At 38.6% G+C, this 144,179-nt stretch overlaps 1 protein-coding gene across 2 annotated transcripts; it reads right to left on the bottom strand.

Annotated features, from left to right (window-relative positions):
• Positions 1-13,034: 13,034 nt before the first annotated feature.
• Positions 13,035-101,136, bottom strand: ajap1 (adherens junctions associated protein 1). 2 transcript variants are annotated; one of them, XM_079826907.1, is made up of 6 exons: positions 100,270-101,136; positions 56,923-57,653; positions 23,045-23,132; positions 19,699-19,941; positions 18,574-18,696; positions 13,035-15,480 (listed from the first exon to the last, which is right to left on the bottom strand). In XM_079826907.1, exons 1-5 carry the CDS (start codon positions 100,296-100,298, stop codon positions 18,624-18,626), a joined length of 1,164 nt encoding a protein of 387 aa, XP_079683033.1. In that variant the 5' UTR covers positions 100,299-101,136; the 3' UTR covers positions 13,035-15,480; positions 18,574-18,623. The 2 variants fall into 2 exon arrangements, with proteins under 2 accessions (XP_079683033.1, XP_079683034.1); XM_079826908.1 differs by lacking the exon at positions 100,270-101,136 and adding an exon at positions 72,345-72,445.
• Positions 101,137-144,179: the final 43,043 nt, after the last annotated feature.

Here is a 144,179-nt window from a genome sequence, read left to right on the forward strand (position 1 = left end):
TGATTACTGATATCTTGAACAAGCCTTGCGAAAGAAATGGCATAAAAACTATTTTTGACAGACAGTATAATAGCAAGCAGTCAACGCAAACATTTCTGTTACATGAGAGGGTCTTGCTTCCCCAAAGTGCTTGAATTAGTTGTGGAGGAGCCTTGTATTACATTTATTAGTCTAATACATGCACGGAAGACGCCGTGTCCCCACACGTCCATCCGGGTGCTGCTCACAGGTCCATCCAGTCCTAGGAAAACCGGCGAAAGGTCACGCTGGCGGAGTCATGTCTGGGAAATATGAAAATCTCTCATTCGGAATTGCAATCACACAACATTCCTCCTTTTCCTCTAAGGAGAGGTGTCACGACAGGAGGAGGCAATCACAACATGCCTGATTACAAATCCAGACCTAATGAAGAAATGAGAGCCCCCCATCAGGCTTCATTGTGTTCTGTATGAATGCGAGATGCCGATTGGTGGGATATGCGTGAATATTTATTGTCTTGGAGAGTCCTTTCCAGGCAGTGGGTGTAAACCAGCAACTCTAACCAAACAACTGTTGGTGGAAACAGGATCTCAGCCGCTTTACTGTCATGCAGAGCTGCAGATCAGCGCTTGTTTACCAAGCATGCACAAAGCCTGCCGCAGAGAAAGCGGATCTTTTGTTTAGCAATTTGATGAAGTTTGCCACAGGCTGATGTATTTAGGTCAGACCATGTAGCCAGAATCATTTGCTCTGTAGGGAAAAGATGAATATCAGAGTTAACGTGCCAATTGTGGACAAATATTTTGTTAGTGGTGTGACCTCTGTCCTGTCAGATTGTGTCAGCACAATGTTTGTAAGTCCAACCTCTAATTCACAGTTGTTTGTTTTGATTTACAAAATGCTTTTTTCAATGGATATGTACATGGAACAAACTTTAAAATAAATAATGGACACAACCCTGAGTTTTATATTTTCAAGGTGGTACAGATCCAACAAGGAATCTGCAATATGATAAAATTATAATAAAATGATTGTAGTGTAATGAAATGGGTTCTAAAGTAACGATCCTTTAAAACAGTAGTGCAGAACATTCTAGATAGTAAAGAGGATGGATGGGCTGGCAAAAGTTCATTTAAAATATTATCTGTTAATTTTATTTATCATTCTGCTTTCTAAAGACTGCTCAGAAATCATTTGATGAATCCCAACTGTTATTGACAGTAGTTCAATTACCAGAAATGAAAAGCAAATCTTTGTTTTGTCTCAATCCTTGCAACATAGGTGCATTCATCACGGCATGTAATTACCACAATTACGGGATTTCAACTTTTAAAAATCATTGTCCTTGTAGAGCTCGAAATTACAGCTTGTGAGATAAAAGTTTTCTGAGAGCTCCTACTTGTACCATGTGACCGCTGCAGATTAATTTATGTGTTGATTAATTTAGATGGCCTGGTCCAGCGACGTCGGTCCCATTCTTTCACAAATGTTTGTCTGCATGCCTAGGTGCTTGATTTTATACACCTTTGGCCAAGGAAGTGATTGGAACACCTGAATTCAAATTAAAATATTAAAATCCCTTAATATTACACAAAAATGTAATGACATGATTTTTCTGCCTGTCTTATACATGAAAATATAGGGTGTCAAATTTCAATATTATCCAAATAATACAGTTTATAGTAGATTTTATATCAGTAAACCCTAATGCTCAAAATAATTAATTGGTTTGAGTAGAGCCAACTCAAATGAAAAAAATTAGCTTTTATGAGTATTTAGTATAGGGCTGGGTATTGGCACAAATTTCACAATTCGATTCGATTTCGATTCACAAGCTTGCGTTTCGATTCGATTCAATATCGATTATTTTGGATATATATATCAGGTACAATACATGGCAAATTTTCTCAAGGAAAACAAATCTCTGAACTCATGTTGTAAACTATGAGAGTCAGTTGGTACTGCATTAGCCTACTAATATTGAAGGCAAAAAATGTACTGATCTGTACACAAACACTTAAATTTTTTAATAATAATAATAATGTTATTATAGTAATTTTACAATTACATAATCCTATTTCTACTCCAATTAGTTTTTTTTAAATATAAACATTTAAATGGTGGCTGTCATAAAAACTTGCCAGATTTATTCATACATACATGCATTAAATATTGAAGAACATTAAAAATGATAATGAATAGCCTATGTAATATGGTGCATATAATTAGCAAAATGCTCCTCTCTAAAGTTAATTTTTCTAGCTGACTGGCGAGTTTATAGACACTGGATATGGTTTTTCTGAGATAAATATGACATTTTTTACAAGCCGTTTTACTTACGTCTTTCTGTGGCTGAAACACTGACTGAGCTATTCTATGTGACATGGTATGGATTTAAAGGGATAGTTCACCCAAAAATGAAAATTAGCCCATAATTTACTCACCCTCAAGTCATCCTAGGTGTATATGACATTCTTCTTTCAGACGAATAAAATCTGAGTTATATTACAAAAGTCCAGGCTAATCCAAGCATTAGAATTTGATTCATAGTTGCTCTGTTTTTGAAGTCCATAAAAAGTGCATCTGTCCGTCAAATAATGTGCTCCACGCGGCTCTGGGGTGTTAATAAAGGTCTTCTGAAGCGAATCGACACGTTTGTGTAAGAAAAATATTCATATTTAAAACTTTATCAAGTAAACTTTTGGCCCACCGGACTTTTTGTAATATACCTCAGATTTTATTTGTCTGAAAGAAGAATGTCATATACACCTAGGATGACTTGAGGGTGAGTAAATTATGGGCTAATTTTCATTTTTGGGTGAACTATCCCTTTAAGTTGTCCTGTATCTTTTAACACACTTTCAGATGCTTAATCATGTTTATTTCGCGCTGTAACTGGTATTAAGGCGGAAGAGAAGATCAGTTCATGTGCCGCTTCTCTTGAGCTGAGATGCGCCAGAGCGATCTCCCGGCAAAAAAATTATTTATGTTTTTCAATTTCGTAATAAAATTGACGTAATTTGAAATCTGAGACTTTGTTTCATATTAATAGTAATAAAGCACAAAGATTATTGTGATTTATTGGAGGTGCGCTACAATGTTTATTTCATTCATCAACTGAGGCTGACTAATCGATTCTTGGGATTTAAGAATCGATATTGTTTCGTAAAAATGAGAATCAATTCAAATCAAGAAATATATTTTTTTTTTACCCAGCCCTAGTATTTAGAACTTTCTTTTTCTTTTGAGTTCACAAAACTGACGCATTTTAAGTAATCTGAATTATTTTTATAACTTTATGAAGTTTTATGAACTTGTTTCTTTTAATTTAGACAAACTCAAATTTAGCTGAAACTGGGCTGAGGTTTAAATTTCCCAACATGCTGTGCCAAGACACACAAAAGGGTGAGTAAATGCCAAAATTGTGTTTTCTGTAATATTTTCTGTATATGCGAGTGGAGAATTAGCTTAGTTTGAGAACAGATATGTTAAATGTTTTATATTGCTGTACTCATTCAGCAAGTGCTATGCTAATGCTATCAAAGCATCGTGTAACCAATCAGCAAGGTACATTTATTGAATTAGCTATAATTCAAATATTGAAATATTTAAGTTGAGATAACAATTTTAAGTTAAATGTATGAATTAGCTTACTCAAATATTTTAAGCAATTAAAAGGGCAATTCAAAAAAAATTTTTTTTTTAAATTAAAAAAATAAGAGTACAACATTTAAAACTGCCAGTCCAATTCCTTAACTTAAAAAATATATATAACTGATTACCTAAATTTTTTCGAGTTTTGCCAACATATTTGGGTTTACACTGATATTGTAGATATTGTAGTAGATTTTATATCAGAACTATAAATTCAAAAACAGTGTATGGGGATGGAGGGATATTCGATATCAGTAAAATGGAGATTCACACTTTCAAATATGTCTGATAGAATACTGGTATGCGTATTTAGAGTGCTGTCCGAGGAGAGGGCTCGGAGCTCGGTATATGGCCCGTACCCTGAGTATTCCTCCTGTATTCTGGCTGTGGTAAGAACAAGCCAAGAGTGAGGAGTCGGGTGGTGGAGGGATGCTGAAAACTGTCAAGGAATGTCGGTGAGTCGACTGTGCATTTCCTCTCATGCTGATAGGATAGATGTGGTAATTGCTGATGACGAGTTGTTTGGATAGATCATTTGAACGTGCTCCTCCCGAGCTTCGTTAATAAAACACAATTTCTAGAACACAGCAACAATACATTTTAAAACTTGGAGAATGATGGAGATAAATATGGAAGAGTTGATGCTAGAGGATGTGCGTGTGAAGGACGGTCTCTGAAGCGGCAGGGCGTGACTGTCAGGAAGACAGCGAGAGTGACAGCAGCTCCAGTGGGCTGAAGGTATTTCAGCTCCATCTTACAGCTGCTGTCCTCCACTGTGATGAGGACGTGGGCACTGCCTGCATAATCACAATTAATAGACTAACAGCTGGAACAGAGTGTGTGCGATGAAGTCACTGAGCACAGAAGTGTGTGAAGTGCACATTTCTACGGATGTCTGTCATATCTTCTGTGAGTGTGTGTGTGTGAGATGATGGCCTTTTGTCAGCTAGTCTGGAGTGTGTATGCAGCTGTCAAGGGGTGGAAAAGATGCAAGTGTGGCTGTCAGTCGGAATCCATGTATTTTTGTGTGTTAGTGTGTGTGAGTGTGAATAGAGAATCCGGAATGTGCATGTGTGTGTGTGTGTGTGTGTGTGTGTGTCAGGCAGCCTAGGCATCAGAACAGCCTCATATGAATGCAGTGAGGCTTCCATGGGAGCAACAGGAGGCAGTGTGAGAGAGAAATGCAATTTGCTTTTATGTTTTGTAATATTTACCTTGATTTTATCGCACGTAATTGCTTTAGCAACACAAATACACTTGTCATGATTACAAAGCCTTTCGATATTTTTTTGGGCGAGTATGACGGAGAGAAACGGCGTGCTGAAGCTAATGCAAATGTAGGCGTGTGAGTACCCTGGTCACAGGAGCGGCTGGGGTCCCACTAGAGAGACCGCCGAAACACCGCTGCAGCGCTAATAAAGATCTGAGCAGCCGACTGATGGGAATGTTGGCAATAAAGGGGCAATTTATGCAATTTGGATCCTATCATCAGTTGCCTTGTGTGGCGTTCACCTGCACGTACACCCCATTAGTTGTTTGCAGCAAAAACTGATCAATAAATAAGCGAGGATTGTAGAGGGGCTGTGGAACCGTCTGCTGTCTGAAGCTCCAAGCGGAAATGTAAGCGGGTCTGACAACAGGTGTTCCTCTCCTGTTCTCGCTCTCAACACCCCAGTGAGGAAGCGCCCCGTCAAGAGAACCAATCAGATTAAAGCGTCCGATTCGATGGGGGCACCGGATAAGAGAGGCAACGAAAGCATTCTGCCTGACAAACATTTATCAAATGGTTGGAACTAAATGAACTAAAAATGATGGGAGATAAATGGAATGTCACATGAAATATTTTTGCTTGTCAAATGTACTTAATTAAAGTGAGTCAAAGCAACACAATTGCTGAATATTTTGTTTCTACTTAAACATCTAGTGGTGAGGTTGTGAATTGCAATCACCCACTGCTCACCCCTCCCTTTCGAAGTTACGTTGGCCGACACAGGACAAATATGTCGTCGTCGGAGAGAGCAGAGCGCTCTGTAGAGAAGTTTGTCCGTTTAGGGCTACTGTAGAAACATGACAGCGCAAAATGGAGATTTCACTGTAAGGGGACCCGTGGTGTTTGATAGAAATGGCTCATTCTAAGGTAATAAAAACATAATGGTCGATAATGTAAGGTCTTTATACTCCACTGAAAACATAGTTATGTATATTATATTGCATTTCTGTCAATAGAGAATGGGAACGTGACGTCAGCAACGCAATGCATTCGTGGACTTTAGGACACAGACACTACATTAGAGAATGAGAAGTAGTGGAGGTAGACTTTAAAACTTGTATTATACAGTTAAAAACACATTAGAATGGTGAACGCTTGCTGTGTTATGAACTGCCATAGCCGCTCTTACGACCTGCGTGGAAAACATATCTCAAATCACGCGCAATTTTTCAGTTCACCAGCTTGGAAATAACAAGACCAAGTGAAAGTAACACTCAGAAATAAACAACTTAGCCAAAATGTGTCTTTATAATTTGTATTTATATATTTATTATTTATAACAGATATATTACAGATTAATATTTTCTGAACCACTTGTATGTGCTCACACCATAAATAATGCATGAAACGCGTCTTGAAATGCTTCATTGTTCAGATTCTCTCAGTAGAAGGAATATTGTACTTGTTCCATTTAAGTCCAGTAAAACTTTTTAGTACTGTTGGCTAAAGCGCTTTCAAATACAAATCATTTCAAAGCTGCATTACGAGCCATAATCTGTTATCCTTTAATGGTTTAACGGTAAGGAATAAGGGCGATATGATATAGGCTATGTTGATTGAATAACTGATCCACTGGCTGAGATCAAGCTATAAGTATATTTATTATTTTATATATCAGATACAGACTTTTTAGTTAGGCTATTAAAAAATAAACTGCAAAAGACAAACCAATGTATGGTGCGATAGAAGGCGGCCGTCTGATTTCTGATTGTATGGAAAGTGATGAATATGTGCAGTGTCCTGGCCGCACGACTGAGCGCTCATGTACGTAAGAGATTCAAATATTAGTCCATTTATTATACAGGGAGTGCAGAATTATTAGGCACGTTGATTTTCTGATCATATTTTTTTTCCAGGCACATTTGACCAATTCCAAACCACAGTAATCCTAATAACTACTATTGATTTAGTATTTAATAATGTATAAGTGATATATAATTGTTCATGAAGGCTGGAAATGAAAATCACCTTATATTCAGGTGTGCAGAATTATTAGGCATGTTTTCTTTTACAGATAAATTGAGCCAAAAAAGAGATTTAACTCAGACTGAAAAGTCAAAAAGTATTAAATGCCCATGAGAAGGATGCAATACTAATGCAATAGACATTGCAGTTAAGGCGTGACCATTGGACAGTGAAATGCTCGTTGGGTCAGCAGGATCTGACAAAAACATGTGGTGAAGTAAAGACACCTGTTAACTGCAAAAGAATTAAGAATTAAGGTGAAGAATTAAGGGTGAAACCATCAGGAACCCTTTAGTCTCCAGCGCCACCATTTTCCAAAGCTGCAACCTACCTGGAGTCTCCAGAAGTGCAAGGTGTCAGGATCTCAGACACTTCAGTTAGGTAAATAATCCTAAAAAATGACCCCCACTAGATAAGAATCACAAGCTGAAGTGTTGTAAAATACATGAAGAAGGTTTTTTTATAGGCTTTATGGACAGATTGAGAGTGACTCTTGAAGGACCAGCACCACATCCTCTAGTACCACTGTTTGAAGAATTCATCTTCCAGAATCTGGCAGTATGTTTTGGGAGTTCATTTTAGTCCATCCTGAAGTCCGTTTTGCAGAGATTGACTAAAAATGAACTCCCAAAACGGTGCATGAACAGTGTTGATCCTGGATGTTATCATCTGCGATCGTAACAAGAGGCTTCTCCCGTTTGAATTGAGATCTGTAAACCATCGCTTCCAAATTAATCTCTCACCATATTTATTTTATTTCTGTGAGTTTAGATATGTTTAAAGGTCTGCATTATCTGTCTTATAAGGAGGACTCCTATTTTGATGGGTGTTATAGTCTACGGGTAGTGAAAGGGAGAGATTGCACGCAGTTTATCGGAGTTGTTTTGCAGATACAAAGTTCACCAGTTATTAACTGCACCCCTGAAAAGCATAAGGTCAGTGTATTTGTTTGTTTACTGTGAGTGTTTTTGTGTAATTTGCTGTGTATGTTAATGGTAATGCCACGGAGGGCTAGAGAGAGAGAGAGTTTGTGAATGAGACGTTAATGCGCACTTATGCCTTGTTTGTTTGTTCAGCTCTTACGATGTTTTTTTTTTGAGTGAAAAACAATGTAATAAAGTTCATAAACCATCAGTAAAGTTTGGCCATCATTCGGATGGGGTATACGTTACATTCTGTGTCCAAAAACATCTTGGGATAAGGTTTTCACACTTTTGAATATCTGACCCTCTGCTTAAAAAAAAAAAGTTTATTCTAGCTTCATGCATTTTTTTATATCAACACTATGGGTAAGTTTCATAAAAGAGCAGCATTTTGAGCAAAAAGCTCAGAAAATCACGTTTTCGTCAAAGACTACATCCAGATCAGAGTCCATCAACACTCCTAATGCTTGCACAGTCCTGTAGCTCATCCTGGGTTGGCATTTCATTTAGTAACATTGGGCAGTCTTGATTTATATGCTGTTTAATGTTGATGATCCTGTTATTTTGCATATGATTGCATATGAGATTGTTTGTTTCTTCACATGTGTTTTGATCAGGAGATTCAGTACTCTTTCAGAAGATGTGTAATAGCGCCCCCTAGCATAAGGTGAAAACATGGAAATACGCAAAATTCTGTGTTTGGCGGGGAAAGAGTGAAATATGTTAAACGGAAGTTGTTGTTTTTTTAGTTGGGTGTACCTGAATCATTTTTGTAGCATTACCAACACGATCTCATGACAATGCGTATCAATAGTACGAGTGTGCAATGTCGTGGAACGTATACGCCAAAAGGAGTTTTGGCATGCATATGCTACGCAGTTTTTCACGTGCATATGATAGGCACTTTATGGCGTGTATATGACACGCTCTTGGGTAGGATGGGGGTGGGGGGTTCGTACGTATAATACGTGCGTATCACTCATTTTGGCGTATACATTCCACAACATTGCACACACGTATTATTTATACGCATTTTCGTGAGATCGGGCTCCATTAACTGTAACTGGTCCATGAATCACTTCACTCCCATTACTAATCTTCTCCTGCTGTGGCTTCATGGGATAGTAAAGTGTCCATTGGATGCACACTTCAGAATCTCGCCTGATACTTTTCCCCCACTGTTTTATGAATACTATAAATTCAGACATACTACTTGGCTATGTAGTATGGAATTAGGCATATTCGGACACAGTAAGTCTTATTTTATGTTTTCAATTAAAGGGAAGACCTTTTAATGTTTAATGTTCAGTTATTTTTGATATTTAAACGATTATCTGGTTACCATGTTAGTTTTTGTGGTTACCATTTGTGGGTGGTTTCAGAAAGTTTGAGTATGTTGTTCCGCTCAATGAGTAATAGCTGTACTAATGTTAGTTCAGTACCAAGTAACTATTTATTAATGGAAAACGAATTAATGGCGAGCTACAGATGCTGTTTTAAACATACTTTTTTTAAACAAGATTTCATGTTACTCACTTTAAGTAATTAATGGTGTAAGCTAGACATGTGCCGGTATACGGTAATACGATATATCACAATAATGAACATGCACAATACTGTTATCGTGGGCACTTCAAAATACAGTGAATAATTATTTATTACGAATTATTCCGATTTTTAGAATGCATTTTAAGAATGCTTTACCCATCAACCGTTTAAAATGAACAACACGTCAAAGAGGAACGCACACTGATGTAAACAGACCGAACATTCATGAGCAGCACAATGAGGGAAGGAGACACGCTGAATGAAAATGCACATTCACTCTCTAACAGCAGAGGCCGCTGATGGAACAGCAGAAATGCAGCCGTTTCCCCGGTAATCCTTGTAAACAAAACACTCGAGCTACTAAACACACAGCCATTCAGATTTCAGTATTCGCTACCGTGCTCATCACATAATACTTCATACTTAAAGACTTAAGGCTAGATATTGTTTGAATATGTTCTCATTCTTTTTTGTTCAGTCACACACTTTAGAATAAGGCTCCATTATTTAACATTAGTTTATTCATTAACCATTAACAAACTGACAATGAAAAATACTTCTAAAGCATGTATTAATCTTAGTTAAATGTAAATTTCAGCATTTAATAACACATTATTAAAATCAAAAGTTGTAACTATATTATTTAATGGACCTGAGCTAACACTAATTAACAGTTGCTTTTTAGAAGAAGAATAACTTCTGTAAATATGTAGCTATTTGTTAATGTTAAAGGGATAGTTCCCCAAAAAATGAAAATTCTGAAAATGAAAAAGCAGATAGAGCAACCATTGACTGCCATAGTATTTTTTTCCCTACTATGGTAGTCAATGGTTGCTCTATTTGCTTGGTCACAAACATTCTTCTAAATATCTTCTTTTGTGTTCAGCAGAACAAAGAAACTCATACAGGTTTGGAACAACTTGAGGGTGAATAAATGATGACAGAATTTTCATTTTTGGTCGAACTATCCCTTTAATGTATTAACTTGTTGTAAAGTGTTACCTATTGTACTTTATCATTCTTTTGCACTTTAATCTGTTTTAATATTTAATTGTGTATTGCTCTATTGTATTTAAATGTTTGGTTCTTTTTGTTATTAGAAAGTTATTAAACCTGTTATAATATGACAACACTTTTTTTTTGCAACTTATTTCAATATCGTGATAAAAGCTTCAGCAATAATCGCAACATGAAAATGTGATACCGGCACATGCCTAGTGTAAGCCTTCACCTCATTTCTTTTAGTGTGTCTTAGCCATTTAATTTAGTCTTTACTCAACACATGGAATGAAACCCAAACAAGTTGAGTACAAATGACCTAAACTTTGAGTAGATTAGGTTTGTTTTTACAGTATGGAATAATGGAACAAATTAAATTATTTTGATTCAGATGAGTCAAATTGAATCATAAAATCTGGGCTGCCTTGAACTTATCATCTGGCACGTTCATTGAATCGAAGGACTTTAATGAGCTACTTTTCATATAACACTAGCTTATTGGGGTATCCATCAATATGGACAATATTTTGGCTTTTTTCCTTCTTCCTCCGTGTTGATTTCATGGCACAATCCTTTTCACAATCTCTCTCTGTCTCTCAGCCTCCTGTTGTTCCTTGGAGCATGATGGAGTGTTTTCATTTCCATCATGATCATCATCAGAGAAATGCTGCTCATTAGGCCTAGTCTTTTGATAAATGGCAAGACAATATCATATTTTGTGGGAAATCATACAGCGGTCCATCTGGTTAAAACCTGGTTAGACTTTTGATGTCTTGTGCTGCTGTAGGACTAGTCCTGATGGTTTAGCAAAAAAACACAAAGACGTCTGGAAAACAATCTCATCTGGCTCAGTCAAAAAAGATTAAATGTTCGAAGCTTCCAACAATCTTGCTCACGCAATGCAATTTTCGCAAATAGCGCTGGATGTGTGGAACGTGAAATAAACATTTTCACTAAACAATCAGCAGTAATGTGCCAGCATACGTCGATTCTTTTTTGAATGACTTTTATTTTCAATATCATTTTCCCAGTCCAAATAACACCCCATAATCATTTTACAAACATTTGATGGTGTTTATAGAAAGACAGCCCATTTCATTTTAACATCTTATTAATAGCAACTTGAGAGAGTACTAAATGTACAGATTCATTCTGATGACAGCTGCATTTACAGTGGCCAAAACACAGAGAGCTTTAGAACAAGAATCAAAATCAATGTCACCTGGAAATGTAACTTTACCAATACCTACAAAAAGAGAAAGAGAGAGAGACTCAAAGACACAAAATAAAAGTACACAGCACTATTTAGACACAGAGACTGTTAGTCCATACAGCATCCGTGTATGTGTTTTCATGTGTGTTTTCTCGTACATTGTGTTGTGTACTATATTCATAGATCTTATATAAAAGAAAAAAAGAGGTACTCATCGATATATTAGACACAAATATAAAAAGTTAAGGTACACAAAGTACAAAGTTTTTTGTTTCTATGGCAACAACGGGACATGTGTCAGGTTGTTTTTCGAATGGAATATGGAGCAGTGTAATAAATTGTACCTGCAGCAAATCAAAAGCCAAAGACCATCTCAGATACTCCCTGACTAAGCCTCAGCAAAGAGTTTCCGGTTTCTATAAGTTTAACCGCTTTTTTTACGGATCTCTGTCACACAAGGAGGAATTTGGCATAATCTCTCTTGACAGCCCTGGGGGTTTTTTGGGGCGAGGGTGACATTTCGGAGTACGTTCTGCACCATATGAAACCTGTCATTGTGAAACGTGACTCTGCAAATGTATGTTTCTAAAAATAAAATAATAATAATAATCCGAAGCCAGATTTCTGTCCGTAAACATTAGATACTTTTCTTTTATAAAATAACATGTTCATAGATAGATGATGCCTGAGTATAGTACCACATGAAAACAAAAAAATAATTACAACACATGACAAAATAAGCCTTTACAATAAGTAGTGTGTGATTCAACAATGAGGAGGGCTCTTATTTAGAAGCATATATATATATATATATTTAAAAAAAAACATTATATTGCACTGGATTCAGCAAGTTTCATTCAGAGAACGTTCCGGTAGACTCTAAATGAATGAGAAAGCACATTCAGGTGTAACGCACAGATCAATTGACGATTTCGATAAGCTCCACCCCCTTTGTTACTGTTGCTTACTCAGACAAGCCTTGTAATCTACCATAGGAAGTGATTGGAGATTTACATTTAAAGCAATTTACATGGGATGGAATGAAAATTGCAAATTATAGTTATCCTTCATTTTTTGTCTTTAAGGATATATTTAATTATGTAATAACGTTATGAAATCTAGGCAAGGTCGAGGCTTCTCTTTTAAACATAATATAACGTATAGACATTGTTATATTATTATAATTAAAAATTGCATTTAAAACCATCCAAACACACTTCCTTAAACTTACAATATAGCAAAAGTTTCTCTTATTATATGGCAAATGGCAACAGTTGCTAAGGTAGGATAGGTCAGTAGTGTTTTAAGGCGGGGCTTAGCACAAAGTCAATTAACCTTTTGAATTCAACCGATTCTGAGCTCTGTGTCAAGACTGAAGAGCCACTCAGTCAAACTCCAGACATGTTTATCAGACTCACAGCACAAATCTTCTCCTCCTGTGCCGACTAGTCGTCTGTTCAGTTTTATTGTTTTTCTTTTTTTTAATTGACGTTCAGTTTAGTTGAGCTGTCGACTGAGATGGTTTGGAGCCATTTTGCTTCTCTGGGAGAAAGAGGATGACAAACACCCTAAGTGTTTTTAATTGAACCGAAATAAATGTTGTTTTCTCAAAGTGTACCATTTAGCACATACTTGGACTCTTCTCCTGATGGATTTCGAGCTGCCTATCAGCCAGAAAATAACGTAAAAAATAATCTTACTACAGAAACCTGCAAAACGCATCTTTCCTAGTATTAAAATGTGATGCAAATGATCTGGAATTTCCTAATTATTAGGAGAACTACAGCTACAGCAGAAACGACAGTGTTTTTGAGGCTTGGCACGACGTCCGTAACGTCTGCAGCGACGTATGCAATGTAAACAAAAACCTTTTTCCACTGATCCTGTGAAAAAAGAAAGCTTAAAAAACCCACACAAGATAGAATAGAGGTAAATATATAGAAAACACATTTACACATGTACATAATACAGAGCTTTAGTGTTCCATTTGATATATGATTAGTAGATCTTTCTAAATATCTAACCTGACTGGCCAGTGTGGTTCACATGAACTGGCCAATTCTTTAGACAATTAGGGTGGGGGTGGGGGAGTTGACATAACTTTATATGTATTGCTGTCTTCTGAATATGAAAACAGGAATCACAACTCTCTACTGGTTATAAACATTTCGAGTAACATCTGAAAACCTATGATTCAATTTACTCCAAGACATTTCACTTTCAGTGACAGACTATTGCAAACGACTATTTTCCTCTTTCACAGTGTTTGCCTTTGTACAATATGTAATTGTAACCATTAAACATCTGTTTTTGGGATAAAATCATATTATTTTCTATACTTATCATGTACAGAATAACTGTCCTGGTCTGTTCACATACTGCTACCCACAACGGAGCTCTTTGGTCTAGTGATGCTCGAGTAGAGTGTTGTGATCTCAGACACACACACACACACACACACACACAAACACACACACGCTAATCCAAAGTGTCATTTATGCCCACTGGCTTTATCAATAATTGAAATTGATTGGCAAGTTTCGAGCTGTTTGTACTGCATTTCTGATTGCTATTAAAATGATTGGCATTAGACGTTACCGTTTCTGCTGATGGAAAATTTGCCTTTCAGTCAGTTCTGCTGAAGTATATCAAACTGTGAAAAACAATAAATAATAAACTATTAGCTTAAATTAAAAAGTAGAATGTAGCACACAAAGAAAATGACATTCGTGGTTTTGTTTCAGCTTCAAATACAGAAGTAAGCAAATTAAATCAAGTTACTAGGCACAAAAAAACAAGTCAACATACAATACTGTGTTCGTTTTGAGTCTATGCACGTGGCTGATAACAGTTATCGTAAGGTTTATTAGCAATTTTGTCATGTTTTATTAGATAACTGATTGTGTTATTTAGGATCGACCCTCAAACTAACGGCTCTCTGAGGGTCTGTGAGTCCGTAAACATGATTAACCCGTACATGAAATTCCTCATCAGTGATAAGAAACGGAAACTCAATAAGCGTCTGAAGCATGGCTTTGGCAAATCAAAAAAGCTTTGAACGAATACTGAATCTGGCATCCACATTGTTTGGTAGCTTTAAAAAAAAACAAAAAACCCACTTCAAAACATTTCAATGAACCTCCACTCGCAGATAAACAGTCCCAACAGTCCAGTTAAATTAGGTCTGTCTGACTCATTAATAACCTCGTTTGTATAAAAATAGAGACTATTCCTTTAAAACGGGGTCTAGTAACAATGTAGTTAAATTAAAACCTGGGTATTGTACTATTCCTCAATGGGTTCATCTTTTTTTCTTCATCTAAATGAATAGTGCTCCATATAAATATTTTTTGGACATTTGTAACACGTTTCCTCAGCTATTTCAAAACATATTTCAAATACATATTCATACTTTTTATACAAAAACGGATGACAGATTGATATTGGGAGACAGTCACTGAAATTACTTGATGTTGTGTCAGTAATTTTCCACGAAACTGAACGCGTCCCATCTATATATGTAGTGGCACATAATGGCATTATTGGCACAAAGTTCAGGAGAGTCGTTTCTCCACACAAGCAGACGTGTCGTGTCAGAGAGCGTCCCCGCGGCCTCTCCGCAGCCGAACTCCGCTCCAGCACACCCACATGTGCAGTAATACACGTATATAATATATCAGCTCTATATCATCTCTAAAATGATCACATGTCTATGGAAAATAATTTGGGAGTGGTTCCATAGCACTGCATCAGTCTAGAAAAATAAACATCTTCAGTCCATTTCTAGAGAGATCCAACATTTGTACAAAACTGCCTGTTCGCCTCGGTTCCCATCTCTGTGATTGCTTGTCGTTGTTGTTCTTGTTTTGTTTTGCTCTTATTGTGTTTTAGTCTTTTTGTGTTTGATTCACAGGTTTTCCAATGAGATCCTGAAAGCACAGAAGATTACATTTTAGTTGAGTTTGAATATTAAACTGATAACACTTTTTAAATAGAACAAGAATTGATGTTTTAACTTTGTAAATAAACTACTCCAAAAATATAATGCGTTTAAGGGATAGTTCACCAAAAATTTTAATTAGCCCATGATTTACTCACTCTCAAGCCATCCTAGATGTATATGACTTTCTTCTTTCAGACAAATACAATCGGAGTTATATTAAAAACAATGTCCTGGCTCTTCCAAGCTTTATAATGGCAATGAATGGCGGTTTTTGTTTTGAAGTCCATAAAAGTGCATCTATCCATCATAAAACTGCTCCACACGGCTCTGGGGGGTTAATAAAGACCATCTGAAGAGAAGTAATGCGTTTGTGTAAGAAAAATATCCATATTTAAAACTTTACAAACTTTGTAATCTCTAACTATGGCTAACTGTCGTCCTGGCGTTCCAGCGTAGGACGCAGGTGTAGCGTAAGTTCTGGTGATGAACATGGAAGCGCAGAGGATAGAGCAAAACAAAACTTGGTTCTCGCGAGAACTAGTATATTCTCACCGGAGCGTCCTACGTCAGACGCTGGAATGCTAGTCTCTCGTGAACGTGCACTTTTTTTTTTTTTTCACAAACCTTTATTAACCCCCCGGATCCATGTGGAGCAGTTTTATGATGGATAGATGCACTTTTATGGACTTATAAACAGAAACAGCCATTCACTGCCATTATAAAGTTTGGAAGAGCCAGGACATTTTTTATTATAACTCCGATTGTATTCGTCTGAAAGAGGAATGTCATATACACCTAGGATGACTTGAGGGTGAGTAAATCATGGGCTGATTTTCATTTTTGGGTGAACTATCTCTTTAACCTTCATGTTACAGCTTGAACTGTTAAAAATATATATGTACATGTAGAAATTAACATTAACCTAGATTCATTAATTGGTAACATGTTGCAATAAGGTTTTATTTGTTATTATTAGTCAACTACTAGTTAATATTATTATTGAACCTGATGTAACTAACAGTCAACAGTTGTATTTGTATAACTAATGTTAAAGGGATAGTTCACCCAAAAATGTTTAACCTGTATACATTTCTTTGCACAAAGGAAGATATTTGGAAGAATGTTTGTAACCAAGCAGATCTCTGCCCCATTGCCTACCATAGTATTTTCTTTTCCTACTACGGTAGTCAATTGGGGGGCGAGATCTGCTTGGTTACAAACATTCTCCCAAATATCTTCCTTTGTGTAAAGCAGAACACAGAAATGTATACAGGTTTGGAACAACTTGAGGGTAAATAAAGACAGAATTTTCATTTTTGGATGAACTATCTCTTTAACAAAGATTGATAAATACAGTAATGTATGTATTGTTCACTGTTGATGTTTGTTAACACATTAAATGGGATATTGTTATTGTTACCAATGAATTATGTAAAAAATATATATATTGAGCTTCATTGTTCATGTTACCTAATGTAATAAAAGTGTTACCATTGTATTAGTAGTGTCACATCACAATATTTCTGCTGTTGGTTTAAGTCCTGTTTCAACACAATTTTTGAAAGTATATGAGCTACAAGTGTGCAACTCAATTCAATTCGATGACTAGTAAACTATTCCTTTTGAACCCTGAGGAACTGTGATTTTCTAGAAAGTACACAAGTAGGGCTGAACGATTAATTGCATTTGCGATAATATCGCGATATGATAAAACGCGATTTCCTAACCGCAAAGGCTGCGATTACAGTCTCGTCACGTGACACGCGAGAGTAAAGTCTGCAGAAGAAGCAACTTGGCACGTTACACATATATGCCTGGCCTAAAAGGGGAAAAAAACTGTTTGTGTTTGATCTATCTAATATTGTGTTGTTCATACTAGGCTACAATAGAGGTGGGAGAAAATATTCTATCTCCAATGATTCTGGATCGATTCTAAGCTTAGATTTTAACAGCAGGTGCGCGGTCGCGCTGCGTGTTTTAGAAACACCCGTATTCTGATTGCTTCCATTACACACACACACACAATCACACACGAACCATAAAATAATATTTCATAACGGCCGGAAAGGTTGACGGCGCGAATCGCAAAGACATTCGCGGGCTTCTTTGCACAGGATAAGCGCTGTGAGAAACTTTGCTTGATGTCACGCTTACAGAGTGTGTTCTCGCCCGCCGGTATTTTCCTTACAAACGCTCAACGAAGGCTTCATTCATGTCGTTAGGAATGCAGTGTGCTTGTATATTAAAAAATAAGTAACTCACTGACAGAAGGCTTTCCATTTCAAATGCTCACGCAGCGCTTTGTGAAGAGTGCTCGCGAGCACGCGTCTGTGTGAGTCTCAAAATGCTTTTATGACGCAAAATTAATGTAAACACCGTCAGTAATGTCTTAATGAATTAAACAGACAGGGCAAAAACATTTTATATTTCAAAAGAGATCTGTGCATTAGTGTGAATGCAGTTCTCCCGCTGTCTATAATGATGTCATGATTAATAATCAAACAACAGTAAAGCTGAGAAAGAGAAAAATCACTCACAGTTCAGACACTCTTAAATACTGAAAGCACTCTTTGTTCATTGCTTGTAATATGTTTTCTTGTTCCTCTTTATGATTTACTAGCTTATGTTTTGCAGCTATATTAGTTTATATATTTAAAATTATTAACATGCAATTGTTTTAATTAAAATGTTATAATGCCCTAGTTATTTTAAAAAGCTTATAATTACATATATCATAATAAAAAACATTTTAAGTTTTTAATAAATTAATAAGATTAATTAATAAGGAAAAAGTTCAAGAATTGTTTTGGAATCGGATCGTGACTCCCAGAATCGGAATCGGATCGTGAGGTACCAATTAAAGATTTCCACCATTACTATACAATGATGTATTGTTGAATAATACAGAAGATAAAGAGTTTAAAAAATAATCGCATATTAAATCGCAATCGCAATATTGGTTAAAAAAATCGCAATTCGATTTTTTCCCAAAATCGTTCAGCCCTATACACAAGCACGGGAAAACCAAGCCAGAATTTAACCATGTGAACTTCAAAGCCATGCGAAATATAGTACGTACCAGGGCACAAACTGAAGACGTGGGCTCAACCCAAAGGTAGTAAAAGGGCCTCAACAGGAGATCTCGAACCATTTCTCAGACACAAAGGCCACAGGGATTAGCTGCCTTTCAGTGGGCGACGGTCTGAAATAAACAGACAGATCAGCTCTTCAATCCTGCAGATATAAGCACTTCTGTCCCACTCCCCGATTCAAGACTCTTTTTAAAAAAAATGGCATTACCACAAACAAAAGCGCCCACAGTTACATTTCCTCTAAACCCTCTCATCTAGGTTTTGTATTCCGAAGCATACAGTATTAAATGAAGCAGCACTGAAATTATTCATACAATTTAAGCTCATACTCAGTCTTCTTTAAAGACGAGGGCAATGGAAGGACAAAAAACACACAGTTGCAATATGCTTATCAGAAAAATAATGTCTCCCTGGCAGATTAAACTGGTTATTTCCAAAATGCACATTAAAGGCTAAATTGTTCTATTATTTAAGATTGTAGCAGAGAAAAATATGAAACTATGTATTTTCAAACAAAGACACATTCAAAAACATTTTGAATGGTACAGAATGCAAAGCTTTTGAGACCACTGCATTTTAAAGTTGGACTATTATTGAACTTGACAAGCTGTCATAAATAGCTCAAAAATAGCTCATGAATACTTAAAAAAAAACAACATGAGACAAGATGCAATGCCAAAGAGTCTGTCTGTGTGTGAATGACTGCAGTGCTGGTACATTAAAGAGGATGATTTTAACTTTTCTGAGAAGGTTTTAACATGCAAACTGTCTATCAGCTAAAGCACAGCTTGACAATTAAAGCCCCGCTGTTAAAAAAATATATTGAAAAGAAAATAAATAAATTAGGTGAGCAACTAGTTGAACATTGTGAAATGTAGTTTAAAAATGGCAAACTAACAAATGTGATGTGCACTTTAAACAGCAATGTATACATTTGAGCATAATATGGTCCAGTGTTCAAACTTTCTGGAATGAACATTTATTCTGACAGCACTAAACCTACTCTAAGTTATGAGGAAGCCAGAAAGTACGGACAGGGCTGTCGACTCGCTGTCCAAACTACTTGGTCAGCAGCACCAACTACTGAATATGTATTAATCATGGCCTCTTGCCTGTTTCCATTGTAGGAGGTCTTGTAAATGGGCGTGTGCTGGATCATCTCGTCCGTGTACACCGGTATGCCGGACCGCACACACTCGTGTGAGCACTGTAAACTGTCGTTGTAGGCGGTGAAGATGTCCACCTTACTGGGCACGCGGGCAGGCGTGAAGTCGGTTAGATTCTGACAGCTCTCCTCTTGCTGATTGATCTTTCTCTGATGGCTGCTGTGTCGGCCATTCCCGGACTGCGCACAACTACAAAAACACGCACCAAAATCACAAAGCCAACATAAAATCATACCTTGAACCGCTGTGTCTGTCCTACATTTAACATGAACTGGGGAGACAGACACAGACATATTAACTCTGTTCCAAAAACCTAGTGAGCTGCCTCGCTGTGAATTTCATAAATAGGCATCCTAATTGAAATGCAACCTCATAAGCTACTTTCACACAGCAATCCCGCTAAAGTACTGTAAAATTACCAGAATTACGTTTCTGGTAAAAACACAAATGCGTTTCACACAAGCGACGGCGTTTCGTCTTTTTACTGGTAAGATGCCATTCACACGTCAGGACCAAAATGCTGGTAAACTCTGATTTCAGTCATTGGAAATGACCTTTAAACGCTGAGCTGTTTTCTTCATCAAACTGGAAGAGGAGAAGCACTTCAGTTTCATTTTAGTTACTTTTTTTTTTTTTTTACTTCTGGGTGTGAGTCATATCGCTGATGAATGGAAAAGAAGGCAGGGTCTTTTGGGTTGCGTGACGCGGCACAGCGGTCAGATGTTCGTCTAGCGCATGTTTACATAGAAACACAATTAAAAGCATAGGAACTTACCGCAAACAGCTCCGACAGAGCTTTATGATTGGCCCAAAGCAAACTTATGTTAGCGTGAACTGATTAAACTGTACTTTTGAAAAGGTCCTGTTCACACATGATCTCTTAAAAGGATAGTCACGCTCAAGTTGTTCCAAACCTGTACACATTTCTTTGTTCTGCTGAACACAAAGGAAGATATTTGGAAGATCTCGACAGCCATTGACTACCATGGTGGGGGAAAAAAACCTATGGTAGTCAATAGCTTCCGAGATCTGCTTGGTTACAAACCTTCTTCCAAATATCTTTATTTGTGTTCAGCAGAAGAAAGAAATTCATACAGGTTCGGAAGAACTTGAGGGTGAGTAAATGATGACAGAATTTTCATTTTTGGGTGAACTATCCCTTTAACGGTAGGCCCAGCTCCAGCTTTGAGATGTAAGGTGGGCCAATGACATTCCTGGTGTGCAGGAGTTTTAACATTATTTAATTTTTTTCCCTGTAACAGATTTTGTAACTTTATATTATAAAAAAAGGCGCAGGTCTTAAAAGGGATATAAACACACAGGGCTCAGCGCTAAGGAGTTTACTGGTTACTGGTTTACGCCCAAAATTTAGATAGATATATTTATGAAGATCACGGTCACTTTCTAACACTGCTTTCTAGTTTCTAAATAACAAGCAATTTTTTTTAAATACCAAGTGTCCCAAAAAGCATGATCTCACCATAGACTATAAAAAAAATGGAATTAGTGTCCGCGACGTCACCCATAGGATTCTGAAGAGCAGTTTTGTAGCGTAAAGTAGGGACGAGCTGGCCGGTGCCACTCCCGGATAATAGAAAATGAGCAAAGAGGCGGGATGTAGGCGGAGCTGTGGTGACGCGATTAGACAGCAGATAAATGGCTATCCACCTGTCACTCAAAGTGCCCACACCCTTAATTATGCAGAACTTTAAGGCTTTATATAATGTAAACTATTGAGTTATAAAAAAATGTACCCCCCTCACAGTTGTCATGAAGGGCAAAATTAGCCGGATAGACCAAAACCACAATTTGTATCAGGCTGTAAACATGTTTTTTTTCTGCTGTAAAGTTAAAGGGTTAGTTCACCCAAAAATGAAAATTACGTCATTAATTACTCACCCTCATGTCGTTCGACACCCGTAAGACCTCCGTTCATCTTCGGAACACAAATGAAGATATTTTTGTTGAAAGCTGATGGCTGAGAAAGGCTTCAGATAGGCCTCCATTGGCATTCAGTACATTTACACTCACAAGACCCATAAAAGGCACTTAAAACGTCGTTACAAAGTCCATCTCACCACAGTGACTCTACAATAATTTTACGATGCGACGAAAATAGTTTTTGTGCAAAAAAAAAATCTAAATAACACCTTTATCCAACTTGTTCTTGTCTTCCGTGTGTGCCTCCACGACGCATGCGCGAGAATATGACGTAGCGCCGGGGTTCGGGAATCCATGAAATGCACACTTTAGCCCGATTTTGAGAACTACGCCGAGACCTAAAGCACGATCAATGTAGAATCCAACAGCTTAGACACGTGCGTCTTCCTCTGCTTGTAAACAAATCGCTTCTGGGTCATGTGTCCGAACGCCGGATCTGCGTCATATTCTCGTGCAATGGTTGTGGAGGCACACACGGAAGACAAGAACAAGTTGGATAAAGGTGTTATTTTGATTTTGTTTTGCGCACAAAAACTATTGTCGTCGCATCGTAAAATGATTGTAGAGTCACTATGGTGAGATGGACTTTGTAACGACGTTTTAAGTGCCTTTTATGGGTCTTGGAAGTGTGAATGTACTGAATGCCAATGGAGGCCTATCTGAAGCCTTTCTCAGCCATCAGCTTTCAACAAAAATATCTTCATTTGTGTTCCGAATATGAACGGAGGTCTTACGGGTGTCGAACGACATGAGGGTGAGTAATTAATGAGAGAATTTTCATTTTTGGGTGAACTAACCCTTTAACATTAAGGTTGAACCACTGTAGTCACAAGGACCCTTCTGGGCCTTGAGAGTTGCAATGACGTTGCTGCCAATGAGTGGTTCAGAAACCTCTCTGATTTCATCAAAAATATCTAGTTTGTGTTCCGAAGATGAACGGAAAGGTCTTATGGGTTTGGAACGACATGAGGGTGAGTAATTAACGACATTTTGGGGTGAAATAACCCTTTAATTAATTTAATCTTGGTAATGACATTACAGTTTCAAGAGATTTTTTTTTCACTAAACATTGCAATGCACTCTGGGATTGACCTCTCTGCAGAAGATACATAAAATCTTAGGTGTCTCAAAATGCTGCCTACGGAGGAAGCTCACTGGGTTTGGGAAAAAGCAATTGTGTCCGGATAGCTCACTGCAATAAGGGGTCACAGTCCCCATTGACAGACAAGAGGGATAGAGAAGGACAGATTGAAAATTATGATAGACAGACAGAGGGACAGGAATAGAGAGAGACAGACAGACAGACAGAAAAGTCATCGGCACACAGCTGAAAGAAAAGAATGTTTCCTACCAGTTTTTAAGGACTAGAGTAGTGATCAAGGCTGCGACGATCATGATGAGGGACACAGTGATGGTGATGATCTGGTGAACAGCCAGACCTAAGAAGAGAAAAACAAAGAGAGCATAGTTATCAAAGTCTCCATAGCAACTAACATGAGCGCGCGCCAGTGCCTTTTGTAAGGTATTTGATTGTAATAACACTGATACTGCATCTTAACATCTGTAAGCCCTGCTCTCTCTGTAAGCCCTGTCTGCCACTATGACAGTAATTCAGTTGTTCCATTTATTTGACCATTTCACAAAGCCTGGACCATGAAACAGCTTGACTGAAAGCAACAGGGAGAAGATGGCAATCACACCAGCTGGCTAAAGGTCAGCAAACAACAATTAATGCAGAACAAGAACTCTCTGTTCCAGAATAAATAGTGTCACAAGAACTATGAGCTACACTGTCTTTCTCACTCCGTCACTCCTGAATGGATAGAAATGAGACCCCGCGGGGAGCCGCAGTTACAGACTTTTAGATATAAAGAGTGCCACGACTTCCATTTCTTGCTGGAGCTGATAAGAGTGAAGGAAGCAATTTTATGGCTCTCCCCATCAATATTAAAGTGTTTGTGTGTGGGTCTGCGAGGAACAGCAGCATCCATATTAAAGTATCTGGGATATGAGAATGCATTACAGCTTGGTGCATTTATTTAAGTGGTTAGTTTGCAGAACCTAAAGGAGTTTCACAGCTCCAACATTCATTTATTCACAGTTATAACACTAGTTAACCTTACCTCACCTGGCACGGAAGCTTCACATGGGACTATGCGTCAACCTGAATATAGGATGGTGCATATGAGTGTGCACTAATTTGCTATGTAAATTATTTCATAATGTTATCCTGGTTACATTTGTCTACTATATTTCACGTTTTTGATACTGCAAATACATTTATGCCACCTCTGTAGTCTATGAAAATACTGCTTAGTGTGATATTTGGGTAGTTGACATGAAATACTTTCGGGACATTGATAATTAAAATTATTTTATGCATGCCATTTTTATGATCTCATATTAGTTGACAGGCTAAGCGCAAAATTTATCCAATCGTATAATATATTTATCACACCACAGGACCCTCTAAATGAATTAATGAAGGTAAAAACGTGAAAAACATAACTTGCGCATCTTGATTTTAGGTTAAATTGACATTTTACGCATCAACTACCCATATACTTTGCTTCCGTTGCTTGCTGCCAAGAATATCTGAGGCTGAAACGAGATTTACAGTAGCACATGTTGACTGGATCGTGCTGTGTGGAATATTTGCTTTCATCAGGCGCATCATAACCGAGAAGGAATCTGAACAAAACGTTGTATTCCTTGATTTGATTTAGGGTATATTTGAGGTTGCCAGAAAAAAGGGAAAAAAAAGTGAAAATAGAGTTTAGCAGTAAATAAAAACATTTTTTTTTTTTTTTTTTTGAGATATACAAAATAATTTTTTTGAGATGTACAAAATAATTGTTATTTTGTTACAAAATAACAGTTCTCAGTTTGCAACGACTATGCTGTCTGACTGTTTGCATTATTCAGTATATAGTAATACAAGTGATACATCATCTCACAAATAGCGTCTTCCTAATGCATTTTTTTTTTATTTAGCTAACAGGGCAGCAAATATAAGTGTTTGTGCAATACATTGTGCGTTTGTCAGTTTACACACAATTTCCCTTTCTAGTGCCCTTGTATTAGATGTGTCTCATTTTAGAGTCAATTACAGGCATGTCTTAGTTCTGGCAGGAATGGAATGCTATACTGAATTGCTGTACAAAAAAAAAGAAAAAAGACTGGTTTACTTAACCCTACTGACCTGTGAGGTGCTGAGTCCCTCAAGTTCTGGCTGAATAATCAATACCAGAAGAGAGAGGGAGACTAAAGAAAGATAGAGGGATATAAACAGTAGAGAGAGAGAGAGAGAAAGAGAGTTAAATGCCTTTTGTGCACACGTGTGCACATTTACCAACCTGTACATGTATGTGCGAATGTGACGTTAAGCATCTGGTCCAGTTCTGACAGATTACATCAGCCCTGAAGGCCAACAAGCTCTGCTGAGCTGTGCTCTTAATGGCACATTGAGAATGTATGAGAATTCATTCCAAGCAAACTCTTCATATTAACTAGTCTTACTTCAGCAAGCATACTAAATGAGTTGAATAAATATTTATGTCTAGGAGAATAAACTGTAGTGTAACAAAACGCTTAGACTTACAATCAAGGTGCTTCGATTATGTTTCTGTAACTGAACAAGAAAAGCAAATAATATGGCTTTTAAAATCTGGGAAAGGTTTGAACAGCATATTTACAACCTAGCTTTTAGTTTTAATGGGGTCGTTTTCATGGTTTCCTTTTTCTTGTGTTATTAGCTTGTGTTCTAAAAGAGAAGGCCGATTCTCCCTCGCCGAGCTGCGTCACTAGGTGGAAATATTTGCTTAATGCCATGGCTTCAGTTATCGTAGTTGTGTTGTCACCGCCATGTTGTGGAGACACTGTGTTTCTACAACCCCAAATCAGAAAAAGTTGGGACAGTATGGAAAACGCAAAAAAAAAAAAAAGAAGTGATTTCTAAATTTACTTTGACTTGTATTTCATTGCAGACAATATGAACATAAAATATTTCCTGTTTTGTCTGGTCAACTTCATGTCATTTGTAAATATGCATCCTTTCCTGTCATTCAGACCTGCAACACATTTAAAAAAAAGTTGGGACAGGAGCAATTTATGGCTAGTAATGAGGTAAAATGGTTAAATAATGATGTGATTTGAAACAGGTGATGTCAACAGGTGATTGTAATTATGATTTGGTACAAAAGCAGCATCCAAGAAAGGTCTAATCCTTTAGGAGCAAAGATGGGCCGAGGATCGCCAGTTTGCCAACAAATACGTGAGAAAATTATTGAAATGTTTAAAAACAATGTTCCTCAAAGAAAGATAGGAAGAGATTTGGATATTTCACATTCAACAGTGCATAACATAATTAAAAGATTAAAGGAATCTGGAGGAATTTCAGTGCGTAAAGGACAAGGGAGCAAGCCTAAGCTGAACAACCGTGATCTCCGATCCCTCAGGCGGCACTGCATCAAGAATCGTCATTCATCTATAAGCGATATCACCACATGGGCTCAGGACTACTTTGGCAAACCTTTGTCAAGTACCACAATACGTAGTTACATCCACAAATGCCAGTTAAAACTGTACTGTGCCAAAAGGAAGCCCTATGTTAACAGTGTCCAGAAGCGCCGTCGACTTCTCTGGGCTCGGAGGCATCTGGGATGGACCATCACACAGTGGAAATGTGTACTGTGGTCAGATGAATCAGTATTTCAGGTATTTTTTGGGAGGAATGGACGCCGTGTGCTCCGGACCAAAGAAGAAAAGGATCATCCAGACTGTTACCAGCAACAAGTCCAAAAGCCAGGGTCTGTCATGGTATGGGGTTGTGTCAGTGCCCTTGGCAAAGGTAACTTGCACTTCTGTGAAGGCACCATTAATGCTGAAAAGTACATAGAGATTTTGGAGCATAATATGCTGCCTTCAAGAAGACATCTTTTCTAGGGACGTCCATGCATATTTCAACAAGACAATGCAAAACCACATTCTGCACAAGTTACAAAGTCCTGGCTGCGGAGGAAGAGGGTACGGGTACTTGACTGGCCTGCCTGCAGTCCCGACCTGTCTCCAATAGAGAATGTGTGGCGCATTTTGAAGTGCAAAATGCGACAACGAAGACCCCGTACTGTTGCCCACCTTAAGACTTGTTTGCAGGAAGAATGGGACAAAATTACACCTGAAACACTTCATCACTTGGTGTCTTCAGTCCCTAAACGTCTTTTAAGTGTTGTGAAAAGGAATGGCAACATTACAAAGCTTTACTGTCCCAACTTTTTTTTAAATGTGTTGCAGGTCTGAATGACAGGAAAGGATGCATATTTACAAATGACATGAAGTTGACCAGACAAAACATGAAATATTTTGTGTTCATATTGTCTGCAATGAAATACAAGTCAAAGTAAATTTAGAAATCACTTCTTTTTTTTTTTTTTTCGTTTTCCATACTGTCCCAACTTTTTCTGATTTGGGGTTGTATGTGAAAACAGCACTTTAGTTGGCCTTCCAAAAGTGGACGCAATTAGGAATCAGTGGTTAAGATTTATTTACAACACTGTTCCAGTACAACAGTACAAACCAAATGTTTGTGTGTGTTCAGCGCATTTTAAGGAGGACAGTTTCCTGAACCTGTAAGAGTACAAGGCTGGCTGTGCACAAAGGCTATTTCTAAAAAATGGGGTGCTTCTGTAAGTATGTTTTATTATTTGTTAAAGTATTTGCTATTGACTGTTCAAATGCTGAGTTTTGGGCAGTGCAGAGTAATGCATATTGTTTGTCGTTCTTACGATCAAAAATGCAGATGAAAATGTTTTGATTAGTATCTGCAGTTTTTTCCGCTTATAACTTGTGGTGAAAAGATGACAAACATAGATCACGTGTTCTGTTTCACACTGGCCGCTAAAGCAGAGCTGAAGCAGCACGCGTCCATTGGGCTTTTTACACTGTGGCGTTTATCGCGTTCAGCTGAACCGTGGCTTGTGTATTGAAAATACAGACAAGTATCAGGTTTGATCGATTGATCGATAGATCGGCTTGGCCATCTGCCTTTTCAGAATCCGGGCTTGAACTGATATGGTAAGACTGACAACATTATTAACTTTATTTAACTCTTTATAATTGCTTTGGAAGCTGAAACCTGCAATGATAGTAAGGGGCGTTACATTTCCAACACATGCTGTTCAGCCAAATCACAACACACTGGGTCAGCTGGCCAATCAGAACACACTATGCTTTTTGGAAGGAGGGGCTTTGTAGAAAGAAAGATGAAGTTCAGTGAAGTTTAATGGAAACTAGATTTCTGTCAGGCTTCATTCAAGTTTCAACTTCTGTTTCACATTGCGTATTAATAGAGTGCTGCAGGGTTGACATACTTTTGTAGACCAAAACCTGAAAACAAGTTTGCATTCCGGTTCCATCGCCCTGAAATCAATAGCATTTCTGAAGCAGTTTTTGTTTAAATGCCAAAAATAAGGTCTGTGGTTAACAGAAGCTAAACATTTTTTCATGTTTTATTCTACGTCAAAATACATCAGTAATATCCCCTTGTGATTTTAGCTTTTACTTGTCTTGAAAAAGGTGGTTGCTTACAAATGGCTAAATGGGGGTTGAATAGACGTTGTCGGGGACATTAGCTCTTGCAAATGTTTCTAACTTTTAGGCAAAATATTTTTTAAATGAAGACTGAAAGAGTTGTCGGAATATTAATGGAAGTGGCGTTGAAGTCATGCAACCATGGTGTAGTTCATTTATATCCTAAGTTTAGCTTTTTACTTCTCCTGATTGTATTTATGCTTCAAAATTCATAGATGTTGGGTTCATATGTGAAGATTATCATGATGAACAAAACATGTAAGAATCATAAACTTTAGTTTTTCACAAAGCCAATTATTTTCTGCAAGAATAATCCATAAGTCAATAGAAAAATCATATTGGGTTTTTTTTTGTCGAGGGAACCAAGGTAATGCTAAATTCTGGGCTGGCCTACAAAAATACATCAACACTATATTTCAGTCAGAAATATTGTGCTCCTTTTTGTTGCACTGCATTTGCGCTTGTTCGGTGAAGTCTGTGAAGTTTGCTGCCAGGACGAACCTTTATGAAAAATAGAAATAGAAAACATTTACGTACAATAATATAGCTGTAAGTGAACAAAGCACCTGAAATGGCAAGCCACGTTGAACTTTAAATGAAGCACTTCAAACAGACTTGCATGTGTAAAGCATTCTTTTACATCCCATGCATTTTGTCTATAGAAATGTAATTTTCACAAATGTAAAATGACGTTTCTGGCGGAGGCTTTATACAGGTTATTCTGTAAATATGTTTATTTTCGCAACCAGTTTGCAGCTTTTGATTCACTATGTAGCACCAATTGTCCATTTGGGGGGGGGTCACACTCAGTTCCAGTTAATATCATGTCAATCTTGAGTACCTATAGAGTAGTATTGTATCCTTCATATCTCAGAAAAGTCTTTAGTTTTATTATATTATAAAATAAATATATGCTGTACCGAGTCTTTCCGAATAAAACCGAGCGGCTGGAGGCGTATCGTGTAGGCGGAGCTAAAGAATCACGAGGGTGCGCAGCTATTTTGTTGAGAGCGTCTGAAAGCTGTGACATCCTTAAATGTGGAAAAAACGTTATCCTAAATAAACCATGGCTATCAGTCAGATTTGGCCAAACATATATGATCCAGAATATGATCCGGAAGCTGAAATTGAACAGGAGCAGCAGCAGCAGCAACGACTACAGCAGGACATCTCTATGTGGTATGTACTGGAACTGTATTTGCTTAGCGGCTTGTCATCGTTTATGAGGACATGGTTTGGTTTATGGACTATTGTATGCGATTTAACGTTGAGTGCGTGTTTACATAGAAAAACATTGATAAATTAACTATACGTGATCATGTTGTTTACTTGAGGTGCCCTTACTCGACGATAGCCAAGAACACAAAGACATTTGAAGCAGTTTTACTCACAGCCTGCTTCCAACGTATGACCGTGAACTTTAATCGATGGGGCCGCTCCATCTTTCAGCATTAGACGAGCTACAAATCCGGCGTCGAACTGGGCCTTGTTAATAAAAACAATTGTCGCCGAAATGCAGGGAACAAACAAAGCACTTTCACAACTCCATTGCTGCTCCGGAAAAACAAACTCCATCCACTGTCCCATTAACGCTGGGTTCTTTGGGAAGCTGTACAGGGTTGTCTTGCCAGGACAACCAAAACACACTTCTTTGGTGACGTTGTTTTGTGAAGTCCTGTGACTGCAGCGCAGCCGGCTTCCCTAAAGCCGAGCAAAGCACGTTAATGGGCGTGCATTTGCGCTCTCGATCCGGTCGTGCGCGCGCGCTCCCTTCCGGGAGAAAAGCCCGTACAAGGATATTCCCCTCTGCTTGACGTCACGCAGACCCATCCTTGAAAAAAACTTTCCAAAATTTGTGATAAACCGGAATGAGTATTTTATGCAGAGAAATACTCCATCAAACGTCCTTTTTTGAAACTTTATCCATGTTTAGCATGGGAATCCAAGTCTTTAACAGTGTAAAAAACTATGCATGAAACAGCATTTCACCCCCCCCCCCTTTAAGACAAGTCATTTAATTCAGCGGCCATCTTTGAAACGTCTCTCGGGTAGCTATTTCAGTCATGCAAGGACAGCTCCTGTCTCTTTGAATAGGGAAACATCAGATTCTCTAAAGCTGTTCACCAAGCTTATGATTAAATTTCATATTTGAAATCACCAATGAGATCTGACAACAACTCATAAATGTTGTATCTTATGCTTAAATAGAGTTAAAATAGAGTATATATATATATATATATATATATATATATATATATATATATATATATATATATATATATTTTTTTTTTTTTTAGGCTGGACCAGCCAAAGTGCATGCTGTCCTAAGCGTGCGTCTCAGAACAATGACAGTTTCTATAACAATTAAATATAGCACTAAATTTTTCACTATTCTTTTCAACTAAATATCCATATAAATCTAATTATTAAACTAAATTAACCATATAAACTAAATTACTGATCTAAAGCCCACACTGTCACTGTATGATAATTAAAATGAACTGATGACATTACCGTTTTCTCCGGAATGTACGGCTGAATAAAATTGTAGCATTATTTTCCTGTTTAACACTGTGAAGCTGCTTTGAAACAATCTGCATTGTTAAAACTAAAAGCGCTATATAAATAAAGTTGACTTGACTTGACTTGAATTGAAGCTTCTAACACCAGCTGCAGTGACACAATGACTTTATCAATCAGCGATAGGCTCTTATTCCGCCATATTACGCGTTGCACTTTCTCCCATTCTTTCAACATGAGTGCACAGTCTTCCTATATATAAAGTTTTAGGTAACACCTTACAGTTTTCTTGTTTGACCAAAAGGAGAATTTGTCACGGTTCAGAGGAGTTCAGGCACTCGTTTACTTCATATTGATGTTCTGACCCTTTCTGATTGCTTAGCTGGCACTATGACTGATGGAAGCATGCATATGCGCCTGGGAAATGCTCGGCTCACTTTCCCTCCCCGTGTCCTGTGTCCGGGTCAGAGCTGGATTAATTTTATCTCAGTCCCTAGCCTGAACACTGCTCCTTGGCATGGAGTCCCCCAGCTACACCAACACATAAACATATCGGACAGCTATTTAAATTTCTCTCTCTCTCTCTCTCTCTCTCTCTCTCTCTCTCTCTCTCTCTCTCTCTCTCTCTCTCTCTCTCTCTTCTCTCTCTCTCTCTCATCTCTCTCTCTCTCTCTCTCTCTCTCTCTCTCTCTCTCTCTCTCTCTCTCTCTCTCTCTCTCTCTCTCTCTCTCTCTCTCTCTCTCTCTCTCTCTCTCTCTCTCTCTCTCTCTCTCTCTCTCTCCCTCCCTCCCTCCCTCAGTGCCTCTTGCTCTGAAATGGAAGGCAGCAGATTGAATTGAGAGAGTGTGTCGGGTAATATATTCAGGTGTTTATGCATCTGTGAAATTTTATGAGACGAGCTCTCCGTCCTCGACCTTGCTCTGAGTCAAAACTCTCGTTGGCTTCTTGGCCTGTTGTTTTATGTATTGATTTCAGTTCGAAAGATTCATTCCCCCCCGTTCTGTCACACCGAACCCATCACATTTGTGTAATATAGAGCTTTATAATATCAGAGTAGATGAATGCAAATGTATCCCCATTATATTCTTATTACTCCGGCCCAGGCTGAGAGAACAGGACGTATATCACCTTGTCTCACCTGGCCCTGCAATGAGCGAGATAGGCACACCAATTCCAATCAGGGAAAGTGTCAAAAGAGGAACACAGGCTGGTGCTGTGGTACCAGACACCCTCCTTCCTAACTCTGCCAGTGATGGAGTCACCTTGCTTCAGGTGCTCGGGGTGAGCCTTTGTCTCCCTGGGCGCCTTGCCAATATACAGGACAAAAGAGCCAAACTCTCAGAGGCACTGTACTTCCCAAACTCCCCAACTATCACAGAGACGTGCAGCTCTTACACATAGAGCAACAAAAGCAAGCTGGACAATTAAACTTTCATGGAGTGCTGTTTGCTAGTTATATCGAAGAGTTCAAGGTTTGGCTGATTAGCATGAGCTAGTGTTTTGTGGTGGTGTCGATTTAAATGCGACATAAAATGCAAAACTGACTGTATATGCTTTCTTAATTATTGTGCATGTCCGATCAATGCAAGAATAACAATGTTATTCTAAAGGAAAATGTTTGTTTTCATAATCTTCCATCTGCTGAAAGTTCTCATAATCTTTTATGCTGAAATTTGCATGGATAGAGAAAATTTAAAAAAAAAAAAATTAACAAATCAGGGATGTTGTGTGTGTGTGAGTGTGTGTGTGTGGGGGGGGCTTTTATGGTTGAGTGTAAAAGATTTCACCCCTCGAACTGAAATGACGAGAAGCTTATTTAATCAATCATCAAGACAGTTTAGGTTTGTTACTTTTTAGTACAATTCATTAAATATGATAATACAACCTAGGGCTGTTAAACGATTAATCGTGATTAATCACATCCAAAATTTGTGTTTACATAATATATGTGTGTGTGTGCTGTGTATAATTATTATGTATATATAAATATACACACATGCATGTGTATATTTAAGAATTATTTTTATATTGATATTTACATTTACATTTATGCATTTGGCAGACGCTTTTATCCAAAGTGACTTACAGTGCCCTTATTACAGGGACAATCCCCCTGGAGCAACTGGAGTAAAGTGCCTTGCTCAAGGACACACTGGTGGTGACCGCTGGGATCGAACCAGCAACCTTCTGCGCATCAGTTCCATGGTTTAACTGGACCACCAACTCCAATATATATTATTGGACTCCAATATTATATTATATATTATATATAAATATTTAAAATATTTATATATAATATCAATTATATAAATATATATATATACAGTATATACTATTTCTTAAACATATACATGTATGCGTGTGTATTCAAATATACATAAAAATTATACACAGCACACATATATATTAGTGCTGGGCGGTATACCGGTTCATACCGAATACCGGTATTTATTTTTGTTATGATATGAATTTTGATGATACCGCAATACCGGTATATGTCGCTAAACAACGTTCGGAACGCGGCGCAGCGCGTCATTGTTTGAGAGGGGACCGATTTCACTGTTGCACTGTACTGGTGAGAGCAGTCAGAACACAGCTGAGATCGCATCTAAAGCCTATGAAACCCCTATATACCCTCGTTCACTATTCCCTACGTTATCACATTATTTGAAGGAGTGAATGAAAACGAGTGCGTGAAGTCGGACAACCGTTGTGTGTACATCGGCTGTACACTCGTTATTGCGGTGTGATGTGGGATAGACAGAGTGCACTCAATAACGTCCAATGGTTTCGGACACCACTACAAAGCGCTGTCCCCTCCAAATAATGCCCTATTTGAAGTTATAGGGGGCTATTTCTGATTCAGCCCTTGATTATAGCGGAGAAACTACACGCGGCGCGCGCGAGAGAGCAGTTTCTGCGCGGAGCGCCGTGATGAGATTAACAGCGTTCTCCTCATGGATCATATTGCACATATATAGACCGTTGCGAGCGCGTTTAAGTTTTTAATGGACATATTTCATATACTCTAGTGCTCTGAACAAGTACAAGAAGCGTGTATGCGCACATATTTCATCACATCTTCTTCAAATTAAATGTGCACTGATTTGGCTACACTGAACCATATGATCACGACCACTATGACACGATCGATTATTCTGCTATACAAAAGACAATGAATGATGCAAGTTAATAAATAAACTGACAATTCAAAGAAGAATGGGCAAAAAAGTAACTGCTTTATTCTTTCTGTTAAACTGATGTGTGTCATTTGTTCAGAGAGTGCTCTTAAATGTATTGCAAATATCCGCGTTTCTCCCTCGTTTTGTCAGTTTGTTGTTATATAGGGTTAGATTTTTAAAATGCTTAAGGTGCCCTCAACTCTGTTTTTTTTTCTATCCGTGGTCATATTTTAATATTCATGTGCCTGTAATGAGTGTGTTGTAGGTCTATGTTTTATTGTCTCTCCATAGCATAATTTTGTGGGGCTTTGCAAACCTGTATTAACTCTAGTGTGGAGTTTTTCTACAATATTCACCCGTCATGACAGTAAAATAGGGCATTCCAGTCAATCTACTGCAGTATTTACTCTCTCAATCAGTAGAAAATGTGGTTAACACCCGGTCATGCATAGGGGAAAAAAATACCGTCATATACCGTGAAACCGATATAATTTAGAAAAATACCTTGATATACATTTTCGGTCATACCGCCCAGCACTAATATATATTATGTAAACAAAAACTTTTGCTTTGGATACGATTAATCACGATTAATCGTTTAACAGCCCTAATATAACCCCCAATTTTATCATCTCTACAATGGTTACCTTCATTTCTGTATCAATTACAAAGCATTGCTACTGACCTATAGGCCTATGTATTTAACTACTATCGCCCTACAATCCACAACCCTCTTTCATGCATGGTGTCCACATTTGGGGACAGTTAATTTAACTCCATTTAGGGTTCATTTATCTTGGTAATTCTCTCCAAACCACTTAAGGGCAGTGTCAGTAGATTGACAGCAATATTTTAACAATGGCTACTGTCTTGTAACCCAAATATTCATTGCTTGATGACATCATTAATCCAAGATGGCTGACAGCGATAGCCATGTGCCAAATGCCCCAGGCATATCTGTGAAAAACTTTTACATAAGGAGGTCAATTGAGCTAAAAAAAAATATTAGTATGTAAAGTAAAGTATGATGAATATGTTAGTATTTTAAAAAACTAAAATTTAGAGTAAAATGACGTTTTTATACACCAAAAACTAACTGTCCACGTATGTGGACGTCATGCAACAGTGGAGTCAGATTGCATAAAGTCTGATTTCTGTAACCTGCTAGTATATGTGTTCTGTTTTTGCAAATATGTTTTGAATTGTCTTATATTGTAATAAAACAGACATTTAACAAATATATCAACATAAATAACCATTAAAAGTGACATATTATGGCATTAAATGGCAACTTTACACATACATACCTAGACAAATTTGCATTTTGCCTACCAAACAGGGACAGCACAGGTCAAGCACTCAGTTCAGAATAACAGAGAATATCCCAGAGGACAGTGTTTGTGACAGTGACCGCACTGATGAGGAGTGTGTGCCAGCAAAGCCCAGCCCATATTGCTATTAGGTTTCCACATATATGTAACTAGCATTATAGTTCCTACACTCTGTGTTTTATCGTTGTTATATTGTAATATTAATGTTTTAAATATCTGAGCTGTTTTGCATAGCATAAATTACATAATAAAAGCACAATATTCCATATTGTCATCTGTGGCTTTTTGTCCCATTTTACACCTTTGTTGCATGGTGTCCACGTACGTGGACAGTTAAATAATTTTTTAAAGGTCCCATGGCATGGCATTTTTCTATTATTTTATAATGTTTCCTGAGCTGTACTTATATTGTTAGTATGACTTTTACATCATAAAATGTCATAATTTAGAAATAAAAGGCATTTTTTCTCTACTGCTGTTTGCCCTGTGGCTTGAATGCCCTGCTTCAAGAGGCGTGTCTGCTGTGAGACTTCAGTAAAAACACCCACTGTTGTGATTGGCTGACATCTTTGCATTTTATATGAGTGGAGGGGGCGTGGTTTAACGAGGCACGAGCAGGCACGAGTCTGCCAGGGAGACGGATGGACCTGAGTTCACTTCACATCAGTTCTCAGCATGTCTGAACTGTTTTAGTTACAGCATATACTTTAGGTTATTAGTCTATTTCTAGTCGGAGGGACTGTCACTCATGTCAGAAAGTTAGTAACTTTAGTAAATTATGGATCAGCGCTGACTGGAGACGCGAACCGTTTAGAACGATTCAGTCCGATTTGGTGAACTGATTCGGTTCACTAAAAAGAACTGGTTCAAAAGAAAGATCGTTCGCGAACCGGACATCACTAATGTATCAGAGACTGAGCTCAGCGATTGCTAACAAAGTTATTTATAGTAACTACTGAGTTATGAGAGCGCTGTCAGTCAGCGCGAGTTTATTGTGTTTGTATCTGAGAGTTCTGAATAAACAGTCACACCGAGTCCGTCTCTTCATCATTATTCTACCAACTTTGTAACACATGCAAAGTACCATTACAGCTGTCGAGATGAACGAGTTAAAAGTAAGTGTTGATAATAGCATTATTTTTAAAATAAAATAAAAGCGTCAGTGACGCGCGTTGAGTACACAGCGCAAACAAAGACACAACAGCAGTAATCGAATGTAATCCAGTTTATTGTGGGGCTAGGCTGGCTAGCCCGGATATGCTCACCCTTACCCCCCTTCTGCTTAATCTCACGCCGCGTTTGGTGCCTCCGCTGTGGGCCAGATGCAGTACTGTGGGTCGGGGATGTTGAAGGCCGAGCTTCGGCGTGTGTGAGGTTTATCTCTGCTGATGTTGAGCAGAAACTCATGACTGTATGCACATTTTAGAACCGATAGACGCGACGAGGACGTACAAAAACACTGACTCACAAGATATAAAACACGAAAACACCGTTCTGTCGGGAGAGAGAGAAGCCGCTGAGTGTGCACGACTAATAAATAATTAGCTACACATCAGAAATCACAGATCAGAAGGAACTGAAAAAAGACTTCTGTTTTCATTTGTACATCCAAACACTGAGAAACTGCCAGCGTTCACTCGTTCACAAGCAATGATGCAATGATCTCTCGAGTGTTTGCATGGGCGTGCCAGATTCTCTGGGCGGAGGAAAGGGAGGAAACCGCTCCTGCTTGGACGTCAAACCAGGCGACTTCAGGATTGGCTGGTCTGGCCTGTCATTTTCTCAAAGGCAGAGAAAGACAGCCAGAACTCGGTTTTACACCAATCAACATTTCTATCCACTTGGGGACAATATTCAGGCTAGGGGAACTCATATTAATGTTGAAATACCTCATAAAATGAAAATTTCATGCCATGGGACCTTTAAATAAAACTGAATTTTGTAAAAATTAAAATGGATTTCAATTTTAGCATCATATTACAGTAATAAAAAGAATTAAAAAAAAATCTAGATAATGTTTTCCATAATGCATGCATGGTCACACAACTCTGGACTTTTGGTAGTGTCTAGGATATCCACTAAAGGAGGGGGAGCGTTTTCACATTTGGCTTCTAAACTCTGGAATAGCCTTCCTGATGATGTTCGGGGCTCAGAGACACTCTCCCAGTTTAAGTCTGGACTATAGACACATCTCTTTAGCCAAGCATTCACATAATACATCTCATAACCTTGCACTCCAGTTATAACAGATCAAATGTGTATGACTATCTATAGCTAAATGTTATGAGAAGCAGCTATGATAAGTATTTTCCATTTGCTCTCTGTTTCTAGAGAACTAGAGATTACGCCAGCTCCAGTCTGGATTTCGGATAACCCAACACCTGTGAAGAGATAACGCCAACCCCTGCAAGGACTTCAGATGACGCCAACTCTAAATCAACATACACAACTGCCAAATTTTCTATATAATGTAATCATTATGATCACAACTTGTAATAATTGCTTTAATGAGCTCATTGTTTCTGCCTGAATTAATACACAATGTTAGTTAACTACATGTTTTTTTATGTTTGAAAAAATACAAATTTATAAACTATGATAAAAAAGGCTAGCAAATACTATTTTGTATAACAAAAGAAATGTAAATCTGTTTAACCCCCACCACATCCCTGCAATCAATAATACCATTTTTCACAATCCAATCAAATCTTAAAAGATACTGTATCATCAAGTCTTGTTCTGCTGAATATTGTAATTAACCTAGAAATACATTGAATTGTGCCATTGCCTTGTTTATTTTAGGGTTCAATTCTCGCTATTAACTTGTTGCTTATTTTTGCATGCATATTACTAAGACATTGGCTGTTTATTAGTACTTATAAAGCACATATTAATGCCTTATTCTACACAACCTTATTCTACATCCCTTAATCCTGCTAAATACCTGATCTTAACTGCCTTACTAACTATTAATAAGCAGTAAATTAGGAGTTTATTGTTAATAGTGAATATGTGTTCCCCATACTAAAGTGTTACAGAGTAAACTGGTCCAGACCAAATTAGGCCTAACAAAGTGAAATGTCAAGAGACTGACATTAAAATGGGACAGTAGTCGCAAGAAAAGAGTTTTTAAAAATCTAGGACAAAAATAAAACCCAAATAGCACAGATTTAGCAGACAGGACCTTGAAAAATATATGCAAAGGAGACACATACACAGGGGGCAGTATTTTAACTGAAGGTTATGAGTTTGTGCTGCTGGGCCGGGGCCCCATTGAGCAGAGACCACAGAGACAGACACTCCACTATCCACCTAAAGGACATTTAGAGGTTTGGAGCGGGACATCGTGTGGATCTGTCGGCTAAATGCTCTATTAGTTCAGCCCAGGCCTGGCATCTGCAGCTACAGATGGTTGTAAAGGGCTAGTGAGATGGAGTGGAAAGGAAATGCCTTCACTGAGTGCTTTCAATCATGTTGCGGTTTGGCTGGAGGAGTGCTCATGGCAAAGCAACAGCTTTGAGTTCACATTCAAAAGGCAAGAACATGAAAACCAAAAAAGAAACTTCACAATTTGCATGCAGGAGTACCCAGATCCATCATACTTCAAATGAACTGCTGTGCAGACGCCAAGTTTAAATTGACTTCACAGGAGCACCAATCTCACCAAAATAACACCTTGGAATTTGTTCGGTGCAAATCCCAGCGCTAACGCCGGTGATTTTTCACAGTAATCTAAAAAGTGGATTTAGTTTTAATGGGAATGTTGTAATTTCATTATAAGTGAAATCTCAGAGAGAAAGAGAGACAGACAGCAAGAGCAATCATTCATCCAAGATGACTGTGCGCTATTAAAAATGTCCTTTTTCACTGCGTGTTAAAAATGATTAGTCTATGCATATATTCTCTGTGCACGCAGAATCTCTGGGGTTTAGGAATCTATTTTTAAATCATTTTCTAAAAGCAATTATGAATTTTCTGTAATATGGGGATTTGCAGTGGAAAGCCAAATTCAGAATCTAAGTCCCTCTTGCACCCCTCTTTCTAATGACAGATATAGGAATATACAGTAGTTGCCATTGAGGACCTTTAACCCACAGGCTGGGTTTTTATTTTATTTTTTTTTTAGCTTCTTTGATATTTGATATATGTGACCCGGGACCACAAAACCAGTCATAATGGTAATTTTTTGAGATTGAGATTTATACATTATCTGAAACCTGAATAACTATATGCAAATCTGGAATCTGAGAAATAGTGGAAATATTGAGAAAATCGCCTTTAAAGTTGTCTTAATGAAGTCCTTAGCAATGCATATTACTAATAATAATACATTTTTGATATATTTACGGTAGGACATTTACAAAATATCTTCATGGAACATGATCTTGACTTAATATCCTAATGATTTTTAGCATAAAAGAAAAATCGATAATTTTGACCCATACAATGTATTGTTGGCTATTGCCACAAATATACCCGTGCGACTTATGACTGGTTTTGTGGTCCAGGGTCACATATGATTTCTTTCTTTTTGACACTTTTATCTTCTATATAAGAATTTAAGTGAGTGCACACTACCATTCAAGTTGTTTAAAATAAGTATTGTTTTGGGACATAATAATACAGTATTCCAAAGTAATTTCTACAGCCATTACTCCAGTCTTCAGTGTCACATGATCCTTCAGAAATCATTCTAATATACGAGACATTTCTTACTATGATCAATGATGAAAACAATTGTGCTGTTTAATGTTTTTGTGGAAACTGTGATACATTTTTTTTAGGATTATTTGATAAGTAGACATTTTTAAAAGAACAGCATTTATTTCAAATAGAAGATTTTTGTAACAGTGTGAAATTATTTACTGACTCTTTTGATCAATAAAAAAATAAAAGTAATTTCTTTAGTTTTGGGTCCACTTCTCACTATTAACTAGTTGCTTATTAGCATGCATATTACAAGGATATTGGCTGTTTATTAGTACTTATAAAGCACATATTAATGCCTTATTCTGCATCCCTTCATCCCAAATACCTAAACATAACAACTACCTTACTAAATATTAATAAGCAGTAATTAGGAGTTTATTGAGGCTAAAGTCGTAGTTAATAGTTAGTCAATATCATATATATATCATATTATACTTTCATATATATTGTATACAGGGCCGGCCCGTGGCATAGGCGGAATAGGCAAATGCTAGGGGCGCCACTCATCCATAGGGGCGCAAAAATCTATAACTGATACTATTTTATTCATATTAATTTGAAATATTACCAAATAAAGCGCAAACAAACTTAACCAAGTCCCCCGCATCTTCCCGGTCCGCCTCATCAATCTCCCCCGCCGAGCTACTTGAAGTGCGTCAGAAATATAACGCGCGATCAGTTTATATTTCTGATCAGTTATGGAATTTGCTGTGTCGCGTCGCCTCTCGCCGCATCTAATGTAGACAGGATTGCTTTCATTTTTTAGGGTGCTTGGCTCGCTCCAGGTGTAGACACGGTGAAAGTTGCCTGATAATTTATGACGGATGGCCGAATTGTAGTGTCATAAAAAACAGAAGCCCTCTGATGCAGGCAAGATAAGGGAAACACTGCAGAAATGCTCTTCTTATTTAGTATTTTTGTCTTTCTAGTCTAAATATCTAAAAATTCTTAAAACAAGATGCATTTACTAGATAAGTAAAATTATATTTTTTCTTAAGTGAATATATGCTTAAAACAAGCTAAATTATCTGCCAATGGGGTGAGAAAAATAATCTTGTTTCTGATTGAAATCTTGTTAATTGTTTCTGTCCCAAACAGAAATAAGATCATTTTTCTCACCCCATTTGGCAGATAATTGTGCTAGTTTTAAGCTAAAACTCACTTAATTTAGATTTTTTCCCCCAGAAAACAAGAAAAAAAATTATCTAATATCATTTTACTAGTAAATACATCTTGATTTAAGAATTTTTTGATGTTTGGACTGGACACAAGAAAAAATTAGTAAATAAGAAGAGCATTTTTTGCAGTGTTAAGACAGAGGTAAAGTGATGTAATGAATGAGTTTATTTAACTGCATAGTAGTGAAATACGAATGTACGCTAATTAATTCCAGTTTTACCTTAAACTATATGCAAGCAGCTGTTCTGGGTTCTCCAGTGGCCACAGATAGTGTATTTTGTCAAAAAATCAATCATATCTGTTTTTTTTAAACGCATGTAATATCACTTTTTTAATAACATAATGTTTTTAGATTAGATTCGATTAGATTCAACTTTATTGTCCTTACACAAGTACAAGTAGAAGGCAACGAAATGCAGTTTAGGTCTAACCAGAAGTGCAATAGCAGCAAGTGCAGGATATACAACGTTTGCATAAGTGCAGGACATGGATATGTACTGAATATATATAAATATATCTATAAATAGAAAGATGGTTATTACTATAAACAGAATTTACAGGTGAATATGTACAGTGAATAATATACAGATGGTTATTACTATAAACAGAATTTACAGGTGGATATGTACTATGAATATAATATAATTTTTGTTTCTTTAATTTTTATACTCTACAGTTCTGCAGTTTTAAGGGGACATATGGACATTTTAAAATGTATTTGCCGAAATTAGTAATGATATTTATATACAGGTGTATTTAAAATAGCAACATTTTATGTAAATTTCACATTAAATATCTAAATTTCTCAGTTTAATTCATGGTGAAAACATGAATGTGCATATAAGTGGAAGTTTGCTGCCATCTACTGGAAAACAAACACTTTTGCTAGTTCTCAATAGTCTGTGCATGAATGCTAGATGCAATTACTTGTTATTTGTGTTTAGGCTGTAATGTGGCGTAGGTGCTATTTTTGTATAGTTTAACTATCATCAGCCTTTTAAAGAAATTAAATAATAATAATATCATGAACATAATGACGGGGTAGAATGGACTGGACATCATATAAAACAACAACAATAAAAATTAAAAAACATCAATGCATTAAAAAAATAAAACAGTACCAGTGTTTCCGCAACTTAAAATGAAAACATGTGGTGCTAAACCTTGATACAAGGGGCACCAAGTAAAATCTTGCCTAGGGCAGCAAATTGGTCAGGGCCGGCCCTGATTGTATATGTTATGAATTCAAACATGAGAAAATGAAACTTTCATTCATCATTTACTCACACACACACATGTTTTTCTAAACCTCTAGAAGTTTATTTCTTCTGTGGAACATAAAAGAACATATTTTGGAAAATGTCTTTTTTTGGGGGGGTCCACACAATGGAAGTCAGTATGTTGTTATGAAGCCACTGACATTTCTTCTTTTATGCAGTACCACAGGAAGTAGGGGTGGCTCCCTGGCATGGAGCCCAAGAAAAATGTAATAAAGTTGGGGTGTTAAATATAAATAAAAATGTTTTAACATAAAAAAATAAAATAATAATTGTACTAATTTGTCTATTCGTTAAAATTCATTTGAAACATTATTGACTTGACTGTAAAACGTCAGCCTGTAGCATGTCTATAGCCAACAATAACTCTTTCCCCGCGTAAAAAAAAAAAAAAAAGTTGCCAGCCACCACCAGGGTTTTTGATCATTTTCACAAAAATGTAATGGCCCATAGAATATTTATGAATATCTGAGCATGCAATATATCAAAAGAAAGAGCAGATCCTCTGCTTGAAAAAAAAAGTACTTAATGTATTCCTTTTTTATCATCACTAGGGTAAGTTTCATATAAAAAAGCAACATTTTGAACAAAAAGCTGAGAAAATCACGTTTTTGTCAAAGACTACATCCAGATCAGATTCAGAGTGATGATCAAACACAGATGGAGTAGATCGAGTCCATCAACACCCCTAATGCTTGCACAGTCCTAGAGCTCGTTCCGGGTTTTGATTTATATGATATTTAATGTTGATGATCACGTTATTTTACATATGCATCTGCTTACATTTGATCACTTGTTTTTGTGTGTCTTCTTTGTCTGTGTTTTGATCAGGAGATACTGTACTCATTCAGAAGATGCGTAATAGCGTCCCTAGCATATAACAGTGAAAACATGGAAGCCTGTGTTTGGCAGGGAAGCGTTTTCTCACAAATAACGGAAAATTCTGTGTTTGGCGGGGAATTAAAGTCTATTTGTGTAGTCAATTGCAAAGAGAAAGAGAGTAGCAACTCAGCAGCAACTAATCTCACATTCTAGTTATTTATCAACATTTTACTAAAGCGCTATAGGGATGTGCCAACTTTCCCAACATTAAATAAACACCGGTGTTAATGATTACACTGCATATTTTACAAGAAAAGATATTTGTCAATGACGCACAGGATCTGTAGCTTTGATCTTTAACATTAGATCTTTCCTTTTCTCGGAACAAAACGAATGCTTAAATGTTCAATATTTAATTTAATATGATTCAATATTAGTCTTAATAAAATCACAACAACAATAAAACAAAGACAAACTCACTTATATTAAACTTTTATTGACGAAAGTTCTCTTGCGCTATTGCCCCCGCCATCGTCATCTCACCATCCAGTCATCGCTCCTCATGCTAGTCATGTGACTTCCCCTCTTTTTTTCCCGCTCAAAGTACGTTTCCGCGACTATGCTTTTATAGTATGTTCCAAAACAGTTCTAAAATGATGCTTTATACTTCAGCAGAGGAACAGAGTGTGCTTCATGGCCACTGAATTTTACTTCTTCAAAAGTTTTAAAAGTGTGTAAATGGATGTGAATGAGAGGGCTCCACTTATGAATGGAATCGTAACTCATCCATGGGCGATAATAGGAATAGCAATACAAGTACAAGCTCGCTCATGTGTAAACCCTATTTGCACAGTACATAATTTGAAAAACTTTTATTTCTGCACCAGTTCCCCTTTCGCAGACCAGTGAGAATGACTAAATCTCCATCAGTTACATCTTTGAGCTCTTTGTAAATCTAGCTACACTTACGTTTGATTGCATCAGTTTCTTTTTGCAGAGCTGTTGACTCCTGCTGAGTGTCCTTTTCTCATTCATTTATGGAAACGGGCTGGATGAAAAACTTTGCCAACCAACCGACACCCACAAACTGCAAATATCCAGCTCTGATTTTAAATGCATTAGAGCTGTAGGGCTGGACAAAGGGTTTGAAGTCTTTCCTCCTCGGAGTGTTAACCTTCTCCCCCTGGCTCCGTTTGTTGTCCTCCCACACGCCCCACCTGATTGCGGGAAAACTCTCATCGCATCTGCTGATGGTTCACGATTGCCAATTAACGTAGATGTCAAGATGTCAATCTCACTTGACTTCCACTGAGCTACAGCGTTCCCAAACCCTTACTGCAAGGAGACTGAGAGGAAAAGAGAGGAAAAAGAAAAAGACAAAGAGGATCAAAGGCAATTATTCTAAATGCCTTTTCCCAGTGTCAAAGGCTCCCCTGCATAATTCAATCGCTCTGTACAGTGCGGGAGGAGGAGGTGGTCAAAGTAGACTCTATGATTGTATTACTTAACAGATAATGAAGTTGTCCTGGATGGAACTACTTCACGGCTGTCTGTCAGAGCAGCCCTGTGAGCTTATCACATCTTTAAAAGGTTTACCTCGGTGAAACTGAACGGTCCTATTGGATGAACTATTTTGAGGAAGACAGCACTTCTAACATAATATAGTTCATGCATTACAATGCGGGTAAGACACATCCCTAAGGGCTTGTGAGTGAATTTAGCACACCTTTGACAAGGAAAATGTTGCCTTTTAATAAAACTGGAACACATCAAACTGAAAGCAATGACTAAAGCAATTTACCTAAAGTCAGTGCGCCTTAAAAAATATCACCAACCCTGTACTGCTTCTACAATACAAGGTCATCTGGTTGGCTCAAAAATGACTTCTTTCTTTCGGTAGCCAGAAAAATTAAGTCCAGGAGTAGCACAATGAAAGATCATTATAGGCAGATTTGGAGGTTATATATTACAAGTGAATGGAAGTGCATTTAACACATTCAAATTTCGAATCGAATGTTTATTTTGTTGTCTTCTAGTCATAGTGTAGATCTTTAATTATTTAATTTTAAGTTTTGTCATTATAAAACCTAATAAGTAATGTTACTTTTGTGTTACATTTACACCGTGTCTTTTTCAATCAATTACAAACATCCGCATGCCCCATGGTGAGAGAAACTGAGGTATTAAGGATCTGAAGTATGTTTATGTGAAGTATGTGTAGTGTGTGTATGTGTTGTAGTATGTGAGCATCAGTTTTGGGAAGGTTACTTTGGAAATGCAATAGCTTAAAGATGACAAGTTACCCCATTTAAAATGTAATAAGTAGAGTAACCGTTTCAATTAATTTATTAAAGTAATGTAACAGTAACTTTTCTATATTTCTAACGTTGTAATGTTTTCAACTGTTACTCGTTTTCAAACCAAAGTTAACCTTACAGGAACCGGAGGAAGCATCTGCGGGTATCTAACTTAGCCTACAGTTAACTGTAAGCAGTCATTAAATAAAGTAGGAAAGACATTGCAAGTATATGGGTAGTCTTTGCAGTTTCTGAAATTCGGCCATATTTATTAATTTTACATGTTATTTTTTTCCCCTGATACCATGAAACTAAATGAAAACATGTCAGTGATTTGAGTGCAAACGTAGCTCAGGAAGGTAAAAAAAAAAAAAAACACCTGAGGAAAAGCGTAGGATAATACAACATCAGCAATCACATACATTTGCATTTGGGCGGGATTAGTTTTCTCAGGGGACTGTCGAGTTTGCCGAAAAACAGTAGGTCATTTGCTCTTGAATTTTTTTACAGCGGTTGTGTGAGAAAAACACAGACTTAGCAGATTTGAACAGGATTAAAATCGCAAAGTACATCTGTGAAACATGAATTTCTCTACCAGCCCCCTGGAAAACCTCGTTCTAATAATGCTTATGTCGAGGTGAAAAACACCACAAAAAAAAGATGAAACGATTACAACTAGCTGTGGTTTAGCAATAAAAGTTTCAATTCACATGTACGACCCAGGTCACATACAGTATTTTCCCTTAGTTAGTAGAATTTACTGTTTTTCTATCACAAGAAAAAAAAACTAGGTGTGAATTAGATGAGAAAATGCATTTGAGTGGAACGTGGAAATGATGCACTATATTGCCAAAAGTATTGAGACACCCCTCCATATCATGGAATTCAGGTGTTCCATTCACTTCCGTGGCCAGACGTGTATAAAATCAAGCACCTAGGCATCTGCTTCTACAAAAATTTGTGAAAAAATGGGTCGCTCTTATAGAAGCTCAGTGAATTCAAGTGTGGTACCGTGATAGGTTGCCACCTGTGCAAGTCCATTCATGAAATTTCCTCACTACTAAATATTCTACGGTCAACTGTTAGTGGTATTAAGATAAAGTGGAAGCAATTGAGAACAACAGCAACTCAGCCATGAAGTGGTAGGCCACGTAAAATCACAGAGCGGGGTCAGCGCATGCTGAGGTGCACAGTCGACAGAAGTCGCCAACTTTCTGCAGAGTCAATAGCTACAGACCTCCAAACTTCGTGTGGCCTTCAGATTAGCTCAAGAACAGTGCGTAGAGCATCATGGAATGGGTTTCCATGGCCGAGCAGCTGCATCCAAGCCTTACATCACAAAGTGCAATGCAAAGCATCGGATGCAGTGGTGTAAAGCACACTGACACTGGACTCTAGAGCAGTGAAGACATGTTCTCTGCAGTGATAAATCACACTTCTCTGTCTAGCAATACAATGGATGAGTCTGGGTTTGGCGGTTGCCAGAAGAACGGTACATGCCTGACTGCATTGTGCCAAGTGTAAGGTTTGGTGGAGGGGGGATTATGGTGTGGGGTTTCCAGGGTTTGGCCCCTTAGTTCCAGTGAAATGAACTCTTAATGCTTCAGGCAAGGTCCATAAAGACATGGAAGAGCGAGTTTGGTGTGGAGGAACTTTACTGGCCTGCACAGAGTCCTGACCTCAACCCGATAGAACACTTTTGGGATGAATTAGAGCAGAGACTGCGAGCCAGGCCTTCTCGTCCAACATCCGTGCCTGACCTCACAAATGCGCTTCGCAAAATTTCCCACACACACACACACACACTCCTAAACCTTGTGGAAAGCCTTCCCAGAAGAGTTGAAGCTGTTATAGCTGCAAAGGGTGGGCCAACTCCATATTTAACCCTACAGATTAAGAATGGGATGTCATTAAAGTTAATTTGTATGTAAAAGCAGATGTCCCAAAACGTTTGGCAATATAGTGCATTTCCAGCTCCCAGTAATTATAATTCTTAATTTAATATTGTAAACTCTTTCATTGAGCATAGTGTTATATGAGTTATTTGGATATCGCAACATAATTTCACTAAAATATCTATTTAAAAAAATCCAACCATTCAATTTTATAGTCCCCCTGTAGTCGATACTTTTATCCCTTAAAACTCATCTTTGATCAACAAAAAAGAAAAAAATGCTGGTATGACTTCTATTAAGTAAGGATGATCGGCAAAAGCCTGCCGGCACGATGACGTGATTGGATACAAGGTAGTTTGTGACGTAAGAAACAACAGCGATTTCAAACCGAGCCTTTTTTCACTCAGCAATGGTGTTGACTTTGCACACTGTTTGTCTGAAAGCAAAAAAAAAACCACATCGACATATAAACAATAGGGGTGGTTAGTCTGTCTGATTTCCCGATTCGATTCGATTACGATTATTGAAGTCCCGATTCGATTACAGTCGATTTTCGATTATTAACGATTCTCGATTAGCGATTATTGATTTTCCATTTCACAACAGTACACGAAAATACACTACAAAGTGATTGCAGTATAAAATAAAAGTCAGCTACTGAATTACTTAACTCTTTTATTGAGTAACAACAACTCAAAGCACTTGTCGTGTAGTGTCGTGTAGTTACACAGAAATGAATACATCACATTGTGTTGTGACTCATCAAGTTGAACTAAACAATAACAAATAAATGAAAGGCTTATTTCCTTTAGGAAGTAGATCAGAACCAACATACTGTAGAAATTGGACAATTTTCTACTGTAGAAATTGGACAATTTTCTTCTAGAAAGACAACATGTTCAGGTGGAGGAAGACTGCAGGTTGCAGTCGAAACATGTCAAGGTAAAGAAGAAGTTTTTTCTCCACCTAAACACCTTGTCTTTCTAGAAGAAAATTGTCCAATTTAATCATTAAGAAGACAAAATGAACATTTTTGAACAACTTACTGTAGCTTCAGCTTATATACTGTACTGTAGAACACAGTGACAAAATGTCAAGAGTGATGGATGCGGTGCGCGCGTGAGGGGGGCGGGAGCGCGTGGACCGCTCAAGCTCCTCTCGTTCGTTTCCTGACGTGAGAAAGACAAAAGGGGAAAAAACGACAGAAGAAAAACGGGTTCGTGTCGGAGGAGTGTCGAGGCCCGTTCGGTTCCGTGAGCGGGAGCCGCGGGTCGGTGCAGCGGAGCGGCGGTGTGTTTCCAGCATCAGTCCGGCTGTGTGTGTGTGTGTGATCCGCTCATCGCGTCCTCAGGATCGCCTTTATTCCCGCGAATGTGCGCGTCGATGTGTGTCGCGCTCGCTCATCTGAAGCGCTCATAAATCTGCGGATTGATGGCGTTTATTCGGTGTTTGTGCGCGAATCTGAGCCGTGCTAACGCGCTAATGCTAATGTGCCTGAGCTCCAGAGGAGGCGAGGCGGGAGGATTTCTAGAGTGTTCCCTCAGAATCATCTCAGCATTAACGACAGATTTACATACATCTAATGAACACACACACACACACACACGGTGGTAGTGTCAGGTTTAGATAAATAAAAAAATCGATTTTTGAAAATTTAATGATCGATTCATGCTCGTCCATAACATACTCGCGATTAATCGATAATCGATTTTTTTCTCCACCCCTAATAAACAACATAAAAAAACTGGACTTTCACCACAGGGGGTCTTTAAGCACAGTCCGGCTTGGATAAATGCATAATTTTGACTTTTCCTTATTAAATGTTCAGTTAACGTTTGCGCATGTGGAGGTAATAATGAGCTAACAGTGCTGAGCAGCAGGACTGTAAGGCATTTTAATCAGCTCACGCACGTCGTTAACCTGATGGCTCCATCTGCGATCTTCATGTTAATGCTGGCATCTTAGATGGAGAAAAAGGACACACACACAATCACACAGGTATGCACTGAGGACGTTTATAAAACCAGGAGAAAGCAATCCGTTAAAATTTTCATTCAGCAGGCACATGACCCCCGGAAGTATGCCATTTGAAATGACATCTATACTCATTGGTGCTGACTCCTAATTCACCTACTTTCCCATTTTCCATATAATCAGCTAAATAATTAATTGTGATGTAAATGTTGCTTGCAAAAACTACATGTCTACTTTGGGTTGGCATTCAATGGAAAAATATGCTTTTTCTAGAACCAGATGGTGTAGTTACCGTCCCTACCAGCAGGGGATAACTGAACCAAGCTAACCAGCCAAACCTGGACCCCTCTGAGTGCACATACACATGCACAAACTGATGGGTAAACATCTGAATCATGTTTGGTCTGCAGCGTTAATTCTTACTTGTGCTGTATCAACAGCCCCGCAAAGTCAAGGCTGTCACCAGCAGGAATAGTACGTGACTCTAAAATATAGTCTAGTCAGCACTGAGCTGATGGAGAGAAGCTCGTATTTGATGCATTGCACACAGTTAAGATGCAATGGTCCTTGGGGAAAAGCTTGATATAGTTCATCATTAAACTGAAAGTGAAGGGTTTCTAGTGGTCTTGGATGACCACCAATAAAGAAAAAATAAAGAGATATTTAATCCAAGAAATAATTGCTGTTATATACTTGTTACAAATACAAACAAGGTATTTTGCAGAATGTCCAAGCTGCTCTTTTTGATATAATGAAAATGGATAGAAACAGTTTTCCCTGGTTACATACAAAGTACATTCACTATATGTATAAAATATAAAATATATATAAAATATATATATATATATATATATATATATATATATATATATATATATATATATATATATATATATATATATATATATATATATATATATATATATAATATATATATAGTGAATGCTTGTCAAACTTTGGGTCATACTTTAGATTAGGGTACAACTCTCACTATTAACAATATTAACTATGACGTTTGCCTCAATAAACTCCTAATTACTGCTTATTAATAGTTAGTAAGGTAGTTGTTAAATTTAAGTATTGGTTAGGATTAAGGGATGTAGAGTCATGGGATGTAGAGATATAGTCATGAAGAATAAGTCATTAATATGTGCTTTATAAGCACTAATAAACAACCAATATCCTAGTAGTATCCATGCTAATTCACCCTTCGCCTGGAGTTTGATTGACCGGCTATCTGACCAATCATAATCCGGCATCAGCCATTTTGTCAGACAAAGCAGTCAGGAGAGTTTGTAAATGAACATCGGTAGACTTGAACTTGAAAAACGGTGTACTGACGTCTTTCCGAGTTTGAAACAACATTCTTTCTGAAGTTCATTCATGTTTATTTGATACTATAAATTAACTAGAAGGAAGAGATGATTGGTTCCCGAGCAGCTTTAAACGAGGTCTTACAGCGATCTGTCATGACACATTAAAGAGCCATAAAACCCTATGAATTGTTTTAATTTCTTTCTTTTTTTCTTTAAACAGCAAAATGTAAGAGTTCAGACTTTGTTTTATCTGCCCTGTCCTGTCTGTCCACACATTGTCAGTATCCTCTTTGCTCTGGGATGTGTTCATGATGTGTGGGGTGACAGTGCCATGGCTTGTCGGACATAGCAACAGTAACTAAAGAGGGCGGAAAAAATGTGACAAAAACGGTTAAAAACATTTTTCTGAATATTTTCTTTTGTGTTCTACAGAAAGTCAAACAGTTTTGGAACATAATGAATTACTTTGATTTTCAGCAATGGTAAAACATCTATAGTACCATACTGAAAGGAGTTAATGCTGTTGGTGTCCTGGATTTTAATCAGGCATGTGAACAGTTACACTGACCTCCATGCTCTGACATAAACTCAGCTGAACCCCCCGCTCGTATGCATGTCTAATGCTCCAGTTTTGTATTCACAGCCCATTGCTTATTTTCCCCCCATTACTCTGCATGTCAGAAGCAGTTTAGTACTGGTGCAGGTGTTTGCGAAGGGCTAAAATTACCCGGGATGCTCGCGGAATGAGGAAGCGGACGGATTTCACCTTGATAGGTATTTCGTTTCATCAGACAGTTTGACTGTAGCTGAACAGAGATGGATAATTATGGCATGCCTTAAGGGCACTACATAGAACTCACTTTCATACTATATGAAAGACATGCCAAGGCAGCAGCATACCACATAATGCATTTGACTTTTGAGACAGATACAAGACCTTCAAGAGACACCATGCAGAATTTTTTACTAGTCTTTCCATGTGGACAGTGTAGAACAAAGTGAATGATTGTGTTCAGGGATTTACTTATCAACAAGCTGCTTTTTTTCCTATCTTCAGTTCCATCAAGTTTTAATATTCTCAGGTTGCTTGTTATTTATTGGAGTCACTGACGAGTGACTTACCATATTTTTTTCCCCCTAATGGCATAACAGCACTTAAAAAAAAGAGCGATACGGACTGTGTGCAGCAAACAAATTATTCAATTTTCACGCCTCAGTTGTATTAAAACTGCAATTAACACCAGTATTCCTTCTATTCACCAGATAATTAAAATATGCAAAAACACTGCAGCATTGTCTGTAGGAACCCATTACACTTGCTTCCACACACAGGAGCAAAAAATAAATAAAAATAAAACACAAACCAGTCAACTTAATTTAGCGGCAAATATTTGATTAAACTGCTTACTGCACAAATTGTGACAGTTCCCAACGAACGTGAGCCATTATCTCTGTGTTCCCGCAAAGCACAAAATAACCAGCATATTTACATTCACTTTTTATATAAATGATTTATATCAGGCAAACTATTTATATAAGGTAACACTGGTACAACAGCTCTTTTTTCTGCTGGTCTGCCCAGAAGTTGAGATTTTAACTTGCTAATATATGTTAATATTTTCAGAATTTGTATTTTCAGCCATGTTTTTGTGTGTCAATTTTTTTACATTTAAATCTATACATATTTATGTTTTTATTTAATATTAAGTTTTACCAAAAAACAAAACAAAATGTATTATATTTATTATATATTTTTATTGATGCAAACTGAATACTATTTTAGCCATTTCAAAAACCTCAACTATGTTATCCAGCCTAATATTTAAGTCAGCAGAATTTGCAACACCAATATTTAATGTACTCCAGAAAACCAAAATGTTTTAGGTCTGCAAAACATGGTCAACAAACAAGATGATAAAGTCATACAGAACTGGCCAGATAGGGTACCAGCCATCCAAAAATAATAAATAAATAATGCAAAAATAACAAATAGTAATCACGTTTCAAATACGCTCCCTTTGGTGAAAGTTTTTATGTCCAGCCTAGGGATTGGGCGATATGACCAAAATCACAATATGAGTCATTTTATTTCACCATAACAATATATATATATCACAATATAGTTATTTTTGCTTTAAATCAGGTCTGTTGATCTATATATAAAAAAAATTGATACCTTTGAAATTTCATTATTTAATTTTCAATATCATTTAAAAATAATTCTAGCCTAAATAAAAATTTCAAACTTATTGCAGACAAGTAAACTGTGATGAAATGGCAAAGAAAACAAACTACAATTGAACAAAGACACAAATGAAATAGACCTACCTGAAAAACTTCTAGCACTCGAAATAAGAAATACTACATAAAATGTATAAAGTAAATCAAATGTTATGTAAAAACACTGCAGCATTGTCTTTACTGTGAAAATTAAATATACATTTATTCTTATTAAAGTTACAAAAGTGATTTAGTCAGAGAGATTTTCTCTCTTTTTTTTGTTGTTTGATTAGCATTAATAATGATAGCAGGTAATGACAGAATTGACTGCACGGATCCGTTATACTCGTGCGTTTTCTCTCAAGAGTTTAGCTCACTTAATAAATAATAATAATTAAAGGAAATGTATGTAAGATTGTGGCCAAAACTGGTACTGCAATCACTTTCAAATGACTGTAGAGGTGTATCCCCTCTCTCCCCTCCCCCCTGACTCGAGGTTGCCAGATAGGCTGCAGGAACGTAGGCTGCTCCAAGGAGCTTCCAATGCCAAGTGACGAGTCTCCTCAACCACCACTAATGTGCAGCATCCACCTGGATGATGCAACGGCAGCCATATTGTGCCAGAACGACCACTACACACCAGCTTATTGGTGGAGAGGAGACCAAATGATGAAGTCAATCAGTATATGGGGATTATTAGGAGGCCAATGGGCAAATTTGGCCAGGAATGCCGGGGTTACACCCCTACTCTTTTTCCGAAGGACATCCTGGGATTTTTAATGACCACAGAGAGTCAGGACCTCGGTTTAACGTCTCATCAGAGGGACAATGCTTATTGACAGTATAGTGTCCCCATCACTATACTGGGTGTTAGGACCCACACAGACCACAGGGTGAGCACCCCCTGCTGGCCTCACTAACACCTCTACCAGCCGCAACCTAGTTTTTCCAAGAGGTCTCCCATCCGGGTACTGACCAGGCTCAGCCCTGCTTAGCTTCAGTGGGAAACCAGTCTTGGACTACAAGATGATATGGCTGCTGCTTAAGACATTAATGACTGTGTTTACTTGCAAATACATGGTCACTTTTGACACATAGGTATGTATATTTAACCGTTAAAGCCCATTTAGGTGGTCCAGTTCAGTTCTAACATGTTTTATGACAGCACAGCAACGTCACGTGAGCGTAACCACGATAGAGACGATAGTCCAAAATCTCTACCGGTATATCGCCCACCCCTAGTCCAGTCCAGTCAGGCCTTTCACATAAATACATTGCAATTCCATTTTATGTCACTAATGGCACAGAAATTACACACTTTACCTTTAAGAAAAATAAAAAAAAACTTGTATCATAGTGGGATAAAAGATTGTTTTAAACTGCACATAGAGGTGTATATGAGATATATTTGAAATTATCCTATCCTACAATGTCCTCTATTACTGTTAGACTGGGGAGTTGTGAACTGTCAGGTGCGATTGATATTTTACCTAGCCTTTATAAAGATCAGACGAAATGAAGAAGAGGAGGATTATTGAAACAGCACTTTTGAGATTAAGGGAAACCTTGCGCTGGCCTTTAGATGTAATGACACTGCTGTCGTCACTCCAGATTGACTTCATTTTGCTAATCATTCCTATGGTTAATGAGGCCGTGACATTTGATTGGAGTTTGACCTTTGTGCTGAAATATAATTCGACATGCATGGATGTATGTAAGTTTCCATTCAGGGGAGTCGTAAAATTATTCTCGCTTGTATATTACCCGCTATGAATCTAATTTTACGGGAGTCTTTATTGTTAATACCCTTTGCAGCTAATATAATCTATGGCATGCTAATGTGCAAAACCTGTGAAGATTAATAACTTTGCAGTACTGCAGATCTGTAGTGTAGAATTAGTGGATTAAAACATCTTTTTCTGCAAATCATCAACGTGTCTTTTTTGGGGTCATGCTATCTGTCTTTTATTATGTCTGCCGCTGATCCACGCTCTTGTGTAAACTTAATTGTGCGTTAAACTTTTGGCCACTTCGCAGGCAATAACAGATCTCAAAACAGCATACACAGCTAGAGTCAAGCCAATTTGTAGAATGTGCCAAGACATTCCCCCCTTTTGCACAGATTTATGGAATACAATAGATGATCTACCCAGAGGACTTTGCATTGAATGGATGACTAGCCTAATACTGCGCAATACCAAACAGACAGTACAAATTACCGGCTAATGGCATACATGAGAGCTAATGCCAATCTTCATCCTTCTAGGACTGAGACTAGAATAATCTCCCCAGGATACACAAATACAGCTGACAGATACTGAGTTTGCCATATGTAGGCTACTCTGCCATGCCACGGACATGATATCTAGTCTAGATTATGCAATGGAGCCAAAGATTATAAATGTAACAGTAGACGTGCATTAAAAGCGTGCCTCTGTGCCCAGTCAATGACTAAACAGGCAACGTTTAAAAAAAAAAAAAAAATGTATATATTACTGTTCAAACGATTACTTTTATTAAGCAAGAATGCGTTAAATTGATCAAAAATGCCAGTAAAGATTAGATGAAGAATAAGATAAGGAATAAATGCTGTCTTTTTAGTATTCATCAAAGAAACCTGAAGTATAAAAAGGGACACAACTGTTTCAACATTGATCGTAATCAGAAATGTTTATTGAGCAGCAGATCAGCGTATTAGAATGATTTCTGAAGGATCATGTAACACTGAAGACTGGAGTAATGGCTGCTAAAAATCCAGCTTTCTATTATTTTAATTAAATAAATGCAGCCTAGATGAGCATAATAGACCTTAGACATAAAAAAACTTTAGTGTTTATATAAAATAGGCCTATATGGTCCAACTTTATATTATGTGGCCTTAACTACTATGTACTAACATCAAAATATAAGTACAATGTACTTATTATGTTTTCATATTGTATTGCAACTTTTGCTGATATTGCGGTGGGATACGGGTAAAGTTAGGGACAGGTGTGGTGGTGTGGGTAACTTTAAGGGTAGGGTTAGGTGTAAGGAAAGTGTCAACAGTGTAATTGTAATGAATTACAGATGAATTTTTTTAAATGTAAGTATAATGTAAAAACATGTATTTACACAATAAGTGCATTGTATCAAATTATTAATTTAAATGTAAGTACATAGTAGTTAAGGCCACCTAATATAAAGTGGGTCCAAATATATAATTTAAAAACATATTTGATTTATATAAAATGTAAAAAATAAAAACGACAGAACACAACCTTCATCTTATCGACCAACATGGAAGAACACTAGATTTCCCAGAATGTCATTACCAGTTCCTTTTCCTGTCATTCCAATTCTTGAGAGTGAGAGTGGCCATTTTACTATACATTTATGGAAAAACTGAAAAAGAGCCAACACTGGATTGCCATCTTTTCCCTATATTTGTCCGGCTTAAGAAACTTTCAGTCACAAACATGATGACGCATGTCCACTTTGACACCACATTCCCATTAGCCTAACCAAATTGACAATCTTTCAACACCGGTACCTAGTTATTTTTCCCTATTTGCTTGTTTTCCACAATTATACAGCAGCTGAGGCTCGTCGCACAAAATTTTGAGTGAGCCATTATTTTCACAAAAAAAGCTAGCAAGATGCACGCTCTTGGCCCTTTGACAATTCAACCACCTTCTTTGCTGTAAATTGCCGGGCAGTTGTGTGCCAATTACAGCTTCGTGAGTATCTTCCACCCTCCGATTTCAAAAAACCCACACAGTGTTTTTGATGCACTGCATTGTGGTCTGTGACCCAATAACCTGTGCCATGCTCATGAATAACCTTAAACTGCCTGACGGCCCTGCGTGTTTCACCGCCTCAAATACGTGATGAAACAAAAGCTGATTAAGTTTCGTACACAGATTATTTATGTCCTACCTGGTGTCTCCCCAAAAGGTTTCGGTGGTTTGGCAGTCACTCTGGAGTTGCTTGGCTGTGTGGTGCTGTGCCTCTTAGGATGCACGGTTGTAATCACCGCATACGTCCTTTGGGGGCTGCGTGTGGTAGGGATAGTTACGGTAACTGTGGGAGTGGAGGGGGCTAAAGAGGTAACGGTGGTGTTCGGGGTCACCTTCGCCTCCTCCTCAAGCCCCTCGTCGGCCCCTGTAGGGCCCCAGTCAATAAATCCTGCCACTGTGGTGGTCCTCCCCTCCAGGGAGTCATAGCCGCCCCCTTTCACCTGCCTCCGTGAGCGAGATAAATGCAGATTTAAATCAGATTTACTCCCCTCCGGTAACGCAACCAATTCCCCTTTGTCGGAGGGGGTCAATTTACACTCCACACAAAGTTGTCGTTTCTGGAGTGACTGGCGGTTTTTCCGCCCCCACAGTTTGACGCCCCAGAGCGCCCCGCGGTTACCTAGTGATGGCAAGGGAGGGGGAACACCACGATGCAAGACACCCAGAGTCCTCAAGTGTTGGCCGTTGAGCGTGTCCCGGGTGGGCAGAGGGTGCGGCTGCCGGCGGGGCACTGATCTGGGCAGTAGTTTGAGGGTGAGCCCCTGGCCTGCTGGTGCACACAGAGACAGATCCATTGTGAAATGTACAAGGATGAAGAGGATCCACATTCTACATCCCAGCATTCCTCCAGGTCTCCAAGCAACCGTGGAACTGGAGAGCAGAAAAAAGGAGACAGAAATCAGCCACATTGGAGAATCTTAATCAAAGCGCATGATTTCTACAATCACAGAAAGAGGATGCATGCGCAACATTTACACAACTTCTTTAGCATAAAGACTCTCTTATTACGTCTTTCAAGGACTCACTACAGTAGATTGGTCTTTACGGCACTCTTTGTAATGTCCTTATTTCCAACACCATTTTCCAGTCTAGCGATTTTTGCTCTAGGCTTCGTTCTGCTCTGTGACTCACTAAGTTCTCATAAATTGAACTCCAATATTAATTAGATGTGTGATTCTCCTTTAACAGCTAGATGCTAAAAGTAGACTTCAATGTTGTTTTGAAAGACATTTACTTTCAAAGACGTAGCCCTCACACTCTTCAATTACTTTGCTTCGTAAACAAATGTTCTTGCAGCTGAATTGGTCTCATGGCACTAGCAACATCAAGGTCATGGGTTTATGTATTGAAAAAATGTATTGCTTGAATGCACTGCATGTTGCTTTAGATACATGTTTGGTAATGTCTTATATGTTTTGGAATCTCCTACAATTAGTGTCTGTCAGTGATCTAAAAATGAGCCACAGATTTATTAAAAATAAACAGCTATAAAATTTATAAAAATAGAAAACGTATGTATAAAAACCATTTATATTACATTGAGAAAATGTTCCAAAATGAAGTACAAATCATACAAATTATATTATATATTTATATACATTTCCCAACAAACGATATCCAAATATTTTGTTCCTTAATGCCGTCAATAAAATAAAATAATAGCAATTCATCTCATGATTTCTAACTAGTCTTTTAAAAGCAGAATGAAATGTAATATTGTAATATAATATAATGTAATATAATCAAATGACGGTTGTAAAAAATTAAATAAAATAAAAAATCTTTTGAAAGCAGAATTAACAGTAATATAATCAAATGTGGTGGTTATATAAATTAATAAATAATATCACATTCCACTGTTATTATGACAGCCCTAAAAAAGCATTTTGTACATTTTCTCTTCACATTTTCCTGGACACACTAGCACCCCCTTGTGGTCCCCTGAGGATCCTTGAAACCAGTTTGAAAACCACTGGTAAAGTATCAAACCACAAAACGTCCCATTTCCACTGCGATTTTCACCTCTATGCTTTGCTTTAGCTGGCCTTCTACTTGATGGGTGCTGTTTGCTTGTTTTTTAATTCCAGAACATAAAACACATTGGAGTGAGCTGCCATACCCTCATATAAAAAAAACATGTCAAGAAGCCAAGAGTCTCTATTGATCCAAACAGAAAGAGACTTCATCAAGGGACATCTGTAATCTTTCCTGTCCTTCCACAATATTGGTCACGGTCAAAGGCTAATTTAGAGGGATTAAAGAGCCCACACATGAATGGCCTTTGCTGTTGCTTTGAGTTAAGAGGTGATGGATTTTTATTGAGCTATCTGACCCATTGGTGAACCAGCATGTCTGAACCAACAAGTCCAATGCATAAAGTGTAATATTTGAAAATCATATATCTGAAAAACACTAAGAGTTTATAAAACCACCATACCAAAGGGGAATCAATTCCCCTTTATCTAAAGAGCACTTTCATTTACCTGTACTTAAGAGTGTGTTTGGCTTGCTGCTTCATCTGTTCATGAATAAGATGGATTCTTCAAGCAAACTAGGAGAGGGCCCTTGCTCTCCATTTTCCCCTCTTCTAGCCTCTCTTTACATTTCTCTCATTGCTAATCGGAAAAAAAGCGCACTTGTGGTATCTGGACTGACTGAACTGGGTCAGAACCTTTGGCCACTCAACTGAGAGATCTTACCTCACTAATAAGGTCCTTCAATCCCATTGGGCTGGGCCCCGAGGGGCCTGACTCACACTCCCCGTGCTTATGTTTTCCATTAGAATGTAATTCCTGTCAGGAACATCATTGTATTTACTTAAGGAGACAAATCGGAACCGATGTTGTGCTATTAATGATCACCCGTCTGCTGGTTTTTGATGAAATTAGGTGGCTACATTGTGAATTCAAGGCTGATGTGGTATTAATGAGGGCTAAATTAAGGGTCACACAAAACAGGGTGTGAATTCGAGTGAGAAACATTGAGGACATTTTTTCATGAACAAGCCCTCCCAGCTTTTACTTATAACGCATCAGCTACGATTCGGGTCAGTTAGATTCTGCATTGTAATTCATTGTAATTTTTAGTACCCAATTTGAATTCACAGACAACAGACACATTCAGGATCCAAAAATAGCTTTTTTGCCAAACTGACCCATTAAGACGACCTCTTCCCATTACTTGCCATTCATATGAATATTAATATGAAGATCTGTGGTTGTTTTTAGCCACAAATTTTTCCCGAACAACTGATTTAATTGCATTATGCATATGTAAGCATATCCTACCTCACAATTGAACCCAAGTAATGTTCTTGATAAAATTACCAGCCAACTAGTGAATTCCAGTATTGTTTTATTTACTCACCAAACTTGCATTCTGTGCAGTTTTCCGTGACTATGTGATACATTGAACTGATAACATAAGAAAATAAATGAAATAAATAAAGCAAAGAAGGCAGTACAATAAATTAAAACTACAAGGGACAAAGATGAATAAAGTAGATGAATAAAGAAGATTTTCCCCTTTTGAATATTCATTAGGCTAATGTTCACTATGCTTGCAAGCTTGCATAAGATTTGTGCTTAGTTGCTCAGATTTAACGGCAACACAAATATAGACTCAGTGGGAATATGTAATTTCTTTTCTCATCCATATTCATGATAATGAGGGGAAATATATATTTTACTTAATAAAATGAAAGTGCTAAAGGAACACATTTCCTGACACAAGCAAGTTAAAAGAAGAGGCTTGGGAGTTCCTAAAAAGTTAAATGGAAAATATGTGATCTGAAAAAGCCTGAAAGATAACGATAAGACCATCTCCTTTTCCATCTCGCACTGTTAAAGGGAATAACATTTGAAACTGAACTGATTATGAGTTTCACCAAAGTCCTTTTAAGTCAACTTTGTACCACCCCCAGATAGCTACTTCCTGTCAAATCTCCAAAACTAATGCCAAGCTTATATTTTAATAGCATAAAACAAATCACCAATAAAACCTGCCAAAATGATATGAGAAATGTATCATTAGACTTAATCAAGCTGAAAAAAGTATTCACTGGCAAAAAAAAGTCTTCTTTTCTAGTAACATTATCTAAACATCGTAAAAACAAGACAAATTTAAGATTTGAGATATAAAGATTTTCAGAGATTTTTTATGCATAGATCAAAGGTAATTTAGTGGTTTCTAAAATAATTTGAAAAACAATGGAAGCTTGTTTCCGCAAAGGAATAACAAAATGTAAAAGATAATTCAGACTTTTTTTCCTTGCAATTGCAAGTTTACGCATGTCTCGTAATACTGACTTCTTTTCTCGGAATTGTGAGATATAAATTCCAATTCTGAGGGAAAAAAAGGCTGACTTTTCTCAGAATTGTGAGTTTATGTCATGCAATTCTGAAAAGAAATTCTGAATTGTGAGTTTATGGGCCCTATTTGAACAATCTGAGCGCACGGTGCACTTAGGGCATGTCCGAATCCACTTTTGCAAGTTTAACGACGTAAAAAACGATCGCCGCGACAGGCCCATGGTTCAAAAGGGTTGTACGTAGTCTCTTATCCCATTTGTGCCCAAATTTTTCTGAATGGTTTCATGCATATAGTCATGTTAATAGTGTCCTATGTGAACATGTTCTGCATTTATTTTGCCCAGGTTTTAGTTTTTTTTCTTAAAAATCGTATTTGAATGTGCGGCAACTATAGTTATTAATATGTTGTATGCACCCCTTCAATTTCAAATTTGACTAGGATGAGAACATTTGGCATCTAACTCAAAATAACTGCTTTCAACAGATCAATCTTTATTCACAAACAAATTTATTATGTATAAAAGTCGAAGAACATTCGATGCAAAAGCTGCATCTATCTTATAATCTGTTGAATATGAAAATACAACAAACAACAAATACATTTGTCTTAAAGTGGTGGAACATAGTGCAGAACAAAGTGCAGCCATTTAGTTGCCCTAACAGGTCATTTTGTATCAAAAAGTTAAATGAAATATTAGATGAAAAAATGACATCCATATAACAAAAATAAATAAATAGTCCCATATTCAATGGCTGACTGTAGTAGGTGATTTCATATAATAATATAAATGTAAACTCATTCTGAATGTAAACTCATTACTTGTCTGAATTTCCACATTATAATGGAATTGTAAGCTACTAGTCATAAAGAGAATTGGGGTTCTTGACCGATTAGAATGAAATGCATCCATTCCAAACTGGATGAAGGGTCCTCAATATTTGGGCCCTTACAAGACATAATATCATAAAATATTATATTTTCCCCTATCGAATTAAGGTCTACTGTACAGTAGAGATTTCAGTTAAAGGGTTAAGTTATGATTTAGGTGGGATATTATGAAAGCAAAAAGCACTAAACAAGACCAAAAATCTTGATTTATTAACCTGTTAACACAGTCTACCCCATTTCCCCATTATATGTACTTACAAGTCATTTGCCCACCGGCAACTCTAGTTGCCGCTTGGACTTTTGACTAAGTGTACAAAAAACTATAGATCCTTTGTAAGAATTGTTATATATATATATATATATATATATATATATATATATATATATATATATATATATATATATATATATATATATATATATATATATATATATATATATCCTTATGCTCATCAAGCCTGCATTTATTTAATCAAAAATACAGAAAAAACAGTAGCCTAATATTGTGAAATATTATTACATTATGTTCTTTTTAACTTTGTATTAATCCAACAATCTTGAAAAGAGTATCACAGTTTCCATCATTGACATTAAATCCTCATATTAGAATGATTTCTGAATGATCATGTGACACTATGCTGAAAATCCAGCTGTGATCACAGGAATAAATTATATTTTAAATTATTTTAAAATAGAAAACCATTATTTTAATATATTACACAATATTGCTGTTTTTTATCAAATAAATGCAGGCTTGAAGAACATAAGAGACTTCTTTCATAATGCTGTATAATATTAAAAAATGTTAACGTTAATATAATAAAGTCCTTTCACGTAACCATTTCGCCAGCCTACACTTCACATAATAGGCCTGTAACGTTAGGTGCCGGTGGCACCTGGGTTTAGTTTCATGAAATAGTAAACGGTGTATCAATATACATAAATACAAGTGAATTTAACACTACTTACCATTAATGCGACTTTTGTTGCTGCATGGTCTTGTACAGTGATTTGTTTGTTGTCAGTTAAAATCCATTTTGTCAGTGATGCATTTAATAAAATGAGACAAACAGCAGGAAATCGTTCCACGTTCCGTCTGTCCATGTCATTTTCAACCGATTTATGAATAAGAACAGAAAATTACCGCTTCACATCACATCGCCCAATGGAATTTGAACTTGCTTTGCCAGATCACGATTGGTTGGTGTATTATACACTAACAAACGGGCATTGGTGAATTGTGTAATACTTTAAAATATATAATATATAGATGTGTAATTAAATCAACACATTAGCTCTGATTATGGATGAAAAAAAAATATTGGTTTACTTTTTTCTCGTCAGGCCACTAGGGTGACCACCATCAAACAAACCAAATGTGGGACAATTACTAAGTTTGCATGGGACAATGTGGGACATGTTACCGACACTAAAACATAACCTGAAACTGTTACACAATGTCTATCTAACTTAATAAAAACATATGTATTCTGCCTTTCAGATGATAAAAATACTTTGTTCTTTAGTCCCTTCCAGAAAACACCATTACATCAATGTAACATTGTACATGTCATTTATATTCAACATCACTGAGCCCAAAGGCAGCAGGCATCAGATCTGACCAAGTCCAATAATGAACAAATAAAATATAAAGCAACATGAAACTAGTTCATTGACAGTAATATATATTATATTATATTATATTATATATTAAGAATATAACCAATTTACCGAATTATCCATTCGTTTTCTACATGGAACAAATCCGCTCCACATTTTGATTGACAGCCGTCAGAACCTACTAGTGACTGTATTTACTCCTTTCTTTTCAACCATTGGATAGGATTTTAAAAACGGCTGTTGTTGTATTTGTGAAAGGCGGGATGTACTTCTGACGAAGCGCTGTTAAATATGTCTAGGTGAAAAACGATGCCGCAAAAAGAATAAATGAAATGCTTTCTTAAAAAGGCAAAAGAACGCATGCATGTCTTCTTATGATAATTAAAAACCAACAGACTGATGAAAATGCGGGACATTTTCTCAATATGCGACGTGCGGGACAAGGGGTGAAAATGCTGTGCGGTACAATGCAAAGCGGGACGGGTGGTCACCCTACAGGCCACACACTCTCTGAAAGGACCATATTTGGCTCGAGAGCCGTTTCCGAACAGTGGAAAATCAGCAGTCAATCAAAACGCACGCGACCCATAGCAACGCGTTATGGCAACGCCTCAACAGAAATTGTCCGACTTTTGAGCCGTCCGTTACTATTGTATACATTGTCATGTTATAATAATCACATTTATTTAGTTTTATTGACCACGATATTATCATTGATATTTGTCTGAGAGGGGCACTTTTGATTCATTTTGAAAAAGGGCAGGGGCTCGAGCACCCAAAGCCCCCCCCCTCTGCACGTGCCTGCCTATCGGCAAGCCCCTCCCCTTGAACGCAGATAAGCCAATGGCAGTTGAGTATCAGTCGCACTGACTTTGATGGGTATTATAGTCTACAGAGCGATACGGGTGGTGAAAGGGAGAGCTCGCATTTTAGCAGTTTTGCATAAGGTCTCTAAATGTTTGTTTACTGCTAGTTGAATGAGTTTGTGTAATTTGCTGTGTATGTTAATAATGCAAACGGAGAGAGAGAGAGTTTGTAAATGAGACCTTAATGCGCACTTCTTATGCTTTGTTTGTTCAGCTCTTACAGTGATTTTTTTGGAGTGAAAAAGGACGCAATAAACTTCATAACCCATCAGTAAAGTTTGGCCATCAATAGGACGGAGCCTGCTACATTCAGTGTCCAAAAACAACCTGGGATAAGGTTTTCAAACTAACAGCTGTCATTGTAACACAGTTAGCCACTCGTTTGTCTGTCCGTGTTAGCAACAGTAACTAAGGGGGGCGGGGTTTACCGAAAGGTCAGTTGCGAGATAAAAGTCTGAATTGTGAGATAAAAAGTTGCAATTATCTTATTTTTTAATCAGTGGTGGAATAACCTAGAAACGTAATTCAAGATACGTTTTTAGAATGTCTAATAAAAAAATACTGATCCAAAAAAAGTTTAACCCAGTTTCAATTGATTTATTTGTTATTTCCATTTGGTCTTTCTATGTCAAATATCTGCTATTGTAGTGAATACATCTAGCATTTGTTGAATAAATGGCAGAATCAGGAACTACAGAAGCACTTGTTCCTAGAGCTTCTTACAGATACTTCTTGTTTGATGATGCAACAAATGATGGGGAATGATACAATAAAAAGGGGTTATTAACCATTACACAGAGAAGAGAGAACACTCTTTTGACCACTTGAACTTTCCCTCTCTTTTTCTGTTCCTCTCCCACGTTTCTCTGTTCTATTCTACAATAATATTTTGATTCATTGTGTTGCTCAGTCAGTTCTGATTAATGTTGCAGGGTGGAACAGGTCTTATATGATTCCCTCTTATAGACAGTCATTTACTGCCCCTCTCAGGACTAGATGTCAAAATCCAGCCATGACTAAAACATTGCACAGTACTTTTGCTGGACAACCAGCAAATAATACTGACAGCTTTTTAAGTAATAAATAATACCACAGGGTATGCCGATTCCTTCTGTAATACACACATTTTATTACGTTTGCTGTAACAACAGCAGCACTCAAGCTGCATGAAGTTTGTGTAAAATCTAATGTTCTCCAGCATGATTTGAAACGATTCAAAGAACATCTTGGTCTGTAATGGAATCAAGAACATCTGACCGTCAGTAGGTCACATGATCAATTTCGCAAATTTGACTAGTGACCAAGAAATTGTGCAGAATCTTTCAGAAATCCTCCATTCCAGTCCTTCATTCCTTCATTCCTCCATGAGGATAGTTAGTATATGTTGTTAATATACTAACTATATATTTATGGTTAGGGTTTAGTTTAGGTTTATTTGCTTGTAATCAGAGTTTACAGATTACATGTAATCTGGATTACGTGATCAGATTCCAAAAATTAAGTACTTGTTTTAAAATACTCGTATTCAGACTACAGTACATTTTTATTGATTATATGTTATTCTCACAATGGCAGTCAAATATTCATAATTCATTGATTCTCCCTACTACTACTTTTTATATTTAAAAAGTTCCTTTCTAAAAATGCCCACTGCTTGTATACATTTTGGACACACAGACCATGAGACACAGCATTTGATCACTGGATTTACATAAATCTTTGAAGGGTTTTTCAGCATTACAACATTGCATCTAATCTACTCCTGATTAACACATTAATTATTGTTTGAATTATCACTCTTTCAGTTATTAAACCACGTCTTTGGAAGGCTTTTGTCTTTCAAACACATTCAAATTCATATTTACATGCAATGTAGTTGTTATTAAAACTTTTTTGATATAATATATTTACTTGAAGCACCCCCTGTGATTTTAATTTGCAAGTTAGGTCAATAATAAAATTGTCATTAATAAAAAATAAATGGTTCTCTGATGTCGGTTAATGGTCACATGACATAAAATATAAAAAAAATATTTTTAGTAGTGTTTTATTTTGATTGTTTTTATTTTAAAATTATTTTAATTTAAATCTAAATGTTTAGAATTATTTTATTTTTTAGCTTCTTCATTAAACTCACAAACCCCTGCAGTTCCATCACGAACCCCAGTCTGGGAAACCCTGACGTAATGTAATATTTAAAGCACTTGATGTTGTTGATAAAGAATGGAATATATTTTCTTTCTCTTTTATATCAATATGATACAATATTAATCTACTCAAATCAATGTAATAAACAATTTAGGTCAAAAGCAATCTAAAAGTAATCCAAAAGTAGTCCGATTATATTACCTTAAATATGCAGTGTAATGGATTACGTTACAACTACAATTTGTGTCATGTAATTTGTAATCAGTAACCGATTACAATTTGTAAGTAATCTACCCAGCTCTGCTTGTAATTATGCATAATTTATTGTTATTACTAGAGTAAATACATGTAAGATGTGTAACAGGTATGTTACCAAAACAAATGCTAAAAAGTCCTCAAACGTACTTTTTTCTAAGGTCTTTTTCTATTTTTCAATCATTTGACTTTTTCAGTTACGCATTGTTTATTTAATAAAATTTTTTAAGGCAACAGGTTTCCTCACTTTTTTAATGTCAAGTCAACTGATCACTTTTTACACTGAAGGAATATAAAAAAATACACATGCAAGCCCTATGTGTCCAGAGGGATTATAGTAAGCACTGTCCCGGGTTACAATTAATGAGATCTGAGGTTTTGGTAGATGAGCATATGGCCGGTGGAAAATACAGGAACATCCAGTACGAGTTACTCAGCTATGTTCACATCCGATGAGTGAATGTCTTCACACAAGATAATCAAGTGCTGTGAACTCATTCGTTCCATTACAAATCATCACACATACTCTCTCCAGACACAAGATACACAACTTGAGAAACCAGACCAGAATGGTTTCTGATGGCAAGCCAAATGCTCACTGACATATGACTCATGGTCCGATTTTTCAGCTGAATTACACTTCAGAGAAGTGTTGCAAATAAATATGGATTCCATGCCTGTATTTTGGATAAGCGGGCAGCTTAAATGTGAGTCAGTCTGATCCTCATACAGCCGACTGAATCCTTGGATCAGTCAGTTGGTTTATACTAAGCAGAGTGAAAATAAAGGAAATGTAATTGAACAGGTAGAAATATCTCTATTTACAAATATTACATATGAATCTATTTTTATAAGATAACCTGTGCTACTATGAAAGCATCAAATGGGCTAATATTTACATCCAATGACACATAATAATGAAGATATCCCATCTAATTCAGTTCTTAAAGTCTGTATTCATAAAAATGTATGAAATGCACGAATATAGATCAGATTAGTATTCATTGCCATTGTAAAGTGTACACATGCATTTTTGTATGAAAGCCATATGCACCCTTTGATGGACTGATTTTATTTTTAATTCATATGCTTGTGTAATCTTTAATCAAAATAACATCTCTGATGACATGAGGGTGGGACATCCCGTCACTCACATGAGATCACAGCAATAGCACAACAACAATCCTACGATCCAATCAATTCCCGACGGATAAAATCAAGTCCTGCAATACATTTCTTTCTTGTTCGAAAAGCCTTTTAACTCAGATGTCACATTAGGGAAGAAAAGACTATCACAAGTAATTTCATGTTGACTTCAATTATAATCAAATCTCGACAAGCAGGAAACATAAGCTGGGAATGTTGCTCAATCCAAGTGTACAAAAAAAGCTCATTCGAATACTAATTAGACCTCACTGCAAAACATACCTTCATTGGACACAACTGCACTTGTCTTTCATATATGGTTCATAAATGAACTGGAAGGATTTCATGTTACATATTTAGAGACTGGCAGTAATGAACAGGCAGCTGTTGTCCGCGCACTGGCCCATTAACACATGAGCATATAAGAGCATCAGAATATGTTTCCTGCTGGATCACTGGGATGTAAATGGCTGTTTCACATGCTCTGATCTGTGTGCTAAAGAACAAGTGTGTGTGTGTGTGTGTGTGTGTACCACTGGAGAGCTCAGCTGTGTGAGTGTTTGTGTGTGTTGTGACTGTGGGGGAGATATCTCCAACAGCCTTGCACTGACATTTCATATCCCTGCCACAATGATGACAGAACATGACTCCCGCTTCGCACATACGCCCTCTCAACACACATACAGACACAGACATACACATAGACATACAGTACCTCAGAGAGAGAGAGAGAGAGAGAGAGAGAGAACTAAAAGACTTAAGGCTTGTAATGATAATAACATTTCAGTATGCCAATCGATGTAAATGAAACGTTACAGATAATCTATATCTTATTTTGATACCCCAGGAAAAACTAAATGCTACTCCAAAAGCTAAATGCTACCTTTATACAGTGGCATGAAAAAGTATGTGAACCGCTTGCAGAATCTGTGAAAATGGGAATAATTTTAACTAAATAAGAGGGATCATACAAAATGCATGTTATTTTTTTATTTAGTACTGTCCTGAATAAGATATTTTAAATGAAAAATGTTTACATATAGTCCACAAGACAAAAAAATAGCTGAATGTATTAAAATAACCCTGATAAAAAGTTTATGAACCATTGATTCTCAGTGCTGTGTGTCGTTCCCTGGATGACCCACGGCTGTTTTTTTGTTTTGTGATGGTTGTTCACGAGTCCCTTGTTTGTCCTGAGCAGTTAAACTGCCCAATGTTCTTCAGAAAAATCCTCCAGGTCCTGCACATTCTTCAGTTTTCCAGCCTTTTTTTCATATTTGAACCCTCTCCAGCAATGACTGTATGATTTTAAGATCCATCTTTTCACACATAGGACAATTGAGGGACTCAAACACAACTACTAAAAAAGGTTGAAACATTCACTGATGCTCCAGAAGGAAACACGGTGCATTAAGAGTTGGGGGGTGAAAACGTATTGAATTTGAAAATCAAGGTGAATTGTACTGAATTTGTCTTCCGGGAAACATGCAAGTATCTTCTGTTGCTTCTGAAGGGCAGTACTAAATGAACAAAAATTATATTTAAACAAAATAAGAAAAATTTGGACATCTTCATCCTGTTCAAAAGTTTTCACCCCCCGGCTCTTAATGCATCGCGTTTCCTTCTGGAGCATCAGTGAATGTTTCAACCTTTTTTAGCAGTTGTGTTTGAGTCCCTCAATTGTCCACAGTCTGAAAATATGGATCTTAAAATCATACAGTCATTGCTGGAGGGGGTTCAAATATGAAAAAGAGGCTGGAAAACTGAAGAATGTGCAGGACCTGGAGGATTTTTCTGAAGAACATTGGGCAGTTTAACTGCTCAGGACAAACAAGGGACTCGTGAACAACCATCACAAAACAAAAAAACAGCCGTGGGTCATCCAGGGAACGACACACAGCACTGAGAATCAATGGTTCATAAACTTTTTATCAGGGTTATTTTAATAAATTCAGCTATTTTTTTGTCTTGTGGACTATATGTAAAAAATTTTTATGTAAAATATCTTATTCAGGACAGTACTAAATAAACAATAACATGCATTTTGTATGATCCCTCTTATTTAGTTAAAATTATTCCCATTTTCACAGATTCTACAAGCGGTTCACATACTTTTTCCTGCCACTGTATATTAAAAGTTTATTTTAAATATGAAAAAATTTATTCTTAATAATATTAAAGCAGGTATTATTATTATTATAATATTAACAAACAATGTTTCCATGCCTCCATTATTTGATGAATTACTGTTGCCATGGTCAACAGAACATGTACACAAACTATGTTAAATATGGCAGGCAATTAATGCTAAGTTGTAAATGCATAAAAATAATAAAATAAAATAATAATAATAAAATAAAAAGGCACATTGTAGGGCTGCACGATTATGACAAAAATCATAATTGTTGATCATTCCCTTGAAATTGTAATTGCGATTATTAATTACAATTATTCTATAGCATTAAGCCTCAAAAGTCAAATATACGTTGGTTTGGTTTCTTTAAATAAAAAAGTAAAAATATGCAATGTATTATGTTATACTAAAAATAAAATCAATGGGGAAAAAACTTAAGATAACCTGTGGAAAGAAAACAAAACACATATTAAGTACACAGAATATTTTTGTAATTGCGATTACATTTTATTAAACGATTACGTAATTGTGCCGTAATTGTAATCACGATTACAAATTCGATTAATTTTGCAGCCCTACCACATTGTATGCATGTATGTACAGTGGGGCAAAAAAGTATTTAGTCAGCCACCAATTGTGCAAGTTCTCCCACTTAAAAAGATGAGAGAGGCCTGTAGTTTTCATCATAGGTACACTTCAACTATGAGAGACAGAATGAGAAAAATCCAGAAAAATCACAGTCTCTGATTTTTTTAAGAATTTATTTGCTAATTATGGTAGAAAATAAGTATTTGGTCACCTACAAAAAAGCACGATTTCTGGCTCTCACAGACCTGTAACAACTTCTTTAAGAGGCTCCTCTGTCCTCCACTCATTACCTGTATTAATGTCACCTGTTTGATCAGTATAAAAGACACCTGTCCACAACCTCAAACAGTCAGACTCCAAACTCCACTATGGCCAAGACCAAAGAGCTGTCAAAGGACACCAGAAACAAAATTGTAGACCTGCACCAGGCTGGGAAGACTGAATCTGCAATAGGTAAGCAGCTTGGTGTGAAGAAATCAACTGTGGGAGCAATTATTAGAAAATGGAAGACATACAAGACCACTGATAATCTCCCTCTATCTGGGGCTCCACACAAGATCTCACCCCGTGGGGTTAAAATGATCACAAGAACCGTGAGCAAAAATCCCAGAACCACACGGGGGGACCTAGTGAATGACCTGGAGAAAGCTGGGACCAAAGTAACAAAGGCTACCATCAGTAACACACTACGCTGCCAGGGACTTAAATCCTGCAGTGCCAGACGTGTCCCCCTGCTTAAGCCAGTACATGTCCGGGCCCGTCTGAAGAGAGAATTTGGATGATCCAGAAGAGGATTGGGAGAATGTCATATGGTCAGATGAAACCAAAATAGAACTTTTTGGTAAAAACTAAACTTGTCGTGTGTGGAGGAGAAAGAATGCTGAGTTGCATCCAAAGAACGCCATACCTACTGTGAAGCATGGGGGTGGAAACATCATGCTTTGGGGCTGTTTTTCTGCAAAGGGACCAGGGCGACTGATCCATGTAAAGGAAAGAATGAATGGGGCCATGTATCGAGAGATTTTAAGTAAAAATCTCCTTCCATTAGCAAGGGCATTGAAGATAAAACTTGGCTGGGTCTTTCAGCATGACAATGACCCAAACACACCGCCCGAGTGGATTCGTAAGAAGCATTTCAAGGGCCTGGAGTCTCCAGATCTCAACCCCATAAAACATTTTTGGAGGGAGTTGAAAATCCGTGTTGCCCAGCGACAGCCCTAAAACATCACTGTTCTAGAGGAGATCTGCATGGAGGAATGGGCCAAACTACCAGCAACAGTGTGTAAAAACCTTGTGGAGACTTACAGAAAACGTTTGACCTCTGTCATTGCCAACAAAGGGTATATAACAAAGTATTGAGATTAACTTTTGTTATTGACCAAATACTTATATTCCACCATAATTTGCAAATAAATTCTTTATAAAAAAGACAATGTGATTTTCTGGATTTTTTTTTCTCATTCTGTCTCTAATAGTTGAAGTGTACCTATGATGAAAATTACAGGCCTCTCACATCTTTTTAAGTGGGAGAACTTGCACAATTGGTGGCTGACTAAATACTTTTTTGCCCCACTGTATGTATGTATAAATAAAATAATGTATTACCTGGACTGTAGTGCTTATTTGTCTGGCGGCCAGTGAAGCTGTTCAGAAAGTATCTCTTAGTAATTATACAGCTATAGAAGCATCAGAAGCAGACTGGAAAGACATGACAGGGGTGTCTGAGTATGTAAGTGTGTGTAATGAGGCTTAGCCAAGGAAAAGGACAAATCCCAGCTCTCTCATTGGGGAGGTGTGACGTCATTGCAAAGCCCTGCCATTTACTCGCTATAGGAAAGATTTCACACATTAATCTGCTGACAGGACTTAGGTAGTACAGCAAATCAGTGAGATTATCTTCCCAGTTTTTCAAAGACACGCCTGAGCACTTCAGTGTAAAGATGTTATTTCTCCAATCACAGATTTATGAATCAGCGAAAAAAGGTGCCATAACTGCAGAAGTAAGACATAAAAGTCCCAAAAGTGCACTAGGATTACACTGAACAACATTTCCTTGAGTTGTTTCAGAGAAGCACAGCTGATGCTGTCTGGAGCTGAGACTCAAATCAAATGAGCAGCAGTTCTGTCTTCAGCACCTTGGACAGCGCCGTGGCTTCTGGCTGCCAGTCACAACAGCACGACATTGGGAAAAAATGTCAGGGCAAGGCATGGGTGGGCAAGAGTAGAGAGAAAGCTCATTTTGAGGCTCTTTTTTGTCCAGGGATTGAGTCTGAGGGACCTGTAAACCATCGAGTGTAACTTTCAAAACACCATACTCAAAGACAAGACACAAACCAGCCTCAACTTCCAATTGAATTCATTTAGATCCAGTTGTTCTCAGTCCATCCAACCTACGACATACACATTTAAAAAGACAAAGACTAAGAGCTATTTCTACCTGATCTCACCCTAGAAAGAGACTTTTGTTGTCTTTTGTTTGCTTGCTGTCAGTAAAAGAGTGGAGACTCTTTTCTAGAAGCCTCACCCTCTCTGTTCCTCTGCTGAGATAATCACAACCTATAAAAAAAAACAGCTGAAGACACTTCATATAACTTCCTATAATAACTCATACTAATAAAGAAAAAACAAGTTTCTCTTCTTTTCTGCTTTTCACTTCAGCTTGCGTAGGCTACTTATCTGACCTTACACTTCAATCTTGCCACTGTGTATTGCAAATATTGTTGGCTCATGATAACTTGCTTGCGGCAGTCCTTTATATTTAGATAAAAGCATCAGCTAAACTAATAAAGTAATGTAATATAATATAATACACTGTACCATGGTCAGTTTGTTTTGGGGGAAAAAATTGTCTCTTATGCTCACCAAGGGTGCGTTTGATCAAAAACAACTGTAATGCTGTGAAATATTATTCCAATTTAAAATAACTGTTTTCTATTTTAATATATTGTATAATCTCATGTATTCCTGTGATGGCAAAGCTTAATTTCTTCAGTGTCACATGATCATTCAGAAATCATTGTAATATGCTGATTTGCTGCTCAATAAACATTTCTTATTTAGAACTGGGGTAAAAAAAACCTAAATCCAAAGGTCTATGCTATTTTCAGTTGAGCGTTGCAAAGCAGCAGCACAGACAGCATATGAGCCGATCATTCTTGTCCTCTTTACTACTTGTTATAGCACAAAAAACACAAATTAATAGGGTTGTTCCGATTCCGATATTAGTATCGGAAACGTAACCAATACCACAACAAATTCTGGCATCGGCGAGTACTTGAACCCATGTACTGATCCGATACCATTTTCTTAAACAAGACCTAGTTATTATGACTGCTAGCTTTGCCTAACCACTGCGCGGTTCTTCTTCGCTAGAGAGGAGGATTTTGCCAAATATAGCCTATATATTATATTGCATTTTCATAATTTTTTTACTCAACCTTTACTTCAATATTTAATGTAGCCTATGTTTCAATAAATCCATCGTGTTTTTATGACAGCCCACGTTTAAATGTTTTTATATATAAAAAAGTAGAAACATAATTGTCATTAAAAATGTATTATAACGTTATTATAAAAACATACTTATTTGTAATTTAAATCTAAGTAGCCCACAAATCAGTTCATTTCAACCTTTAATATTATAGTGATGACAGGCCTATATTATATTTCCTTGAGGAAATTTCCCATGTACTGTACCTGACAGGCCCTAATTAATCAATATCGAATTGGATTTAATCAAATCGCAAGCTTGTGAATCGAATCGAATCGTGCAATTTATGTCAACACCCAGTCAAATAATTATCAATGTGAAAACAGTTGTGTAGCTTAATATTTCTTGTGGAAACCATGAAACATTTTTTTCAGGATTCTTTGATGAATAGAAAGTGCAAAAGAATAGCATTTATTTACAGACACTTTTGATCAATGTAAAGTGTCCTTGCTGAATAAAAGAAATAAATGCCTTTCAGTAGTAAAAAATACTTTTCTTCATTTTAATGATGGTAATACTATCCAGGGCGAGCAAAAGATGTTGATTTATTTGACAAAAAATAGCATTCATCTTCTCAGGGCAGTCGCTATCGAATATGCTACTATGCTGAAGATGCAGAGAAGAAAACGGAACTGAAGATGGAGGTAATTTTGAAAAACGGAGTGGCATAATCCATCATGTTGGGGGATTTCTGATAAGCATCGTGGCTTGTGGCTCAAGAGAGCATAAGTGTTAGTGAGCAGAGTGGGTCGAGCAGCCCTGAAATGATGAGATCCTCCAAACACTCAGCACATGCATACAGTAAATGTGTGCCAGAACACACACACACACACACACACACACACACACACACACACACACACTTCCTGTCCATTTAGCCTGTCTTTCCTGGGTTGTATAGCGAGTATCTCCCTGAGAAAATCTCCATGCTGCTTTTCACACACCTAAAATAGAACTCAGCAGATACAAGAAACCTTTCATTTGCATTGCGTTAGAAGAAGCTCATGAATAGCTCCGTGAGGGTCCTTTTGCTCTCTCTCCCTCTCTTTCTCTCCTTCATGCATTTCTTGCTCCAGGGGCAACTCTTGGTGATCAAACATGCCTATTCATCTGACTGGATGGAACTGCCTAAATGCAAAGCCGGAAAGATAGATAGAGAGAAAGGAAGAAACAGAGAGACAACAGCATCAACCATTCTTCTTTTTATCTGACACTGATATTTGTCTTTTCCAAAGGCAGTCTGATGGAAAACAGATAACTGATGACCTCCAATGCATTCGCTTTATCCCTCTCTTCTTTCATTATAGAAGGAGACTTTAAAGTTTGCTTTTGGCATCTCCCCTGCACTCGGACAGAGAAAAAGGACAGATTTTGTAGTGCCTGACAGGAAAAATACTGACAATCGCTTCTTCATACAAAATTGATGCGAAAAGACCTATAATAATAATGAAATAAATGTGGTGGATTCAAAAGCAAAACGGAATGGACAGCCCACACGTCATCGCTTACCCCAGATCACTGAGTACCTGTCTATAAAACTGGCCTCTTTAATGCTCAGTGGCTCAGTGTAATTCTAAATGACAAGCATCAACGTTGTTTTATTCTGGTCCTGAAACCACAGGCTATATTTGCTCTATTAATAATCTATGCTTTCAGCTCGGCTGCACCAACGGGTCGTCTTATGCACGCCGGCACGGGGCATAAGAGCAAGACAGGAAATGCGCTGTCTCACCTGCACATGGCCTCACCTGTAACCTGCCCGCAGGCTTTTCTAAGGGTGGCCAGCAGTGAGGGAGCATGAAATGCAACGGAAAGTGCGGGGAAACACCCTTGCCAGTTTAAACTACACTACTGTGCAAAAGTTTGGGGTCAGTACGATTTCCTACTGAGAAAAAAAAATATCCAGAAAGGATATTAAATTGATCAAAAGTGAAGAAATGTATATATAATAACGTTTAAGAATCCTGAACATAATGGTAATAATGAGAAACGTTTCTTGAACACTAAATCAGGATATTAGAAGGATTTATGAAAAGTCATGTGACACTAAAGACTGGAGTAATGGCTGATGAAAACCATCACATCACAGGAATACATTATATTTCAAAATATATTAAAATAGAAAAAAAGCTATTTTAAATGATAATAACATTCACAATATTGCTGTTTTTACTGTATTTTGATCAAATGCAGGGCTCCAGACAAAAAAATGTATTAGGGAGCCATTGGCTCCTATAGGGTAAAAAACCAGGCGGCAAATAATTTTTTAAAGAGCCACATTACAATGAACATAAATTTTTTAAATCACTTGCTTTTAATCATCCTGTTGTCTCCCCTCTTTTTACAGTTTCAGCATTTTCATCTTGTCAATGTTGGAACTGAAGTTCACTTGGGAACTGAATGTCTTTTCCAACTTATGAACTATATACAGTGTTTCCCACAGATTAGAAACCAATTTGTGGTGGCGGGGGCGGGCTTGGAATTTGGGGGTTGGTGATTGGCACAAATATCGATTTCGATCTTGATTCAGTATCAATTCATATAGTCTACTGTACATATAGGGAAAAATAAGTTTGCCTTTTCAGCACTATCTTAAACTTTTCTTGAGCTAAATTATATTTGCTCGCATTCATTAATATTCACTTGTGTGTGCTTATAAGTATCATTAAAAAATATTAGGATGTAAGTTATTAACGTTTTAAAATTTCACATTTAAAGAAATCTAGTGTTTGATCATGACTAAATATGTATTCAAATGCAAAACTTAAAAATAAGTAAGCAGTTATGATCTGCAATACTTTTTTGAGCCACTAGATACATGTATATTTATTAAAGAGCCATACAGGCACTTATAGTGGCTAAACCATGGCATTTCAAATGAAATGTATTATTTTTCCAGCCACAAAATGACTCTAATTTGCCTCTTTGCATTGGAATTCTCTATTTTAACCTTAATTACTACACTAATTGTAATATAAATAAGAAAAATATTAGAAGAAAAATATTTTAATTCATTAAATGGTCATTAATGGACCATAATTATTGCACAAATAATAGGCCTATTTAGTACCAAAAGATCTCCTCAAACTATTCAATAAATATTATTAAACTAAAATATAGAACATTTAGTTAATTTAAAAATAGTTAAGGTGTACGGTCACATTTGACCACCAATGAGTATTGAAAACCTGAGGGCTAAATACAAGAATAACATTAACATTAATGGGAACAATGTTGCATCTCCATCACTCTCCATAATACAATGATACTGTAAATGGTTGACGTAAGCCACTGAGTGTAGTTTGGCCGCCGCCTCTTCTTTTTTGCAGAAAGGGTTTTTCTTCAATAAGCAAAATCTGAGAGGTGAATTTAGTGAATGGCAGCTCTTCACATGCTATCATATAGGCTGCGTTAAACTTCATTTTTAGCTCCGTCCATTCTTTTTCGTCACGCAGTTCGCATGCACGAGAAACTGCACGTGCTAATGGTGTAGTCTGTGGAGCACTCTTCGCGATAACGTGATCACGAGCATTTTTATGCTAGTTACTATCGGCGTGTTTTCTCACAGTCTCTTTTTTTGAAATGGTTGGTTCCTGCAATGAAGTCCGTTTCCCCCGCTATTTCTTTACCCACTATTGAACAAAAGTCACAAAACATTTTCTGTGACTTGCGATCATACCTTAGCCATGAAAATTCTTGAATCCAAGAAGTTTTGAAATGTCTTTCGCCATCAACACGGTGTGCATTGACTGACATGGAAAGATCCTCTGTGTCTCTGTCCTCTCTCACGGGTGTGCTGGCACAGCTGCTGGAGCCTGCTTTTTTAGAAGCAGGTGTGTCATCACCGTTGTTTGAAAAAGTCTGATATTTTTCGTTTTGACATTTTTTTTATAGCGCGGAAAGAGGAGTCTCGCTTTACCCGTTCACAATCACATTTGGCGCTCTATCACAGTGAAACTTTCACGTGTAGTGTCTCATTTTACTATGTCAACACAACAAATGATGTGATAGGCTACTCTTCACAGAACACGCACATAACATGCAAATTTTATAATCATGATATGTAAATTTGTATGGTCGCCAGTGGCGATCTCTGCAAAAATATCACTCGCAAATGAATATTTTTAGTCGCAAATGCGACCGTTTTAGGCGCAGTCTGGAGCCCTGAAATGAATGGCCTTGGTAAGCATAAAGGCCCGTTCACACCGAGAACAATAGCTTTAAAGCTGCAGTCCGTAAGTTTTGCCGCTTTGTCGCCATCTCTGTTTGAAACCTGCAATTACAGTTATTTGCAGAATTATCATCTTTACGTGGGTTGTATAGCTCCTCAGCATCTAATGTCTCTAATGTTTTGAGGAGTATGTGTGGCTGTCAGTCACCGCACCGGTGTGGATACTGTACTTCAGAATCACAGATTCTACATCTTGGAAGTATGACCAAAATAAGAAGTTTTCCCCGCAAAATGTCATCTCAACAAGTAACATGTCTGCCACTTTTGTTCTGACCATCTGAAAAATGAAGCATTGCATTAAATCGCTTAGCTCATATCACACCAAACCGTGAAAATTATTAGTATTGTTATACTTTGTTCTTAAATTGTTAATGTTAACAACAACAGCATTGCGTGACTACTTGTATTTAGTGTGTATTAGCGTTAACTGTAGATTTCAATTTACGTAAAGTCTAATGTTTTGCTTTTGACAATGGACTCCTTCTTAATGTATACAGATATGACGTAATGACGCAAAGGCATGCTCGAATTTCCCGCAGAAATCCACCAGTACCACTCAAATTATAGCACATTATTACAAGCTTACCGTTGTGAATCAGGCTAAGGTAAGGAGATAGTTTTGAACACTGGCTGGTTATATATTTGCTCAAAAATTAATTTTGGATCATTTTTAACCCCAAGAAAGTTACGGACTGCTGCTTAAAAGATAACTATATTAGCGTCCACACCAGCGGACGATATTGTTCTGTTTATTCTAAGCGCGTGCTTGTCCGCTGAGCTCGTTACAGCAGGATAGATTCTGATTGGCTGTCAATGTTTTTATCGTTCAGCAGCTGGATAAAATCGTTCTGAAAGTGATTCCAACAATATAGTTTCTCTGTATCATTATCGCTATAACTGTGGTGTTATAGTTATCGTCCTTGGTGTGAACGGGCATTAAAAAGACTTATTTCAAAAGCAAAATGAAAAAAAACGTACCAACTCCAAATTTTAGTGTATTTTACAAAGATCAGCATATCTCAATAGCAACTGTGCATTTAAGGCCTTTGTCACTTTTTCCAGTCTGTTTCTTTTTTGTCTTTTTTGTACTATAGAAACTATTCTTTTGGTTCTTGGTATCAAATGCTGGTCAGGACTCCAAAAATCTCCCAAATGCCGCTCTAGAGAAAAAGAAAGTGAGAGAGATAGCCGAGAAGAAGGATTCACTATAGATAAGAAACAATGGCTTGTTCTTTTTACTGCCTTTAATAAAAGTTTGTACCTTTAAGGCATAGTGGACCGGAATAATAACGGTTGGAGAGAGGAGAGAGGAGAGAGGTCAACACTTCTGCACTTTAAAGCCTTCAGGTCGGTTCTGGCTCAATCGTCTGAGCAAAACGCCTGTCCGGAGGAGAGCAAACAGCAAATTATGAGCAGGGCTGGACTCCATTTTCTTCTGCACCGCCTGTGCACGCTCAAGCCAAGATTAATCCTGCCATTATTCTTCACGAGTCTCGCACCACACACATATGGAGCAGTAAAGACAAGACACTAATTAAGAGACAGTGAGAGAGAGAAGGAGAAAGAGAGAGAGAGTTTCCCTAAGCAGATCTGTGAGATGAGATTGTTGACCTTAATGACCATAAAGGAAGATCAGTGTATATGAAGGAGCCAGAGCGCTGCTGAGATGATACATGTGTGTGTGTGTGTGCTGTGTGTGTGTGTGTGTGTGTGTGTGTGTGTGTGAGAGTGTGTGTATAATTTGCCCTTATGCCACAACGTGATTTGATGGTCAAAGCAATTTATGACTCTGCACACCAGAAAATTCATTAATACATAAATTACACACAGATGAGAGAGCATGCAACTCAGAAAGTAATTCTGAACAATATTCATCTCATGCTCCTATGTTACCTAAAATACTCTCCGGCTCTGACCGGCCTTTATCTTTAAAGAGGACCTATTATGCTTTTGCATAACTTTCTTTATGTATGACAAAGATCTGCAAAGGATCTAACGTGGTTATGATAAGGGGCGGGACACCAAAACACGCTTGAAGCGGTTGACCAATCACAACACACTGATCTAGCTGAACAATCAGCGCACATTGCGCTTTTCGAAAGGAGGGGCTTCATAGAGACCGGAACTAAAAAGAAGTGTTGCTGACAGACTGGGAAGAGAGGTGCTGCAACAGCGTAAAATATATGGAAAAATCAGGTGGTGTTTTTGAGCATTCAAGCATGAAAACCTATTCCAAAAACAAAATCAAGACTTTGTAAAAGGACATAACAGGTCCTCTTTAACATTAGCTGTCATTTAAAGCCGGTTTCAGTGAGCTCAGAAAAAAATGTAAAAGTTTTTTTTTTTTTTTTTTAATACAAATCTAATAATGGAATAATGAAGAATTTGAAATAGATCAACTGGTTTTATTTTGTTAGCCAAGTGAAAAGGTGAAACATTACTAGGGCTGGGTAAAAATAAAATGTATCGATTTTAATCGATTCTCATTTTTATGAACCGATATCGATTCTTAAATCCCAAGAATCGATTAGTCATCTAATTTTCAGTTGATGAATTAACGGTACATTATAGCGCCCCTCCCATCCATTAAACCGCAATAAGCTTTGTGCTTTGTGGTCCTTTTGATATAAAACAAAGTCTCAGATTTCAAATGATGTCCATTTTATGACGAAATTCAAAAAGTTTTGTTTTGGCGCAGTTTAATGTGGTGTGACAGATCGCTGTAGCCTCAGTTCTAGAGAAGCGGCATCTCGCAGCTCACATGAACTGACCATCTCCTCCGCTTTAATACCAGTTACAGCGCGAAATAAACATGAATGAACATCTGATGGTATGTTGAAAGCTACGGTACAATGTATCATGTCTCATTTAATCGCTCAATCAGTGTTTCAACCATGGAAAGACATCAATAAAACAGCTTGTGAACAATGCCACGTAACGTCACATTTACCTCAGTAAAACCATATCCAGTGTCCATAAACTCATGAATGAGAGCATTTTGCTAAAGATGTGCACCATATTCATTATCATTTTTAATGTTCTTAAATATTTAATGCATGTTTTAATAAATCCTTCAAGTTTTTATGACAAACGCCATTTAAATGTTTGCATTTCAAAAACGAATTGGAGTAGAAATCTAATTATGTAATTGTAAAGTTAGTATTATAACTTTATTAGGGCTGTAACGATTTGACCAAAAATAAAAACCTCGATTAATTGAACATTTTACCTCGATTACGATTAATGAACGATTATTGTGCTTTTTTTTTTTTTGCCCTCATAAGGTTTTTAAGCAAGTTCCTGATAAGGTTTGTAGGCCTACTGTAAATATTTTCTACTATTAAAGGTGGACATTTTTTTTCTAATTAAAAAGTGTTTGTCACAATATATCAGGCATTAGTTCAACATAATACACATCTGATGGTCTAAACTCGCTTTAATGTTCAAACTGGCAGGGCTTAAAACACATACAATGACAAAGCTTTGTGAGGACGCAGGTGAAAGAGGTCTGCCTTCAGAGCGCGTGCGCGCGCGTTGTGCGACACTGCTCGGCTCTCTGTGTCACAGAAAAAAGCTGAGCACGGAACGGAGAAGTTTTCCGTATTGTTGTTTTTGAATAGTGCACAATCGCTTTAAATGGTGAAACTGGCAAGCCTTTAAACGCATTTACTTGACAAACTTTATGAGCATGAAAGTGAAAGCGATCTGGCTTCGGGGCTTGAGCACGCCGTCTGTGTGTGTCGGTGTCAGCGCGTATAGGCTATAAGAACGGCGATTAACTGACCTGTAGATAAACTGTGTAAAACGTCTCGGTTACGTATGTAACCCTCGTTCCCTGAAGGAGGGAACGGAGACGTACGTCGGAACTGACCGACGAATTGGGATCTGTTTCAGAGACCAATCTACTTCGAGTGTATTAAAAACGAGCCAATGGACATTGGCATGCGGTGCACACATTCCACGCACCGCCCCGCATTGCGGGTATAAATACGGAAGTGGAAGTACCGCATATTGTTTTCAACTGAGGAGCCGAGAAGAGTGGCTCGGGCCTTCAGCTGAAGCACAGCACCTGGCGACGGGACGTACGTCTCCGTTCCCTCCTTCAGGGAACGAGGGTTACATACGTAACCGAGACGTTCCCTTTCAGTCGGTCACGTTCGACGTACGTCGGAACTGACCGACGAATTGGGATCCCTACCAAAACGCCAGGGATGCTGGCCCTTCCAGCGCCCTGCCTGAGCTCGCTGGACCACTCCTAAGTTGGAGTGGGAGTCAGGGCTCCCGGCAGGGAAGGACAGTCACTGCTGTTCCTGCAAGACCCACTCAGCGTGACTATTGGATAACGCTGGGAAAGCGTGCCCATCTCGGGAGATGGTACGCTGCGGAGCCACATCCTTCAATGGAAGGAGAGGTGGAAATACGCATCAGGACTAACCTCCTAGGGTAGTGCAACTATGGAAAATCTCTGGGGTGGACCCAACCTGATCCCAGGGGGGGAAGAACACATCCCAGAGATGACAGAGCGGGCTCTGTCGAGGGAAAGACACGGGGCTAACCGAGCAGGGTAGCAGATACCGTGGAGAATACACATATGGGGTAGCCGTGAGGGGACCGCAACATATGGAACCCAGCCTACACACACGTTCCACAAGCATACGGGTGCAGGCCTGGCGCCAGACGGCCGCAACGTCTGGCACCGCAGGGGTGACGGAGGAACTCACAGGGTTAGCCGTTTCCGGGGAACACAACTGGAGCAAGAATAGACGCACGTATCCGGCCCGGAGGCGGGAGTGGCGTTGCAAGCCGACACTAGAACGGGTACTTAGCGCTACTGGCCCTGGGGGGCGAGGATGCGGGAAGATACCGGCTCTACACGGAGGCTATAAAATCTAGCGAACGTGTTAGGTGTCGCCCAGCCCGCAGCTCTACAAATGTCTGTCAGCGAGGCACCTTGAGCCAGCGCCCAGGATGAAGCAACACTCCTTGTTGAGTGTGCTCGCACCCCGAACGGGCAAGGTACGTCTTGGGACTGGTAAGCCAAGACAATGGCATCCACTATCCAGTGGGCCAACCTCTGCTTGGAGACAGCCTTTCCCTTCTGCTGACCTCCGTAACAGACGAAGAGCTGCTGTGAGGATCTGAAGCTTTGAGTCCGGTCAACGTAAGCGCGAAGAGCGCGGACGGGACATAAAGCTAGGGCTGGGTCTGCCTCCTCCGAAGGCAGCGCTTGCAGGTTCACTACCTGGTCCCGGAAGGGAGTGGTAGGAACCTTGGGCACTTATCCAGGCCGGGGTCTCAGGACAACGTGAGAGTTGGCCGGCCCGAATTCTAGGCACGATTCGTCGACCGAAAGCGCATGCAGGTCCCCCACCCTCTTGATTGAGGCCAATGCGGTCAGGAGGACTGTCTTCATGGACAGGATTTTTAGCTCGACTGACTGCAAAGGCTCAAATGGAGAACCCTGGAGTGCTCTAAGCACCAGGGCTAAGTCCCAAGAGGGTAACGAGGTAGAACGAGGAGGATTTAGTCTCCTCGCACCTCTGAGGAACCTGACGATTAAGTCGTGCTTACCAACGGATTTACCGTCTACTGCATCGTGATACGCCGCTATTGCAGCGACGTACACTTTGAGGGTGGAGGGTGACAGCCGCCGCTCCAACCCATCCTGCAGGAAGGAAAGCACAACATTAATCGAACACTTCCGGGGGTCTTCCTGGCGGGAAGAGCACCAAACGACGAACAGATTCCACTTCAGAGCATAGAGGCGCCTCGTAGAGGGGGCTCTAGCTGAAGCGATGGTATCTACCACAGCTTGTGGTAGGCCATCTAGAACCTCCGCGTCCCGTCCAGGGACCAGACATGGAGTTTCCAGAGGTCTGGACGCGGGTGCCATAGAGTGCCCCGTCCCTGAGAAAGAAGGTCCTTCCTCAGGGGAATCGGCCAGGGAGGGGCTGTCGCGAGGAGTGTAAGTTCGGGGAACCAGGTCCGGTTGGGCCAATAGGGCGCAACTAACAAGACCTGCTCCTCGTCCTCCCTGACCTTGCACAGAGTCTGTGCAAGAAGGCTCACTGGGGGAAACGCATATTTGCGTAGGTCCCGGGGCCAGCTGTGCGCCAGTGCATCTATGCCTAAGGTACCTCCGGTCAGGGAGTAGTACCACTGGCAATGGGTCGACTCCGGGGAAGCGAACAGGTCTACCTGTGCAACCCCGAAGTGGTCCCATATCAGCTGGACGCTCCGGGGGTGGAGTCGCCATTCGCCCGGAGGTGTCGACTGACGAGAGAGCTCGTCGGCTGTCTGGTTCAGCGCACCTGGGATGTGAATAGCACGAAGTGACCTCACAAACTTCTGACTCCACAGGAGGAGATGGCGGGCGAGCCGGAGCATGCAACGGGAGCGTAGACCACCCTGACGGTTGATGTACGCAACGGCCGCAGTACTGTCCGAACGGACCAGTACGAGCTTGCCCCGAAGCGGTTTCTTGAACCGGGCCAGGGCAAGACGTACCGCCAGTAACTCTAGGCAATTGATATGCCAACGCAGTTGGGGCCCCGTCCACAGACCCGAAACTGCGTGCCCGTTGTACGTGGCCCCCCAGCACGTGGATGAGGCATCCGTGAAGACCACAGCATGCCTCGACACCTGTTCTAGGGACACTCCGGCCCGGAGAAACGAGGGGTCTGACCACGGACTGAAGGTTTGGCGACAGTAAGGAGTAACTAGGACCCGGTACTGACCGCTCTGCCACGCCCATCTCGGGACTCGGTCGTGCAACCAGCGTTGAAGCGGTCTCATATGAAGCAATCCGAGCGGCGTTACCGCGGCTGCAGATGCCATATGCCCCAGGAGCCTCTGAAATAATTTCAGTGGGACCGCTGTCCTGCCTTTGAACGTATTCAAGCAGTTCAACACTGACTGGATGCGCTCTGGAGTGAGGCGCGCTGTCCGGCTGACCGAATCCAGCTCCATACCGAGATAAGAGATCCTCTGCGCGGGGCAGAGTTTGCTCTTCTCCCGGTTGACCCGAAGTCCCAACAGGCTGAGGTGACTGAGCACCATGTCCCTGTGTTCGCACAACTGCTCCCGAGACTGGGCGAGTATGAGCCAGTCGTCGAGATAGTTGAGTAAGCGAACGCCGCGTTCTCTGAGCGGAACAATGGCTGCCTCGACGACCTTCGTGAAGACGCGAGGCGACGGGGACAGCCCGAAGGGCAAGACTTTGTACTGATATGCCCTCCCCTCGAACGCAAAGCGCAGGAACGGTCTGTGTCGAGGAAGGATAGAGACATGAAAGTACGCGTCCTTCAGGTCGATCGCTGCGAACCAATCTTGGGGACGGATGCATTGGAAAATGCGTTTCTGCGTTAACATTTTGAACGGAAGCTTGTGCAGGGCCCGATTCAGAATGCGCAGGTCCAAGATTGGCCTTAACCCACCCCCTTTCTTGGGTACAATGAAGTAGGGGCTGTAGAACCCCGACCTCATATCGGCAGGAGGAACCGGCTCGACCGCGCCCTTCGCCAGCAGGACATCGATCTCGGACCGCAAGACATGGGCATCGCTGCTCCGCACGGAGGTGAAGAGGATGCCCCTGTACTTGGGAGGCCGGCGTGCGAATTGAATCGCATAGCCGAGTCTGATGGTACGGATGAGCCAGCGAGACGGCCTGGGGAGACCTAGCCAGGCCCCCAGAGACCGAACTAGCGGGATCAACGGCACCACAGACGTACCCGGGGTGAGGCAGCGAGGTGGAGTATTCAGACCCGACTCGGGAGGCCCGGAGGCGGCCCGGAGTGTTGCCTGAATACTCCAGGTGGGGCAGAGAGTGGGTGAGAAGGCCCGGGGGCGTCCTTTGTGCCCAATCTGCTGCCCCCTGGCGAGGGGTGAGAGGGGAGGAAAGGAGTGGCAAGGCCCGGGGGCGTCGCACACTGCCAACCTGTCCCTCTCTGGGCTCAGGGAGGGAAGAACTGCTCTGAGAATGTGGGTACCGCTGGACTCCGGGGAGCCAGCGGCAGGACCGAAACCAAAAAAATATTCTCCCCCCGGTCCTCCTCCGGGGGAGGGAGGGGTGCGGACACCGTCTCCCCGAGCAATTCCTCTCTCGCTGGGCTGCCCGTTTCAGGGTTGCTTGCCCTTGTGCTTGCTAGCAGGCTCGCGGGACCCTGGACGGGTTGGGCACCTCCCTTGCGCCCGGCCACCTGCTGCCTGGATGGAGGCGGACGCAGGGTGGCGCCCTCGGCGACAAGCAGATGGAGGTGCTGCGGCCGACGACTGGGTGTAGGCAGCAGCTGGTCGTCGGGGCAGGTTTTTTTTTTTTTTAATTTATTATTATTTTTTATTTTTTATTTTTTAGCCACCTCCGTCTGCTTCTGGGCCACCAAGAACTGCTGGGCGAAGTTCTCGTTGGCGTCGCCGAAGAGGCCAGCCTGACAGACAGGGGCGATGAGGAACCGAACTTCGTCGGGCTCACGCATATCTGTCAGGTTTAGCCCCAGCTTCCTGGACCACTGGTGTGGACATCGCCTGACCCAGGGAGCGTGCAGTGACTTTCGTCACTCCGGAGAGCGAGGTCCATCACCGCACGCAGTTCCTGCATAACCCCTGGGTCGGGACTACCCTCATGCATGCAGGACAGAGGGCAGTGAGAGAGGGAAAAACTTATACAGGTTATGGCCCTTTTGGTGTTCCATATTTTGACACCAAATAGTTCCATGCTGTTAAATTTTTCCAATGCACATCCGGGAAGCCACCCCGGAAAGCATTGCTGACAACTCTGAATCTGATTCAGCATGAGCACACACCATTATAGTGGGAAACTCAGCATTATCATTTCCAGCGCATAACAGCCCTCTCTCCGATGCAGCAATTGACATCTGTCCTCCGCCAGAGCGCCAAATGAAACGCTAGATCCCCTTTTTTTTTTTTTTTTTAAAGGACCAGCAATCCCATCTGTAAGCTACCAGCAGGCATGTGAGACAATGAGCGTGGCCGTCAGACTTGACGGCACACGGCGCGCTGAACAATCCGGCCCCTATGAAAGAGCAAGGTGAACAACGCGCCGACGTGGTCATGTTCTCGTGAGAGAACATGAACCACCCACAAACAAAGTCTCAGCACGCTCGTGATGCGATAGAGGAGTGGGGGCCCGAAGAGATGTACTCGGCGGGGAAGCCCCACTGTAATCCTCAGGTCACCAGCGCTTATTAGCCAAAGTAATCCTTTTCTGGAGCCCCAGAAAAGGAATTAGATCGGGGAATAAGTGAAGGGACTCAACCCCGTTTGAGGTTTCATAGTCTCGACCGCGCATCAGAGCGCCGAGTGACGCGCTGGGTTGCCGTGACAACCCCCGCTATCAGCCGGCGCGAGACGGCACACGGCGCGCTGAACGCTCAGCCTTTACGAGAAAGGTGAGACGAACAACGCGCCGACGTGACCATGCTCTCCTGAGAGAGCATGGATCACCCACGAAAGCAATCTCACATGTTTATATGCGAGAGAGATCGTGGCCGTCAAATGAGGACAGGAAACAACCGCATCCAGAAACACACGGTTTGAATGACATCTTGAAAAAGACGCAGGGTCAAACCGTGTTGCTCTTTTAGTGACAGAGAGAAGAGAAAACCGCTCCGAACGTGCCGAGGCACACAGGGGAATAGCCGCGGCTTACAGCGGTTTAAAGGTGCAAGCCCGCTGTAAGCACTCAGAGGGAAACGCCCAGCGAACCAACAGTTTCACTTCTGGTCGCGACCACCGCTGTACAGCACCGTCACACCGACACAGGAACAGGTAAGCTGATCTTCTCTCATAATGTCTTGAAACTCGTTCGTAGAACACACTCTTCGCAGGAAGCATGAAAGCTCGGCTCCGAAGTTGAAAGCAATATGCGGTACTTCCACTTCCGTATTTATACCCGCAATGCGGGGCGGTGCGTGGAATGTGTGCACCGCATGCCAATGTCCATTGGCTCGTTTTTAATACACTCGAAGTAGATTGGTCTCTGAAACAGATCCCAATTCGTCGGTCAGTTCCGACGTACGTCGAACGTGACCGACTGAAAGGGAACATGCAGTTACTATAGTGATTCTGGGCATCTATAAACACAGATAACCGCTCCTGCATCTGTCTATGTACCTGCAAACTGCACTTGATGTGACTGACGGGGCGGAGTCACGTGAAAACCGAAATAACCGACATGGGAAAAATACGTCGGTTAGAGGTTCTGAATGTCGGTTTCAGTTATTTTTCGATTAATCGTACAGCCCTAAACTTTATTATAAAAAAAACTTCCTTGAGTGTAATTTAAGTGTTTTTATACAAATTAGTTAATTTTAACCATCAATATTATAGTAATGTAATACCAACTGACTCCCATGTATATATTATTTTTATGTGCTGTACCTGATACATATCTAAAATAATTGGAATTGAATCGAAAGCTTGTGAATCGAAATCGAATCGTGAAATTTGTCAATACCCAGCCCTAATATTTATTGTTAAATTATTTCAGTAAAAATAAGTAAATTAGCGTACAGTATAATAGGGTATCATATTGGGCTGTGTGATATTGAAGAAAATGCGTTATGCGATATCCTTGTTAAATAATGCGATATTCGATATGCGATACGATATTGCTTTAAGTATGTAAAATCTATTTCTTTCCCCAATTGATATATTTCACTTAAAGCATAACCGACTATGTTTACATGATTACTGTGTATTTGACAGTTCGAGTGTGTAACACGACACAAAAAAAAAGAACGGCTTGTGCGCACGTTTCGGTGTGTGTCAGCAGACAGCACGAGACTGCAAAGAGTTGTTTTTCGCAAGTTATTGCGTTTAATAACTCTTTTTAATGTAAAGCAAGTCACATAAGTAACAGTCGTGTGCCCAATCTATTCTCTGCTATACATTTTTCACAATGTTGAAGTAGCCTATTAAAATCATTCAGATATTGCGTGCCCTTGCGATATCGCAAATGTACATATCACAATATGCATATTTCGATAATTTCGATATATTGTGCAGTCCTAGTATCAAATATGAATATAGTTAAAATTACTGTTGGGTTTAAACATACTAAATTCCTGCTAGTGCATCTAAACTAAAGCAGTTTTTGTGTAGCATACCAGAATCAGTCCTGTGATAGATAAATGATTCATGTTGAGTATGCTGTATTGCATAACTTACATTCCAAAAACAACAGGAACCCCAATGCACAATGCAACGTCATATTACATACTTGCATACTGCAGAAGCATGCCTCAAAAATACCAAAGCATTCAACGGGCAAGCTCTCAGGAATGTGGTCAATGCGACAAGCTTATACCCACTCACAGCCAACTACTGATCAGGAACAAAACACCGAGCTCTGTCAAGGAACACCACCGTCGTCTTTTCTTAGAGAGAAAAGATTTAGTTTTGCGGAAACTTGTGAGGAAGTTCAAATCTTCCTCATATTGAAGTCTTCAGTAGAAAATTTATTGGTTAACCAAGCATACAGCCAGTTTGATGGAATCATATGTCAGCAGAAAGTTCCCCATTGAAGGCAATTATGGAAAAGTGTGGAGTGGTCCGTGGGGGTCTGAAACCGCCACTGAAGCCGCATTTTGTCAAAAATGCTGTCAGGTTTCAAGGTCATGACTTAAATCTAAAACTAGGCATCAAGTTTCAAAGAAGCGAGATTCATTACAACATTTAGGACCTTTTAACGGATCTGATATGGAACCGCTGGATCAAAGCAAGTCAAACTCCTACTGACCCCAAAGCTGGATATTTTTACCTCAAAAGTGACCATCAGTTGACTCGGCACGCTCCTTGGACAGCATCTGGGGCAGACATATCTATTTTCTCTCCATCATACTCCTCTGCAGCTATCTGCCAAACGTTATACTACTTTGTCATTACTGGTCATGTCCAATCCAATGAGATGTCAATCAAATCTCCATAGAGACTTCAACAAGTTCACTGAATTCATTTTGATTTGCCAATTCTGATTGAGTTTCAGCCTAGTGTTTAGTTTCAGTGTATTGGAAAAGTACTACTGTTCACAATGTTAACAAATGAACAAAAGAAAATCCTATAAATCCTTGATTTTTTTATTGATTGAGGTTCATAAGTAAAATGTTGAATATGCTGGTGTTGGAAAAATTCCAAAGCAAGTAAGAATTCTCTTGTGCTCATTAAGGATGCAATTATTTAATAAAAATACAGTAAAAACTATAATATTGTGTTTAAAATCATTTTAACAGTATAAATAATTTATTCCAAAAACTACATTTTCAGCAGCCAATACTCCAATCTTAAATGTCACATGATCCTTCATAAAAGCATTCTAATATGCTGATTTGCTGCTCAGGAAACATTTATTATTATTATCAATGTTGAAAATAATGTCTTAATATTTTTGTGGAAACAATGATACAGTACCATGCAAAAGTTTGGGGTACATACATACATACATACATAAATCATGCATGCATGCATGCATACATACATACATGTATGCATGCATGCATGCATGATTCTTAACTGTCACTTTTGATCAATTTAATGCATCCGTACTAAACGGTATGCATGTACGTACGTACATACTGTATCAGTTTCCACAAAAATATTAAGACGTTTAGTAAGGATGCATTAAATTGATCAAAAGTGACAGTTAAGACATTTATGTTACAAAAGATTCTATTCTATTAATTTAAACTTTCTATTCATCAAAGAATCCTGAACAAAATGTTTCCACAAACATACTGTATTAAGCTGCAAAACATTGATTTTCATCACTGATGAGAACCATTATTAATAATTGAACACTAATAATAACTGATAATAATTAAGAAACAAATCAGCAAATTATGATTTCTGAAGGAGAATGTGACACTGAAGCTGATGCTGACAATTCAGCTTTAGCCATCACATGAATAAATGACATTTTAAAATATATTAAAATAGAAAACAGTTGTTTTACAGTATTTAAATCAAATAACGCAGCCTTGGTGAGCATAAGATACATTACATAATCTTAATGATTCCAAGCTTTTTACAGATAATCTATATATACACATACACAATTCAAGCAATGGAGTGCATTGATCCTACCAGATTTACCTCTGTTTGCTTTGTATTGAATGTGAAAGAATGGCTTTATTGGTATATCCATACCCTCTGTGTGCAAAGTCTTTAGAGTGGATGGCTACGCAAACAACTCTTTGCGCACCAGCTGATATGGACTCATAGGATTCATTGGTGCACAGCACGCTGTAATTTATATCTCTTCTGTTAGTTCCTATACCAACAGAAGCTCATGTTTGGACTAACATGATATATGGCATTTCAGCACAAATTAATGCCTCGTCACGCTAAATAACCCATCCCTGTTTGACCTCAATAAGTCACAGTGTATGTAAAACATCCAGTTAGCTTCCAGAACTCTCTGTGGCAGTTTATGTGTCCCTGGTGTCCATATTGCTGTCACGCATAGTTAGCAATTACACTGTCCAATTACATTTCTAAACTATCTGAGACTTGTAATTAGCATGTAAGCTAAGGTTCCCCTGTCTGCTTGCTCTGATGTGGTGTTATGGGGAACTCGAGCACAAGTCATTCTCACAGGCATAAACCATAGACCTGAAAGAAACTTGAGGTTCTGAGTTTTCCCTTATTCACTACTTATACAACTAGGGCTGGTTGACGTAGAAGGAAAAAAATTATAGACTGCTACCTTGGCTTAGAAAAGAGTAAAGATAAACTTTAGCAACAAAAATAATGTTAGACGGTACGTTTATTTTATTTCCCTGAATCTCTTCAAACTCATTTTCATTGTTAAATTTCTTTATCGTTTGCATCATCAATAATAATAAAAAAAAATGTTCTGAAGAAGTTAAATATTGATCAAGTCAGGGTTAACACCCGTCGACCTGCCAAATGCGGGTGGATTTCAGCAGTGGTGTAACGGACATTACTACTAGACACTTTAGCGGGTTGAATTTTATAGATAATAGCCTATACGTTTTTTAATTGTGTATTTTCATTTTTCAATAGTCTTCTAAAAAGGCATTTGAAATAATAAACTAAGTGCAATGTAGTGTCGATACATATTGATACTGAAATACCTGAAATGCTTCCAATACTCATTTTCCGCAGAATAGATACACGATACCAACTGCGCTTAACACACAAACCCGCCTCCCCTCACTCGCTCGTTTCATTCGCTCTGGATGAAAAGCCTATTATGTTACCAGGCTTGAATTTCGGTGTGGGATTGCGCTCATTTTACTCATTCCCACAAATGTTTTGCTCACACCAAGCAGCAACCTCCCACAGTTTCTCTTGAAGCCAATACGCAAGTTACTTAAACTGCAATTCAACGACTGGTCAGAAGGGAACAAAATCTCTAGAAGGGAACAGAATCTCATTGAGCCCCATGTTAAAATACCCAACTTAACAGCAGAAAAAAACATGTTTACAGCCTGGAACAAATTGTGGTTTTGGTCTATACGGCTAATTTTGCCCTTCATGACAACTGTGAGGGGGTGAATTTTTTTATAACTCATTCGTTTACATTTTATAAAGCATTAATGTTCTGCATAATTAAGAGTGTGGCCACTTTGAGTAACAGGGAGATAGCCATTTATCTGCTGTCTGTTAGTCATTGCGTCACCACAGCTCCGACCACGTCCCGCCTCTTTGCCCATTTTCTGTTATCCGGGAGTGACACACGATGACGCGCTGCCAACATAGCAACGGCCAGCTCGTCCCTACTAAACGCTTCAAAACTGCTTTTCAGAATCCTATGGGTGACGTCACGGACACTACGTCCATATGACGATATGAGTCTATGGCTCACACCCAAAGTGTGCGCACATAAAGCCGCCTCTCAGTAGTAACAAGTTCTTTTTCACTGCTAATTGCGCTAAAACAGTCAAATTCAAATTCACAAGTTCTGTCTTGATGAATATTCACTTAAACACAGTTAGTTATGTTTTAAGTGAACTTAGCTGAGAAATAAAACGCATGTGTAACAGTATAATGGATATGTGCGTCAGGTCTTAAAGTGACAGCAGCTTAATATACATGCTGCCAAATTATGAGATAATATTAAAAATATCTATATGGCAGTTATCCCCCATGGTATCCATGTCAAAATTGAGGCCAGTGAAAATGCTGAGTGGCTAGTAATTTTGGTAAACCACTAGCCACAGTGGCCGGTGAGCAAAAAAGTTCATGTCAAGTCCTGGATATAGTTAATATGAGGATTAAACATCACTCTTCCTAGTGTAAATATAAATATATCACCCAGCATTTTCAGACCTAATAAATAAATACTGAGATACATTTATCAAATATGGTCAAAAACCTGAAAAATATTGAGATATCATTTTTCTAGCTGTACCGCCCAGCCCTAATTCACATTTACAACCCGTCAAAAATGAAACTGAAACTCAGTGTGTAAATATTATTTTTAAAAAAGGGCCAGTGATGGATAATGAATGAATATTAGTCTGTGAGCCATTAGCTGCCACCTCTGCTTCTAGCAGATTCACAAGAACAGATTAGTGGAAAAATGATGACATAATTTGATCGTAATAAATGTAATGGGTTTCTTTTCTCTTGAGTGGATGAATAATGGACTGATGCCACAAACATCTCCCCCAGGACAACTGTTTGGCTGGATCGTGAAATGTCATATTTCTACATTCTGTTTACTCCTATTAAATCCAAAATGCCAAGACAATGCTCTGATCAGATCCAACAAATACTACAGTGAACGCCAAACTGCAACCTGAGGAATGATCCAAATTTTAATCCAATAATTAGGCTGATTGGCAGAATGAAACCACTGAGCGGATTAAATTGGTTGAAATGGAGATCGCCTCTCAAATAAATGTGAAAAATAAGTGGAACTGTGCAAAAAAAAAAAAAAATGATCTAGGCATTTTACATTGATTTGTGAAAGATATGAGAATCTGTTCAGCATCTACACACATTTTATTATTTAATGATTAAGAATAAATTTTTTCAGATGTAATTTTACGGATTGTCAAACAGATGTTCCGGTCAAAATGAACGTTGGTGCCCCCACTTAGTCATGTATGCACAAATAATCCAGTAAAGACATTCTATTCCTCATCAAGGTTAAGTTGAGCCAACGTTAACTGGTTTAAACTGCCTTGAAAGTAAATAGGAACCGTTTGCTTGCAATCCGTTTCGTAATGGTGTGTGTGTTATAGTAGGTCAAGTAAGTACAGTCAAGTGGCTCTTTAACACAGTAAACAACAACAGAAATGCACTGGCACACACACACAAGCCAACTCTCTATCTGTGTCTAATACAGAACATGGCTTGGAGGAGAGGATCAGCTGTTATTATGGATGAAAAGATCTGCATTGCATTTGTACTGCAGGGATCTTCCGTATACTAAAAGTTTGCAGATAAAAGAGCCTGAACAGCCAGAGGCATTTACAGAGCCATTACTAAAATCCTCCAGCATAACTATGTACACGGCCCACAGGCTCAATAAAACATGAGAAACCATACACTAAATGTGTAGTTTTATTTGTTAGCGCCGTTGACTTGCTTTCAGGCCGAACCTAGACGTCCTGGATGTTTGGAGAAATCCTCAGAGTCCTTTTAACCTCATATAAAAATGTTTACTGTTCATTTTCAAGATGTGTTTGGAAAAAGAAGGAGAGGGAGAGGGACGTGGCCCTGGAGAGCTAGCAGGCACTGCTGGTCTTGTGCCATGACGGATAAATGTGAGGCTTTATAGAGGTGGTATTGATTGAACAAAGGCACTACATGAAACGTGTGTGTGTGTGTGTGTGTGTGTGTGTGTGTGTGTGTGTGTGTGTGTGTGTGTGTGTGTGTGTGTGTGTGTGTGTGTGTGTGTGTGTGTGTGTGTGTGTGTGCGGTTCAGGTGTGCCCCCTCTGCCCTGTTAGACAGGCCGTGCTGAAGGGTACAGGGCACTCCGCTGCCATGGTGACTCAACTTAGACAACTAACACTGACTGTGCACACTGTGAAATAAAGGTTCCAAAAAAGGGGCTTTTGCAGCGATTCCATAGAAGAACCATTTTTGATTTCCTGGAAAACCTTTCAATGAACAGAAAGAACCAATAGTGGCGCCTGGCCATACATTTAGGTAGGGCAGATTCTGGGTCTTAGCGCTAGTTTATGATAAACATTTTGTAAGCTTTATATTCTAATGGCTGAACATATCAGACACACTTTTGGCAGAATTCTAATGTTCTTAGAGCCTGGGGGTGGCACTCTAATGATGGATGAGAGACTTTAGTATACACAACAAACACATAGAATGCCATCTTTGAATTGCCTTGTAGTATTTATTGCGTAGTTTAGCTTTCGCAACGAAAAACAGCGTCTCCACGAAATGGCAACAATACTACAACGAGAATAAAAGTTACGCCTTCTTTCTGTGCATATTCGGGTTTGACAGACTAGTCGACTAATCGACTAGTTGACTTTAATGCTCTACCATGGCGCTTTAAGCTTGACGTCAACTAGTGACTGGCCTATAGAGGGCGCAAGAGGATAAGCCATTTCCGGGCACGCACACTCCGTTTCCAACAGTTAAATCGACAAATAAAAGCATACTCAGAGAGCTCTCCACAAGACATGTTTGATTATGCCACCTTGATGCTCAAAATTGATCGGGAGAATGCTCGTTTTAAACAGCTTATTGTACACGTAAGTTAATCGCCGTTCTAAACTAATGCGGCGCTGCATTGTAAGGCACACACATAGCTCGCACATGACGTGGAGATCAAGCGCACTATACACAGAATCATTCAGTAGCGCAGAAATGCATTGTCAACATTGTTCTGTGATTTATCAATAAAATAGCTTAGAAACTGAAAAGAGAACTCACAGTTTCACTATTAGTAGAGAGACACTGGCAGACAGAAATAATTCACACGCAATCGGTCTCTCACTAATGCATTCATATAAATGTAATCTTTACTAGGCTACCTTATCTCTATCTGATTCAAACGACCCACAGACAAAAGTGATAAACAAAAGCTGTTATGTAGGAGCAATAACCTTTTGGGCAGTGCTGTGTCATATGCCATAGCTGTCCTGTGCACACAAAAAAAAAAAAAAAACCTTTGCGTCTCAGCTTGAGGTCCAGACTTATTTGTTCATTAATTTGTTCATAACGTCATCAGCGACTAGTCGACATAGACTCGACTTTCATCACATAAATGTCGACTTTAAAAAATTCTGAAGTCGTTGAACCCCTATTGCGTTTACATTTGGGCGGTGTTATGAAACTCTGCCCCCACAGACTGAAGTAGATTTGTGGGGACATGTGTTTGAATGAAGCGTTTTAGGAAGGTGTGCCTGAGCCTTAACATTTACAAAGAATATATCTTTGGCTTTGAGACTTTGATCTGCAGATCTTATACATGCACAAACAGCTACATAACAAACACAAAAAAAGAAAAACAAGAAAACGCATTACATGACCCATTTAATACGCTACTCCACATAGGAAGAAGAGACATGCCAACTAGCTATAGACCTGATGCAGACACATATCTGAAGCGGACTGATATCGTCTCTGCCTGGAGCAAGGTGTACATAAGGCGTAATTACCTAACGCGAAAAAAATCTGCCCCAATGGTTCTCTATGGGAGAGCGCTGCAGTTCCATTTGTCACCACAGATTTACATTGGAAATTTGTGGGGCGCTGTAGAGCTAGGGAGGCCTAAGACACCGGCTGCCCCACTTGTGCTGCCTTCACGTGCTATCGGAATAATCGTAAATACTAGTTTCCTGGGTAAAAAATTGGACATGAACGCCCTCTCAAGTCAAATTGATGGAATTAGAACATTTCCGATAGCACGTGAAGGCAGCATTAGTATCTGGACATGCCTGTCGAATCCATGCGTTACATTTGAATATATCCTGCTCCCTTTACAACTTAAAATATTTATTGTAGAATGCTGAACACATCATTTATTATTAATTCAGTGTATATAGAGGTCTATGTTTGGATTATTCCCATACCGACGAGCCGCAGCTGGAAAGAACCATATTTTTCTTCGTTTAAAGAACTATTTAAGAACCCGAAGAACCTTTTTGTGCAATGGAAAGGACCCATAGATGTTAAAGTTTCTTCATGGAATTATAGACGTCAATAAATAACCTTTATTTTTACAAGTGCATGCATCTCAAGAGTCTGTATGTTAAATACCTCTCTGCTATAACTTAGGTCTTCAATCTGACAGGATGCTATATAATACTTAGCTCGACTCCGATCAAGGCTTTGAAGAAACTCTCCGTATGTGCATATGCTAATGCCAATGCATTTCCCTTGTGAAATAGCAAAAGTTACATAACCAGAATGTGTCAAGCTCTACTTTATAAACACAGTGTCTCAATTTTATCCATGCCTTTTAAATAGTCGTGACTCTTGAGTGTAAACGTAGAATTTTTGTTCAGACTCAATTTTTTCTGGCCTTTAAAAGCTCTCCTGATTAAGATAACTTCGGCTTTACTGACATTTGCGCCATTAGCCGTGGTATGGAGAGTTGTTTCTGGCTTATTGAACCCTTGAAGACGTTGTTACATAACAGTTTAAGCGGGGGTGGGCGCAATCAAATCGTCCTGCCATTATATCGGACCATCAAGAGTGTCAAATGAAGAGCAGAAGCACTCCTCGCACTAACCATGCATGCGTTGCTGTGAGAGAGCGAGCGAGTGAGTGAGCTTACATCCGGGAAGAAAAAAAGTGGGATAAAAATTACAGAAGTCTCATGCTATTACACGCTACAGTGTACATGGTAATGGGATAGTTGTGTGCTGCCATTTAAGACATTGACGGCTGTACCGTCTGACAGGGAGAAGAAGAAAATGTAAAAAATATGATCAAATTAAGTCAAAATGTATCCAGCCGGCTTGAATCAAAGCAAAAAAAAACACACAAAAAAACCAAGCAAATTCTTTCCAGTGACAGAGCCCGTAATGGACCAGCTGCTGCTCAGGTCAGTACACAGGCTGATATTCCCCACATTCCCATATCACTGTTTACTCCCCTAACAGCTTCCAGGTCAGTAAACTGGACTCTGAGATACATGCCCAGTCTGTTGCACATGAGGACCCATTCGCTAGGTCATCTTAATATGAGAACATCAGCATAATCTTTCAAGGTGCACTGGAGAATCAAGGCTCTCAAGAGACAGCCAGAGCCGTGAGAGGATGCATAACCTTGATGTGAAGATATTAAAGTAGTTGATGAAGCAATTAAGAGATGCGGCTAATAATCTTTATCAAGGCTGTTTAGCTTACCCGGGATAGTGAGAAATTTTATAACTGCTAAAGGGAGATTCCCAGCTGTCTCGTAACTTGGCAGCTGATCCACCTCAGACCTTGCTGGTGTGCAACAAAGCATGCGCCTTATTGCCACTGTGTATTGTAAAACTAATAAAAATGGGGGGAGGCTAAATGTGTAGTATTGCGTTGGGTATTGCACCCAGATAAAAAAAAAATCATACCAGAATTCTTCAATTTCATACCTAATTTTCTCCATGTGTAACACTCCAATAGCAATGTCTCAAACTTAGATATGAGCTCTTTGTCCCAGATCCTTAAGATTGTCCTCATACTAAAACCTCCGAACATAAAACAACAAGGATTTTGCACACATTTTTGAGTAAGCTCAACTAATCAGGTTGTATTGTGTTGGATGACCAGTCTGGACAATATGCTCTACGAAGTAAGAACTCATCTAAACGTGTATACGCTTTATTGTATGCCACTGTATAAGAGTGCGCCTTCTGGAGAACCAGTGAATGCAATATGTTGCAGAATCCTACATCAGGTAGAGAATGAACAATGATGCTCACATGGCTCCATTATCATTCCCACCTTAAACATGCTCTCCATATTAAGCCTCTGGAACAGCTGCTAAACAGATGTAATGGCGAGGACAGCTGTCAAATTCTGCCACTTTGAATAATCCAACTTTTAGTTGTTCATCATCTTTGGAATGGGGTTCCTAAGGGCTAGGAAACTATTTCGACTGGAGTAGCTAATGAACATTTCAACGAAAAGTGCTTCCTTTTTGTGGCTCTTACTCATGGGTTGCTGTAATTCATGAGCATGGTGTATTGCTTAACATTTGGCTGACTTTTTGTCCATGCAGAATGTATAATTAAGGTTTGTTGCATGCATGTCTGATTTAATCCTACTCTTGCCACATACAGTAAGTTCTAAGAGCTGCTGTAAACCATAAATAAATCCCTGGTCATTACAGCTCTTCTGATTCTGACTCAACCTGACTTTCCACAGGCAGATTGCACACCATTTAAACCCTATTATCAAAATGTCACTCAAAGAGTGAGAGACGTGATTCATAAAATGGCATAAATGTCTTGACCGCACATAAAATGTTGTTCTGGCATGGTAGACTGTGGCATGTGAGGGTGTGTTTAGCTGATACTCGACCTAATTTGCGCGCGACAAGTCTGTGGTATTGAATCGCGGTTATTTGGCGGCCCCTAGCGAGAGCTGCGTGAATAACTTCAACTCGATTCGCAATCTTGTTAATTACGAGCCCTCTAGTTCTTCACAAAAAACAGCTTCACTTAAAACGTTTCCTCGGGAATATTAACAACACAAAAATGTGAGGTTTAAGTAAGACATCACGTTAAAAAACAAGTTAAGTGGAACCAGCAAGGACGCGCATCAACTTGCCACAAAACTCTTCACAGATGACAGGATTTTGGCAATGGGCGTTTAATGCATTCAGCCCTTAGCTGAGAGATCTCAAAAGGGATATTTATTACCTGCGTGTGACACACCGTTTCAGCCACATTTTTCCAGACAACAATTCCGAGTCAATCCTCCTGGTATTCGTCCATTTATGCGTTCCAGCAAACGTCGACGCTCGAGCGTAATGGTCACCTTAAGTTAGACACCTTACTCCAAATGTTATGGATGCTAGCATTCTAATGTTATATATCCCGAGAAACAGAAAGCTTGAAATAGCTCCACGTCTCTCCAGAGCCCACCAAACGAGGACTGGGCGAAATATTCACACAAAAAAACAAAACAAGGACGCGTCTTGTCCCCTTTTTTAGTTGCTCGCTGTTTTCTCCTCAGAAGTGCGCACAGACGTGCAGAGCGACCCAGCGGCAGCGTGGGCAGCTGGACGGTTCAGTTGCTTCTCAACAGCCGCCTTCTTTTACATTCACAAGTTCATCTAGATTATACTCCACTGGAAGAAAAAAAAAAGTCAAGAAGCGATGGGAACCAGGCGGCAAGGTGACGGCGTCAACATCGCCCGTGCGCTGCGCTCGCGGTCACCGAGCACTTTCTCTACATTGTCATTACGAGACCGAGCGCAGGCAAAAACGCAAGATAAAACATCGAGATTTCCGTGGCGCAAAAGCATGTCCTACATCGGCAGCAGAAGCTCTTCGATAGTTCGCTCAATCTTTTAAGAGCCCAAATAAACTGGTGATGTGGGGGGAAAAACAAGCGTGAGGAATGAAACACCACTTCACAGACGCGCGTGATGAGTGGAGCGCGTGAAAGCAACGCTCGTCATTTGGTAGATAGATAGACAGATAGTGTTATCACCACTGCGCGCGCTATCCACCCTCTCTCTCTCTCTCACATACTCTCTCTCTCCTTTCCTCCTCCGTCTGACTAACAACCTGCCAGTCCTGCTTTAGCTGACAAACCCGTGACGTCATTTAAAGTAAAATATGTAATATTTTAGACATCCTTCCCCCCGTTTCCCTCAGAGGAGTTCATCCGAACCCAATTCTATCCTAATCTTTGCTCGCAGAGATAAATCAGTCTGCATATGGGCTATGAAAAGCTCGACCAGTGTACAGTACTTTCCACTAAGGGGGAGATCAGTTTCTCATCCCAAGGTTAATACACTGTCTGGTGGGTTTACTGAAGCAACAGAGCCCTATCCTGCAAATTACATTAGAGTCTAATGTCACATTTTTCTTCTTTGTGAAACACAGAAACTCTTTTTTGTTGTTAAGATGATTGATCTTCCACTCCAATTTACCATATAAGAAGAAGAAGAAAGAGACAGCGGTGGCGTTGAATAATCTTGGATTCCTGTTTATTTCACAGGAATGGCTTTAGCCGGCTGAAAATGAATAAAAACTCTGTAGACTGTCAGGCAACAGCAGGAAAGCTCATTAAGCCGGTGCGTTTGAAAGAGTGGCTTTGTGAAAACAACCCTGATATTCCTGAAAAAACGCTAGTGTGTGTTATGAAATGTCACGTTTTGCCTTCATTTTGGGGACCAAAACATTCCCCACAAGGATAGTTATCACACATATTGCGGTGACCAGCTAATGGTCCCCACGAGAAAACGGCTTAATAAACACAGTAAATAATGCCTTAATAAAAATCTAAAAATACAAAAAGGTTGGCTCAAGGGTTATGTCTAGGGGTAAGGGAAAGAAAATATCATTAGCGCACTATAAAAACAATGGAAAGACATCAACATAATAGCAGGCGTATGTATATCACTTTCTACAGCAGATAAGCAGAGTTTAAAAGATGTATTTTCTAAATGCGAGGCATAGAAGGTTTACAGCATCTGTGATCATCTAGGAAAGCTGTTTTAAATTGTGCCAGTATAAATCGGGTGTTTGTGGAAATAGAAAATGAAGAGATAAATAAGCAGCATTAAAGAGCAGTACGGCATATCAAATCCAGCCTTAACTGCAAATGTTCAGCAGATTCCAGCAGCTCTGCATTTTATCGCCATTTCAACCTTGCATTTTTGGAGAAACTACGTTTTTAGCATCTGTAAAGAGATCCTTTACACTACCTTAAACCTGATATAATGGGAGACAAAAACTATAATCTATTGTATAATCTGTAAAATCAATGTATTTAACCATGTGTTGAATTCGTGCAGAAACGATTCTGTGTGTGGTGTGGTATAGCAGAACTACAGTCATTTCTACCAGAAAGACTCGGGAGGCCAGATGAAGTACAATGAAGTAACAAATTTATTAACAGACCAGCAAGTATTATATTTAGAGTGTCTTTGGCGTAGGCCCCGTCCGTAGCTCCCGTCTCGAGGGTAACGGACTCTGCATTTCCTGCCTGGAGATGAAGGCAGGGGCGCAGCCGATCCCCTGGGAGGTATAGGCAGGGACCATCCTGGTGGTGGTGGGCAGTGTTGGGTAAGTTACTCTAAAAAAGTTATTAATTTCTAGTTACTAATTGCATCTTCAATAGTGTAATTAGATTACTGTACAAATTACTCTCTCCAAAAAGTATTTAATTACTTATTACTAATTATATGAGACGGCTCTTTTAATTCATTCAAATAAATAATATAAAACTACATCCATTATTCTTATTAACCCTTAAATGCATACCTCGGGTCTTTAGCGACCCGAGACGTCATTCACTACCCTCCTCCTCATTCATTTTTTAAAGTTAGACATCAACCTTCTTAGTATTCCTCAATCAATCCATTTTAAATAATATAACAAGAAAAAAATAATAAAATTATAATTGAATGCCTGTTTTTCCACTAGTTTTTTGTCAAAATTGTAACGACCCGAAGTGTGTATAAGATTGTACGTATTTTTTTTCCTGCACAATAATAAATGAATCTATAATGATGAAATGTCTGATACACAATGATGAAGTGACGTTTCACTCATACTTACTGCAGACTGAAAACAAAACAATAATAATTATAATCTGCAAAACTTGAAATGGCTCAGCGATTTACTGCAGAGCACATTCAAATATTACGGTCACTGTCACTTGATGACGGATCTGGTGAAGGAAGCTGTCAGTGATCAAAATATTGATTTTCAAGATGTTGAAAATGAGTTTTGAGAATATGTGTGAGATCGCGAATATGAGCCAGATGCAGAATGTGAAATGAGTTCTGACGAGGACAGTGGTGATGGTATAAAACATCTGGTCAAACTGAACCAGAGATGGGACCAAGTCACACATGTGCAAGTCTCAAGTAAGTCTCAAGTCTGAACCTTCAAGTCTCAAGTAAGTCCCAAGTATTTTTTTCTTGGGCAAGTCAAGTCAAGTCAAGTCAAGTCCTGTAGTAGGTCAAGTCAAGTCCAAGTCAAGTCAGCTTATTATTGTAATTTTACCTGCAGAATCTGATCTTAATAAAGTGAAAAGACAAGATATAAGTAACTGTCAGTAAATTACAATAATTTGGATTTGCATTGTAAATACTCATGTTCATACATCATGGAATTAAACTAAATTGTAACTTCATAAAAATATTTATTTTTCCCTTCTGCCAACAGTGTTTTAAATTTAAATGTAAAATGTTTTAAATTTTCAACATTAAGTCCATAAAACAAATAACAGCAAGGGTCTCCAACTTTTTTTCAGTTGAGAGCTACTTTTTAAAAATGAAAGTCACCGAGAGCTACTCATGTTATATAATACTTAAAACTCTTAAATAATGCATCATAATTCTCATATTAACAACTATCCAAACTGTTTTACACCTGAAAGAGTGTAGTAGTAGTTCCAGTAGTCGGTACCAATACCATACAAATTTGACGGTACTCTGTACCAATTTTGGTACCACAGCAAATTATTTTATTTAACTATTTTTTAAAAATTAATGTTTATTATTTATGATGATAATCATAAGTAAATAATATATAAACATGTAAAGGCTGTATGCTGTTTAAAAGTAAACATTGTTTATAAATGAAAGATCAAGTGAAAAACAAGCAACCATTAATAATTATATAATTAGTATTATTTATTTCATAATTATTATTATTAGTAGAGATGTATTGTTATTACATAGAGACGTAGCTAAATTTACTGTAGGCTACAATCTGTAGTCAATTTCTTCACGTTACACCGAACTTTTATTTTGACGAGTTGCCGTGAATTGAATACCTTTGAGTGTCTGTGTTCATGATATGACAGTGGGTGCGCGTCTCAATCAGCTCCCTAGTTCAGTCCCATTGACTTGTGTCCTGATCAGTGCCCTGACTACTGAACCAGGAGCTGAATGAGACGCACCCAGTTTTCTCAAATGAAACAGTAAATTCTCATGAAGTGACGGTTTATGCGTTCGTATAGGCAGAGACTACACACAGCAGAGACTACAAGAGCGAGTGCGCGCGCGCGGCGCCCGTCATCCACACAGACGCAGAACATGCAGGAGTATTTTGTAGTTTAATATTTACAGACACTAGTATATACTCTGCTTCATTCTGGAGCCCTGCGTTTAAATAAACACGGAAGCGTCTGAACGCATCTGCTACAGTGAGCTATTTTTAGAACAGACCCGCGGTCAACTCCTTGCGGGCGACCTGGTGCCAGCGGGCACCATGTTGGTGACCCCTGGGCTAGTGGCTACTTTAGCTATTATTACATTTGCTAACTACCAACTAACCAGATAACATTAACAAATTGACAAGCACTTACTGGGCAGAATGGCTCTTCAAATGACGGACGAAATTGGAGGTTGTCATCTGGCTGTCTGTGATTTTAATGTTGCATGTTCGTCTTTTGCCATCTTTCTAATAATTGTTGAAGCCGAAAGCGATGACCCTCGGTACCCCTCCGGCTGACATGTTGATGTGATATCTGATCTAAGTGGGCGTGGTGTGCGTACGAGAGGGCATGACTGATGATAGTGTCGTGATCCAGTCATGACAACGCTATTCTCAGCCTGCGCTCCAGCTGGGGCAACTTTATTTTTAAAAATAATTTATATATTTTATATTCAAACTGAAAACATGATGTGATTAACATTCAAGTCATTCAAGTCATCGTGTCTCAAGTCAAGTCAAGTCCCGAGTCTTTAACTTCCGAGTCAAGTCTCAAGTATTTAATTTTTTGTCAAGTCAAGTCACAAGTCATAAAAATAGCGACTCGAGTCCAAGTCACCAAGTCACAAGTCCCCATGTCTGAACTGAACCCTTCCAAGCTTCAAAAGGTAACGAAATATGTTTTTTTTTTTTATTCTTCTGTAATGTTGCTCTAATATCAGGAGTTTTATATATTACCGCAACAGGTAGAGATCGATCAGTGTTAGATATAGATCCGGGTCGCTAAAGACCCGAATATGTAAGAATGTTTGGCGAAACAGTCATGCATTTAAGGGTTAACTGACCAAAGTACTACCAATGTAAAATGTGAAAAGGATACATAAAAACACACATTTTAAATGTTAATTCCACTATTGTATTATATATAATTGTTCTACAGTCTATACACAGTATTTAGTTCAATTACATCAAAACGTAACTGTAATTAAATTACACTTTAAATTACTTTATCAAGGGAAAAGTAATTAAATTACAGTAACTAATTACTTAGTGAGTTACACCCAACACTGGTGGTGGGGAGGATGGAGGTAATTGTTAGCGTCAGCATCTGAGACATGTGTAAGTACCGATCTTTTATACTCCGAGTATTAGGACATGATTGGTTAGGTCTGATTGTGATAAGTGACGTAACATTGAATCTTCCTGGCAGAACTTACGCTAGAGCTTCATTTCACTTCCTGTAAAATACGAAATCCTAGCAGAGTCCACAGTTCTTAGAAAACAGTTGAGCAGTTTTGCTGAGTGAGTTATTCATAACGTTCTGTATGTATCAGGCTGGGTATTTACTCACACAGGATTACTGTGTAATCCTTACACTGATGATTTAAGCCTCCAATGTAAAGACCACTAAATGCTGACTCAAAATAGCATTTTAACAACGACATAGACCGCAGCAATTTCAAGGTTCAATAACAATTTGGGCACGTTGCTAACCTGCAATAATTAGGTAACTGTGATTAGTTAAACTTGTCAAGAAACGGGGGTCTTATCTGTCTTGTGTCAGTTGAGCTATTACTTCAGCTTCAGACAATTGTATTATCATATGCAAATAAAGAGGAGTTCACAGAGTATTGTCTTTGGTAATTAGCCCAATCATGCTGCATTCATTTAGCTGCTTCTAATTTCAAAGGCTGAGAGGTCAAGACGAAGGGTTAGTGTATATTGTCAATGAGGCCAAAGGTGAAGGCGTGGACATGAGAATTCTTTGTCATGAATCTGAAGCAGAGGTTATGCTAATGAGTGAAAGTTTATTGCGTTCTTAAAACTTTCATTTTAAGCTTATACAGTCTGTATTGAAGCAGCTGCAGGATTTTTTCAGCTTTAGATGTTTTATGATGATTAGATTTTTCGGAACAGGCCTAGAAAGAGATTGCAGATATTGAATCACTGTTCACAACACTGTCCATAGGAGCCCAATGTGATTTACACAAGACAGACATGTTGATGGGATCAACATCCTATCAATCAAATCCCCAACCTTAGTCGGACCGCCCACAGTACATCCACTGACCGCCTGATGCATAATCGCAAAACAGGCAAGTCAATCTGATTTTATGCTTCTATTCAATTTCCAACAGTTGGAGTGCACTAGTCCATCTGGAAATAAAGTTGTGTTTAGAAGGCACAGGGTTGATTCAATGAGTGCTTCGCTTTGTTGTTCATGTGGGCTAGAGAGACCTAGCCTGCAGGCGTTTCTAAACCAGAATAATCTGCAGGGATGTTTGTTGTATACTGTGTAAAGCATATTAAAAACCAAAAATGCTATTCAACAGCATGCACCTCAGTACCACCAACTCTGACTCTGTGGCCCATAATCCTAATAATCGACCATTCACTGTGACCATAAACCCAATGCTTCAATCAGAACCATAAATCCACTACTTCAGAACCAATATCATATACTGTATACTTTCAAATTCACCCCCTCCAAAAAAATCTGTTTTTGGACAAAGTCTCCTATGCTTGCCAAGGCTAAATTTATTGAATTAAAAGTACAGTAAAACAATAACATTGTAAAATATTATTACGAATATTATCTATTTGAAAATATTTTATAAAATAGAAGATTTAATAGATGCATTTTCAGCAGCCATTACTCCAGTCTGTAGTGTTGCATGATCCATTAGAAATCAATTTCAATATGCCGATTTAGTGCTCAAGAAACATTTCTTACTATTATCAATGTTGATGTTGTTGTGCTGCTTAATGTTTTTTTGTGTGAAATCATAACTTTTTTCTTTGATGACTAGAATAAATTCAAAAGAGCAGCATTTCTTTGAAACATTATAATTAAAAGTATTAACTTTTTTAGGGCTGTCACTCACGTCTGGAAAATCTGTGGTTTTCCCTCACGCATCCAGCCCTGCTGGGGTTGGATGCCATGGTTCAGACGTGGCCGAGGCTGCGTCTGTACGCATTTCCCCCGATTGCTCTGCTCCCGGGAGTCCTGGAGAGGGTCCGGCGACAGGGGGTCAGCCTACTTCTGGTAGCACCCCGTTGGCCGACTCGAGTTTGGTTCTCGGATATCATAGCTCTGCTAGCAGGTCAGCCGTGGGAGATTCCTCTGAGGAGGGATCTCCTATCTCAGGCGGCGGGTACGATATTTTACCCCTTCCCAGAGATTTGGAACCTGTGGGTCTGGCCCCTGAGGGGACCAGGTACCTAGAGGCTGGCCTATCGGCAGAGCTGATAGAGACCTTACTCAGTTCCAGGGCTCCGTCTACGAGGAGACTGTACAGCCTCAAGTGGAATGTATTTTCCACTTGGTGCAGGGAGGTGAGGTGGACCCAGTTAACTGCCTAGTGGCTTCAGTGCTGGAGTTCCTCCAAGATCGCTTCTCTGCGGGTCTAACCCCATCCACTCTCAAGGTGTACGTGGCTGCCATTGCGGCTTTCCACGCTCCTATGAGTGATGGGCCTTTGGGTAGGCACCAGCTGGTTGTACAGTTCCTCCGTGGGGCTCGGAGGATGAGGCCTGCGGCTCGTTCCAGAGTTCCAACTTGGGATCTGGCAGTGGTTCTAGAAGTCTTGGCTGAGGCCCCCTTTGAGCCATTGGAGTCAGCTGAACCAAAGAACCTGACCCTTAAGGTGGCTTTTCTCCTCGCCATTACCTCTCTTAGGAGAGTGGGAGATCTCCAGGCCTTGGCGGTAACACCAACCTGCCTGGAGTTTGCCCCGGGCGGAGTAAAAGCCATCTTACACCCTAGGCCGGGCTACGTGCCTAAGGTGCCATCAAGGGTGGTCAGGTCGTTGGTTCTGCAGGCATTCCATCCTCCGCCTCACGTGACGGCGGAAGAGGGGAGACTTTACCTACTCTGCCCAGTTAGGGCTCTCTGAGTTTATTTGGCGAAGTCTGCACAGTGGAGGAGATCTCAACAACTTTTGGTGTGTTTTGGCTCACCCAGGAAGGGATTGCCTGCGTCTACTCAGACAATCAGCAATTGGATTGTCCAGGCAATTACCATTGCCTACCAGGTGCGCCCTTCTCAGGGAACATGGGTTATATACATAACCCGAGCAGTTTTTCAGACCGGATACGGCGAAAGTTTAATCTATCAACTAGCTCCGCTTCACCTTCTTCTTTACTCTGGTTAGTTGTAGCGCTATCCTATTGTGTGCAGAGGGAATTTGAAAGACAACCATTTATCCCGCCCCTCAGATTGAGCCCTGCCAATGGTGAGTTCCCAGACCCAACATCTTGATGTGGGTCTGGCTTGTCAGGCTAGGAAGAGCTAGAACCTAACCCTACCCATAACTCTATCCCTACATCCATTTAGTAGAGCTGGATATCATTTGGCTGCAGTGAGCGCCATTTGGAGTATTGGCCAAACAACATTTAATTCAAATGTTACCTTAATTTTTTATATTTCGCAAATTCTTTACGATATAAAAGATACAGCCACTGTCATTTCTTGAACATGAATATGTGGACATCTAAACATGCAAACTCAGAGGTTTAAACTTTTATTTTGAAATCTTGATGAACAGTTCGCATATTTAGAAAGCTATTGATGTATTCTCACGTATTGACGTAGGTTTATAAATGATTTACCTGATTTATCTGATAAATGTGCGCACATTACGTTCCCAGATGACCCAAACGCACAACATAAGCAGAGATGGAGTTTGAGACGTGCTCCATGGATGTATATGATAACAGTTCATGTGGAGCAGCATTTACTATATATGGAACCGCTCTGAGACGCACGTAACCTACACGCATGTAAATAATTAAAGCGCATAGGCCTATATAACCCCACAGGGCATATCTTTTTTTTCAATTGAATCACAGCCTTCACAATAGCATATATGCTATAAGTTTTTAAATGGGGTAAATATATCAAGCCTGCACCCTTAGAAAACAGATTCTTGTCTGCGGAATGCGCCACTTCTGGTATTTTGCAGGTTACTCGACATGTAAAGTACTGTAATTTAATCAAGGCCCTAAACTTTTTTTTTATCTTACTGACCCCAAACTTTTAAACGGTAGTGTATGTTTATAATAAAAAGACTAATCATTTTATAAATTATACAAGGCATACAGTATTTATCACATGGAAACTATAAATTGAATAGTTAGTTAATAGATTTGATAGATACAGACCATAGGCTGTAAAAAAAAGTTGAACGACACTCCTTCACTATCTTCCTTTGTAGAAAAGTGAAGCCGCCAATGTCCAAATATGGACTATATATATGGACTATAAATATGGACTGATATCTTGCGTGATTTGGGACCTGCGTCTGCACAGTAGTGACCTTGGGACCTGAGTCTGCGCAGTAGAGCCGCGATATCAAAACTCGGCGTCTGTGTGCAATGTCGGTGTGAAATAAACAGTTATGGAAATGTAGAAATGAAAGCTAAAGCTCCCATCTCCTCCCGAAAATCCCCCAAAAAAGTCTGTTTTGTGCCTCAGTGACTACTTCGCTCAAAGAAGCTGTCAATCATGATGTCAAACATTCCTTTTTTAAAGCATCAAATAACTAACTAAACCCAAACTTCTTTTGAAAAACGAACACTTGAAATTACATCAGCGTTATGACTACCTAAAATAACAGAAACCATCTTTGGAAAAAAAATTATTTGAAGTGTAATTTGATTGTTCAGTTTTTCTTGCGACCCATTAGAATACATGGAGGGGGTGGGGTTTATGAGCTATACTGGGACCTGGTATAGGCTTTGGCTTCCCTTTTCAGGACGTGTCCGGCACATCAGATACAAATATACATAATGGCTTCACTGAACATTTCTACTATCCAGTCACCCTGAACCATACATAGGGGTTTAAGCTTCAGTTTTGACTAGCAGTGTCTATTTAGCATATGTCAGACCTCTGATCCCCAAATGTCACTTCATTAATGAGATACTCACTAAAACTCAATACATCAAGCCATGTTTACATTTTGAGGGGTTAATCAATGCTATATATTTAGAACTGTAAAACTACATAATGATTTATTGATCTTTCTGCTGAACCCGTAACACAGTAAATATTAGTGGAACACTTTGAAAAACCAATATAATATTTGGCCAGGGTCAAATCAACAATCAGTTAAGACAAGATCTGTTTTTTGCGACTAACTTTTTTATGACTAACTGTTGTTTCACTCATACAAAAGAACAGCAGCCTTGTATATTTCAAGGAATGCTCTGCATTACATGCTCAATATTCTCAATATTCAGAGCTGTAATAACCCCTTGAAAGGTGGAATAATTGCAAATCACTTTGAACACAACATGAGACACAAATAGCTGCCACAACAATAAGACAGTGACCATGACAACCGGACTGAAGAGAGGACATCTCCTCTATCTAGTGAAACGTTGGAGATGAGAGAAACAAAAAGGGCCTATTTGAGCACAATGAGCAGTGAGACCAAGATAGTTAACAGGACAATGGGTACCCAAAAGGGCTTTTTTGCTAGTTGTAGCTCTTTGAAGTTTAGGTTTGATAGATTGGTCACCAGAAAGTTGCAGAATGTTCGAAATGATGATGCTGGAGATACTAGACGCAGACTCAAAGAGATCCCTTGTGAAAAACACTTTTAAATATTATTATATAAGTGAAACTGAATGTAATGTTTTCATACACTTAACTGCATCTTTTTTACAATTAAATGGAAATGTATTATAGTTTCAATTTACATCAAAAGCAATTAGTTCAGAGTGCTTTTTTGATCCACTTAAAGGAACGCTCCACTTTTTTTGAAAATAGGCTCATTTTCCAACTCCCCTAGAGTTAAACAGTTGAGTTTTACCGTTTTCGAATCCATTCAGCCGATCTCCGGGTCTGGCGGTAGCACTTTTAGCATAGCTTAGCATAGATCATTGAATCTGATTAGACCGTTAGCATCTCGCTCAAAACAATTACCAAAGAGTTTCAATATTTTTCCTATTTAAAACTTTACATTGTGTACTAAGACAGACGCAAATTAAAAAGTTGCGATTTTCTAGGCTGATATGGCTAGGAACTATACTCTAATTCCTGCGATAAAATCAATTAAGGAACTTTGCTGCTGTACCATGGGTGCAGCGGCGCAATGATATTACATAGCGCCTGAAAATAGGCTAACTTCCATCAACATAACCAACGTGACAACCTGCTTGCACAGGGAGCGGGCTGGGGACTATTTTCAGGCACTGCGTCATATCATTGCGCCTGTTTTTTTTTTTAAGTGAGATGCTAACTGTCAGGGTTGCTGAATGACACAAACAGGTAAGTTGAAAGGATATTTATTTAACACAAACATATAATGGTCACGGCAGACAGGAAGAAGTGATGAGATAAACTGGAGCGGTAACTGATGAAGTGTTCTGAATGAGTCTCTTATCTGATGCAGGATGGAAGTCGGGATGGTGAAAGTTCAAGGCTGGTGATCTGAAGAAGGCAGGCTGGTTGAGGAAGGATCGTCGGATGAAGGAACACAGGTAAGTCTTCTGAAGGTAAGGATCGAGTGAGTGAGTCAGTATGGCGATGTAGTATCGACGAGACCTGACAATGACTGTAGGAACTGAAGGTGCTTATAACAGGAAGTGCAGTGATGGGGAATTAGGGACAGGTGATGAACACAGGTGCGATGAATCAGAACTCGGGTGAAGCGGAGCGGATGGGCGGAGTGTAGAGGTCTGACGCTGATGCATCTGTGACACTAACGGTCTAATCAGATTCAATGATCTATGCTAAGCTATGGTAAAAGTGCTACCACCAGACCCGGAGATCGGCTGAATGGATTTGAAAACAGTAAAACTCGATCCTAATCAACTCGAGGGGAGTTGGAAAATGAGCCTATTTTCAAAAACAGTGGAGTGTTCCTTTAAATATATGTAATTTCATAATTACTTCTATTGCCTTTGAAATATGGTTAAAGTGTCCTGTTGAATGTACTGTAAAGAATTTATGATAGATTATATTAAAAATGTATGTAATTTAAATTGAAACTTGTATGTCATGTAATTAAATATCTGTAATAACACATTTGTAATAATGATTAACTTTACATGTATTTTTAAATATCAAACTACAGCTAAAATCATAATCAAGTACTTTACATGCGCTTTAGTATGATATTCAAGATATCAAAATAAGTGTCTCTTTAAAGCATGTCAAAAGATTATTAAAGCAATGCTTTAAAATGCACTTAAAATTAAAACTTTTCATTTTAAGCGTGTTAAGAAGTAGTCCTGAAAGTTTACTCTCTATAAGTGGCTTTATATTTCATTAATATTATATACTGAAATAAAATAAAAAATCGAGAATTTACACAAAAATCATTATTTACTCACCCTTACATCATTCCAAAACCTGTATGGCTTTCTTTCTTCTGTAGAAGCGTCATTCAACTTTTTTGTCTGTACAATGAAAGTCAATGGGGTCCAATACAACACTGGATCCAACTGAAAAAGAATACTAATTTGAGACATTTTTAAACATATATTTTGTGTTCCACTAAAAAAAGAAAGTCAACAACACGAGACTAAATAATTTACATGAGAGTAAATAATTGTAAAATTTTCATTTTTAGTGAACTATCCCTTTAATAGGTCTATAGCCTTTAAGAAACACCTTTTTTTCAACAGCCACAATTCCTTTAATTTATAAAATGTGACTAAAATATGAAAAAAAAATATCAGTATGCACACCAGTAGAGCAGTCATGGATAGGTACTTGAGCAACAGATGGTATTATTTAGTACACATCAGAGAATCTATTTTCCATTTCAGGTGTTTATGGTGAAGTATACAGAGTGAAAATTAGATTTGTATGAAATGTTTGAGAGTCTCAGCTGCTTTAGAAAGCTCATTTTACATCACTCATTCTGCGACTAGTGAGGCTTTCAGTTCAACAGCCACTTATCTTACAAACCTCTTAAGAGTAACAGGCCAACAATAAGCCCCAAGTTGGGCCTTATACCCTCCAGACAAAAACACACAGAGCGTTCAACTGTTATTTGATGCACAGAGCTCTCGTTCAGGCAGTTGAAGACTTCCATAAGAGGATGATGGGAAGAATCACAGGTGATAGACAGTGCATGAGAGGGACACAGAATAAAACAGAACGACAGGGACAGAGTGAGCGAGAAAGAGGAGCCAAATGAGGAGGTGTGAGCCCTGGCCTTGTGCATTAATTCTCTGCTCATATATACTCTGAAGGGCAAGACATGACGTATTACCACTCCCACCAACACACACCGCCATCTAGAGATGACCACTTTGGCACGCACATACACAGTGCAGCTGAATATTGACTTTGAAATATTTGCATTTCTATCTGCACACATCAGGTTGGGTGTATGTTTGATGTACAAGCGGATCTGAGGACTCATAAACATGCAGACGGAGAGATGGACACATATTACGGAACACCTTCGGCCGTTTTTAAGTGGGGATCTTCGCCCAGGCAATTTCAATAATCTCATCTCCAGGCTGTGGAGGCGGACCTCAGATTTGCCCGACATCTGATGTTGTCTTTGATTAAGATTCCCGACAAGGCCTCTGGAGTCTGGAGTGTAGCACAGTTCTCACCTGGGAAAGGTCTAAATGCTGAAGTGTAGAAAAAGTCATTGCTATGGAAACAGGCATAATACTGAAAGCGAAGAAATACACTTGAAAAAAAAACAGAAGGACGCAGATTACAGGGTGCGTTCGGGTCAGCAAAGTCTCAAAGAGCCATTCTGCCTGACCTGCATGGTATCACTAACTGTCTGTGATAAATGTGAATAGGTGACACTTTGATACACTATGCCTGCATGTTTATTTTAGTTAACCATACAAATTTCCAGTGCTTAAAGGGTTAGGTCACACAAAAATGAAAATTAGCCCATGATTTACTCGCCCTCAAGTCATCCTAGGTGTATATGACATTCTTCTTTCAGATGAATAAAATTTATATTAAAATTTTATTTTTAAATAAAAAAGTTATATTAAAAAAGTCCAGGCTAATCCAAGCTTTATAATGGCAGCAGTTGTTGCTTTGATTTTGAAGTCCATAAAAATTCATCTGTCCGTCAAATAACCTGCTCCACACGGCTCCGGGGGGATAATAAATGCCTTCTGAAGCGAACGATGCGTTTGTGTAAGAAAAATATGCATATTTAAAACTTTATAAAGTAAAGTTCCGGCCTTTCGTGGAAAAAGTGTTGAAAGTGCCTCTCGCCGTTCAAAATGCTTACGCTACGTCTGCAGCAGAGGCACTTTCAACACTTTTCCCATAAATATATAAAGTAAAGTTTCGGCCGATCGCCTTCCATATTCAATTTATGGAAAAAGTGTTGAAAGTGCCTCTGCAGTTCCGGAACTTTACTTTATAAAGTTTTAAATATGCATATTTTTCTTACACAAACGCATCGATTCGTTTCAGAAGGCCTTTATTAACCCCCCATAGCCGTGTGGATCGCTTTTATGATGGATAGATGCATTTTTTATGGACTTCACAAACAGAGCAACAATTGCAACTGCCATTATAAAGCTTGGAAGAGCCAGGACTTTTTTAAAAACTCTGATTATGTTCGTCTGAAAGAAGAATGTCATATACACCTCGGATGACTTGAGGGTGAGTAAATCATGGGCTAATTTTCATTTTTGGGTGAACTATCCCTTTAACTGAAATAAAATGAAATGTATAACAAAAACAAACTTCAGTCATGACAGGTCTCAGAGTTTGGCATGGTTATGGAAATGTAACAATGAACTGACGACGGGCCGTTGAATTGTTAGAGAAATAATGCAAGTGTACGTGAACAGCTACGGTTGTTTTGTCTTTTTGTAAGACAGTTCTTACTAGGGCTGTACGATTAATCGAAAAATAACCGAAACCGACATTCAGAACCTCTAACCAACGTATTTTTCCCATGTCGGTTATTTCGGTTTTCACGTGACTCCGGCCCGTCAGTCACATCAAGTGCAGTTTGCAGGCACACAGAGAGATGCAGGAGCAGTGTGTGTATAAATGCCCAGAATCACTATAGTAACTGCATGTTTTACACCATTTATACAGGTCAGTTAATTGCTGTTCTTATAGCCTATGCGCTGACACACACACACACAGAGACAGCGCGTGCAAGCCCCGAAGCCAGATCGCTTTCACTTTCGTGCTCATAAAGTTTGTCAAGTAAATGCTTTTAAAGGCTTGCCAGTTTCAACATTTAACGCGATTGTGCACTATTCAAAAACAACAATACGGAAAACTTCTCCGTTCAGTGGTCAGCTTTTTTCTGTGACACAGAGAGCCGAGCCGTGTCGCGTCTCTGAAAACGCGCGCGCCCTGAAGGCAGACCTCTATCAAGTGCGTCCTCACAAAGTTTGTCATTTGTCGGTGGTTTAAGCCCTGCCAGTTTGAACATTAAAGCAAGTTTCGACCATCAGATGTGTATTATGTTGAACTAATGCCTGATATATTGTGACAAACGAACACTCAGACAGAAGCTCGCGTAGAGAGCAGCGCAGAAACGCAGTGTCAACGCTGTCCTGTGACTAAAGTAAAGTCACTAAAGGAGCTTAGAAACTCAACTGTTATAGGCATACATTTTAATACCTTTGAAGTAAGTACAAACCACAGCTTCATAATGAATGGAGACGGTATATGAGTAATTCACACACACAATCACTCTCTCATTAATGCATTCAAATAAATGTAATGTAGGCCTATGTGCTAATGTATCTGTATATGATGTACAACAAGAAGAAATCTGCCCCATAGACAATAACTGCAGAAAGTCAACCGTTTCCTTCAAGTACTTTAAAATCACAAAGAAATGCACGTTTGCATTAGATAAAAAAAATCCACCTTTAGTAGTAGAAAATATTTACAGTACAAACCTTATCAGTGAACTTACTCAAAAACCTTATGAGGGCAAAAAAAAAAAAAAAGCAAAATAATGATTCATTAATCGTAATCGAGGTCAAATGTTCAATTAATCGAGGTTTTTATTTTTGGTCAAATCGTTACAGCCCTAGTTCTTACGCACGGCCCAAAGCTTGACTAACACAGCAAAAACATTTGCTTGCAAAGTAAATTTGTATACTTTTGAACCTAAATTGCTCATCTTGCACTGCTCTGCGACATGACACGACACATCAAAACAAGATACATTTACAGAAGCATAAAAATGACAAGGTATGAACAACTGTTTTCTGATATTTCTTGTAACAATTGAATTTTATTCTTAGATACTTGCTGTGACAAAGCAACAGCAAATAGGAGGGTTTAGGGGCTTGATGTCTGTAATGGGCCACAAATTACTGCAATTAAACATCATACTTTAATTTATCAGGGACAAATATTTTATTAACTTGCATATTCAATGCGAAGGTGAAATTTGATGTTTACATTCAAAACTCACTATGCGTCACTGCAAATGATCGACAGGAGCTGATATACCAGCCTGTGTATGCGAGTTTCATGGACTCAAGCCAGTGTCTATAGCATGCAAACAGGGAAGGAAGAAATCTGTGCATCTATTTTAATTCAGCTACAGGGGAAACACCCATTAACCCTGTGTCTTGTCACATCCTCTGTTCTTCTCTTCCATCTGACAGCTCACTTGTCCTTTATCACCTCAAAAATGAAACCGAAGTGTGTGCTGAAGAGCTCAAAATACACTGACAGCGACAACAAGAGGATCCCTGATGTATATAAGCAATAAAAATGTTTATTTGAGTGCCTTCGGTGGGATCGGCGATCACACTCGTTTATTAGGTGTATTTAAATAAATCATTGGTGACCTTTTTATCCATTTGAAGGGAAAGACAAAGAGAGAATGGATGCATTAAATTAAAAGAGAGAGGCAATCATTGATATATGCGTTTTCCCTGAGCTCATGTTTTCAGCATGTACTCACATCAGTGTGGTTAATGGGTTGTATAGTAGTACTTCTTACCCCTTCGATGACCCCCGTGGTCAGGTTCAACATGTCGGCAGCGGTTGCTCTTTCTTTGGTCACCTGTGAGACCCAAGTCTTTTTCCTGTCCTGACACTTTATGAGATCTGAGTGTGAAAACACTAGCCCTTTTTCAAATGACCCCAAATCTACCTCTGTCCCTTTCAGCCCTTGCAGGTTTGCACCTTAACATGTGTTTTGTTATAGAAGGTGTTGGAAGCGAGAGATTTGTGGACGCGTTCGGTTTTCATATTTTTTCCCAAAGCTGAAAAGGTATCACTTTACTTCAATGGCCCACTTCAGACATTTTACAAACTAAAAAGTAACTTTGCAACTAAGTCAACTAACTCTCATTAGAGAATGAGTAGACGGTCTGTTGTTGAAGTATAGTTATAATATAACTGTATATTATAGTTTACAATGATCAGGGATAACCACTGACAGGTGAAGTGAATAAAAAAAACCTGATTATCTCTTCATCTCTTCAAGCGTAAGGATTTGAGCGAGTTTGACAAGGGCCAAATTGTGATGGCTAGACAACTGGGTCAGAGCATCTCCAAAACTGCAGCTCTTGTGAGGTGTTCCTGGTCAGTATCTATCAAAAGTGGTCCAAGGAAGGGACAGTGGTAAACCGGCGACAGGGTCATGGGCGGCCAAGGCTCATTGATGCACGTGGGGAGCGAAGGCTGGCCCGTGTGGGGCTGCATAGCCACAGACCAGTCAGGGTGCCCAATGCTGACCCCTGTCCACCACCGAAAGAACCAATGTTCTGCTGGGAAACCTTGGGTTTTGCCATTTTCCATGTGGATGTTTGACACGTACCACCTATCTAAGCATTGTTGCAGACCATGTACACCCTAGGATATTCATAATGTTATGCTTGATTGGTGTATATTACTTATACACTCACCTAAAGGATTATTAGGAACACCTGTTCAATTTCTCATTAATGCAATTATCTAATCAACCAATCACATGGCAGTTGCTTCAATCCATTTAGGGGTGTGGTCCTGGTCAAGACAATCTCCTGAACTCCAAACTGAATGTCAGAATGGGAAAGAAAGGTGATTTAAGCAATTTTGAGCGTGGCATGGTTGTTGGTGCCAGACGGGCCGGTCTGAGTATTTCACAATCTGCTCCGTTACTGGGATTTTCACGCACAACCATTTCTAGGGTTTACAAAGAATGGTGTGAAAAGGGAAAAACATCCAGTATGCGGCAGTCCTGTGGACGAAAATGCCTTGTTGATGCTAGAGGTCAGAGGAGAATGGGCCGACTGATTCAAGCTGATAGAAGAGCAACTTTGACTGAAATAACCACTCGTTACAACCGAGGTATGCAGCAAAGCATTTGTGAAACCACAACACGCACAACCTTGAGGCGGATGGGCTACAACAGCAGAAGACCCCACCGGGTACCACTCATCTCCACTACAAATAGGAAAAAGAGACTACAATTTGCACAAGCTCACCAAAATTGGACAGTTGAAGACTGGAAAAATGTTGCCTGGTCTGATGAGTCTCGATTTCTGTTGAGACATTCAGATGGTAGAGTCAGAATTTGGCGTAAACAGAATGAGAACATGGATCCATCATGCCTTGTTACCACTGTGCAGGCTGGTGGTGGTGGTGTAATGGTGTGGGGGATGTTTTCTTGGCACACTTTAGGCCCCTTAGTGCCAATTGGGCATCGTTTAAATGCCACGGCCTGCCTGAGCATTGTTTTTGACCATGTCCATCCCTTTATGACCACCATGTACCCATCCTCTGATGGCTACTTCCAGCAGGATAATGCACCATGTCACAAAGCTCGAATCATTTCAAATGAGTTTCTTGACCATGACAATGAGTTCACTGTACTAAAATGGCCCCCACAGTCACCAGATCTCAACCCAATAGAGCATCTTTGGGATGTGGTGGAACGGGAGCTTCGTGCCCTGGATGTGCATCCCACAAATCTCCATCAACTACAAGATGCTATCCTATCAATATGGGCCAACATTTCTAAAGAATGCTTTCAGCACCTTATTGAATCAATGCCACGTAGAATTAAGGCAGTTCTGAAGGCGAAAGGGGGTCAAACACAGTATTAGTATGGTGTTCCTAATAATCCTTTAGGTGAGTGTACTTGTCGAATGTCTAAAGTGGACGATCGAAATAAAGTTTAACCCTGAATAAATTACTTTTAACTAGCATGAACAGAGAATCGAATCACAATAATTCATGCCGCTTTAACTGTGTTTCCTTCATATATAATAAATTGCTGATGCTTCGGGCATGTACACTATCTTGAAGCTTATCAAGCTGTATCTCTCAATAGAGAGAAGTTTAATGCAAAAACCTCCTGAAGGTTCAAAGCAGCAAAATCAGCTACATTTTCAATGTATCCTGACACTACACTCATACATATAGAAGATTTCTGGGCAGTAAAGAATCTGATATGATTTAAGCATTTGCCAACCAATATGCTAATGTTTTATTTATTTAAAGTCTGAGTAGTTTTGAGTAAGTTTTGAAAAAAATCATATTAAAATCGCCTCCATTAAACTTTATGTGACCACATCCACCAGTATCCTAAGGCTAGGGCCTTAGGCAGGGTTTTACAGTCCTCAGCGAGGTCCTAAATTTGAGTTATATAGGGGGGTTCGGGGCTCCCTCAAGAAAATGATTTGTCAATACCTGCTCTCTCCTCATCTCTATTTCTCTCTCGGTCTCCTTAACTTGCCCTGTCTCTTCCCCTCCTAAAGCTGAGTTTTGACTAAAGTCTTTCCTTTTCGTCTGTGTCAGTGAAGAAAGGAAACATAGGGTCAACATAGGTAGGAAACTGATATTTAGCCTATATGTTTTATTAATTATTTTACTTTTAGTTAATTTACTGAAGGCTACGAACGCTCAGTAAATATGTTTATTAAATTAATTCACAATATGTACACATTCATTATTAACCTTGTGCCTAATATGATGAAAACGACTTCATTAAATGTCCCCTCACATTGACTAATTATTACATTACATGAATCACGCAAATTATATAGGCCTATTTTCAAATTATTTTTGTTGGTCGTTTAACAGCAGTCAAATATAAAATGTTTGGTTTAGCTACTTTTTATCTCGTCCTTTATGACTGAAGCGTCATGCTGGAATTCGTGCTTAGCAGATTCTGTGAACATAAAGCTCGCCTACTTTGATTTGATTGGTCATCTCAAATATTTGACATTGACGAGTGGTAACAGACCGCAGAGGCAGCTCAGATGAAACGATCTTGGTGCTGTGCAATATCCTTGCAGCACTAAAGTAGTGTTAATACTTTATTAGGCAATTATTTCACAACATTTATTGTATACACCTCAGGAAAATACAGAGGTCCAGACCTCGGTGACCTCATAGCTGGCTACGGCCATATCTAAGGCCTATAGTCAATATTTACTAAGATGGAGATGTAACAGTACAGTTGTTATGATTCCCGTCTTATGTTTAAGGACTTTTATTCTGAAGCATATTCTTATTCCTATTGTTTCTGCTCTTCCTGTGATTAGTTCTTGTTTTATTTTGCTGATGTGCTTATTGAAACTACATCATTTAAAGTAGTTACTACATGTGGTTTGAAACTTACTTTGCGATATGAAATGTGTGTAAATGAATAAAATTCAGACGTACTACATCCACCATGTTGTCATTGTCATGACTTACGGTGTCAGTTGCGTCACTTCACTTTCAGTCGCAAATCCTCTCCCGTGGCCTTATGGGATAGTAAAGTGTCCATCGAACACGCACTTCAGAATCTTGGGTACTTTTCACCTACTGTTTTATGAAATATATGAATTCGGACATTGTCCGCTCACATGGACACATATTCAGTCACCGCATTTGTTTTTATGGCTTGTTATACCCTTGTTAGTTACCATAGCTTCTCTTTTCCCGCACCAGTTCCTTGTTCCAGCCCTTGTTAACTTGTGTATTTAAACCTCATTCTGCATCCGAAATTGGATACTTCCCAACTATATAGTTTGCGAAAAACAGTACGCAAACAGAGTAGTATCTCCAAATACATAGTATTGCGAAAAAACAATAGGCGGAAAGTCTCTGTATGACCTACTACTTCCGGCGAGATTCTGAAGTGCGCATTCGATGGACACTTTACTATCCCATGAGGCCACGGCAGAGGATTTATAAATGGAGGTGAAGCGATGTAACTGACGCTGGTAGGTCACATGATAATGACAACATGGGGAATGTAGTACATCCGAATTTCATGATACACACATATAGAACATAATTTTTTTTACGGTTGTGAAGTAAGTTCAAATTCAAATGTAGTACCTACTCAGACATCGCGCAATTTCGGACGCACTGCCAGTGTTTAATATCTTTTTTTTGGCAGCTGCCAAAAAAATTTTTGTCCCGCCAAAGCCTAATTTGATGAGTTATTGTGATTTATGAGTGATGTAGAATAGATGCTGTGCTTGTGACTGAGTGACAGAGTCATTCACTGAGTGACACGTGGCGCATTCGGGCAATTGCCGCTGGGTGTGAATTGTGCTCAAAAAACGTTGACTCTTCTCTGACCAGCTGATATAAAGCATACTTTCAATAAACGGGAAACAAATTATATTCAGTTATGAAGTGTTTTCTGTGTTGACATCTTTCGCGATGTTCTAACAGACGGGATTCGCACACAATGTGTCTGCTAATTGTCCGATTCGTGACCTAATGACTCCTTTGAAACAAATAATTTTAACGACTGGTTAGAACAACTGATCTGTCCAACACTGAACTAACGAATCAGTTTATGAATTTTCTCAGAACACATCTGAAATGAGAACACAAGTGTGCTCACCCAATTTAGCAAGAGTGGATAGTAAGAATAATTTTTAATTATCAACAGTATTTCAGCTTATTTCTGTTGACAATGTGTAGTAAAATAAATAGCCTACAATCATTTAGACTGGAGTGAGGTAAAACCAGAACAAAGTTGTTATTAGCTAGCTGATCATTTTATTACATTGCATATGGCAGAAAATTTGACTGTTTGTTCATTTTTAATGCTACTTTTTAATATTGATATGATTATATCAATATTAAAACAATTATCTGTAAATAGTGTAAAAAATGAGGAACAAAAGAAATAAACATCGATGTAAGAGATCATACATATGAGATATCAAAATAAGATGATCAAAATTACTAGCATTTTTTAAATTTATTGTCAGTATTGCGCTCGCAGATCACGTGTGTGTGTGTGTGTGTGTGTGTGTGTGTGTGTGTGTGTGTGTGTGTGTGTGTGTGTGTGTGTGTGTGTGTGTGTGTGTGTGTGTGTGTGTGTGTGTGTGTGTGTGTGTGTGTGTGTGTGTGTGTGTGTGTGTGTGTGTGTGTGTGTGTGTGTGTGTGTGTCAACCACCACCGAAGACCATTTTTGACCCAGGAAAAACCCTGGATGTTACATGTGCACTTTTCAGTTCTGTTTTTACCTGTGTCATGACTATTCTGTTTCTGCCTGGATTCACTTTCATTGTTTTGTTGAAATAAATGTTTTGTTTGCACAAGGATCCAACCTTCCCACGTTATAAAAGCAGCTACGTCACAATACTCCAGTGTTTCGCTTATCCTTTGTCTGGTGTTGTCCTTAATGGAAGTTAGTGCACATTTGTTTTAGTTCTGTTTAGTTTTTGTTCTCCCATGTCTGGAATATCCTGTTGTCTGCCTGGATTTTCTTTAGCTGTTTTGTCTAAATAAATGTGTCTAGTGTATTTGGATCCAACACTCCCTCGTTACTAAAAGAGACATGTTACAATAGTGTAATTTGAGAAAGATTTTTTTTTTTTGATGATGATGAATCATGTAAACTACTGCAAACCCTTGTTAAAAATAGACTTCAAATCAGGCTATATTTAATCATTCAAATGTTAAATAAAAAAAAATATATATATAAATATATTCTCCAGGCAGAGAGAGACCATTTCAAATTCTTTCTATGTCAGAGACCCAAAACATTATTCAGTGTTCACAATCTTGGCACACTCAGCTACTGTGAGATAATAAGGATGAAGTAGGATCAAGGTTGACTGGATAATCTTTTAAACACACAATTCTAAATGAAGTTCCTTTAGGCTCACTATGAAAGGCCATTGCACACACGTCATATAAGAAGAGGAAACGTGGCGCAGAATTGTCAAAACAGCAATTTATTAAATATAGCTCAGTGAGTACACCACACACGCAGTGATTGGCATTGTTTTGAAAGCATGAAAGAAGTGTCAAAGGAGACGGGATGAATGCAAAAATGCCAGAGAGATTGTTCAGATGAAAATCCCTCAGAATCTCCGAATAAATGCTGTTTAAAGCAGCTGATGTTTAACTGTGAGCGGTCCACACTTCTCTCTCTCTCTCTCTCTCTCTCTCTGACAGAAGCTGGGTGAATAAGGTGTATGGCTAAAGTTATAAAGCAGAGATGATCACTCTCTTTCCCTACACTCACACGCACACACGGACAGGCTCCTTTCTAAATGTCAGCCTCAGAAAGGATGGGGTTAGAGAAAGAGTGAAAATGAGTCGGGCGTGGTGGTATGGAAAAAGAATGAGAAGACGAAGTGCTAGAGAGAGAATTAAAGGGAACGTTCATGCTAAGAATGCCTTAAATCTGTGCTGTGACATTTTTTTTATAGCTTTTCGGGAATGATTTAGTCGAGCCTATGACCTGTGGACTATACAGCAATGAATTCAAACTAATTCCGTATCCATGACTGTCCCCACACCTCTTCCCACCTTTAGTGTTTACCAAAACGGATCAAGTTTAGTTTGGATATGCTATGGGCTGTAGATCTGATACTGAATATGTGATATTTAGAAAAGAAGGCAAGTTGTTAAAAACATGCTAAAAAGACATTCGTGTTTTATTTTGGATGCTGATCCTCAACATGGTGTGTTGGTGTCCTGGATTCTTAAAAGGAATCGCTCACCCAAAACTACAATGAATGGGGACTAGAGATTTTAAACTTCAAAAAGGACACGAAAGTAAAAATATCATACAATTTAGGCACTATACTAAGTCTTCTGAAGTCATATGATAGTCTCACATACACCGATCAGGAATAACATTATGACCACTGACAGGTGAAGTACATAGCACTGATTATCTCTCCATCATGGCACCTGTTAGTGGTTGGGATATATTAGGCAACAAGTGAACATTTTGTCCTTAAAGTTGATGTGTTACAAGCTGGAAAAATGGGCAAGCATTAGGATTTGAGTAAGTTTGACAAGGGCCAAATTGTGATGGCTAGACGACTGGGTCAGAGCAGCGTAATGCTTTGGGCAATGTTCTGCTGGGAAACCTTGGGTCCTGCCATCCATGTGGAAGTTACTTTGACACGTACCACCTACCTAAGCATTGTTGCAGACCATGTACACCCTTTCATAGAAACGGTATTCCCTGGTGGCTGTGGCCTCTTTCAGCAGGATAATGCACCCTGCCACAAAGCAAAAATGGTTCAGGAATTGTTTGAGGAGCACGAGTTTGAGGTGTTGACTTAGTCTCCAAAGCATCTGTGGGATGTGCAGAACAAACAAGTCCGATCCATAGAGACCCCACCTTGCAACTTCCCGGACTTAAAGGATCTGCTGCTGACATCTTGGGGCCAGATATCACAGCACACCTTCAGGGGTCTAGTCCATGCCATGATGGGTCAGGGCTGTTTTGTCAGCAAAAGGGGGACCAACACAATATTGGTCACTGATTGGTGTATAGTTTTGTGTGAGAAACAAACTTTTAATCAAAATGTATTGTCAAAAAAAAATAATTTAAAAAGTGCTATTCTCACACTCAAAAATGCTGAAATCAAAACAATTAAACATCCAGAAGAATACACAGGAATAAACCAAATGGATTAAACATTATAAACACTTTTGAAAAAGATGAATTTTTAATAACTTCTTGAACCATGAACCCATTGAATCAATGAACCAGATCAGTATGATGTGAACAATTGCATTCAAGTACTGGGAACTGGATCAACCGACTCGACTCATAAATAATTGATTCATTCAGACCTATTTTGAAGTCTGAAAGCATAATTCCCGGTTCACTGTAATTACAAAGAGAGAAATGGGTTCATACGGGTTTGAAATGACATGAGGTTGAGTAAATGACAGAATTGTGGTGTAAACTGTCCCTTTATGTTTCTTGACATCTATGTCAACTACAGTATAGCTTCACCACAAAGACTGATATAACTACCACCAGCTTTACCAAGTACTTTGTGCCAGTAATAAACCTACTAAGGTGGCCTTTTCAGTAGTGACGGCCACCAATCAACCACATCATTTGGATTTAATGTAGGCTATGTGTGTTTTCTGTTGGCTCTCCAATAAATCAGGACAGATTAGCTCCACATACAAAAAGCTTTACCTTCATTAAATTGTCTAACAAAGCTTGTGTCTGTCTTAGCAATACACTTCGACACAACCCAATTACATGGCCAAAGAAAGAGGGAGAGATCCCTGAGGAGGTCCTGCAATGGAAATGTCAATTTTTTTCTACATCATCTGTTTTCTGTGAGTGCCTGACTCAATTAACAAACTGCCTTTTAATGTAACTGAAGTTTGTTGAGGCAAAACACTGACATTTAGTCAAGTTATATTTGCAAAATCCTGCCTCGTATGAATCGTGCACTACATTATCTAAATTTCTAACCAAGCTTAAAAAGACCTAAAGGTGTTTTTCTTCTAAAACTGTGACTTTAAATTCTAAAACTCGGTTTGCATCATGCCGTTTCATACATCTTTGAAGGGCTTTAATTAGTTGAATGTTAAATATGCACAAAACTCCTAAGGGCTGTATTTATTAGAAACTACACTGCGTACTCCTGCTGGTCATAAAGCTGTTTCGACTGTGCTTACTGAGAGCGAGCTAAGAAAAAGATTTTCTTTGACTCATACGAGTTTCTTTGTACTCGCCTTCAAATATTCTCCACCGAGCTCAAGCAAAACATGATACATAATAGCTGATTAAGTCAGAATCCTCAGTTCCTGAGAGGCACCAAGGCTTCATAAAATACTGGCATGAAGTGAATAGTTGACTGCGTTTGGGTCTATATGCCAGTCATTTGTTTGAATTTTCTTTCAGTAACCTGGCTGATGTGAGATCAGCTCATTTTCACATTCTAATGAACAAAGTGAACAGCGCCCTTGGATACCAATGTTATACTTATGGGTTCAAGTGTCACTGAGGTGATGGATTGGCCTTAGAGTGCACGCTGACTGATGGCGCTGATTTATAATGTGCTCTATGTATTGGTTCACATCTTGTTCAAATAAAACCGGCTTCTCTTGCCAGCACTTCCCTGATTAAGGATCTACTTTTGCTAAATTCCCCATGGTCTTCTAAACCAAAACGCAACAAACTCATCAATAACTGCACCGTTATAACAGTTCCTAAATGTTATGAATGAGTGTTTAATGTTGTAATGTTTGCACAAGTAAACATAAAATTACGTTAGTTTAAATTGTGTTTGTGACTCATTTTAGTGACTTATTTTTTGTGACTCACCCTCATGTCATTGCAAACCCCTAAGACTTTCATTCATCTTCAGAACACAAATGAAGATGTTTTTAATGAAATCTGAGAGATTTATGTCCCTCCATTGGCAATGGAGGGACAGAAAGCTCTACGATTTGATCAAAAACATCTTCATTTGTGTTCCCAAGATGAACAAAAGTCTTACGGTTTTGTAACAATGTGTGTGTGTGTGTGTGTGTGTGTGTGTGTGTGTGTGTGTGTGTGTGTGTGTGTGTGTGTGTGTGTGTGTGTGTGTGTGTGTGTGTGTGTGTGTGTGTGTGTGTGTGTGTGTGTGTGTGTGTGTGTGTGTGTGTGTGTGTGTGTGTGTGTGTGTGTGTGTGTGAGAGAGTAATTAATGACAGAATTTTCATTTTTGGGTGAACTATCCCTTTAAGTGTGGTGATGTGTTTGGGAAATGTGCGTTCTGGTCATTGTGTGGTAATATATTTAGGAAGCGTCTTGTAGGTTGTAGTCTCAGCATGCCCACAGACCACCCACGGACTGCCAATGGGCTGTTCACAGACCGTCTAATACAGCCATTTTCCTACTGTGGGAATAAGTGGGTCGTGCAAATTGTGAAAATGGTGGTGCGCTCATGCCATGTCAGAAGTGTGAAAAATATGAGTTCTTAAATTCAATAAACAAGTTCCTTGGTGGGCAGAACTTGATGTAAATGATGCACCACAAGAGTATCACACAAACACCGGCCAAATGGAAAAATTAAGATTAAAAAAAAAAATGCTTTTGAGAGTCTCTTATGCGCACCAAGGCTGCATTTAGTTTAAAAAAAAAAAAGTAATATTGAGAAATATTACTCAAATAAAAAAATATATATATTCCTGTCATGGCAGAGTTGAGATTCAACAGCCATTACTCTAGTCTTCAGCCATTACTAGGCTGATTTGGTGATCAGAAATCTTTCATATTATTATCAATCTTGAAAATAGTTGTTGCTGCTAATAAATATTTATCTTTTTGTTTGAAATCATGATACACAACTATTAAAAAGTTTGGGGAAAGTAAAAAGAAAATTAAGCAAGGATGCATTAAACTGATCAAAAATAAATAAATAAATAAATAAATATATATATATATATATATAAATAACTTTTATTTAACTTTTTTTTAAACAGATACAGTTTATTTACCATGTATACATTTATTTAAAATATTTTGTTGTTTGATTAACATTAATGACAAATATTTAATTAGGCTACTGCCCCTTTAAGACCAAATTCATGCAAGTAATATACTGACATATATCTGGTTTTCACCCAACTGTGCACATCTTTGAATTAATGTAATTAAATCATGGAAAGGATTTCCATGTGATTAAATGGCTTTCTTTCAGCAGTAAGCACTTTTGTTAGGCTAACTTAAATATATGAGTTGGTCCAAAACATTGCAAATTAGTTGGGTTGACACTATTAAATTAAGCTGTGCCTAACCATAGTAAATAAGTTGAATCAATCTTAATACATTAAGTTGACCCAACGTAAGTACATTAAATTGGAAAAACAGAATTGCATAATGCTGAAATAAAGCAAGTTAATCATGTGGAAATACTTTCCGTGATTTTTTTATGTTCATTCAAAGAGTTATTTTTTTGAGTGTACTACTCGTTCTATGACTATGATTACCCAATCGTTAAGAAATTTTAGGAAAGATAAAATATGGGACAAAACATGATTTTTTTCTTAATAAGTCGGGACACTAAAAATAGAGCTGAAATATGTGACTGTCCCGGGAAAAACGGGACATCTGGTCACCCTATGACTTTCAATCAGCATAACAAAAATGTTTCTGTAGAGAATCATCTACTGCACCTTTAGGTTCCTCTAACTCAATATAGTTGTGTTGGTAATGTAATGTTGGTTGAAAATTTCATTCAAAGTTGTCGTCATAAAAAATATACTGCAATTTTTTGGGTTGTTGAGGCAACATGAATTAATAGTTTAAAAAGAATCAATCTGATCTCATTCTGATGAATCCTCCACTGAATTCATTTATTTTAAAGAGCAGCTACTGCATCAACATGAAATATGACTAGCTTACTGTGAACTGCAAGTTCAATGTTTATGCATCATTACTTCAATAGGCTGCACTTCTTACTTGCTGTGCCACCAAGAAAACAAAAAAAAATATTTGCTTCTTTATTTGTGAACCTCGCAGTGGTGTCTTAATGTGCATTTTAAAAAATAGTTCGTTTTGACCCCTAAACGTCATGTAAAAAAAGCAAACTATAGCTGGTCATTTCTCATTTTGCACACCAGACAGTCATTTCTTGTCTAAGTGGGCTGTAGTTCTTGGCTGTAATGAGCTTAAATGGGCCAGACTTTATGCAGAAGTCAGGGGCAGCGGTGGTTTTGTAGAGTGCTGTTTGAAACATCCACACGAGAAGCAGTGTTTAATCACATACTCTAAGCTCTCTTTCACTGCTGTTGCCATGGAGGGATGACAGGCTGATGTGCTGCTGAGTGCAGTTTGTGTGCATGAGCACAGCATTTTTTATCCACACAGAGCGAGAACAGAATGAATCCACTTGGAAAACATCTAAAACCTGAACAGAAGACTTTGAACTGCCGGATGATCACCTCAACTTCCTGATATGAGTGGAAATATATACTGCTAGCGCTACAGATTCAAAAAGAGACTCTTTTCCTTTAGGATCTGTGGAAAAATAGATTATTACTGATTTTAATCTGTCTGAACCAGAGAGTTTCTAGTGAATACCGAAATACAGAAACACACCTTTTCTATCAACATTCTTTGATGTAACCGAATGGGAGCGTTCCGAAACCGGCTGGTTCCAAGTAAAAGGATAAAGTGTTAGAACGGATTAACCTGACTCCATACAAAGTTTAATGAGTCTCCATATAATTAACACGACTTCATCTATTTAAAGTGATTTAACTGATTTTGTATGATTGATAAGGGAATACGTTTTTTTTCTTCAATTACTTTTTTAAAGGGAATCATAAGATTTGCTGTAGGCATAATAATACGGTTCTATCCTGATAAACCAAATCACTGTGCAAAATAATGAGTCAGAGGCTCTTATAAAAATAGCCAACACGAAAATACTTTTTTTATGATTATATGATGAATCAGAAGTTTAGAGTCACCTTAAGAAAAGAATATCACTCTAGTAAGAGTTCCAAGGTATAAACAAATCACAATTTAAGCAAAATAAATTGTTAGAGAGGAGTTAAAACAAAACTTTATGGCGACAAACTATAAGTATGGTATATGCACCAGCATGATAGAGAAATTATAGTTTGGTAACAACCTGCTGGAAAGAAAAGGCTGACTGTAAACAGATGCTCAAAAGTTGCGCATTGATGTGCAAGAGAAGATGCATATGAACATCTGCTCGAAATTGTTTATATAGTGGTTCTCGGTGTGTTTCTTCTGATGCTCGGATGCACATCTCAAATACTTGACTTACAAATGGCTTTTTGTTTATAAGCACCTCTATGGGGCACTGAATAGCAAATGCCTCATCATTTGTACAGCAAACAGCACTTGACATCCTACAAAACTGCAGTTTAATATTCTGATAGAAATACAAAATAAAACTTGTTTTGCATGGGTCATTCCACAAAACGTCTCGGTTACATGTGTAACCCTCATTCCCTGATCGTTGAACGTAACCGCCTGAAAGGGAACAAGAATTCAGTCCGTATCTACTGCCTTTTACTCCTTGTCACCTTTATGTTGCATTGTCTAAATAGTCTTTGTACTTCGCTTTTTATTAGCCTTTCAACTACCCTCATAATGAGTGTTCATATTATGAGATCATCAACATCAATAAAACAGGCCCTGCAGAGTTTTATTCACATTCGTTGTGAATGTGAAGGGTGTAGATCTTTCAGTCCCCGTTTTAATATACAGTAAACAATTATGCGCTTGTAATGTTCTCACTTATAAGCAGGTACAATTGTGGAAAACAGGCACCAATTGACAATAATGATAAAGAATGCTGCCCCTCTTTTTAAGTCTTATCACTGTAAATAGTGATTGAACATTTAACGAGGCACCAAATCACTCTCACTGACCTTTTCCTGGACTGTTCCCACCTATCTCATTTCGAGCAGCCAAGTCTGAAGCCATTTTTAAAAAACGTCTAAAGACACGTCTTTTCCAGCAGCTCCTGACCGATTAAGACGAGCACTTACCTATTCTATTCGTTTTCTTTTTACATAAAAAAACCTATGTGTACTGTGCTAGACTAACTGAGGCTTGTTACAGCACTTGCATGATGTTGCCCCTGGTTGGTCTGATTGCTTCTATTGCCCTCCTCATTTGTAAGTCGCTTTGGATTAAAAGCGTCTGCCAAAATCATTAAATGTAAATGTAATGATAAAATATGCTATGGTAAAACCTGTTAATTGTTTAACAGCAAGTTTCCTTATATATGGTTAAAAAAAAAAACGTATAAATCTAACGTGGCATTTTATATAACAGTAACATACACATTTACCGTTTTTTTGGAAGTCATCTTATAATTCAGGGACGATTCGAGGATTTTCATTTTAGGGGGGCTCAGCCCCCAGTGAGGGTATGGATAAAATAAATTGGTAAGACTTTAGTTTAGGGTCCAATTTTCACTATTAATTAGTAGCTTATTAGTATGCATATTGGGATATTGGCTGTTTATTATTTTGTTTCGGGGGCATGGCCCCTCGAGAAAATGTTGATGTCTATGATCTATATACTGTATGTGCATTTTAATATGTTCTGAACGCCAAAAAATTAGATAACAATAGCTTGATGTCAGTGGGCAGGTATGACTGATACATTTTTTCCATTTTTCTCAGTTAAGAAAGTAAACATATGTTTAACTGATATTTATATGTTTTATGAATCATTTTCGAAGGCTAACAGGAAAGCTAGGTAACTCAATTCATTAAAATTAATTCACAATATGCACACATTCATTACTAATCTTATGCCCAATACAAGCGCTCTCATTTACTGAGAGCTACAAATGGAATTATTAATTTACAATGTGCACACATTCATTACTATTAATCTAATGCCTAATCTGAGGGAAACGGCTTTGTTAATAGTTATTGTTTGTTAATTATATTATAGATTACATTACATAAGCCTATTTCAAATCAAAATGGCGAAATTAGACAAATGTTTATTAATTTGGCTGAATTTTTTTGTCATTTGTTTAAAGGGTAACTAAACCCTAAACCAACTTTTTTTAGTTAATGATCTGTAATACTGGGGCTTTATTAATGCTGTTCATTGATTCGAGTAAATGTTTTGACATTTGAGTATAAAGTGTTTTAATTCTATAAAATATGGTGTAAAACCGCCAAAGTGCTGCCCTCTTAGGGTTGAACGGTGGCTACTGCAGTTGAATTTTCCTATTGGACGTTGTGGCACATCGTGACGTAGGATGGTACCTCCAACGGCTCACTATCCGCGCCCCTAGCACGAGCTCACCACGCCCTCAGAAATGTTTCCCCCAATCACACGATGAGAACGGCTTCACTCCAGTATGAACTGTCATATTACATGAAGTGGAAACATTATGAATGAAACTCACTTGACACTTGCTTTAACATTGTATTGAAGAAAATACGGTTAAATAATGCAGTTGTCAGTACACGTCAGGCTTTTCTTGCGATATTATTGCCGCCCGTCATGTGTACAGATAATTTTCATACATGAGACACGCAAGTGGTTGCCACGGACGCAGATAGATTAGGTCAGTTCTCTTGCGCGGCTGCTTCACTAGCATCGTCGGCATCGGGAGTTAACGCAGTTTGAGCAGCGGCTCGCATTGATAAGGCTCCGGGTTTGTGTCTGTTACAGACAATCCACCCTCCTCCACTTCAGGTGAAGGTAGGAGAATGACCGCTCTGTTGCAAAGCTGGCGTCACTCCAGTCATTCTCCATCTTTGCGACTCGCGAGTCAGACAGCTGTCAATCAATCCGTCACTGCAGGTCTCAGGTGCACACCCTCCACTCAGCCCCGCCCTCGGTTCATCCCCTCTGTCTCCGCTGGGCTCTGCCCACTTTTCCAGCATTTTCTGAAAATTGCCAGTGGGTGGAGTTAAGCTCTGAGCAGGGGTTTAGTTACCCTTTAACATTTCTGACTTAAAGAAGCAGCTGTCAAATGAAACGTTTAGTTTAGCTACATATCTCGCACTTGACGTCGAGTCCTGCTGCTAAAATTCGTGCTCAGCCTCAGCAGCTTCTGTGTGAGCATAAAGCCCGCCTACTCTGATTTGATTTGTTTTTCTTTTAAATATTTTGACATTGACGAGCTGTGACAGACATACCTCTGCTTCTGACATGCGCTCTATTCGCCGCCACAGCGGATTGAAGAACACGCTGATTAACGCTGATTAAAAAACAGGACGAAGCCAAAGCCTCCCGCCAGTTTCATATGTTTGAAAGGTTAATCACACATTTTTTAGGGGGCTGAAGCCCCCCTAAAAAGGGCCTAGTGACACCCATGTTATAATTTACAGTGAAAACAATAGATGTGGGGTGGTACTCAGTGTGTTTCGACCACCGGGACCAGGGTCTAAATGAGGTTCCGGGTAAAAATGTCCCCCTCAAAACGGCCCTGCTCGCGAGGTAGTACTTTTTCAAAGTTCAGGAACTTTCGGGGTTGGGACTTGGGCACTGAACATGTTGATTGGTTGAGCTCACACAGCATTTTGATTGGTCGACTCGACGGAGCATTTTATTTCAACCACTGTTTTTTAAAAGTCTGTTGCGGTGTGTGCAGTAAAAGTTGATTCCTTTTCGAATCAACAATGAAGTTTAAAAAATACGACCGATGGGCTGACGACGAGGTTCAGGCTTTATTAAATATATTTGCAGTTGGAACTGTAAAGTCCTATGTCACCGGACTAATCGTGACGGTTCTTTAAACCGCGATGGAAACGCAGACAGCAGCAGGTTTGGGGGAAAAAGAGTTCCTTGGACAAATTGTTCCGGGTAATTTCGGTGGAAACAGGGCTTAGGTTACTGCTGGAAGAGGTGTTAGTGAGGCCAGCAGGGGGTGCTCACCCTGCGCGGGTCCTAATGCCCCAGTGTAGTGACGGAGACACTATACTGTAACAAGCACCGTCCATCGGAAGAGACCTTAAACCGAGGTCCTGACTCTCTGTGTTCATTAAAAATCCCATGGCACTTCTGGAAACCCTGCTGTCCTGGCCACATTCCCTCCATTGGCCCTTATCAATCATGGCCTCCTAATAATCCCCATCCACTGAATTGGCTCGATCACTCTCTCTCCTCTCCACCTAGAGCTGGTGTGTGGTGAGAGCACTGGCGCCGTTGTTCTGTGGCTGCCGTCACATCATCCAAACTAAGCTGTACATTGATGGAGGTTGAGAAGAGAACTCTGACAAGAATGTAAAACGCTTTGGGTGCACATTAGTACATAGTAAAGCGCTATATAAATACCTCATTAAATAGAATAAAAAAACTTAATTTGACATTCCAAGAATTCCCTATGTGGCACTTTACATTTAAAGGTGTAGTAAACAATTTCTGATAAAAACTGTTGAATGTGGATCGGACATTGCACCACAACACACTTGTAGCCTATCAGCAGCAAGGGGCGGGAACACTCATGACGGGGGAGGAGAGTGAGCAAGAGGGAGATTTGAAGAAAAACAGTAGAAAGAGAGATGGATGAGAGACATTACAAAAGAGAAAAGGTCAGAGGAATATGACTAAAAGAAGGGTTACGATCAGGCAAGAGCTCTAGACTCGAGTTAATATTAGAAATCTAGTTAATCTAGTGCTGGAGAGAAACAGACACTAATGTCGCATTGTTTCTGCTCCATACGTGAGAAACATTGGTTTTGCTTTGTTTCACAGAATCATATGCTGTTGTTGTAATGCTAGCTATAGTAACAGGACAGTTTTAAGAGTCATTGTTTGTCTGGAGCATGTGTGCTGCTGGCGAACTGTGTACATTTTTTGTTCTTCCTTGTTGCTCGTTCATCATTTTTGTGAAGCATTTTGCTTCACTTCAGCTATGATAAAGAGACATCCACTCTTACATTGAGGGTTTGTGCATTTAGGGGGCGGAGCAATGAAGAGAGGGGTGCTGTGGCACGAAATGTTGGAAGGGCTGGAAGCAATTTTCTACATAGGAATCGCTATCAGTTGAAAGGATAGGAACCACTTGAAATGTCCAAATAAAATGTTTTTAACATGCTGACAGAAGTCAATCCATTCATTTTTTGGAAAGGACCAGGTGAAATGTAACTGAAGCTTTATTGTTGTCACTTTCCCATATTCCCTTGGAGGAGAATCGGAGTGTGTCACATTCAGCGGACAGACACTGAGAAACTGTATTTGTTTTGTATTTATTTCAGCAAATGACAACCAAAATCAAACCCAGAGAATCTTTTGAACAATTTTGAAGTGGCTGTGTGCAAGTTATGCTAATTCACAAAGCCAGTATGAGCCATACTCGCAAATGTAATGTTAATTATTAAACCCAAACAAAATACAAAACCTTCAAATGCACTCAGCAATGTGATTATTTTATTGAGTGATAGGCAGTGGGTTTAATCAGTGACATTATTACTTGATTTGCTATCCGGCTTCTTTCCGTCACGTCCTAAACCTGCTTCCCTTGCGCGTAGAAAAGAAGCGCATTACACTGTCTAATTTTCTCCCTGAACGATGATGTGAGTTCCTATAGAAATCCTCAATGCAGCATGAATGACCTACAATGGCAACATTTTTCACAACCACGACAGAAAATCAAAATACTGCCTTAAACTCACTAGCCGAAATGCAGCGGGAAATAAACAAACCAGACTAGAACTCATTACTGTGTGACGGCAGCTTCACATTCTCTATATTATTAAATGAATGTTTATTGCATCATTATCCTGTCATGAGTGTTACCATGATGGTGTTTTGTATTTGTGTGTATGACACCATGTGCAACATCTAAATTATAGTATTGATACTTGTGATGAGATGAGATTTGACGTGTTTTTCTAATTTCTAATTAGTTTTTATGGTGGTTGTCAGTGTATCATAAAGGTACAAAACAGACTTTATTAATTCAGTATTAACATTATATCAGTTATTGATGTATAAGGTTTTTTTTTTTTTCGTTTAATCCATAAAACAATGTGTTGCTACCATATTTTTTTCAAAATATCTTGTGCTCCACAGAAGAAAGAAAGTCATGCCAGTTTCGAATAGCATGAGTAAATGATGGCAGAATATAATTTTTTGGGTGAACTATCCCTTTAAAATGCAACAATATCATCAACATCTCCCACGAGTCTATATCAGTAACACTTCATTATCTTTGTTTATCCTGAGGAACATACGTGTCTATAAAAAAATCAGACCAAGGAGCATACAACTGATAATTTATCCGTAACAACAGGCTGGAGAGAGTTACAGCTGAGTGGAAATGACGATTTTGTGGGATTTGGGGGGGGGGGTTTAAAGTGCTCCCAGAGTTCCTGCTTTAATTTGGAAAGTGCCTCTGGCAATCGCAATAACTGCAGATTAGCAATGAGGGAATTTCTCTAGGGAAGAGAGCTATACACAGAGAAACACCTCCGTCACATTCCTCCGCAAATGTTTTCCTTTCCAAAGGCCAGATTTCAACTACTGAATTGTCCTATGTTGCCCAACACATACTCACTCATCCTCTCTCTTGCTGTTTCTCCCACCTTCTCTGTTTATCTCTCCTCTTTTACAGCTCTTTTGAGAGATCATTTGCACGCTCTGGCTGGGAGTTTTATTTGTTGGTTCTTGGTGGAGGCAAGAGGAGGACATCAAATGAAAAACATTAATCACACGGGTGTCAGAGCGAGATGGGGATAAGCAGAAGAAAGGAAAATATTTTTTTGGGGAGGGGGGCATTCTAAAAAACAGATAAAGCTTATGACAGAAAGAGCAAAATGCTATAAACTGAAGTGTAGTGGTGTTTTACACAGGCACTGTATAAGACCCATCACTCTATCTCTTCCCAAGGCAATCAAAATTTGTCCTCACAGACCGTAGCTTCACACACACAGCACAGTGGCCCAGGGCCCAGAATCCTCACTCGGAGACTATATCAGATGGCTTTACAGCTCCTTCATCTCCTCTGCTAGATCACCTGCTCACAGAAAAGACTTCAGAGGCATCTTCCTATGGCTGTCAATTTAATGGTTTAACTTCGTGTGATTAATTATTTTAAAACTGATCATCGAAATTAATCATGCCCCCTGAACTGTACGTGAAGTCTATAATTAGACATTTTTATACCTTCAAGGAAATTCAAGCTACGCTTAAAATGGCAGCCCCAGTGAGGAGCCCTTCACACTGGAATAATTCTTTCAAAATACAAACAATAATTAACTTACTTTCAAAATACATTGCTAGGGACTATATGGTAATAAACCACATATCCATATAGTTTGGGGCCAACAAGTCATTTATGTTGGCTGCATTAATAAAGGCCTTCTGAAAAATATCCATATTTAAAGGGTTAGTTCACCCAAAAATGAAAATTCTGTCATTAATTACTTACCCTCATGTCGTTCGACACCCGTAAGACCTCCGTTCATCTTCGGAACAGAAATGAAGATATTTTAGTTGAAATCTGATGGCTCTGAAAGGCCTCCATTGGCACAATGCACTTTACACTCTCAAGACCCTTAAAAGGTACTAAAGACGTCGTTACAAAGTCCATCTCACTACAGTGGTTCTAAAATAACTTTATGAATCGGCGAGAATAGTTTTTGTGCGCAAAAAAACCCTAAATAACGACTTACATAGTGATGACGATTTCAAAACAAGGCATCATGAAGCTTCGAAGCGTTATGAATCAGCGGTTTGAATCGCCAAATTTCAGCAGTTTGGCGGTTTGACACGCTATACGAATCATGATTCGGCTCGCTGAATTATAACGCTTCGAAGCTTCATGATGCCTTGTTTTGAAATCGTCATCACTATGTAAGTCGTTATTTCAACTAAAATATCTTCATTTCTGTTCCGAAGATGAACAGAGGTCTTACGGGTGTCGAACGACATGAGGGTAAGTAATTAATGACAGAATTTTCATTTTTGGGTGAACTAACCCTTTAAAACTTTATAAAGTAAATAAAAGATCTAGACGATCGCCTTCCGTATTCAACTTACGGAAAAAGGTGTAGTGCCTCTCGCAGTTCAAATTGCTTACGCTACGTCTTACGAGCATAACTGGTGTGCAATGTCGTCAGACGTAGCATATGTATTTTGAACTGCGAGAGGCATTACACTTTAAAATATCTAGCATACTGCCTTCCATATTTAACTTACGAAAAAATTGTTTTAATACTGTTCAAATAACACAAATAAGAGTCGGGACAACAATGTTCTTCTTTTGGTTTACTCCGCAATATGAATGACCAAACTCTGGGTGCGTCTCAATCAGCTCCCTAGTTCAGTAGTCAGGGCACTGATCAGGGAGTCAGCCCATTGATTTATTCCCTGATCAGTGCCCTGATTGAGACACCCCCTCTGTGAACACAGGTCTTTTGGATAATAAACTGGCCAACCAAAAACTAACACAGAGTTCATCTTTAGAGTGGCCAAACAGTGCTTATTCCTGAGTTTACATACAACCCAAAACACTAGTTCCCTTTACGCGCCTTTGAACGCAGAACTCTGCAATATATTTCAACATTGTCTAATAATCCAAAATGATAATATTATACAAAGCAAAAGATGTGCAATGATTTGTGGGCTACAGATGCCAGAAATAATGCTAGTATATTCTGTGCAAAGATATCTAATTATGATTATAATAACAGTTTAAAATATCTAAATACGAACATATTATTGTATTGTTATATAGGCTATATTTGATACAAAGTTACAAGCTACTTGAGTAGTTTTTTATTGGATACCTTTTTACTCTAAAGTAACTATTCAGATTTGTACAGATTAGTATTAGTACTTAGTACTAGTACACTTTGACTGGCTTTACTTTGAGTAAATATTTCTATAAGTACTTATACTTGGAGTACAGTTTTTGGATACTCTACCCACCTCTGCTCAAAATAAACAACAGCACTGACCACACGATGAAGATTTTGCCTTGAACATAGCAGTCATCTGACCCAAACTCCATAAAAACCTGTGGGGTTTGCTCAGAGGCGGATTAACCCTCTGGTGCTCTTCGGTCATTTCTGACCGGAAAATTTTCTGTTTTGAAATGTTAAAAATCACAGCCTCATCGGAATTATATGAAACTTGTAAACACACAAAACAATTGGGGTCATGATTCGAGCATGCTAATTGGTCGTAAAAAAAAAAAGTAGCGTTCATTGTCTTCTGTCATAAATGACCGACCATAGGAAATGAATGGGAAATCGGCAAAAACACAAATTCACCGAATATTTGTGTGTACAATCTACAAATCGGCCACAATTCTGAAAAAAAGTACACATCAGTGAAGGGGTGACACTCTAAAACATCAAGAGTGTGATATTGACACATCGACTCACACACACACGCACACTTATACACACACACACACACACACACACCTATGAAAAACTGAACCTATGAACCACATTTGGAATTTTTAAAAATCACAGCTTCATCAGAATGATATGAAACTTGGTGACTTTTCTAGCATTAGGTATGTGAACACATAAAAAGGCATGATTGAGGGCATGATTCGAGCATGCTAAGTGGACGTAAAAAAAAATACTCCCACTTGTGCTCTTCGGTCAAAAATGACACCATAGGAAATGAATGGGAAATTTGCAAAAACACAAATTCACAGAAAAAAATCTATATTTCTAACAAAAAAAAAAAATATATAAAACTTTATAATAAATAGTTTTTTAGATTTTTTAAACATATATTCAAATCCATCAACAACAAAAAAATCATTAAATGTGTTCAAAACAGAACTAGGGAATTCTCCAAAGAGACCTCTAGTGATTACACCCATGGTTGCATGATTTCTTAAATAATTCCAAAAGAGGGCGCTAATCTGTCTCTATTTTAACCTGAAATACTGTAATAATAATAATAAAAATAACAACAAAAAAAAGTATAATTTTCAATGGCAAAAATAGACCATAATTATTGCATAAATATTGAAAAAATGCCATCAAATCATCTCAAAATACAAAATTAAAAAGAAAAATATTATTGAAGAAAAATAAATTGCATTGGTTTTACTGGGGTGGAGGAAGATACATTTTTAGGTGTCCGGTCACTTATGACCGGGAAGACAACCAATGCAACCCCTAAACCAAGAGCACCAGAGGGTTAAGGTGGTCAGGGGCCCCTAGGCTGCTCTTTGTGTAAGGCCCCCCTTAATCATTATGCTTTACTGGAAAAAAAATTATTATTATAGCAGCAAAAGTACAGAGCGCTTTCAGAAACCCTCCACATAGGGTGACCACCATCAAACAAACCAAATGTGAGACGATTACCAAGTTTGTGTGGGACAATGTGGGACATGTTACCGACACTAAAACATAACCTGAAACTGTTACATAATGTGTATCTAACTTAATAAAAACATTTGTATTCTGCCTTTCAGCTGATAAAAATACTTTGTTCTTTAGTCCCTTGCGGAAAACACCAGTACATCACAATGTAATATTTTACATGTCATTTAAATTCAACATCACTGAGCCAACTAAGATCCAACTAAATAAATAATGAACAAATAAAATATAAAACAACATGAAATTAGTTCATTGACAGTCTTATATATTATATTATATATTAATATAACCAATTTAGCGAATTATCCATTCGTTTACTGACAAGGAACACATGGAACGAATCACCGCTCCACATTTTGATTGACAGCCATCACAACCTACTAGTGACAGTGTTTACTCTTTTCTTTTCAACAATTGGATAGGATTTAAAAAACGGCTGTTATATTTGTGTTAGGCGGGATGTTACTTCTGACGAAGCGCTGTTAAATATAAGTGAAAAACGATGCCACAAAAAGAATAAATAAAATGCTTTCTTAAAAAGGCAAAAGAATGCATGCATGTTTTCTTAATATGATAATTAAAAACCAACAGACTGATGAAAATGCGGGACATTTTCTCAATATGCGACGTGCGGGACAAGGGGTGAAAATGCTGAGCGGTACAATGCAAAGCGGGACGGGTGGTCACCCTACCTCCAAACTCAGCTACAGCTGTAGATCTGCTATGGGTAATGCATGTACACTATACTGTTCAGCAGTGTGTCGTCTATGTACTTGCAGTAGAATGTCCCGTACTTGCTCAGCAGCAGCAGCAGCAATAACCAACAGCAGCAGCAGCATAGCAGATCCATTCCGCCAAATATAGACCAAAGACCAAATAGTTTTGTCATAAATAGAAAGTCAGTTTTGCACGCAATTTAAAGATAAATACATCAAATCACTGTTAAAATGTTTATTCATCTATAAACATTTACATTTATTTCAAATGCTTTATATGCATGCTCCATTTTTAAAGTAAAAAGATGCAATCATTGAATATAACTGGTATATAACTGATTTTACATGTAGTCCACGTGTACTATAATCAACATGTGTTTTGAGTTTGCTTATCACATTTAAGGAGCTCATTAAGTTCCAGATGTAATTAATTAATAGAAATAAAGTTGGACTTGGGAAGGGAAGGTGAAGTGATGGCAGAAAAACTGCAGGAGTGAAGCAAGCAGCCACTTACATCATTAGCATTTTGATTGACTCCATGTATGACATTCTCCTTAACAGCAATATAATCAATGATAAACATGTTTCATAATTACATTACTGTTCTCATCAGGACTTGATGAAGTCTTAATGCAGGACAGAAAGCCTCTTTCTCCTTTGATTGCCTTTTAAAAGTATTCAGACTAAATGAAAGCTTTGGACAGCAATACATATTGCTGATATTTTATTAGTAGATGTTTGGTGGTAGATGAATGAGAATGCTAAAATACATCTTTCTCCACAAAGATTCAACATCATGTGATAAAGATCATGCTCAGAAAGATTCTAAACCTGATACTGCTGCATCACAGATCACTAATGCCAGAAGGCATGTCTATTTCAGAGTCTGTTTGGATACAGAGCTGTTTCTCTGAGCTATGTCACCTTGATATATGTTTTCTTCTGAAAGAGTGAAAAATTAGATGAGAGAGATAAAAATTTGTATAAAAGAAAGGGGAAAGGTCTTTTAGTATGGAAGCTTGTCTCTGCCACAGAATAAAACATTGTAAAAACATAAGTGCGACTTTTTATCTCACAATTGCGAGTTTACAATTGCGTGATTCATTTGCAATTACGTGTTATAAAGTCGGAATAGCGTGATCTAAACTCGCAATTCTGACTTTATGTTAATTGTGAGGAAAAAGTCAGAATTGTGAGTTTATATCTCTTTTGTGAGAAAAAAGTCGCAATTACCTTTTTTATTTTTTATTCTGTGGTGGAAACAAGGTTTCATATTTTTGAGATCATTGAGAAGTAAAAAAAGGAAATGAAAAGTGGTGGTGAAAAAAATAAAGCTAGTGTGTTTTGTGCCTCTCATTTGAAATGTGTGGGTTATGTGTGATATCCAGACAGAAGCTCTGAGTAATGTGTGTGATAGCACTGGATACAAATACCGGATGTAGATGCTGAAATCCAGATTTCAGCAAGCCCAACATCAAACTCAAAAGAGCCCATTCATAATTAGGGCTGCACGTTTTGGGGAAAATATCTCATTGCGATTATTCTGGTTAAAATTAAGATTTAAAATGCGATAAAAAAAATTTACAAATGAAAAGTGTGTGTGTGTGTATGTATTTATTTATTTATTAACAAAATAAGAAATATTGCTATTACAATAACATTTTAATTATTAAAAAAATAATAGAGTATATAACAATATAATAATAATAATTATTATTATTATTATTTACAGAAAACTTATTTTACAAAAACCTGCAGGGTTGCCTGTTAACATGCAGCCAGCCTATGGCTAACAATCACTAGAAATGTCTAAGGATTTATTATAAATGTATTATATTATAAAAATCTGTGATATCAATTTCTTAATTTTTGTCAGGAGGTATGCAAAATCAAGAACGAGTCTGTCTTTATTATGAAATATGAGCCTCTTGTGTGTCCACTGTGGGTAAAAAACTCCTGTACACTGGAGAAAAACATATATATTGCCATATACATTTATTTAGAGAACTATTATTTTTTCCTATTTTTACCCAAAATAGGATGGAGGGAGCACTGCTGGGTACTAAACACACTCATGTTTCATGCATACTGTAGGCTAGGGATCGACCGATATGGATTTTTTAGTACCGATGCCGATACCGATTTTTTTTCATCAGCCTTAGCCGATGACCGATACGGGCTGCCGATTTTCTTCAGCCGATATTTGGAGCCAATACTGCTTTTGCTCCCTCAATTTACATCATAAAAATGACACAATGATCATGATGATAACAATTTAAAATGTACAATTTAAAAAAGGAACATTTATTGAACTAAAAAAAACTATATTTAGCTAATAGTAAAAACAGGTGATGTAGAAAAAGAAAAAAAAAAAGAGTTCAGTGGTGAAAATAAATTCTGAAAATAAATATTTAAGCATAAATAAAATAATTACACTATTGCACATATTATCAACAAGCAAACAGCATAATAAAGTGTACGCTGACTGTACTATACTTAATTTAAAAACTATTTACAACCTAGTCATTTAATGGTTACACTCTAAAAAATGTTGGGTTAAAAATAACCCAAGTTGGGTTGAAAATGGACTAACCCAGCAATTGGGTTGTTTTGACCCAGCGGTTGGGTTAAATGTTTGCTTAAAACAACCCAATTGTTATTTTTAACCCAGCATTTTTTAGAGTGTAGGTGCACTTAACTTAATCTCTTGTAGAGCAACAACAGCGGTAATTCAGGAAAAAATCTCCCAATGCTCCACGTGAAACTTC

The sequence above is a fragment of the Gobio gobio genome, assembly GCF_949357685.1.
Source record: "Gobio gobio genome assembly, chromosome: 10".
Taxonomy (NCBI): domain Eukaryota; kingdom Metazoa; phylum Chordata; class Actinopteri; order Cypriniformes; family Gobionidae; genus Gobio; species Gobio gobio.

What these genes read in the sequence shown, in the direction of transcription:
- ajap1 (XM_079826907.1), bottom strand. Translation starts at nt 100,298, where the DNA reads ATGTGGCTGAAACGGTGTGTCACACGCAG. An exon ending in ACTCTAGTCCTTAAAAACTG is followed by an intron (nt 19,942 to 23,044) that starts GTAGGAAACATT and finishes GTGTTTTTGTAG; the next exon opens with TTGTGCGCAGTCCGGGAATG. An exon ending in ACCTCCTACAATGGAAACAG is followed by an intron (nt 18,697 to 19,698) that starts GCAAGAGGCCAT and finishes TGTTTATTTCAG; the next exon opens with ACCGTCGCCCACTGAAAGGC.